This window comes from Leiobunum rupestre, chromosome 4 (genome assembly GCF_980474605.1).
Source record: "Leiobunum rupestre chromosome 4, qqLeiRupe1.1.hap1, whole genome shotgun sequence".
NCBI classification, from domain to species: Eukaryota; Metazoa; Arthropoda; class Arachnida; order Opiliones; family Sclerosomatidae; genus Leiobunum; species Leiobunum rupestre.
The window spans coordinates 56,787,267-56,931,445 of record NC_143387.1 but is presented as its reverse complement, the minus strand read 5'-3'; the positions used below and the strand labels follow the sequence as shown (position 1 = coordinate 56,931,445).

Here is a 144,179-nt window from a genome sequence, read left to right as displayed (position 1 = left end):
ACCCCCTCGCAGACTTTTTTTTAACCCCCCTTCCCCGGTAGTTTTCTTATTACAATTTCGCCTGGCCTTTTTTTCTTTGGGCGCTTGCCTTATTGCGACTCTTGCTTTATGAAGAAAATGATATGCATTAATAGCGTACTTTCTCCCGGAACTCTCGATCCCGGTTCGACTCTCTTTTCTCTTTTGATGATAAATTTGATATTTTTAATTGGGAAGGAGAGATCTTTTATTTATAGGGGTATTGCCCCCCCCCCCAATTTATCCCCCTTCCTCCCCCCCCCCCCTGGCCAAATTTTATTATAATATTTTTTTGCGACCTTGCGAGTCAGGCTTTCCAACTTCATTATTTTTTTTACCACGCTTGGTAATAAATAACATCGTAGTGTTAAATTAAATTATGTTTCTGGATATTTCCATGGCCTATTTTTTAAGGACGCCCTGTGTCAAAATGTTTATGATAAATCACTGACATTTTTGTAGTGATTTGGGCTTATGGCAGTGCCGCATTTTCCGAAGGTGGGGCCCTAGGCACTAACAAGGAGAGTATCCGAGGTGTCTATTGTCGATTTGGTTCAAAGTCGGGCGTAATGTTGACCTATATGAGATATGAAATTTCCCAAAAGGAGACGTTTACCCATTCGATTTGCTATGGCAACCGAAAATGTTTTTGACCACTTAAAACAAAAAAATCTCCATTTAAAAAAGCATGGGATTTTCTCGGTTTCACAGCTACGAAATTTTTTTTTAATTTGAAAATCACGAAATGGGTAATTTGGACCACATTTAGGTAAATTTCATCCAGTTTGGGTAAATTGGAACATTTTTGTGGTAAAATTGTAACAATGTTTGGGTAAAATAAGGAAAAAAGCTTATTTTTGTTTTAAGTGGTCAAAAACATTTTCGATAGCCATGGAAAATTGAATGGGTAGTGCAACGTCTCCTTTTGGGAAATTTCATATCTCGTATAGTTCTACATTACGCCCGACTTTGAACGAAATCGGCAATAAACACCTCGGGTACTCTCTGTAAGTTGGTGGGGGCCTATGTAAGCAAAGCGTAAAAACGCAAAACTCGCGTGTCCCGAAGCTGAGCTGATGTCACGAGAATAATGATGTTTCCAATAATGAAGCAATAAGCCTGTTTTTATCTTAAACCGAATCAGTGAAAAATCCATTGATTTCATCAGTGGGTGAAATTTTCACTGTAAAACCAGTGAAACAGTAAAAGTCCACTGATTTCTCAGTACACAATTTATTTTGGTCGTTGGTGGGGGCCTTCTGTTGGTGGACGCCCATAGGCATGTGCCTAGTAGGCCTAATAATTAATTAGGTACTGTTTAATCGCGACAAAAACATTTGATCCCAAAATTCCCCAATTTCACTTTTTGTATACGCAGTTCAAAAGGCATGGATTTTTACTAAATATTGGCTTTTTGATCGCTCCATTTTGTAAAAATATTAGTGATATAATTGAGGTATTTTTTGTGGTTGTGAAAACTGAATATGAGAACCATCCAGATTAGGACTATAAGGTTAAAGGGCTTTTCCCCGAGCTCTTCGGTTTCCCCTTCCATAAAAAACGTGTTGAGGTTAACGGTAATAGTTAGTGTAGGGAGCTGTTGGCTCGCGTGGCTTGCACTGCTGGCCACCACCCTCCTACGCGTTGTAACCCGGCCACCTGAATTACTGGCTTTAAAAGTCGCTTGATGACTTAGGCCTAAGGTAGTGCCTTGGGTACTAGCCTAGCTGTTTTAGGTTTAAAAAAAATAGAAAAGTTGTTGAAGTTGCGGCAAACCTAGTGCTACTGAATATTGGTTTATAATCGAAATTTTATCTCGAATTTTATCCTACGCATTTTGACCACTTTTTCACTCATTTTTATCTAAAAAAGTGAAAAGTCTGTTTCCAATTTTTCCACGTCCCGTTTTGTTAAGGCATTTTTTATTTCCAACCACAACAGATTTCACGACTCTATTAGGAATATTTTTACGAAATAGAGCTATTTAACAACAAAGTTTACCAAATCCTTGCAGTGTTTCCAAAGAAAATGACATTGGGGAATTTTAGGAACAAAAATATTTATAGCCGGAATTAAGGCCCGAGGGATACTGTACAACGGGTCTAAGAAACTACGAGTAACGATAAACCTATTTTGATAAGGCTACGCTCCTACTAATAGACTATAGTTTAGACTATTACAGTGAAGAATTGTTGCTATAACAATAAATGTATGAATGTAATTCCTAATTGCGCCCAGTTTTGGCTTAAGCACGCCTAACTCAAGAACACCAATTGCGTTAGTTAATCCATGATCTCACTGAGATCCCCCATTTCTGAGCTTTCTATGTTTTTACATACACTCCGCCAAAAGGCTGTAGGTACTAGTTTCACGCTGTTGACGTCGCAATTATATCATGATTATTTACAATTTGTTACTTTTAGCGCGTTTACTAATGGACAAGATGATTGAAAAAGCATTGAGATTCATCTTTTGGTGGTTGATAATAAATTTATGTTGCTTATTTATTAATTTATGTTGTTAATTTATAAATATATGTTGTTTATTAAAAAAGTTATGTTGTTTATTTATAAATGTATTTTGTTTATTTATCAATTTATGTTGTTGATCTATAGATTTATTTTGTTTATTTATAAATTTGTTGTTTATTTCAAAAATTATGTTGTTTATTTATAAATATATGTTGTTTGTTTATAGATTTATGTTGTTTATTTATAGATTTATGTTGTTTATTTATACATTTATATTGTTTATTTATAGATTTATGTTGTTTATTTATAAATTTATGTTATTAATTTGTAGATTCATGTTGCTTATTTATAAATTTATGTTGTTTATTTATAGATTCATGTTGCCTATTTATAAATTTATGTTGTTTATTTATAGATTCATGTTGCTTATTTATAAATTTATGTTGAAGAAGCTAAAAAGATAGAGCCAAAAATCGCCGCAGGGAGTCAGGTATACCGGTTCTGATTTTTTATGAGATAAATCGCTGTAAACGATAGATCTATGGCGGATTCTAACTTATAGGGAGCTTGTATGTTTTAAACTTATGGTAAATGTGGACGGCACTTTCCACTTTTTCATTTCCTAAAACTAGATTTAAAAAACATGCAATTTATTGGCTCTTTGCTTCTTGGTTACACAACAACCGCAAGTCCCCATAAGAGTGAATTTTGCAAGGTGTAAGTCCAATCAAGAGCTATATTAGAAAGGTTCATTTTAGTGTAGTATTTTTTAAAGCATTTACAAATCTGGCAATTCGAATAGAATATTAACGTTAGAATCTAATATTTCGTGATAATCTTTGGGAAAGTGATATCAAAACCAATTTAGGTAATGGTAACAATACTTTATACTTAACAAACTGATTCATCCTAAAAATTTCAATTTCTTTGAGTCACGTAATAAATTTCAGTAGAAATTTAAAAATTTTTGGACACCCTTGTTAGGATTTAAGAGTCCCCCGCAGTGCCACCCTTGTTTCTCAATACATCGTGGATTGTACGAATTAGGATATAAAAGACATATAACGTAGAGTGTCATTGGCGACAAAAAAATGTAGCGATTGAGCGCTGGGCGTAACATTTTCAGCTGTTGAGTGCGGCACCCGGATAGGAGCGAGCGCTCCCTTTAACGCGATTAATATCAGATCCAATACACTTACATTCAATTAAAGGCGAAAGAGGGTGGACGTGGGGGGGATCAGATTACGTGTCCGATCGGCGGGTGCCACCCGACAAGACCTCCCTCTGGCGTCGCTGGCAAGAAACACCGGCGCGGGAAAAGTATTAGAAATTAAAGCTTAATGATGCGGACTGTATTGGGCCGCCTGGAGGGTGAGGACCGAGGAGGGTACTATTGGGAAAAAGGAACCCAAAAACTTGGTGAGCTGCAGGCTTGGGTGCACCCATATTAAGACACCAGCTGCTCCGGGAGATGTATCCAATATTTTGGAACAAGATGAGAGTGAGAAGAGAGGGGGCTTATACCCCCCCCCCCCCCCGCTCAGCCTGAAATGCGGGGCCCAATAACGGCCCTATTCTCAGAGGCATAATTACTCCCGGGCCCGATCGTTCTCTTGTCTATAGGTATTTACACCCCATCCTGACCCCCCCCCTACCGCCCGGAAAAACGTTATCGACAAATTTACCGTTCGCATCTGAACTGTTTCTAGCGGAAAACAATCATTCGTTCAATTGGCTCAACTAGTTGGGTTATCGGAATATAGCAAATGTACGAGTTGCCTATAATTGAAGTCAGGTTTGACTTTTTTTAAGGAACACGTTAAGAAAGATTTCGATAAGTGAATTGGAAAAAATTAACTTAAGAGTTGGCTAAATCACCACCGAATTCGACCCCGTCGGGAACGCCTTTGAGAGTTGGTTAACCAAAATCTCGTTCACCTGTTTGGCACGTAATCTTGCTACAAATGTGACCACCGATTTGAGACTGAGTACAACATTTGGTAATTGTAACGCTGCAATACATAATCACCTTAAAGGCCGACTACATAAATCTTCGGTTTACTCTGTCTTTCACTGGAAGTAGGCTGACTGCATGGCACACGTGTATTGCAGTAAGCCTACTTCCAGTGAAAGACAGAGTAAACCGAAGATTTGTGTAGTCGGCCTTTAAAACAGTCAAATCTACCGAAAATATACGAACTTCGGTATTTTTCCGACCGTCAACGAATTAATACACATTAAGTTTAAATATTGATTGTTGAAACACTACTATCAGGGTTTTAAAGGGAATATAACCTGCAAAGCAACATTTATGGAAGACCCCTTCAATTTTTAAATTTCCCTGTACAGTGGCGCCAAATATTTTTAAAGCCAAAGGCAAGAGCGGCTAGAGCTGCAAGCGTTGGTGTTCCACACCAAATACCTGAGGTTATATTCCCTTTAAAAAGAAAACCCATATACATCTTTTCTATGGGTCTTATTAAAATTTAGGCTAACATTACAAAAATCGACGTATTTCGACTCGCGATATTAATAAAATTTAAGAAATTTCTAGTAAAATCTATGAACCATACATTTAAAATTTTTTAATAAACCGTGTTAAAACTAAAATAAGTGTGAACTGACAAAGGAGACTACCCGAGGTGGTTATCACCGATTTTTTTAAAACTCGGGGTTAGGAAGACTTTACTGTAGTATGAAAATTGCCAAAGGGAAAGGCTGCAATGGGCTTTTGTTTTCGTATGGCAACCAAAAATGTTTTGACCTCTCCATTTAAAAAAGCATGGGATTTTCTCGGTTACCCAAATTTTGTTAAAATTTAACCAAAATTGATCAATTTTACCCAAAATAGGTCAAATTCATCTTTTTGGGTAAGTTTTGAAAATTTAATACCCTGTGAAACCGAGAAAATCCCATGCTTTTTTAAATGGAGATTTTGTTTTGAGAGATCAAAAACATTTTCGGTTGCCATGGGAAAACTAAAGCCAATTGCAACTTTTCCCTTTGTCAATTTTCATACTACTATAAGGTCTACCTAACCCCTGAGTTTCAACAAAATCGGTGATAGCCACCTCGGGTAGTCTCCTTGTGAGTCTTTCTTATATACAAAAAAACAACCCACTTTTTTTTTTAAAGTGGGTTTTTAAAGTAGGTCGTACGGGTTTTTTTTATGTCACTGATATCGTATCATGTCAATAGTTGATTTTATAAAATGTCTTAACGCTTGCCCAGCTTGTTGAAATGTTGCCCTGGAATAGTTAAGCGAATGCCTATGAATGAGTTCATAAACTCTTTAGTGGGAGAGAAAACGGATCCACAGCTGAAGCGGGGAGGCAAGGTTATTTTATAAAAAGAACTATTGGGCTTTAACGTAGGGTTAATTTTCATACAACACCTATTATCGGCAAAGCCCCCAAAAGTATTTTTAATTACATTATCCGCTATACAAATACGAAATGATCTTAAGAGACGTCTCTAAACGTGGTCAAGAGTAACAAGACCGGGATCAAACGTCAGCCGCTTCGGGCTATAAAAGCCGATCGAACAGCGTCTCTAGGAGTCAAGTACGATCGTAGGTAAACAGGGGGAGGGTGGGATATCCGGTGGCAGGCTAGAGAAAGGCACGCGCGCGGGGCAGGTCTGGCTCCGTCCGACGGCCCGAAAATGATGAATTCGGACTTTATCGAAGGGCAACCACCTTCTTTTCCCTTCCGCGAATCCGCGGGATAGAATGACACAGAAGCCTCCTCGGAAAGAGAGGGAGAGCATTTCTTGCCTGATATACACCGAACCCAAGATCTCCTCGAGTGCCAGATCCGGGGAAACCCCAGCCACCCCGTCCACTCTACCATATTACACCCAGAGCCGGGGGGGGGCGAAGGGAAGGGGGATAGGACCGGTAGCGTAAGGGGGGAGGGGTCAAGCCGTCAAATATGTGCTAGAATTATTGGTTCAAATAAAAAACCATATTTTGCGACCCCCCCAGGCCATCTTTTCCCCACAGTCACTTGTATTTTTCGATGGTTCGAGTTTGCGGAATTGACGGCGATTAAATGTAACAAACACCAGGGGGCGGCCACAAAGGGACGACACGCTATTTTGCTTTCTTACTTTTGAGTAAACTATCGAGATTATTTCGTTATGAAACAGTTTATTATCAAATTCTTACTTCGGTGCTGTAGTTGTGGTTTCTTTAAGGTTGGTCTTTTAGGGGAACTCTTCGACTAAGTGCCGGTCATCCCACCTGTCCGTGATACAGCTTTCGGACATCGGTTCTTGACCAGGCCAGCCGGTATGACTTACAAAAAGCGACGTCGTAGAACCTAAGATGCAAATTAATTTAATTCAAAATAAGTGTAAGATTTTACTAGATTAATTTTTATCGCGATTCAAAGATGAATCAGTGTCGTAGCCGAGGGGTGCAAAGGGAGCCTTACGAAAATTTTACATTAAAATATTTAGAAAACATACTTCAATAAAAGTTAAAAGGCAGATGGCGTAATATACCGATGTTAGACGAACTGTGCCCCGTTTCATAAAATGGTAACGTTAGCCTTGGTCACCGTCTTATCTTTAGGCAGGAATCCATACCTCTACTTGGAATGCTTATCCTGGGGTATCGCGTATGGTAAGATCACTCTGACGGCTTTGGCCCCGCCTACGAGAGAAAAAATCCCCTTTGCGCGCGCTCCCCTCTCACGTTGTTGTTTGTTAAGTTAACATAGTGACGTCAAAATACCCGTCAGCCACATCGAGACGAAAATCTGCCGCGATAAGCATTCCAAGTAGAAGTATGGATTCCTACTTTAGATTATTAACTTGCTCTTGAAGTACAAATATTTGATGTATAAGTCAAGATGCCAGGTTGTACCACAAAAGTAAAATAACAAAAATATTTCCAAGAGCTATTTTTGGCTTCTCCGTGTAGTAAAAGTCGGGGCCGTTTTAAGCTTTCCGTAGGCCTTAGGCAAAAATCTCTCATTTACCGACTTTTCGGACCTTCGTAGGCCCTATTATACGGAATCGTAGGCCCTAATGTCTCCTAAATGTTTCGTAGGCCCTAGGCACTTTGCCTAGTCTGCCTTATAGATAAGGCGGCCCTGGTAAAAGTATTAACTGTTGGCAATGAAGTACGTGGATTTTTTTATTGGTAGATCATTTTAGTCGTACATAAATGAACGCCCCCTCCCCCCCTTCAAAAAAATCCTCCAAATTCAATAAAAAAAACAGGCGAAAAGGAACAAAAAATAATAAAAAGTTTCAAGATACAAGATTCGACTTGAAAAGTGGAGGGGGAGGGGGGTTATACGTCGAGGAGGGGGTGGGAAAAGGGGAGTGGGGGGAATATAGAAAATAAAAAGCGTGCTCGGCCTAGCAAAGAGCATTTCTCTTCTCCATCGACTGCCAGTCGCGCCCGCGTCCACCGAACCAACTGGGAACAAGTTGCCAAAAGACATAATATAGTCCGGTGCTTAAGTCGCCTTTTTCTACACATGACGCCGAACATCAGCGAGAAATGTCCATTTATTGAATTTCATATTTATTTCTTGAATTTAATATTAATTTCACGAGTTTAATATTAATTTCGTAAATTTAATATTTATTTGGTTAATTTCCTATTTGTTTCGTCAATTTCATATTTGTTTCGTCAATTTCATATTTGTTTCGTCAATTTCATATTTGTTTCGTCAATTTCATATTTGTTTCGTCAATTTCATATTTGTTTCGTCAATTTCATATTTGTTTCGTCAATTTCATATTTATTTTGTTAATTTAATCTTGCTTAAATTTTTCATTTTACTAATTTGATTAAAAATTTCAATTTAATATTAATATAATTCTAAAATTACGCTTTAAGTTAAGCCTCCCTTCACCGCTAGATAGAGGTCTGAGGTCTATATATTACTGGAACAGACAGCGGCGAAGCGACCAAAGTCACGAAAACCTCTATAACGTGGGAGCCCGTTTGCAGATAGCCCAATGGCCGCTCCATCGGTGACAATGGTGTCAACCAAAAGTAAATTTATAAAATTCGTCCCTTTATCAGAGTATAGCTACGGCGCCATCTATAACGCGCCGAGCTAAAAAGCAAAATTTCACTCCGGGAAGAGGGGAAAAAAGTAACATAAAAATTGAAAATCCTCACGCGGACCAATAGTGACGCCTATGAAGAAACTATATAAAACGCCAAAGAGAGCTCGTATACGACCGACGCTCCTCGCAGCTCCGTAAGCAGAAGGGAAAGCCTAGTTTAAACGTTAGGGAATTGCGAAAAGCGAAGGGAGCCAAAAATCCAGATTATTATATGAAGGGTGCATATAGAGCGTCAAATATCCGAGAGCTTTTTAACTCAATATTTTTTATACACGTTCAAGGGAGGGTTCGGCCGAGAGGGGTGGGGGGTTAGAGTCGGACGCGTTTTGACAGGCCACGTTGGGGGGGGGGGGTTATAAGAGGGAATGGTCAACCACACGTACACCAGGGGGCAGCAGCCAGGGCAACAGTCGGACGGACGCTCTCCGAAAACGTTACACTCCATTTGTCATGAAAATATGGATTGGCGCGTGACTCCGAGAAGAGAGCCTGTTTCTTAATATCGCTCTTGAGCGACAAATGTGGAGCGACGGAAGGACAAATAAACGGTCATTCTTGACTTTATGGGAAGAAATCGACGACCGAAATCTAGGTTTCCCTCCTCCCGAAGAAACAAGCATTAACATTCGACCCATTCCGAGGAAGGTACCCTTCGTGGTTTCACCTCAACAAATTTATTATACTTCCACTCTCATCATTTTCATTTTACATTGACACCCAAACAGGGATGAAGATCTTTACTCGCTGAAGATGGCGCTACACAACTCTAAGGAGGCTAATACTTAGTTTCCACAAGCGCCCTTAATGCTTAGTTTCCAAAAGTGCCCTGAATGCTTAGTTTCCACTAATGCGCTTAATGCTTAGTTTCCACAAGCGCCCTTAATGCTTAGTTTCCACTAATGTGCTTAATACTTAGTTTCCACAAGCTCCCTTAGTGCTTAGTTTCCACTAATGCGCTTAATACTTAGTTTCCACAAGCGCCCTTAGTGGTTGATTTCCAAAAGCACCCTTAATGTTTAGTTTCCACTAATGTGCTTAATGCTTATTTCCAAAAGCGTCCTTAATGCTTAGTTTCCATTAATGCGATTAATAATTAGTTTCCACAGCGCTCTTAGTGCTTAGTTTCCACAAGCGTCCTTAATCCTTAGTTTCCCCTAACGCGTTTAAAGCTTAGTTTCCACAAGCGCCCTTAATGTTCAGTTTTCACTAACGAGCGTAAAAACGCGTTACTGAACTTCAGCACGTACACACATTTTTACGCGTTCAAAAATACTTGATTAAGCGCGCTAGCGGAGGTAGATAATTATTTACTCTCTGAAGATGGCGCTATACAACTGTAGGAGGCTTTCCCGCTTCAAGTTCATAAAGGCGCGCGACGCACGCTAGGTGGTGCTTTCCAATTAACACGTGACCGTGAGCATGCGTCGCGTGGACGCTGTTATGAACTCGAAGCGGGAAAGCCTCCTAGAGTTGTTTAGCGACAAATAATTATCTACCTCAATTTATAATAATAATAGTAATAATAATAATCAGCTAGGCTCAAGTCATCTAGGGTCTTTTAATGCCTTATACAAGTGGCCGGTTTACGATGCGTAGATTTACAAAGCGAACTGTTCCTAAGCGCGACATCTTACGTTTAAAAACCGTTTTGGTAATTAACAATTAAGTGCTTAATGATTTAAAATTTAAGGCATTGAAACTTGTTTGCTCACGCGAATTGAGCTATAAAGATCGAACCCTTTAGCTCGAGGACTCGCTTATTTTGGTTATAACCAGAAGTTTATAATATATCTTACGAGAGACAAAACAAACGTTCGCAGGGTCGCGGCATTTTTCAACCTTAGTGAACTTAACACGAGTGATATTTCCAGCACATCACAGCCGAAATTAATCATGTTAAATGTGAAAATTATGCTTCGCGTAGGGCAAATATGTATTTATATATAATTAATATTTTTTATCGTTGCGCTCAATGTTCCCCTCACGCTCTAACAGTAAGTTCCTTCCCCCAATATCAATCAAATCAGCTCCGTATCTCATTGGTTTCCTAGCACTGAGGTCTTCCGACGCGATTGAAGCACACGCTGGTAACGTTTTTCCTTCCCCCTCACTCTTGTGACGTGGGGGAAATTCGACCACTATGCTCCCGAAGTACATTGAATATTTCACACGTAATATTTCTGTTATATAACTAAATAATTATTGCATTTAAAATGACCAAAACTATTTTAAGCGGTATAAGATAGTGTAAGCTATAAGCGAAATGAATTGAGTGGAACTGCAATTCAACAATATTATTTTTCAAATCTTCCACGGAGAACGCTACTCCAAATGAAGACATTTATAACGGTACTTAATGCAATTTCCCCAGCATGTACAGTGTCCTCGGAAATATCCTGGTCGGTCCCGATGGTCCGCTAAAAGCGCGATGTCCTCTCAGCCCCGGCAGTCGATGGATCCCCATTTTTACGTCGGTGTCTAGGATTGGCAGAAATGGCTCCCTTCTGGGCGCTTCACTAATATTTTTAAGCCCCGAAAAGGTACGGAAATCAGGGGTTTACGGCTCTCGATGGACACACTGAGATTGGTTCAAGCCAGATTATATCTTTCCACCATAGTCCATAAAATATTATTAAACCAGACGAGCCCGGCGTCGTATACCTTGCCTTAAAGGATGACCTCGAGTGAACAGGGTCAAAATAAAAAAGCTTTTAAGAGAAAAAATGGTTTTAATCCATATCCTCATTCATGTGAGATACGTGTATTTGAATTCAACATTAGTTTTAAAATATAAAGACTGGTTTTCATTAGGGCAAAATTAACTAACGGTGAGCGTCGACGCCAAAAATGCTTAGTTTCCACTATCGCCCTTAGTGGCCCATTACTCAACTTTGGCACGTACAAACATACGTTATTAAACGTGCTAGTGGAAACTAAGCATAATTAACCATAATATAAAAGTCGCTTGATGACTTAGGCCTAAGGTGGTGCCTTGGTATTAGCCTAGCTGATTATTATATCGAATAGCACGATTTTCAAATTTGGTGCGTATAAGCCTTGGTTTAAACTAGCACGATTTTAAAATTTGGTACGTCGCGTCACTCAACTTTGAGACGTACAAATGTTTTGATTATTATGACGCGCGCTAGTGAAAACCAAGCTTTAGGGTTTTTAAGCGCGTAAAGAACCATATATTATAAAGGCGCGTTTTCATGCTCGCTGGTAGCGGGTAAAAATTGTCGAAATCCGCTTCCGCTACACACTTTTTCACTTTCCGCGTCGATCTGTTTCAAACAGATATTTTAGCTTTATTTTCACGCTTGCGAGTGGCGGATGCGAATTTTGACGATTTTTATCCGCTACCAGCGAGCATGAAAATGGCCCTTAAAGCTTAGTTTCCACTAACGCGCTTAATAATGTGTTTTCCTTATGCGCGTAGAAACGTCTGTACGCGTTTATTAAGTTCATTGAGCACTGTTTCGCTCGCTTGTGGAAACTAAGCAATAAACGCGCTAGTGGAAATGGAAACTAAGCAATTGTTCTGCACCGACGCTCGCGGGAGATAAACGTTTCAAGCGAATAAAATTTAGTAGTATACGTAAAAGGGATACTTATCTCTCATGAGATAAATGATAAACTTCTGATAATATTAATTTGAAAGTTTAAATGAAAATAATTTCCACTATACGTTATTTGAAACCTAATCGGCTGCAGTACGCCAAACAGAAGCCGTCACCCCAATTTTGAGATTCGAATTTATAGCGCACGGAACAGATAAACTTATGTTTTTTTAAGAAATTTGTCTATCTTTAAAAGAATACTAAAAATAAAAAGAGTAACAATGAAAATAAACTTTCTCGCGAATAGTTTCGATTGTTGATTTAAAAGCGATAAAGCACGCGGTGATGATCTGGGCAACGGCGACGAAATGCAGTGCGCACGAGCGCCACCTCGCTCTCTATTTTTAGGGAGGCATAAAAAGAGGGGACTTGGCTGCCAGATGTGTTCCATCGGTCGTGTTTTCGCCATTTGAACGATGCTTTGTCGCCTAAACAGTCACAAAAATCACACCCTCCCAACAGTAAATACCGCGTTGTTACCCTCGTATAATCCATTCAACCCTCGCCCTCCCTCGTTCCATCCCCCCCTTAATAAAAATAAACACAGACACGTGTCGCTAAAATAATTCAACTCTATTATAGGTGCCCAAGTACGCTCAAGACAAGATAATTGTTGTTAATTCGTAGAAAACGGATGGAAATTTACACGAAAGAGTTCGTTGAAAATTTGATGGGACTGAATAATGTCCATCGATAACTAATTAGGTGAAAGAGAATATTGTACATTTATGATAGTTTAGGTGAGACAGAATATTGTACATTGATGATAGTTTAGGTGAGACTGAATAATGTCCATCGATGATAAATTAGGTGAGATATAATAATGTCCATCGATTATAAATTAGGTGAGACAGAATATTGTACATTGATGATAGTTTAGGGGAGACTGAATAATGTCCATCGATGATAAATTAGGTGAAACAGAATATTGTACATTGATGATAGTTTAGGTGAGACTGAAAAATGTCCATCGATGATAAATTTGGTGATACATAATAATGTCCATCAATGATAAATTAGGTGAGACAGAATATTGTACATTGATGATAGTTTAGGTGATACTGAATAATGTCCATCGATGATAAATTAGGTGAGATATAATAATGTCCATCGATTATAAATTAGGTGAGACAGAATATTGTACATTGATGATAGTTTAGGGGAGACTGAATAATGTCCATCGATGATAAATTAGGTGAGCTAGAATATTGTACATTGATGATAGTTTAGGTGAGACTGAAAAATGTCCATCGATGATAAATTTGGTGATACATAATAATGTCCATCAATGATAAATTAGGTGAGACAGAATATTGTACATTGATGATAGTTTAGGTGAGACTGAATAATGTCCATCGATGATAAATTAGGTGAGATATAATAATGTCCATCGATTATAAATTAGGTGAGACAGAATATTGTACATTGATGATAGTTTAGGTGATACTGAATAATGTCCATCGATGATAAATTAGGTGAGATATAATAATGTCCATCGATTATAAATTAGGTGAGACAGAATATTGTACATTGATGATAGTTTAGGGGAGACTGAATAATGTCCATCGATGATAAATTAGGTGAAACAGAATATTGTACATTGATGATAGTTTAGGTGAGACTGAAAAATGTCCATCGATGATAAATTTGGTGATACATAATAATGTCCATCAATGATAAATTAGGTGAGACAGAATATTGTACATTGATGATAGTTTAGGTGATACTGAATAATGTCCATCGATGATAAATTAGGTGAGATATAATAATGTCCATCGATTATAAATTAGGTGAGACAGAATATTGTACATTGATGATAGTTTAGGGGAGACTGAATAATGTCCATCGATGATAAATTAGGTGAGCTAGAATATTGTACATTGATGATAGTTTAGGTGAGACTGAAAAATGTCCATCGATGATAAATTTGGTGATACATAATAATGTCCATCAATGATAAATTAGGTGAGACAGAATATTGTACATTGATGATAGTTTAGGTGCGACTGAATAATGTCCATCGATGATAAATTAGGTGAGATATAATAATGTCCATCGATTATAAATTAGGTGAGACAGAATATTGTACATTGATGATAGTTTAGGTGATACTGAATAATGTCCATCGATGATAAATTAGGTGAGATATAATAATGTCCATCGATTATAAATTAGGTGAGACAGAATATTGTACATTGATGATAGTTTAGGGGAGACTGAATAATGTCCATCGATGATAAATTAGGTGAGCTAGAATATTGTACATTGATGATAGTTTAGGTGAGACTGAAAAATGTCCATCGATGATAAATTTGGTGATACAGAATATTGTACATTGATGATAGTTTAGGTGAGACTGAAAAATGTCCATCGATGATAAATTTGGTGATACATAATAATGTCCATCAATGATAAATTAGGTGAGACAGAATATTGTACATTGATGATAGTTTAGGTGAGACTGAATAATGTCCATCGATGATAAATTAGGTGAGATATAATAATGTCCATCGATTATAAATTAGGTGAGACAGAATATTGTACATTGATGATAGTTTAGGGGAGACTGAATAATGTCCATCGATTATAAATTAGGTGAGACAGAATATTGTACATTGATGATAGTTTAGGGGAGACTGAATAATGTCCATCGATGATAAATTTGGTGAGACAGAATAATGTTCACTGATGTTAAATTAGGTGAGAAATATTAATATCCATCGATGATCAATTAGGTGAAACAGAATATTGTACATTGATGATAGTTTAGGTGAAACAGAATATTGTACATTGATGATAGTTTAGGTGAAACAGAATATTGTACATTGATGATAGTTTAGGTGAAACAGAATATTGTACATTGATGATAGTTTAGGTGAAACAGAATATTGTACATTGATGATAGTTTAGGTGAAACAGAATATTGTACATTGATGATAGTTAAGGTGAAACAGAATATTGTACATTGATGATAGTTTAGGTGAAACAGAATATTGTACATTGATGATAGTTTAGGTGAGACTGAATAATGTCCACTGATGATAAATTAGGCGAGAAAGATTAATATTCATCGATATTAAGTTAATAACAACCACCGATGGACTGCAATGAAAAAAGGGTATAACACGCGAAAGGTAGAAATTTTCGTAATGTAAAAGGGAAAAATAAGCTAAACCCTGATTGAATTTAAAGACAATTACGAGTTACTCGTACCAATAGGTCTTCGAGAATAAAACCAAATAGGTTTTCGAATTAGAAACGAATTAAAAATTAAAAAAATGTAGAGCCTTTAGTTAAGCTTGATGGTAAAATTAACGAGACAGGATTATGAAAGATGGAAAGTAACATGAAAGAGCCTAATAGTCATTGATAATAACTTTCATAAAACAGAATAATGGTCTTCGATGAAAACCTCAACGAATGATGATAAATTGCATGAAAGAAAGTATTATTCATCAATGGAAAATTACACGAAAGAGGATAATTCGATGGAAAATTACACGAAAGAAGATAATGTACTTCGATGGAAAATTACACGAAAGAGGATAATGGACTTCGATGGAAAATTACACGAAAGAGGATAATGGACTTCGATGGAAAATTACACGAAAGAGGATAATGGACTTCGATGGAAAATTACACGAAAGAGGATAATGGACTTCGATGGAAAATTACACGAAAGAGGATAATGGACTTCGATGGAAAATTACACGAAAGAGGATAATGGACTTCGATGGAAAATTACACGATAGAGGATAATGGACTTCGATGGAAAATTACACGAAAGAGGATAATGGACTTCGATGGAAAATTACACGAAAGAGGATAATGGACTTCGATGGAAAATTACACGAAAGAGGATAATGGACTTCGATGGAAAATTACACGAAAGAGGATAATGGACTTCGATGGAAAATTACACGAAAGAGGATAATGGACTTCGATGGAAAATTACACGATAGAGGATAATGGACTTCGATGGAAAATTACACGAAAGAGGATAATGGACTTCGATGGAAAATTACACGAAAGAGGATAATGGACTTCGATGGAAAATTACACGAAAGAAGATAATGGACTTCGATGGAAAATTACACGAAAGAGGATAATGGACTTCGATGGAAAATTACACGAAAGAGGATAATGGACTTCGATGGAAAATTACACGAAAGAAGATAATGGACTTAAAGAAATGAGGATAACGGTCATCGATGGAAAATTGAACAAACAAGAACTATGATCATCGACGTAAAATAGGAGTAGTATAAACCCATATAAAATAGCAGCGTCCAGTTTAAACGGCTCTAGATTTCAGAAGCGGTTATTGAGTAAGGTTTTTGATAGAAAATCAAAGAGGTTTTTTGCTCAATGAAAATTAATTAAAAAGGTCGTCCATAATTGTTTACCTTGATCGTAGCTGCAGCGACAGATTGCGCCGGGTTTATAGGAAGTAATCCTGAGATATAATCTTTAATACGAGTGTGTATATCGGATGAATTTGATTTGCCGCGATCAAATATTCCCCTCGCAATAACAATAGTAATCATTGAAGCCTATAATTATACGCGGATAAGGGAATTATATATAGCGAAGCCGACCTTATAACGGGGCAAATAATTGAACAAAAAACCGCTCTCGAAGCTGATTATGTGCGCTACGCAAAGAGGAACTGCACCGAACCATGTTTACCCCGACACTCGAAGCCAATATGGCACAATTAAAATAACAATTATACCGAAACAGGCTAGTTGTGTTTGCTCATCACATTTGATCAAATATGCCATTATTTATTCGTGATGGTAATTATACGGATTTTAAAGTTGCCTAAGATTTCAATAAACAATCAATATTATTGGACAACGGTCAACTGATCAGGTTATTCAGATCGAACTTTTCTGATACCTTAAAGTAATCAGTTAGTCAGAACAGGTTTATCTATTATATTCCCCTAACCCAGCAATCTGAGTTCAAACTGCTGTCTGATACATTAACCCATTCACTTTCCTGAGCATTTATAATAATAATCAGCTAGGCTAATACCCAAGGCATGTAACAAAGGAGACGACCCGAGGTGATAATCACCGATTTTGTTCAAACTCGGGTATAGAGTACACCTCCATGAACCTTAAAAAACCTGCAGGAAAAATGTTGCGACGGGCTTTCGTTTTGCCAGGGCAACCGAAAACGTTTTTGACAACATGATTTGGGGTTTTTCCATTGAAAATAACATAGGAATCTGAAGGATTTTAAGGGTCCCCCCTGTGAAACCTTTTAAAAAATGAAAAAATTTTAAAATTTCAAAAACGTTAAAAAAAATTTAAATTGATTTTAAAAATTTAATTTAATCAAGTTTAAATGCAATTTCGTCAATTGGGGGACCCTTAAAATCCTTCAGATTCCCATGTTATTTTCAATGGAAATAATTCCAAATCAAGTTGTCAAAAACGTTTTCGGTTGCCATGGCAAAACGAAAGCCCGTCGCAACTTTTCCCTTGCATATTTTTTAAGGTACATGGAGGTGTACTCTATACCCGAGTTTGAACAACATCGGTGATTATCACCTCGGGTCGTCTCCTTGTAAGTCATCTAGCGACTTCTATGGCGACCGGGCCACCCGAATTTTTACGTAGGAGGATGGTGGCAAGACCTTCATGCCACGCGAGTTAACAGCACCCTACACTTACTATTACCGTTAACCTCTATTTTATGGAAAGGTAACACCGAAGGACTCGGGGGTATAGTATCTGAACTATATTAATTATTTCCACGGTACTGTTTGGAAGCATTAACCGCGTAATGCGGGTACCACTGAATTGTGGTCCAGTTGGTACGCCCACTCCACCGCTCGACTTATAAAGTTAAAAAAATCCCCATTAGTTGATAAATAATGTTTCGGGATGATTTTGTTTGCGTCCTTTCAAAATCACCATGCTCCTGTCATCACCGCTTGGCGATTTCAAATTGATTCGGTGAAACATTCTGTTCATAATTCTTAAATTAAAAATTAGTTTTACGCCCCATTTGGTTCGCCATTGAAACCTAGATAGGTAGCGGTTAAAGCAAACGCTAATAGTTTTGCATCATCGTTATTCGTAAATTTGACTTAATAAATAATGATATTTGCATTTTAATATAATGTTTAGGTACATCGTTTTCTTATATTTTTTATAAGTTTATAAAAAAAAAACCCGTATTTATGACTTTTTATTTAGTCTGTATAGTGCCACCTCGGAGAAGTTAGCGCCGTTACAGCACTATAGACTCGTTTCGGTCACGAATAGGGCTCACTCAATCGACCTTGACCTCTACAATTTCGGCAATTTATGGACAACATTTTTTTTTAAATAAACCTAGTATTATTTTATCTATACCTGCCGTAGTTAAAAAAAACCCTTTTATAAAGATATATGCTAAGAATGTCTATCAGTTATCTCCAACGGATATTTAAAAGTTACCCGAGCAGATCAGATCTAATTTCTTATCAGATATCGAAATTAAACATAACTGTTTGCGAGTTTTAAAAGCGCGTATCGAAATCAGAAGCTTCAAAAGATAAAAAATTTAAGCACTATGTACACCGAAACGTTTTACGCGGATCCATCATGAAAGAGTAGCGGCTATAGTTTCATTCCCAATTATTTGAACAAACTTGTTGGCCGAACAAATAAGCCTTTAAACGTTGCGCACTCTGAACGGCCACGAAGTCCGCGATTCAAACCCACCGCGATGCACACCCATTCGAAAATATCCGAAATAGGAAATCGAGGAGGGAAAATCGTATTCTTAAAATTCAATCTATGTATATTTTAAAGATTCCGAAGGCCGATACGGATAAATTAACAAGTAATCTCGGAATAGAAACATTGTGGGGAGAGGAAGCAAACCAACGCTAATACAGCGATAAATATCCAGCAACAGGACGAGGGAGGAAAATGAAATCTTGTGACAAATTAACGACGAATATTCGTTCGCTTTCGGACAAACCGACGAGCAAGGAAGCCTTCCAAATAACTCTCTCTCTCCGCGCCAGAGTCATTTCATAAATGCCAAACTTCGCTAATTAACTTTCGCGCCTTCGAATCTGATATGTATATAAAGTATAGACGCGCGATCGAGTTTACATTGTCTTCCCCGCTAGATGCCACCACCGGGAGAAAGGGACCGGCCGGGAAAGGGAAAGGAGGGGGGCACCGCTTCGGTACAGTCGCGCGTCCTCTAGCGGGCGAATCTGTCGAAATCGGACACGAATTTATGGCGATTGTAAATCAAACGTCACGCTATCTTCGTCCCGAGATTGGCCTATTCGGCTCTAGCCCGCTAATCGCGGAGAACGGCTTTGCCAGATAACTCGTCTCTATAGTTATAATTTAGAGCCTTTTCTAATAGGATCAAAGTGCGAGGGGGTAGCGGTGGGGGTGGAAGCGCCGGTGTATTTAGACGTAAGCCTTTAGTTAGGATATCAAAAGCGTCTCCCTCCGCAACAGCGCGCTAAGATTTAGAGCTATAGATTTCCCCTCAGATCGGATTGAAGACTGCGAACATCGCAGCCCGGCGCGACAGCCTTTATCTATAGGAATTTCGCCTCATTTGGCACAATGAGCAACTCTTAGAAGTCTATCCTGTTATTTATTTTGGTTTAATCCCTTCGCTTTTTATGTCGAATTGACAATTTAACGGCGATTTGGAATCTAATGGTTAAATTGGTTTTACGTCAACACTTTGTCACTTTACGGCCCTAAACTGAACTTGTAAGTCTTTATACAAAATCTGACGGCCCTAAACTGAACTTGTAAGTCTTTATACAAAATCTGACGGCCCTAAACTGAACTTGTAAGTCTTTATACAAAATCTGACGGCCCTAAACTGAACTTGTAAGTCTTTATACAAAATCTGACGGCCCTAAACTGAACTTGTAAGTCTTTATACAAAATCTGACGGCCCTTAACTGAACTTGTAAGTCTTTATACAAAATCTGACGGCCCTAAACTGAACTTGTAAGTCTTTATACAAAATCTGTTTGCCCTTAACTGAATCAATAAGATTTTATACAGATCCTTACGGCCGAAACCGAGCCTTCAAGTCCTTATACTGGACCTTACGGCTTTAAATTGATCTTGTACGTCTTTAAACAAAATATTACAGCCCTAAGCCGAACTTGTAAGTCTTTATACAAAATATTGCAGCCCTAAACAGAATCTATGAGATTTTATATAGACCCTTACGGCCGAAACAGAGCCTTCAAGTCATTATACTGAACCTTACGGCTTTAAACTGAACTTGTACGTCTTTATACAAAAACTGACGGCCCTTAACGGAACTTGTAATTCTTTATACAAAATATTGCGGCCCTAAACAGAATCTGTAAGATTTTATACAGGTCCTGACGGCCGAAACAGAGCCTTCAAGTCTTTACACTGAACGTTACGGCCCTAAACCGAACGTGTAAGCCTTTATACATAACCTTACGTCTTAAACAGATCTAAGCTTTTATGCAGAACCTTACGCCCGTAAACAGAGAATTTAATTCTAAACATAGATCCTTACGGTCCAAAACTGAGCATCAAAGTCTGCATATTAAATCAATTTATAGTCGCGAATAATATCCATAACAGCAGTTAATATAAATTTTTATTAATAATCTAAATTTTGGCGGTTAATTTATCTGTTCCCCGAGCTCTAATAACAACTCAAAAGAGAACCTGAACAAAGCCTCACCATTCAAACAGAACCCTAAGACCTACAACAGAACCTCACGAAATCGAAAAGTTAGCAAACGTGTACCTTACAACCCTACGCCAATACAATACACGTCAGCACCCTCCAGAACCACTTTACAGTTTTACTAAACACCTTAACAAGGAATCGTTTTAGGAAACTTCACATCAGAAATGTTGTTATTATAAATTAAACTCTTTGATAGAGCAAAAAATGGTCATAGGTTAGAAGCGGAATATTTTAGAAATTTAAAACTAACAACGTGACTAAAGCTAGAACCATATTAAAATACTAGACTATAAAATTTGATTCTAAATATATCTTCAGAGAAGGGGGGTCACGGAGATGGGTACGGGAAAGGTCGGGTGTGAAAAGCCAGCCCCATCCCGTAAAATATAAAATGCGGTGCCATCGAGGTGGTTGTTCGTCGAGAGCGCTTTGAATTGACCACCTGGACACCCTTCTCTATTACAATATTGAGCCGCCGCCGCCGGATCATAATGGGGTTTCAATGAAACCGAATCTCTATTAGACGCCATTCTAGCGTGACCTTTACCCCTCCTCCCACACCCCCCGGGTACCTTTCAATTCGACATTTTTCACGGACCATCCAAAAGGAAGACCCTTTCAACAGATTCCCAAAATTTTGATCGAACGGGCTACATTACGCTTCCTGTAATGTTGTAGTGCCTTACACGAGGGGTTGGTATTCACGGTGTGATCTCCCTCCACCAATGTACGATCGAATATAGTGTATCGTGGATGACACTCAATTTCAACCGTCCATTTACTCCCGCTAAATGTCTAGTTACGAGAATACTATCGAAGTATATTATAAATTTTAAATTTAATTAAATCATTTAATTTTAGCCATTTCAAATTCCCCGTATTAAAGAAACAAAAAGTGCGTATTAATTTAAATTTTTGTTTAAATCATTTAATTTTTTTTTTCAATTTTAAATCCCCCGTGTTAAAGAAACAAAAAGATGCGTATTAATTTAAATTTTTGTTTAAATCATTTAATTTGTTTTTCAATTTCAAATCCCCCGTATTAAAGAAACAAAAAGATGCGTATTAATTTAAATTTTTGTTTAAATCATTTAATTTTTTTCAATTTTAAATCCCCCGTATTAAAGAAACAAAAAGATGCATATTAATTTAAATTTTGTTTAAATAATTTCATTTTTTTTTCAATTTTAAATACCCCGTATTAAAGAAAAAAGATAAGTATTAATTTAAATTACAGTTTAAAGGATTTAATTTTGGAAATTTTAAAGGTCTCTATTATTAAGAAAATGTAGTATTTACAATAAATTTTGCTCGCAAGTCATTCATTCGAATTCCTGTTTTAATAATTTAATTTAAATTTTAAACTTCATTTTTTGTAATTAAAAAATATGAATATCAATATCTTGCGAAAATTTATACTAACAAACAAATATTATAAAAACACTCAGCAACAAAAATATTAAAGGTGAAGCAGCCGACTTTTCAGTATCAACGCTGACAAAGCATCCTCAAGTTCCCTTTAAAAGCTCCAATACACTTTGCTTAAACTTTTTATCGGCATCACATATATCATATGCAGTCAAATTTATGCATTATAAATTCGTTCTAATTTAGCAAATTATAATGAAATAGTTATTAAATTATAATGGCATTGTTATTAAATTACTATGAAATTGTTATTAAGTTATAATGAAATTGTTATTAAATTACTATGAAATTGTTATTAAATTACTATGAAATTGTTATTAAATTACTATGAAATTGTTATTAAATTACTATGAAATTGTTATTAAATTACTATGAAATTGTTATTAAATTACTATGAAATAGTTATTAAATTATAATGGCATTGTTATTAAATTACTATGAAATTGTTATTAAGTTATAATGAAATTGTTATTAAATTACTATGAAATTGTTATTAAATTACTATGAAATTGTTATTAAGTTATAATGAAATTGTTATTAAATTACTATGAAATTGTTATTAAATTACTATGAAATTGTTATTAAGTTATAATGAAATTGTTATTAAATTACTATGAAATTGTTATTAAATTACTATGAAATTGTTATTAAATTACTATGAAATTGTTATTAAATTACTATGAAATTGTTATTAAATTACTATGAAATTGTTATTAAATTACTATGAAATAGTTAATAAATTACTATGAAATTGTTATTAAATTACTATGAAATTGTTATTAAATTACTATGAAATTGTTATTAAATTACTATCATACTAACAAATAGTTATTAAATTACTATGAAATAGTTATTAAATTACTATGAAATAGTTATTAAATTACTATGAAATAGTTATTAAATTACTATGAAATAGTTATTAAATTACTATGAAATTGTTATTAAATTACTATGAAACTGTTATTAAATTATTACGAAATCGGTATTAAAGTTTTATAAAGTTGTTATAAAATTGTTATTAAAGTTTTATAAAATTGTTATAAATTTGTTATTAAAGTTTTATCAAATTGTTATTAAAATTGTTATTAAAATTTTATAAAATTGTTATCAAAGTTTTATGAAATTGTTACTAAAATTTTATAAAATTGTTATCAAAGTTTTATGAAATTGTTACTAAAATTTTATAAAACTGTTATGAAGTTTTAGAGAACTGTTATTTAAGTTTTATGAAATTGTTATTAAAGTCTTATGAAATTGTTATTAAAGTCTTATGAAATTGTTATTAAAATTTTATAAAATTGTTATTAAATTACTATTTAATTATTAATATTATGAAATAGTATAAAATTATTATAAAACTACCCTATTATTATTAAATTATAGAACTCTTAAATTATTATGAAATAGTATACAATTATTATAAAACTACCCTATTATTATTAAATTATAGAACTCTTAAATTGTTATGAAATTGAGTAAATCGTTTTAAATATATATATTTAATTATTTAATATCCCGTAAAAATAATCGATAAATCCGATTCGAATTATCGCCGCCATATTTCGCACAGCTCTATTTTAGAAGGGGAACATTGGTAGCGTTTCAAAAAGAACATTATATTTCACGCTTAAGTCCATTATTATGCCTGGACAAAAAGAGCGGCGGCCGTGAGGGGGGCCGAAATGTGGGGCGGGGGGTGCATTGCAGGGATGCCAGGTGATTTCGCCGCCATATAATAATGAGGGCCGATATTTGTCACAAATTTACGTTCACAATAGCTAAACGCTGTAATAAAAATTGGGGTGCGAATAGGAGGGGTAGTATCGGTCTCCCCCCCTCCCTTATCCCGATTAGTTTATAGTCAACTAAATTCAAAGAACGGGGGTGCTTCCCTTCAAAGGCCTTTGTACCACGTCCCCATTATTACAGTCAAAAAGTCAACGTTAAACCGAATACGGTCCAAAATACGGCAAGGGATCGTTCGTTAAGTATTATTTAAAGTGTTGTTCATTTTCCGGAAAAATAAAATGCGGAAAAATAAAAAATTGAAACATTAATTACTTTTTAAGGGTTTTTAATGTTTTTGACTTTTGAACGATATAAAATGTCTAATAACAGTAAACATACTATAAAACATTAACAGTGTTACATTGTCAATCAGTTTAAACTAGTCTAGAGGTTTAGTTTTACTTTTAGATTCGAAAAATGAGGGGAAAATGCTGCTTTATTTAAATTTGTAAACTAATCATGGAATGAAAACTTTTTTATTTTTTTCGGAAAAATACTGAAAATTTTCCGACTTACAACACTACTTATTTACAATGTTAAATTGTAAAATATTAATTAACTACTTAATTAAGTAACTACTTCAAAATAAGTTACATTTTAATTTATGAACGTAATTTAGACAATTTATAAAATTATAGATTTTGTAGACTATTTCGTTATTGGAATTACATTAATTAGTGTAGGCCATTTGGTCTACTGGCCCCTATATAGGTGCTCAACCCGCAGAGCCGCTGTATTCAGGGGAAAGTTACTTTACGGGGATTGATTGTAAAAAGACTGTTCAAAAGCCATAATTCCCAACTTTATTTTGGTGACATAAAATAATTCGATCGAATACCAAATCGAATATTCGATTTCTAGAAACGAATAGAGCTTGGCGTATTCTAGAATTTCTAGAAAGGCAAAGTAAAACTGGAACCAATTCATTGCGCAATTTAATTGTGGGATTTTTAAAAGTTTTTATTTAATTTATTCAATTAACATCATTATTTTAAATCTTTCATAAAAGTATAAGAATACTGGTTAAGTCTGATTTCAAGTTTATTGAATGCTAAAAAAACTTATTTAAATTTACTACAAAGGGATACAAATCATAGAAATTTTCTAGTATTATTTTCAGTTATCTGGATCATATTTTTCCTTAAACATATTTGTCAGAAATATTCGATTTGGTATTTGACGCGTCTAGAAACAAATATTTGATATTCGATTCGATCTTCTAAATGCAGTATTTACTCAAACAAGTGAGGTAATTGTTTTATGATATTATTTGTTATTTATGAATTACACATTATAATCTTATCTTGGTATGAAAATAGTTACAAAAGTCTCTATTTAATATGACTTTTTAAGATAATGTTATGAATCAGAGTTTAATAAAATAGTAATGTATTTCTAATACTAAGTGCCTAAAATCGTTGCAAGCTGCTAGCATGACGTTTTCGTTTTTAAAACTATCAGGTTTGTATTCCGAAAACTTTCAACTATTTGGTACTTGAGCACGGATTTCCCCCCTAGAATTATACGATAAAAATATTCATTGTTATCCGATTTGGTATTTTTTTAAATATTTCATATTTGGTATTTGAAGTGTCTAGAAAAATCCTTGGTACTTGTCATTTAAAGTACCCAGAAAAGTGTTTGGTATTTAACATGCCCAGAAATATATTTGGTATTTAACGTGCCCGGAAGAATATTTGCTATTTAACGTGTCCGGGAAAATATTTGGTATTTAACGGATATTTGACGTACCTACAAAAAATATTTGATATTTGACGTACCTAGAAAAAATATTTGATATTTGACGTACCTAGAAAAAATATTTGATATTTGACGTACCTAGAAAAAATATTTGATATTTGACGTACCTAGAAAAAAATTTTGATATTTGACGTACCTAGAAAAAATATTTGATATTTGACGTACCTAGAAAAAATATTTGATATTTGACGTACCTAGAAAAAATATTTGATATTTGACGTACCTAGAAAAAAATTTTGATATTTGACGTACCTAGAAAAAATATTTGATATTTGACGTACCTAGAAAAAAATTTTGATATTTGACGTACCTAGAAAAAATATTTGATATTTGACGTACCTAGAAAAAATATTTGATATTTGACGTACCTAGAAAAAATATTTGATATTTGACGTACCTAGAAAAAATATTTGATATTTGACGTACCTAGAAAAAATATTTGATATTTGACGTACCTAGAAAAAATATTTGATATTTGACGTACCTAGAAAAAATATTTGATATTTGACGTACCTAGAAAAAATATTTGATATTTGACGTACCTAGAAAAAATATTTGATATTTGACGTACCTAGAAAAAATATTTGATATTTGACGTACCTAGAAAAAATATTTGATATTTGACGTACCTAGAAAAAAATTTTGATATTTGACGTACCTAGAAAAAATATTTGATATTTGACGTACCTAGAAAAAATATTTGATATTTGACGTACCTAGAAAAAATATTTGATATTTGACGTACCTAGAAAAAATATTTAAATTTCGATTGATCGGCCAAATAAAACGGTATTTGTCCATCCTAAGCAGGTACAAATTCCCTATAACAAATTTCACGGTAAAAAGCAAATTTGCTGTAGGGCCGTCCCCGGCGGGTTCCTTTTGGAGAAACCCGGCGCGGCTGCAGACTCCGTTTAGCGCAGTTTGATCCGGCGGGAGTCAATCCTCGGCTCGGATCGGACACAATCGAGAAAAGGCCAACTGCGCCAACGGCAGCCACCAATATTACGCGTAATACCCCCGAATTGTCACGCGGCCGACAAATCAACCTGACACCGACCCTCCGCGCTACTCAAAGGATACGACCTCGGGTTACAAATATGCCAGGTTAAAAGGGTATCGACTGAATAATATATTATCATCGAATAGCCGCGATACAAGCTGGCATCCCAACGCTTATAATCGTGCCGATAAACCGTACCCGCTTACCATCCTAATACGGTAGCGCCAGGTAAGAGGGGGTCTAAGCTAAGGTGTGAACGGCGGAACGGCGTAAAGAAAAGGATACAAATAGTGTCCCCGGAAGAATGGCGAGCCGTAGAAGAGGAAGTAGTCGAGGTGGCGCTGAATAAACCACAGTGGTCCTTCTGTCGTGGAGATCTTTTTCGGAATAATGTTGTGGGAAATTTGGGACTAAACACAACCGTAAAATCGAGCCCTTGGTTTTCCAACTCTCCTCTCTCCCTCCCGTTGTAGGCCCCAGTCTATCTCTCTCTCTCTCTCTTCGTTCACACTTTTATTACATTGTTAATAAATTCGCCCGAAAGTGGCGCCTCTGACGCCGCTTTCATACACTACGCGCTGGCCATTTTTTCAGCCGTTTAAAAAAATGTGAAAATGTAAATTGAGATGTGTAGGGTTTTCCGCATCAACTTTTTTCCAAGTGAGAATTATTTAAAGTTAATGATGGCTGGGGTCAAATTCGAAGAGAGGTTAAGCCTTCGTTTGAACCCCTAATACGTGTACGTGTAGATTAGAAATCTTTCAAGACTTATTTTCGCTTTACTCCTTTTCGTAAGTAACGTAATAACATAATTATTGCGCAATCTAGATTTAGTTCTCAGTACAGAGCCCCCTGGTGTCTAAATATGCCCGCGGCGAAATACATTACTACCAAGGTTGAGAGTTCAAGTTGCAGTTGGTAAATGGTTCGGTCAGGAAATTAGCATTAAAACTATAGGAAGTGTCGTACTTTTGGCTTGAAGGGTTTGCCACCACCCTCCTAAGCATTGTAACCCGGCCACCTGAATTAATGGCTTTAAAAGTCGCTTGATGACTTAGGCCTAAGGTGTTGCCTTGGGTATTAGCCTAGCTAATTTTTATTATTATTATTATTATTCGCCTCCGCAGAATTGTAATAAAATGACGTCATAAAGGTTAATCTTTTTACCTTACTCCGAAATCTTAGAACAGACGAAAAGGAAACCACATAGAAAATGGTTCACTACGATGTGTTTGTAACCACGCCCCTAGCGTCTGTTAAACCTGGTTAGCATAAATACGCCTTTTAAGGTCCAGTAATTAATAGGTATCATGGCGTCGTAAGTCGTAATTTCATCGTCAATTTTTAGTTCTAACCGTGAACAGTATAGAGAGGAAAATTGCAATTTTCACACAGCGTATAAATCATTATATAGTAATTACCAATGAGTCGATGACAGGATATAATTGGCATCGTGCAACCTATGAAATATAATTGACTTTCAAAAGGCGTATAAATGCGTAGATTTGGCGTTTCTATTATGAGCTGTCATATAAATACTATATAAGCGCGTATTAAATTGATTAATATTAATTTCAATAATAATCGGTACAAAAATGAACGACGCGTGGCGCTACGATCGATGACGTCATAAGATGAGTCTTTTCCATTTCTAAATCTATCGCGCGTTTTGCAGATTTACAATTTCGCCGAGGCTTTAATATACAGGGTGTTTCAAAAGGTTATGCAAAAATGTTAAGGAGTGGTAGAGGGTGAGTTGAGAAATATGCCTGTTTTGTCCCATTTTCCTACGATGAGTGAAAAGAGCGCCAGAGAGCTTCAAAGTGTGGCCTACTAGCCCTAGCTGGCGCAAAACCAAGCAGCAGGGAAATGCGAAGGTTTGGGTTCGTGTGATAGGTGAAAAAGAACTTGGTAAACCAATCGAGGTAACTATCAGCGTAACAAAGTAAACTTAAACAGTATTTAAAGTCCCTGCTGCTTGGTTTGGCGCTTGTTGCAGCCTACTTCCCGGGGCTATTAGGCCACACTTTGAAGCTCTCTGGTGCTCTTTTAACTTAATTATCGTAGGAAAATGGGACAAAAACAGGCATACTTCTCAACTCACCCCCTACAACCAGGACCGCCTTATCCATAAGGCAGACTAGGCAAGGGCCTACGAAAATTTTAGGAGAAATTAAGGCCTACGATTCCATACGGCCCTGCCTACAACTCCTTAAAATTTTGCATAACCCTATGAAACACTCTGTATATTAAAGGGAGTAAGAAATAAACACGCCAGAACTTGTTTTTAACGTAACTAGCGCCAATCATACCTAGTTTCTGTTAAACCTGGTGGCAGTAAATATGAAATTCGTTGATTGACCATAAAAATATGGAAATATATTGTCCCTTTAACATACCAATGAAAACAACACATGGCCACGATCAAATTTCTAAAACACAACGAGACAATAAAATCATAAAAAACAGACATGCACGTGCGCGGAACAAAATAATAAAAAAAAGGGGGACTATCGTCTATTGAGGCATGGCAAGAGAGAAGTGCGAAAAATGAGGGGCGCAAACTGACCTTTTAGTCGCGGGACTGTTGGAAAGAGAGAGATAATAGAAGAGCGGAAGGCGGCGGTGACCTCCGGCGTCGGGGGTCAAAAGGGGTTAACCGGGAATCGTTTAAAAAACTCGGGGTGGGTAACGAGGGATCGGATTTGACCCCGCGATGGAACGCGAAACCGAGGCCTGGGCCGGGACACGTGCTGGACGGGGACTCCGCCAAAAACAAAGACTCTTCGCTGACGAGAAAAAGGATTCCCGGCGTCGGAGAGAGAACGGGCTGGAAGGCGGCCCACGCTGGCTGGCGTCTCGGCCGTGAGGAGAGAGGCAGCCTCTTCGGCCCGGTGGTGGCTGCCGCGCAAAGGGGACACCCAGCCAGAGGGGAAGACAGAATCTCTCGCTGTGTTCATCAGTTTCGTCGACAATCGCGATTCCATTATTCCGCTTCATTTAATATTCATTTCTTTATCATTAATTATTGTTAAAAATTGGTTGGTATTAATTAAAATTAAATATATTTCAACCGTTAATCGATTTGAAAACGGGAAAATACGATATTGACAGTGAAAAAATATCGATTACGATTTTAAGAGAATCTCCAATATAAGAATATCAATTTTTAAAATATTGAAATTTGCAATGAACTCTTGTCAATTTTGTCACGCGCGTGTTAAGAGGTAATTTGTCCTAATTTGTGACTAACTTAGTTAAATAAATAAACTTTTAATTAAATAAACATCAAATAACAGCGTCTAAAAAAACCCTCCCAGAATCAGCACCTACTTCGACTCCACGACAAACGGGCCCCCCAACCTAATTAAACCTTTAATCACCTTTCAAAAATGGATAAATGATCTGCCGGGCTCACTCTATACGACCCCCCCCCCCCTTCCCCCCAAATAAAATAAAATGAAAAAAGAATGAAAAAAAGAACAAATAAAAACAATATAATACCGTAATAATTGGCGGGAATCTTTGGGCTGCAGTCACCGCAAAATACCTTCCCTTCGTAGTCCGGGCCGCAATCCGTCGCCCACTCGAGATAGGGGCGGGGTCTCGGAGCGTCGACGTAACGCCGTAGCCCCGCCCCGGCTCGCTCCGAAGCCCCGCCCCCCTCCGCGGCGTCGATAACTCGGAAGTTGGCGAGAGAGAGACATCGGAGCATCGAGCCGGCTCCACTGACGGAGAGAATATTCGAGTCGGAGAAAAGAGAGACTTGGCCGGGCATTCGGGGGGTGTCATCAAAAAGGGCTAGCCCCCCCGCCTTTCGTCGTTCCGGGGCTATTTCCAGGCGAGCATTGCCACTTTGCTTATTCTCAATAGTCCCGCCAAAGTATCAAAAGTTATTTCTTAAAGCGGTTTTTGGTGGCCCTATAGTGTCATTCAGGGGTCCCCGCTTCTCGTTGCGAACTCCTTTCGCGCTCGCTCGCTCACCGACCGACGACCCGACCGAGAGTCGCCAACCGCACCGCCCTGGATTTGGGAAGCGTTCACCCAGGATTGACCGAAGCGACCGCCGAGGCAACCACCTCTTACGAACCGAAACACGTTTTACGATTGCGAAGCAACTACGATCCACGAGTGACGCGTTTTCTGCTTCCAAAGATTTCAGATTCTCGCTCGCAATTCGGGCTTGGTTTTAACGCGACCTCAACTCGGCGACCGACGTAAGCCGCTAATAATCATTCTCGCTGGAAAAATTCCCATTAATTAAGTCTCGAGATTGAAAAAAAATGTCGAACTGGAGGAATTGAGGATGTTGGAGTTTAGCGCGTCGTGTTCAGCGCCGGCCACCAGCGCTAGTTCCATGTTGTCCATGTTGAACATGAACATGGAAGCCACTCGCCAGAACGCCTTCCTGCTGGGCAGCCCGCCTTTGGCCGCGCTCAGGTCGATGACGGACATCAAGAACGACCCTTCCGGGGTACAAGCGGCGGCCGCGGCGGCCTACGCGAACTCGCACGGCAACGGGCCGTCGGCGGCCGCGGCCAACTTGAAGAACAGCGCGGCGGCGATGGCCGCGTTCACTTGCGCGTCTTCCGGGACGCCGCACGGCATCAACGACATCCTGAGTCGGCCCATCACCGTCGCCAGCGGAGCCACCGGGGCGGCCGCGGCCGGGGTCTCCGCCGCCCTGGGATCGTTCGGCGCCGCCCTGCCTAGGTTCGCCGGGCTGGCGGCTGGGGTCTCGGCGGCCGCGGCGGCCGGAATGTACTTTAACCCGTCCAACGGGGGGCTGCACAAGCTGGCCGGCCTGTCCGACTTGCCCGGCCGACCGCATCTCTACTGGCCCGGTGTCGTCCAAAATCAGGCCCTCTGGAGGGAACGACTCGCTTCCGCCGCCGGTAAGTACTTCCCGATCACTATATGACACACTCCTTTTCAAATATCGTCGGAAAATTCCATCCCGATTTAACCCTTATTATCAAAAAGAGACAGTATTCACTATCCCAAAAATACTTTCTAAGAATCAAATCGTTATAATAATAATATTAATAATAATCAGCTAGGCTAACAATTGTAAGACCCATTTAGAGAATATGAATCCCTTCAAATCAGGTGGCTGGGTTACTAATTACTGAAATAAAGACTCACTGATACCATCATTTTAATACAATTCAATGTTACCATCAATTTGAGACAATTTCATGATCTACCATCATTTTTAGACAATTCAATGATACTATCTTTTTGAGACAATCAATGATACCATATTTTTGAGATAATTTTTTATACCATAATTTTGAGACCATTCAATGATGTACCATAATTTTGAGACACTCAATGATACCATCATTTTGAAACAATTCAATGAAACCATAATTTTGAAACAATTCAATGAAACCATCTTTTTGAAACAATTTAAGTATACCATCATTCCGATGTAGCGCCTGATTATTATTATTATTATTATTATATATAAAAGTCGCTGGCGAGTGTCTCTCAATTTGATTGGTCAAAACTGGACGTAAACTTCGGTTTATTACTCGGTTGAATGATTGATTATCGATGCTTTAAATTGGAAATTATTCCAACTTTTTAACCGTCTTGAAAGATAGCTGATTTTGTGAATTAATAAAATGAAGTTTAATTTATAACGGGTAATTTCAATCAGAATTAATTACAACGATTTTTCAAAATTAATCATCTCGCTAATAGATTAAATTCGTTCAGTTAAATACACGAATTATTCGAGTTAAATAATTAGTGTACTAATTTAATTTAAGGAATTTTAATTTGTATATTAACGTAATAAATCAAATTTTAAAATATACAGCAAACAACACGGTATTACAAGTTTTTATTGTTAATTCAATATATAGATCGACAATAAATGGTTTAAGTTGAACTTGAACGTGAAGGCATACTTAATATCAGAAGTATATAAGATATACATATTGCGATGAAAGTATTCACCTCCTATAACTTGCTACTGTAAAACCTGTACCTTCGCCGGCTCTAACTGATTTTTAAAAATACATAATATAATAAGTTTCTAAATATGATTTAGATATAAGTAAATATACCATAGAATTTAAATATTTACATTTTATATCGTTAGAACCTTTTTAGAAGATGCTTTTAAACCCGGGTTTCGAGTCCGTTCATAGTAAATCAAAGAAATATGTATGAAACTAAACTTTGGTTTCCTAAAACCCAGGTTTTATAAGCCTCGTTACGCCGTGTACCCTTCCGCGATTTCAAAGCTGCCTCGACCATGCGAAGGTACGTGTTTCAATAGGGCCTAAATGGATGCCTTAGCCAGGGGCGTAAATAACGGACCCACTGGGCCCCATAAAATGAGGCGCCCCCAAACGATTCCGGAAACTAGAGGTCGGGGACGGTTAATCATTAGCCATGTTTAAATTGATTTTTTTCGGGAAAAAAATGTAAACAAAGAAATTTACCGGTTAATATTTCGGAAAATGATTAAAAAACATGTATTATTCGTAAAAATTTAGCTTTTTATCGAAAAAAAACGTCGTTTTTCCGATTAATTTTACAAATTTATCAAAAAATTAATCGGATAATACAGAAATATAAATTACTTGATCGACACATTTTACGAATAATTTTGAGAGCTTTATCTATTGAATAAAAGTTAACCATCCCCTACCATTACCGGAAACACAGGGTTACGATTAGTTTAGTTTATCTTATAGTGACGCCACTGCCTTTATCTTATAAACTTCTGTTAGTAGTTAATTAAATGGAAACACCGGCGTTATAAGGGAACCAGTTTCACGCGCTAGGTTCCAGAATATGATTGGTCGTATCTGCTAACGCCGGTGTGGCCCTTTGATGATAAAACACGCGAAAAGGTAGAAAAGTCCAACATGTAATTAAGAGGTCAAAAATTTAAAAACCTAAAATAATTTTCTATACTCGGAAATAAAATATTTCTTTACATGATGGACTTTTCAATCTTTTCGCTTATTTTATCATTCTTCGCGTCACAGCCTTATTAACTTAACTATTAGTTAATTAGGTGGATTTAGTGGTTTGTGAGAATCGCGGAGGGCCCATGCTAAATCACGCGATTAATTGTAGGTGGTATCGACCCCGATTTGTTTCTGTTGCGTGTTTTAGCGGCGCAGAATTGTCTGGACAAGGACGGCAAGAAGAAGCACACGAGGCCGACGTTTTCCGGACACCAAATCTACGTCCTCGAGAAGACCTTCGAGCAGACCAAGTACCTGGCCGGACCCGAGAGGGCCAAGCTCGCCTACGCCCTGGGAATGACCGAGAGCCAAGTCAAGGTAATAGAATTGAACTCTTCTCGATACGCGTTTCAGTTTAGAATTTTCTTTTCGGAAGTTGCAAAATTGGTTTTGACGTTTAATACTTTGCAATAGTGACATAATTAACAATATTATCAATAAAGAAAAGTAAAATGTGAAGAACTTCGTGCTTATGATAAAATAAAAAATAAAAACTCTTTCATTGTTGGCATGAATAAGTATAAAATTAATTAATTCCCAAATTCTTATTATTATAATTAGGGAATTAATTAATTTTATACTTATTCATGCCAACAATGAAATGGTTTTTATTTTTAATTTTAACAATATTATCATGTTTTGGACAGTTTTAAAAAACCCATAACCCTTCGAAAAAAACGTTTCACAATTACTAACTACTTTTCTGGTCGATCAAAAACTACTAACTACTTTCCTGGTCGATCACAAACTACTAACTACTTTCCTGGTCGATAATAAACTACTAACTACTTTTCTGGTCGATCACAAACTACTAACTACTTTCCTGGTCGATAATAAACTACTAACTACTTTTCTGGTCGATCACAAACTATTAACTACTTTCCTGGTCGATAATAAACTACTAACTACTTTCCTGGTCGATCATAAACTACTAATACTTTCCTGGTCGATCATAAACTACTAACTACTTTTCTGGTCGATCACAAACTACTAACTACTTTCCTGGTCGATCACAAACTACTAACTACTTTCCTGGTCGATCATAAACTACTAACTACTTTCCTGGTCGATCATAAACTACTAATACTTTCCTGGTCGATCATAAACTACTAATACTTTCCTGGTCGATCATAAACTACTAATACTTTCCTGGTCGATCATAAACTACTAACTACTTTCCTGGTCGATCATAAACTACTAATACTTTCCTGGTCGATCATAAACTACTAACTACTTTTCTGGTCGATCACAAACTACTAACTACTTTCAAACGTATATTTTCTGCTTCCTTTTGAGTTTGCCCGCTATTAGCATTAAATCCTATTTTCACGCTGGGTATTTGCGGAAGCGTATTTTGACGTACCAATGAGCGTGAAATTGAAGCTTTAAACTATAGGATAATTTAATCCCAAAGTCGTTGACGCTTCAGTCTTATTTAGCTCAAGAAACAATTAGTGTAATTTTTCTCCTAGATTTAGGTCAAGAAATAATTAGTGTAAAATAACCATCTTTAACTCTTTCCTCTCGTTTAGTTGAAATAAGTTATATCAAGAAACCATTAGTATGGACCTCGTTTCTAAATTCTGTCCATGAAATATTAACCTTAAGAATCTGCTTCAATAAATCCATAATTAATATAGATTTTAAATTAAGCAAGTTGGGCAAGTCAAATTATACTTTGAAATCGATAGTAATTTGTAGATCTTTTCAAAATGGTTGCATTTAACTTTAAAATGCTTTGAATAATTTTGTTATGGAACTTTAAACTATTAGGTTTTCCAATATTTTTCAGAACCAAATCAGATCCAGGTATAAACCTGATTAATTTCAGCGTTATTAATATAAAAGTTTAAGTACCACTACCACATTTTATATATTTTGTATTTTTTTAAAAATGAAAATGCACAACCGCTGGATTTAATTTGAATAATTTTAATCAATTAGCTAGATTTGGGTTTTCAATAATTAATCATTATTAATTATGATGATAATTTCAACCTTTCTTACACGAAATAATCAAGTAGCACGATTTTCGAAATCTGTAAATCAATTTGAAAATCCGAAAATCTAAGCGATTGATAAAATCCCAAAATCAACCAAATAAACCGGAAATCAGTACGAAAATCATATTTTAAAATCACAAAATCAGTTTCGGATTTCCGAAATCACTTTCTGAGACACAAAATCCCGTTCACAAAATTCATAAAATGTCCGGTTTCAAATTTTTCCTTTAAATTCAAAAATATTTTATACCGGGTTGCCACACGTCAAGAAAAACAGGGAAATCATGGGAAAGTCAGGGATTTTAAAAATGGGCCTAAAAAGTCAGGGAAAGGCGAAGAAAGGTCAAGGAATTTAAAAAATTTGTTAAACGTCAGGGAAAGTTCAGGGAATTCAATTTTCTCTTGACACTTTTGAAGGTGATTTTACTCTAGACAAATTCTATGATTATCATTTATTTCCTTGAAAGTTTGGCAAATTTTTTCAACATTGCAATAGCCTTCTTACCATAAGTATATAATATTGTTTCATAAGTTTGTGACTTTGGGGAATATTTTACTGAGAGCTAGTAACGGAGTGACGTCATCACAAGAAGAAAATCTCCCCCTAGCGAGGCGCTGTCAAAGGCTACGTGTGACGCGGGAGCGAGCGTACGCAAAACGGCGACGAAGCCCGTAATGAAGTCTGTCTCGTGAATAGCTCCCAGTAAAACCTTTGCACGTGAAGAATAGGAAGTGTCACCCTTATGTTACAAAATTATGTTTTTACTTAAATATAAGTCCATTTAAATTTATTCACTTTAAAAGTAAAATATAAAATAAAAAGTTTGGCCTTAAAAAGTCAGGGAAAATCTCTTAAAATGGTCAGGGAATTTAAATCTGAAAATTTGGTGGTAACCCTGTTATAAAACTAGACTTTTGTTGGCCAATATATAATCAATTAAAACCCAACCTTTAAATAAAAACGCGAACAAAGAGAAATTGGTTGGTTTGGTGATCGGAAGATATAACTCTCCCGAGAAGAGTGCGAGGGGAGCGGGTGGCACAGATATTGCCTTGGACAGGTACAACAAGCCACTAACAAGGCAATAAAAATCATTGCCGCTTCCTTGATAACGGAGAGAGAGAGAGACCCCTCTGGCATTTCAGCCTCCCCGCTGTAGTTGGTGGCGGCGAAATTCTCCCAAGAGTCGCCAAGCTGTCTGAGGGCAGCTGCCAGCCACGACATAACACGCCGCCCGCGCCACGGATAAGACATTTGGACCAGAGAAAGTTAACCTCCCCCCTCCGCCTTGGTCCCCCCTACAACCTCCCCGAAAGAACTGCGCCCCCAAACCCCCAACATCACCGGACACTTATAACTCGCGGCGAAACAGAGGTATAGTCTATACGCTGCCAAGATGGTCGAGATAAAAGTATTTATCCCGGCGTATCTTTTTATATTGGGTCTTCCCGAACAGAAACGAAAGGCAGTCGTAGTCGATGGGAGGAGTAGCGGACGCATTCCAGGCCGAAATGGTAGTGGCGGAAGAGCCAGATTAAGTTTTATCGCCGTTGAGAAGAGTCGTAAATTATTAAAGGCAGATTATGCTAGTTTTAGCGAAGGATAGGGCTCTTTATCGGCCCGAAATAACACGGCATCTATAATCACGTCGTGTTGAAATACGCCAGATAAAGATTTTTCGAGAGTTTATCGTAGATATGACGCGTAATTCGCTGTTGTTTTGTTTCGTGATTTATACTTTGTTTCCTTTGACTAATACGTCTTTTGCCTTAAGTCGAGAGTGGATCGAAAAGTACCCAATGCCTAATAAATTTACATCATTTTTCTTATAATACTAAAGCCTGGTTCACACGGGCAGTGTTTTCCCGGTTTTCTATATTTTCTAGTTTTACCGCCTATTCCCGTGGTTCTGGCGCGCAGGAACACGACTGTACACGCGCACAAAATTTGCCGGATTTTATCACAGCGAGCGCTGCCGGGGAACGAGAAAACGGATAACCTTTTTTTGAGGGGCGTTCGGCTCAAACAGTCATTTTTTCTCGGTTTTCTCGTTTACCGGCAGCGTTGACGGTGGTAAAATAAATTTTGTCCGTGTGTACAGTCGTTTTCCCGTGCGCCAGAGCTACGGGAAAAGGTGGTAAAACGATAAAATAGAGAAAATGAGGAAAACACTGCCCGTGTGAACCAGCCTTAACGCTAACCATATTCGCTTTCATCCAAAATATATTCATTCATACTTGGGGAGAAAGACTAATTTGTAAGTTGAGGCGATCCACGGGTATCATTGTCAACTTTTTCCTTGGCACAAGAGGGCAAGGAAATACGTCACCGGCACACTTTTCAATCGCGTTGATGACGTCAGTTTTAGGAAACCAATGAGATACCAGGCTGATTTGATTTTTGTTTAGGTTAGGAGGAACTTACTGTTATAGCGTGAAGTGTATTGGCAGAATTGCTAAAAATCGGCTGAAATTTGTTATTCTCCTTAAGTTTAAATGAATATATTCTTGGTTAAATTATAAACTGTGTGTAGAGAGTTTACTACTAATTCGGCCTTTTAAAGTAATTTAATTCTCATCTCCAATATTGACCGCCCCCTCGTTTATAAAGGGAGTAGAAACCGAGGGGCACAACACTCCTCATACGGGTGCATACTTAATCGGATTAAATTTATTAAATTGTGTTAATCGCGATTTAATTTTGAATCCCATTTGATCTTTTTAATCTTGATTTGATCTTGTTAATATTGATTTGATCTTGTTAATATTGATTTGATCTTGTTAATATTGATTTAATCTGTTTAATCTTGATTTAATCTTTATAATCTTGATTTAATCTTTATAATCTTGATTTAATCTTTTAATATTGATTTAATCTTTTTAATCTTGATTTAATCTTTATAATCTTGATTTAATCTTTTTAATATTGATTTAATATTTTTAATATTGATTTAATCTTTTCAATCTTGATTTAATCTTTTCAATCTTGATTTATTCTTTTCAATCTTGATTTAATCTTTTAAATCTTGATCTAATCTTTTTAATCTTGTTAATCTTGATTTAATCTTTTTAATCTTGATTTAATCACAAGTTAATCTGTTTAATCACGATCTAATCAGCTTAATCATCATTAAATTAAATCACGAAATTAACGATCTAATCAGCTTAATCATCATTAAATTAAATCATGAAATTAACGATCTAATTTTTGGAATATATTTTTTTATCGCGATTACATCATCTTAATCGTGATTTAATCAGCTTACTCCCTAACTCGATTTAATCGTGATTTAACCCATTTAATCATCCTTATCATGATTTAATCGGATTTAATCGATCAAGGGTGCAAACTTAATCATCGAAGTGAAGTAGAAAATCTGCCAGCTAAGGTGGTGGCAGAAACTATGAAATTACGTGATCCACCATCTAAAAACTCTCTTTAAAAGTAGTATGAACAAGCATATCAGTGGATCACCTAATTTTCAATTTCTGCCACCAGGTTTAACTAAGCAAGACGGGTGATTGAAGCTAGTTACGTTTAAAAACGTGTCTTAACGCCTGTTAGCAGACGACCTTTTGATTTAGATGGAGTTAGTATTTTCATTACTAAAACGCAGTGTTGGGCATTTTCGTCAAAGTGCTGCTCAGCTCACTCACCGCTCGCACTCGCTAACATAATATCCGCTCACGCTCACGCATTTTTGAGTGGTAAAATAAGCGCTCCTCTCTTTTCGCTCTTTTTTGAGCGGTAAAATAAGCGCTCCTCTCTTTTCGCTCTTTTTTGAGCGGTAAAATAAGCGCTCCTCTCTTTTCGCTCTTTTTTTGAGCGGTAAAATAAGCGCTCCACTCTTTTCGCTCTTTTTTGAGCGGTAAAATAAGCGCTCCTCTCTTTTCGCTCTTTTTTGAGTGGTAAAATAAGCGCTCCTCTCTTTTCGCTCTTTTTTGAGCGCTGAAATTGGCGCTCTTCTCATTTTCGTTTCGCAGTCTTTAAAAAAAAAACATTTTGCTGCTCAATTTCGCTCATAATAACAAAAGCGCTAACACGTCATACATAAATAATTTTACAAAAAACCTTTATTTGTTTGAAAGGTCAAAAACTAATAGGATTTATTTTCTGTTTTGCGTCATGGCTGCAGGTGTGGTTCCAGAACCGACGCACGAAATGGAGGAAAAAGCACGCGGCCGAAATGGCGACGGCCAAAAAGAAGCACGACTCGGAGGCCGACCAACTGCGCCACCACTCGGGCAGCGGAAGCGGAAGCGGGCACCACGGTGGAAACTCGAATTCGCACAACAACCACCACCATCACGGCGGCCACTCGGACAATCACCACCCGGGATTGCGCGGCGGGCCGCATTCCCCGGACGACGACAACTCGGGCGACGACGGGATGGACGAAGACCCGCGCGCCGCCCACCACGACCCTCGGAACGGCGACGCACACTGTAAAAAACTAAGGCCCGAGGACGCCCTGGGACTGCAACACTTAGTGCACCAACACATACAACAGCAACAACACGCGGTGCTGCTGCAACACGCGGCCGCCGCCCATCATCACATCAGTCAGGATGACTCTCTCGATCTACACGGCTCCAATTAGAAACGCGACGCTTAACTAGTACGCCGTAATCCCCAGTGACGGACGGACAACTGTACCGCGGTAGCTAATTTCGCGATAAACGGGGGGGGGGAGGGGGATGGATCTGTGAAACAACCGCCAAACTACGACGGTTCGGTCGTGGCGACATCTTGGATTCAACTTGGCTTAACGCGATCGTGCTCAAATATGCGAAGACAATTACCGAGATTTGGCGTTCTGGGCCCCCACCGAAGTGTGTGCAATATTATATATTCGGTAAAAACAAAGACTTGGGAATTAAACACCCCACTAAAAGTTTCACTGTGTTAAAAAAAAATGAATTTTTAAAAAAGAACAAATGATTTTTGAAAATTTCCGTGGGTATTTATTGGAACTTTGACCATGTTAAAGAACATATTTACGACTATGCCATAATTCTTTGTCTGTTTATAAGTGCTGTAATAATATAAAATATATTTTATTGATTTAAGTTTTTCATATAAATTCGAATTTTAATTATTTTAGTTTTAAATACAAGATTAAATTATGATAACTCAATCGAATTAAACAAATTTTTAATTAGATTTTGACACAGCTACATTTTAAATTAATTTGAAATTATTTTTTGCTATCTGGTAACGGTAAATTGGTGTTTATTTAACAATTGTCTTGTTTAATTTGGAAAAACATAGATGACCCAATTCAGGGTGAAAGTTCAAAACTCTCACGATGGTATTAATCCGTAATTACCGAAAATTTACAGACAGACATTGAATTATGCCATAAATCATATTCGAACCTTGAGTGCAATATTTAAGCTTAAAAAAACCGAGGGTCTGGTTCCTAATTAACAAAAACAAATAAGTGTTCAAAGACAAATTTTTAGGCTTAAAAAAGTATGATTTAGACCTATTTGAGAAAATCTTCGAACGAAGTATAAGGTCTATACATGAAATTAAAAAATAAAGACCAAAAATACGCGATTAAAATAAATCATGTAACAATGTGTCCCTATATTTAATTTCTTTTGCAAAACAAACAAAAAACAAATGTAAATAAAAGTATAACACGACCCAGCCCCCCATAATCTATGTAGAAACAAATGACACAAATTATGAAAAACCCATATACTAACATATTGCCAAATAAATCTGAATTTAAATTACTAAAAAACAAGCGAGTGGTTCATTTTTAAAATCATAATAGATATGCGTGGAGAAAAGCGGATTTTTTGGAAGAAAAGGGAATAAAATTTCGATTCCGGGAAGAAGGGACGAAAATTACCATTTCCCCCTTTTTCTATTTACGTAAAAAGATTCAAATCCCTGCCCATTCTCTCGTTCCCTCCCTTTTTCTAGAGAACCAACAGCGCCAAGATTCTATTTTGAGTTGTATTTGCAAAGCGGCAGCCGTCGCGCAATGTCTATTTCATATTCAATTTCTTATATTTTACTGGCTATGCCTGACCGCTTGAAAATACACGCGCGTGTAAAGTAAAATTTGAATGTTACTTCAAAAGCGTCGGACTTCTTACGGAAACAAGTACGCCATCTATTGAACGAATGCGGAACTAGTATTCTATTTTCCTTACCGAAGGAAGGAATCGTAAATGGGCGTTATTCGCGACGGAAAACTATCGCTATGTCCCCTTTGGTTCGCCATTGAACCTAGATAGGTAGCTATTAGTTTTTCCTCGACGTTATTCTTAAAATTTGACTTTATAAATAATGATACTAGTATTTTAATATAATTTTTACGTCGTTTTCTTATATTTTGATAGGTTTATTTAAGAAAATCTTATGATTTTTTAATTGGTCTGTAGCAGACACTAGATCATTATCGTCGTTAGTTCGTTACGCCACCCTAGGAGGATCTATACATCCTCCTAGCGCCACCTATCGGTCTCGAATTGACCGATTACAAAATGACGTTTTTCCGCGTGACGGTACCTTTACATCGTGAGGTATAGCTGCAGGCATATTTACCTACTTTTATACCCTAACATGGCGGCGTATTTTCAAGTGCAAAATTAATTTTAAGATCCACCAATTCCCATTTCTCTAAATGATGAAGCAGACGCTATTTCAACAGGGTTAATTAATTCATTATAATTTAATTATTTATTCTAGAAAATATATGGCAGCCATGTTTTATTAACGTCTGGAAAACCGGGTTGCCATACAGTTTCGATGATAAATAATTAAATAAGAATGAAAAACGCAACCCTGGTAAAACGGCGTCTGCTTCACCACGGCCAACTTTGAAACTAGCACAATAGCGGCCAACCCATTCGTTGAAATATCTCTCGGCTCTGAGCGCCCCTAGCGGAAAATTATTTTTAGAATAGTTTTTGCATTGAAGCCAATATTAAAACGAGCGTGGCGTTGAACGCCGCGCCGATAGCTTATAGCATGGTTTATAGTGGGAAAATTATTGTTCATGGAATTTCGGCGAATGGGTTGGCCGCTATTGCGCGAGTGTCAAAGTTGGCCGTGGCTTCACCATTATCCACATCCAAAATAATAGGATTATAGGAACAAAGATAATATAACTACGTACCCTAGATTCGAAATCTCGGCGTTTCTCGATAGCCCGTTTTCTCGTGAGGCTTTTACTGAGTTCGCGCCGGAAGTCGGAAAAATCGGGCTCCATAGCAGGGTGAGAAACAAGGAATTTCAGTAGATAACCCAAAATTATATTACTCACCTTTAGTTTTCTTTCGTTTAGAATTTTTTTTAGAGCTACAGGCATGATCCATTATTGTTTTAAAACAATATAACGCAAAAATATCTGGTATCTTGAAAACCACTAAAACTTTTTAACTAGATGTCGGTAGCCCTGCCAGCAGCGGCTCTATGGAGGCAGTTTTTTCCGACTTCCGCCGAGAACTCAGTAAGAGCCTGCTTTACGTGCAAGGAGCTTGATTTCCAATCTAGGGTGAGAAATAAGGAATTTCAATAGATTATATTACTCACCTTTAGTTTTCTTTCGTTTAAAAACATTTTTAGAGCTACAGGCATGATCCATTATTGTTTTAAAACAAAATAACGCAAAAATATCTGGTATCTTGAAAATCGCAAGTCAAAAACCACAGCGCAATTTTCACTAAAACTTTACGTTTTAGCTAGATGGCGGTAGCCCTGCCAGCTCCATGGAGGCCATTTTTTCCGACTTCCGCCGGGAACTCAGTAAGAGCCTGCGTTTACGTAAAAGTGCTTGATTTCGAATCTAGGGTACGTAGTTATATTATCTTTGATAGGAATAAGTTAATAAAGTTCATTTCAATATTAATGGAAAATATAAATATAGTTTTTCTTAATCTCATAAATCATTGAAATTACGTATTAACTTCGGACAAATTCTACAGAGTTCGATTAAAATGTTTTCTCCACTTTAATATAATCAAAATCATTTCATCTTAAAATATTCTAAAATAACGACTTGACAGACAATTAACGGTATATTAGAGGTAAATCGAGGGCGATTTTCATCCTGGTGAACTCATTTACATGATGGCTTATGCGGAACATTTTCAGCGATATTTTGTGTATTAAGGCGTGACTATTTAGCATGAAATACCTCTTTCTTTTCAGAATAGAGCTGAGCTAAGAATGAACGAGGGTGGGGGGGGGGGGGAGCGATAAGGCGAGGGACGCAGAAAAGTGAATTTGGGTGCAAGCTGTCGCAAACGTGCCACCAAATTTGGATGGAATAATAAAAGAGCGAAATCAGACAAGAATGGTTTTTAGGCGAAATATATTCTCTTCAATAAGGACCAAAAAAGAACGGGGTAATTATTTCAATAAGGATTCCATCCCTACACTAAATGAGATAAAAATACGATTAAAATATTACGTACTACCAGAAGTAAATGAACCAAAGTTATCGAAATGGCGCTCAGAATCGGAGGGCGTTTTCCTTATGAAAATGATGAGAAAATCGAGTCAAATAAAAGCTAATTTCCATCCCCGTCTTTTGACGCGATAAATTGTATTTATAGCTATTTATATGTATAAAAAATGGTTTCATATAAACAAAAACGTTTTCTTTTCGGCCTAGAAGCGAGGTAAAAATGTAACTTCATAAGGAAAACGCCTCCAGCAGTCTGATAACTTCGGTTCAAAACATCAAGCGACTTTTAAAGTAATTAATTCAGGTGGCCGGGTTACAATGCGTAGGACGGTGGTGGTATGTCAGGCGAGCCAACAACTAACTATAACCGTTCACCTCAACAAGTTTATATGGAAGGGGAAACCGAAGAGCTCGAGGGAAAACCCCTTAAACCAGTGGGGGAGGAGTTGTTGCGAGTTTTCACTCAGTGAAACAAGCTGGGATCGAACCCGGCTCCTCTTGCTGCGCTAACCACTCCGCCACCCCACTTCCGGATATCTACTCCCTATCATCGTAAATAGTTAAATATTCTCGATCGAAACGAGTCTAGGTGGCACTGCGGTGCCAAGCTATTCCGAAGTTCGGAGATAGTGCTTATGATCTAGTGTCTGATATTATCAAATTAAATAAAAATGTCTAAATCTGGGCTATGTGTTAACATGGTGGAAACGCCAAACAGTGTAAAATTATAATAAAATGCCTATATTAACCTCCTATTGCTCTATTTCAGAATTCATAACCCTCTTATACGCGTCATTTCGTACCATAAAAGCCCTTACGCTACTGGTTGCGAAACTCTAATAGCATCTGCTATCGCTAGTAACATAGTAACTCTAAGTATGACACTTGAAGCCTTGCTCGTGCAATTTTTTACTACATCCTTTCTTCACCAAAGATAAATCAGTAAAACGACTAGCAGCTCTGAAAACCGGAAGTTTAAACCTCTTTGTGATTTGAATTTTTCAATTGGTTATCCAAAAGGAGTCAGAGTTAAAATTCAGCCAATCATATAGTACCACAAAAAAATTGTCTGTTGCGTAACCATAGTGCGGCTAAATACGCATTAAGCCTACAAATGGTGGTATTCAAAATCACGCGCCAAATTCCCGGAATATCACGATAAGTTGGGTTAGATTAGTTCATTATGTTAAAGTTAATAAAAACCACCTATGGACTATTTAGAAAAAAAATTTGGTCGTCACTGTGAAGAATGGATGTAGTAAATAAAATTCGTAATGTCATACTTAGAGGTATTATGTTACTTATGCTGTTATCTAGTTTTCGACGGAAAACAAAAGAGAGCGTAGCGTTAGCTTTCGGTTACGAATAACGCCATCTACATTTATAAAATCTAACTGGATTCTTCAAAAATGACCTCAAATAACCTAAAATTAACTTAATTTGCAATGTTTTAGATGTAAAAAAAATTCTAGCTTTTGTGCTAAAAATCGTAGCAGCGCTACTGCTTGAATCACCATTATTTAAAAAAAAATTCATTTGCTAAATTGATTCGTATATGAAGGTTTTGGGAATGAGTAGACTAAGCAGTTATAAAACACTCGTTGAAGGGCTAAAGCAGTAACTATTCATTAACGACTAAGGCCTCCTTTACAGCGAGTCGCCGCACTTAAGTCCTAAAATTCATTTCGGTATATCTCCCGTCATTATATAGAGATCGTGGCGCCATCTTACTTATTGTCACCAAACTAACTCAGTGTTTTTCCGAAACGTTTTATTATGATTTCGGAGATTATGGCGCCATCTTTTGTGTAAGAATAAGAGGTTCCAACATTTCCCCGCAAACTTTCGTTATATTTATAGCTATGGCGACCATGTCGCCATCTACGTTGTGTATTGGTACTTTTGAGATGAAAGCTATAATTAAATCAAACATTAGCCATATAAAAAATAAATAGACATATTGGCCATATTAAATATAAATGTATCCACTTTCCACTGTCTTGATGTGATGGGTTAAGCTAATAAAGAACTAAAGAACTATCCCAAACCATTCCTAGTACCATATGTAACTAAATCACTCGTAGCTCTGCCTCACCATTGTCCACTTACAAACATCCAAAATCAGATGCTTGAGGCATGGGGAGAAGGGGGCGGTTAACACCGGACGGCAATATTTTAGGTGCGATTTCGTTAACAGAAAAGTATTGACAGGGGTTTAATAACATCCGCACACTCAGGGACCACCCAGGGCGGCAAACGCTCTAGCTACGACACTGGTGCAATCACAGTAAGGGCCAATAAGAAGAAAGGCTATATAATACTTCATTTTTAACCCCACATAGTGATTTTTACCCATATTCACCTTACATCCTAGATATTGGTCAATAGGTGTTTCCATGAAATAAAACCATGAAAAAATTAAAGTATAAAATGTTTGTCTCCGCGTCACGATCTTAAGCTTTTTCGTACTTTACTGGCACGCGCGTTTCGCACGTAGACTTCAAATTGTTCACGAGCTAGTGACGTAGAAAAAATATTTACACGTGACCTCCCGTATTTTATAGAAATACCAAGAAATACCTATTAATGTTTTTTTAATGATTTCATTAAAATCGTTTGAAATTGATTTAACGTGCTAAGATTTGAACTAAAAAAAAATATTTAAGGTTGTAAAATTTTCAAATTTTGGCTCTGTTATTCATAGTTTGCACCGAAGGGAGGGGCCTATGGTCTCCAAGGAAACTGGGAGGGCGATCAAAAATTCAAACCATTTAGCGCGTAGCTACTAAATAGGTAGCCATTTTGTTGGTAATCTCGTCAAAGCTACAAAACGTATTAGATTTATGCTTTAAAATTTTAAATGGGCCCTAAACAAAGCCAGATAAGATTCCAAGGCCGGGTTATTTAAATAAAATATCAAATTACGACAGAAATATCTACGAAAAGAAGTTAACAAAGCTTATCAAAGTTAGGCCTTTGCGGTCATGCTTTTTACAATTACCTTCACTATCGAATAAAATAAACAATTTTCGCTCTCCCTTGGTAATTGAACTACTCGAACAATTTTTAACCATGCAGATAACCATTTTTAACGTGAAAATATTTCCTTAATCATTTGAAAATAATTAAAATCCGCAAACAGATGATTGAAACTGTTAACCCTCCCGTTTTACTAAGAAATCTACACCTTCAAAATGGCGGCAAAGAATCGTTCATTCTTGCTCAAATTAAATATTTATTCTTGGTTCTTATATCTATACTTGGAACTGCGTCATTGATGACGTAGGGATGCAACCTATGTATTGTAAATGATAGGCATCTCAAAACTCAGATGCCCAAAGATTTATGTTCCAAATTTTTCATTCAATCGGTTGACTGATTAAATGTTTTGGTACATTTTCTGACAAATCGCTTCGCTCGCTTCAATCAAAGATAATATAACTACGTACCCTAGATTGGAAATCAAGCTCCTTGCACGTAAAGCAGGCTCTTACCATGGACTAATTAATGTATACACAGGGACGGTCCGCATAGGAAATTTAGCGGCTAGCGATTGCTAAATGTGCCCTCGAGCGGCGATTGTGCGAACTAACGACAAACTGAGTCAAGGGGGATGGAAACGGGAGGAAAGGTTTAAGGGTACAAAAAAAAAAGCAGTCGCCTTGCCGGCGATGTTGTAAGCTCCACGTGCGTTTGGTAAATGAATTCATTTATATTAACAATTAAATTGATTGATATTAATTTTTCGGCCCATACATTCGAGACGTTATTCTCAATTTGTCCAGACAAAAAGAAAATTAAAAAAGTGGATTTAAGTGATTCCGATAATGGTAAATCAAAGATTTTTTTGACAAGGCTTAGAAAAAGATGAACAGGAAAGGTATAAAGAAATCTTTCGTGTGTTCTTTATGACAATACTTCGAATCACTTTTACACGAAGGGTAAACACACAGCTTTTTACTCATAATTAATTTGTAAAACTACTTAAATAAATTAAAGCTCTTAAATCATACACCTTATTCAAATGAACGAAAAAAACCGTTTGTTTTTCAAATCATAAGCAGACGCCAACATCGATAGACTCCAAGACTTGCAGATAGAGGGCAGCATCGTTTTTCCGTTTGATGACGTTTTGACTCGGCTAACTTTTGCTTAAGGGGGGAGGAAAAGAGGGAAAAGCATTAACAAGACTTAGTCGCCGATTTTATGAGAGAGTGGCGTTGTGCGGACCGTCCCTGTGTATACATTAATTAGTCCATGGTCAATCCATGTGTAGTTCACACATAGAGATAGAAAATAAGTAGAGGCCCAATGAAATCTGAGGGTTTGTTCCGCGCTGCTATCCCCCTTCACGAGCTATGCGTTATAGGGAAGAAATACGTGGCGCCACAAACGGCCATCTAAGAAACTAAACTCCCTTTGTGACAACCAGCTGGGCTCTACGACGTCATTGCAAAATCCACGTAACTTCTTAAGACTTGTGTATATAGTTACGTGGATTTTGCTTTCAGGCGACGATTTGTAGTTCCTCCAGACCGGTGTGGTGGCGCTACGTGCTTCTTCCCTATAACGCATGCCACGGGGGGGGGGGGGGATGAAATTTCCATAACAGAAAGCAGCTCTTTTTTTCACCTGTCTGGGCCTCTACTTATTTTCTATCTCTATGAGTTCACATGATGAGTTCAAAACTTGCCTGATCAGGGCTGAAAATTAACTTCAAAAGGCCTTAACAATAATTTGGAGATTTTAACTTCTTATATAAAAGTCATTATGTGATATTTACGTAAATGGGGAGTTTTTAGAATAAAATTAAACAATTTGTTAACCCCTAAATATTAAACAAAATTAGGCTAAACACACACTATTTGCGAAAATGTGGGGCACAGTTGCCAGATTAACTTCTATAAATAATTTTTACAAGTCAAAACAATCATAACAATTGACATGGAAAATTGATTGCAATTAACTTTTTAATCAACTTGAAATAATTGTTTAAATTTTTTAGAGAAATCCAATCTTTTATAAAATCCTACTGTTTATATAGTGCTTGTTGAAATAATTGAAACTTTTCACCTGTTCAGTATGCAACAAGTGTTTCTTTTTAAACAGGTAGCTTTTTTTGACATAGAAGTGAAACGTTTCCATGATTTCAACAAGTACTATATAAACAGTAACTTGCAGGTTCTGGCTTTCGGATATATTACTTATTGGCGATTTCCTTGTAAAGATGTTTTATTTAAGCCCCTATTGCAACATAAATATGGAAATGGTTTTGTGTTCACGAGGTCAAACAGTAAATTTAAGACCTTAATTCAACAGCCATTAAAAAGATATTTTCTCAAAACCACCAAAATTTAACTTTTGTCAATTCAAACTGAATAAATTTAATTTAATTTCTCGTAAATGGATGAAATCCTATCGGCTTCTCTGAAGCCAGATTGCAAGGCGCCATGGACCGAAGAAAAGAAATGTTGATCAGTTGCTTCCCCGGCAAAAAATACCACGGGAAATTTTGTACATTTTGTGCACTAAAAAAAACAAAACAAATTGCAATTTAAACACGGTTGACGATAAAGCCAAAACGGGAAAATACATACTAGAAGACAATTGCAGTTTAGATTTGAATGAATGTACAAAGGTTCACATAAATTCGCCATTGGATTGTCCAATAATTCGTATCCCAACAAACGGTGACAATACGCGCCTCTTGTAAACTTTTCCGTATTCCACTTGGACCTTTAAGCATAAATAAACAAAAGTTATTTCTATATTTATCCTTCATTTTCTCGCAATAAACTCACCTAATGAGGGAAAGTGGTTTTTCGATCATTTTCCCTAAAAAGCTTCGCAAAAGATCACAGCAAACTTGAATGACTTCTTCATCTTCGACTTGTTCAAAATCTCTAGCTTGTTGTCCGCCAATCCAGCCAACAAGAACGTTGGGCTGTCCTCGAACGATGTCAAAACCGGATATACCTTTAGTCCACGATGGAAATTTATCTTCCTAAAATATTTTAAAATAACGGAGACTCAAATAATTTCAATTAATCTTTACACGTACCTTATTGTTGTTCAGCCAAAGAAGTTGAAACCCCAAATCATTTTTTTCCCAAAATGGTTGTTGAAAAATTAAATATATTTTATTAACTGTTCCGTAACCTATCACGTTCATTACGTCTATTTTATCCTTCGGTAATGGTGGATTAAAAAATGTGTCCAGTTTCTCTTTAAGAAACCCGATGGAAGAAGTAACAAGAACGTGGTCGAAAGTGGCAGTAGTGTCATCGGATAATCTTACAAGCACTTTACGATTGACACTAGGTTCTTCGACAGTCCAATTAATGGACGAAACACCTTTGTTTAGAACTAAAACTGGTTTATTCGATTCGATGTCGTCGGTAAATTCAATTTCGGATGCTAAACTTTCAATTAGGGAACTAAAGCCATTTTTGAAATTAATTAAAGGTACACCTGGACAGTCAACCCATTGGTTAGTTCCCTCGACCGATAATTCATCCATCGAATCGCAACAATTATCTATGACTAGAAATCTAAGATACCAATTATAAATGGCCATGTGAATAGACATGGCTTCTTCGTTACAATTCTTTTTTGAATTCAAGTAGTCTAGGAACATTTCTTTAAATACCGCCCCGACGGAAACACCCTTCACTTCATCTACACATTCGTGTTTGGTGACCACGTTTTCGGAGATTGTATCTAACGCCATGATCACTACTTTCACTAAAGATTCATCAACTATCCGACCATCGTCAGTGACAAAATGTCCTCGGCCTTCCACCGAATAATCCTTAATTGGGTCACTGAGCAAAGTACGCGTTTGAGCGAATTCATAGACTAAATTATCTTCTTCGCCGTGTATCCATTGAGCTCCAATTTCTAATACTCCATTCCCTAAAGTATTAAATCAAGTTAAATAACTTGGAAAGTAGCCTTACATTAAGGGCCGGACAGTCGAAGTAACCACGCTGTGATGGTCTTAATACTGTTCTCCATAGCTATAGCTCTAGGTTTTGACATAAATTCAATTAATTATGCCTAAGTGAGCTCTAAATGGTGGTTTTCATTAGAGCAACCGCGAGAATAGACGCAAAAAAAACCAAATATAATGCTAGGCTTAGTGGTGCTTTTTGTCGTCGAATTTGTTACATTGGTTATTACCCGGAAAGGTTCGGTGATCCAGAACTAAATTTTGCTCTAATCTATTTTAATAACCAATTTACGACACTGGTAAAGTTTGAAAAACGACAGGTTTTAGATGTCTTCTCTAATTGGACGCCACCGCGACAGAGTGGTTACGTCAACCGACCGAGCCCATCGTAAAAGACGAGTACCATGGCGAACCGTCTTAATCCTGCCGCCGATGCGATCAGTCCCTTCGTAAACTGTCAAATTATTGAAGCCCAATTTTTTTAACTTCCAACAAGCACCCAAGCCGGCTACTCCAGCTCCGACAATGGCAATTTTAACATGGTCGTGCATTTTTAAACAAGGATGATTACCTTTTAACAAATATATATTTTGTTTTATTTAAACATAATTCTAAGAACTTCTAATAAACAATAATAAATGTGTTGGTGCTTTTTCAAAAACATATTGCTTTATAAGTGGGACTGGCCTAAACTGTTGGCAAAATGGTCCAATCTGGAAGCTTCGCGTATTCCACTTTCGTAGGCGCCGTGGACAGTCGAGAAGTAATGACCGTGAGTCGCTTCGCCGGCGAAGAGCAGAGCGGGGCAGTTCTGAAAGTGAAACAAAAATTGATTTAGAATCTTTTCGGATACAAATGGTCGATAAAGGTTAAGTATGGTCAGTACTTTGCCATTTTTGTTTGTAAACACAGGACCAGCGAGATCGGCTCGAATTTTCTTGCCGTCGTCGCAGGAAACCGAGTCGAACGAATAGGACCCGTGACTAAAGGGGTCATTGTGCCAATTGGAACTGAAAACCACAAACATTCAGAGATATGTTCTGTTTAACAGAGAACCAGTAAATACAAGAGAGAAGGTCATGCGATTTTGGAACCTTGGTATGATTTTGAGCCCACATTCCCTTGGTATGATTTTGAGCCCACATTCCCTTGGTATAATTCGTCACGTAGGACCATCTTGATTAAGATTATCAAAGCTAGTTCCTTCTCTCAAGTGTCTACTTACAAGGAGACTACCCGAGGTGGTTATCTCCGATTTGATTCAAACTCGGGTGGTAAGTAGACCTTCGTGTAACTTGAAAATCCCTAAAAGGGTGGACAAGAATGGGCTTTCGTTTTGCCATGGCAACCAAAAATGTTTTTAACAACTTAAAACTCTAACAATATTTTTCAAAAAATTAAAAAGGGTTCATCAATTAGATACATAATTCAGATCATGGCTAAATCTGGTACATTTGGACCAATATACGTCAATTTTGGTAAATATGAGTAAATATACATATATTGGGTAAATACGAGTAATCAGTTTTTAAGTTGTGGAAAACATTTTTGGTGGCCATAGCAAAACGAAAGCCCATTCTTGTCCACCCTTTTAGGGATTTTCAAGTTACACGAAGGTCTACTTACCACCCGAGTTTGAACCACCTCGGGTAGTCACCTTGTTAGACTGCCTGTCAATAGATTTACCGAATGATTTCTTTCGGTTTCGGGGTGTTTTCTCTTTGAAGAGCGTGGCATAAGACGCGATGGCATCCGGCCGACACTTCTTCGTCCGAAAGCTTCTCGGCAATTTCAGCTCCGCCTCCAAACAGCCAGGCGCATAAGACATTCGGCTGGTGCCTCACGTAGGTGAAGTAGATGATGGACCTCTCCCACGGAGCCCTGTCATTCGCGACGAAGTTGGTCCAGGCACCCTGAATACAAACGATTATTCTAAACCAGCTCTTACAAGACTGACTGAAGGCGTATTTACTTCATCAGCCGAGAACGCGACTTCGTCGGGAACTCCCCGAAAATTTTTGCGGTCGTCCCAAAAGACATTCAAAATTATGAAAGGCTGCTCCCAAAATGCGTTCTCAAATTTCATAAAAATTTTATTGACGGTTCCGTATCCTAGTTTCTCGATGGCTGCAATTTTCGACGATGGTAAGGCTGGTCGGAATAAAGCGTGCGCCTTACGTTTGAGGACACCGATTGGTACCGTCACCACGACGTGGTCGGCCTCGACGCATTCTCCATTGATCTGGAAGATTTTGACGCATTCGCCGTCGCTCCAATCAACCAACGCCACTGGACTGTTCAGTCCTATCCGTTCTGGGCCAACATTCCTTCGTAGAACTTCCAAAACGGAAGCGTAGTTCTTGGTCAACTCTACGGTGGGATTTCCGGGACAGTACTGGTAATTTTCATTCGCAGACACTTCGTACAAATTGTCGCAACCGGCAATATGACATTCGAATCGAAAAACCCAGTCGTAAATTTGTTTGACAACTCGCGCGTCTTCCGGGAGTCGTAATTCGGAAATCTTACTTCGAATGTACTGGGAATAGTACTGACCCAGAGAATTACTTTTCAATTCCTCAAACGAGTCTCGCTCGTTCAGTTCTTTATAAATTTCCAAGAACAATCGATGGAATTTCGGTTCGAGTGGCGGTTGCGGGTTCGATTCCAAAAGGTTAACGAAACTGGGAGCGGATTTGTCAACCAGGTTATTACGCGAGGCTACGCTGTAGATCGCGTTGCCATCTTCGCCGTGTATCCATTGAGCTCCGATTTCGACCGTATTTTTACCTATAATCAAGTTTATTTTAGCGCGTTTTTTAAAGATCATCAGAAGAACATATCTCTTACGCGATAAGTATCCAACTCTTTATAACGCATATGTTATTCCCACAAGCTTGTTTTGTAGCGAAACAGGGTGGCCACCATTTTTTCAGATTCAAATTCTGTTTTCCCTGACCATTTTAAGAGATTTTCCGTGACTTTTTAAAGCCAAAATTAGACAATTTTTGACTTTATATTTTACTTAAAACAACTTCTATTTCCGTACAAAGGTTATTGCAACGTTAAAAAAAATTGGCAAAACGTTCAAGGAAGTAAATAATCACAGAATTTGTCATAGATCTCGAGTAAAATTACCTTCAAAAAGTGTCAATATGAAATTGAATTCCCTGACTTTTTTCAAAATTCTTAAAATTCCCCGACTTTTTAGGCAACCCTGCGAAAGTTCGTATGCTTTTAATATTTCGTGACGCTCTTGCACCAGTGTTGCCAGATGGTGGGAAATTTCCCATATTGTTGAAACTTTTTTGGTTAATTTTGGATCTGTTAGAAAAAGATTTTTTTTTTTCAAAAACGTTGATTTTGTGGGAATTTTAATTTCCGCGGGTATTAATCCTATGTTTTTTTTAAATTTGACTATCAACAGAAAGCCCAAAATTATCTATAGCTGTGTATTTTCCTGAATCTTGTGATTTTATAAATAATATAAAGGAGGTGCCTCCTAATACTGCAATCAATCAATGCATAAGCCTAACAACCAAAATGTTTAAACATTGTAATTTCAATAAAATTTAATTTTAAAAAGTTAATTTTTCAAAAATTTTGAAAATTATGGCATGTTTTCCGTTATGTTTTCCTTGGGGGCGGGGCTAAATATGGGTGTGGGAATTTGTGGGAAATTTACTACCCAGCAATGGGAATTTCAACTTTCAAACATTGGCAACGCTGTCTTGCACACGGACGATTATCAGCAATGTTTGCGTTCTGTGTTTAAAAAGCGAACGAATTTTCGCAACAAAGTACGGGAGGGTGGGGCCAGAAACTATTGCTTATGCCCCATATTCTTGGAAACCTGAATGCATTCTTGCAACAATACATGAAGATACACCTTCTATTTTCATAGCCTAAATGGATACTTATCTCTTAAGATATATATTTCGTATTACTGATATCATCAAACGTTTACAGCTTTCTGGAACGAAAGTTTTAAACTTTTGATGATGTAGAGAAGCCATTATTACCGAAATATTTGGAAAAAACTCTTCCACCGATTCGGTCTCTCGCTTCTAATATTTTGACATTTTTCCAACCAAGTTTAATTAGATGCAAAGCCGCTGACAAGCCGGCCACTCCCGCTCCGATTATCACCACTCTTCTCGTGCTACAAAAAGGTATTTAATCAGCTAGGCCAACACCCAACAGGCACCAAGTCATCCAGGGACTTTTAGTGTACAAGTATATTATGGTTCCACGATAGCTATTTGTAACATAAAATTAATAGGCCTTGTCGCTATTTCGCATCCGCTCGCTACAGGGTGTCCCGTAACCATTGAATTGGAATAGTATCGCTAGAATGACAATTTCAATCTGCCTTCCGCGAAACAAAGTTTTCAAAATTGAGAACTATCATTTGTTGGTGGCGCCATCCTCTGTTAGCGGTGGGAACTCTATCCTATACAATTGAATTAATAGTACTAATGTACTTTGAAAGTGATAGATGGCACCACCGTATAATGATAGAGTTGACAGCTGATTGCGCCGACTCGAAATTTAAGAATTTGTTTCGCGAATCCACGACTCCCGAACGCGCCTATGTCATTCTAGCGGTACTATTCCCAATTCAATGTCCGTAACCTGGACAGGGCCTCGCTAGGGGGCGATTTTCTTACGGTGATGACTTTAACTCCGTGAATTAAGGAACTGTACCAAAATATAACACTCCTGGAAAACAAAGCGTTTGAGCGACAAAGAAATGTACATACAAAAATAAATTAAAATTATTTATTCGGAAGCACTTGAAACCTAATTATCCGACTAAATTACAGAAAAGTCCTTTTGGCAAACACTTCCCGGATTTAGTTCGTAACAGGCCGGGCGCGCAAACACAACCCATCTTGCATCCCTGACGGGATCTTCGAATGAGCATTTGCAATCTGCACTGTTCTAAGCGAACACAGCGTTCTTCGCAATCGTGGTAACAATTGGTGAAGGCTTCTCCGAGTTTACTACAATACGCTTTGGTATTGAAAAAAAAAAATTAAACCAAAGCGAAAAAATATATAACAATTTTCAATATAAAATAATATTTAAAAGCGCATTTTATTGAATTAATATTTCGACTTACTGCTATTTAACTCCGGAGGAAGTTCAATTTCACCGTGAATTTTATCAATTATCGAGACTAAAAACGTTACTGATAGGACTACTAAAAATAGGTTTGAAAGAAGCGATCTCATCTTACCGACCTTCAAACCACAACGGTGTCAAATGCCCTAATAAATTCGAAACTTTTATCTAGCGCCTCGAGGAAAAATTTGGGACGCATAATTTACCAGTTAGAATTATTTTGCTTCTAGGAATTCTGAAGAAAAGATGTGGCGAACTTTGTCGTTTTTGAGGCCGTAAAACGGGTATTTAAAGGCGTGTTTCAGGATTTGATCGGATATCAAACTTCTCATAGATTCTTATTAAAATTATTTCGGTTGGGGTGTCGTTGGGCGCGTAGAATTTTAAGATTTGTTTATAGTTTTTACTATCTTCATTTTCCGATACTGCAACGCGACTGAAAGTGTGTCCATGTCAACCGATTGTAAATAAACGCGACGTTGTAATATTATGTCCACACACGACTTAAATTGTAGATTTGTGTAGAAACATGACAAGGAAATAATTGATGAAAAATTACACAATTTTCTTGTTTTGAATTCAATCTACCAATAGAAGCCTCGTAATAATTGCTATTTAACATCATTGTACGACGCTAATATCTATAACAATGATACGACATTCTAGGTCAATATATTCTTCTCGATGTCAATAACGCTATAGGCGATTTCGTATTTCAGTTTGTCAGAATTATCTTCGTTGGGATTTAGCAAGAGAAGGGCATTCCAGCCAGCGTTTTTGGCGCCTTTGTAATCCAATTCAACATTATCCCCGATATGTAACGATTCCGATGGTTGGATGTTAAAACGAGAGACTTTCCGCAAGGCCATGTCGAATATCCGCTTACTAGGTTTCTCGGCGTCGACGCGATACGAAGCCAACACAACGTCGAAATAAGGATTCAATTTATTAGATTTGAGCACCTCCTCCAACCTTTCGTCGAAGTTCGAGATGACACCCAGTTTAACGTCTCTCCTCTTCAGTTTGTCCAGTAGACCGGTCACTCCGGGCAAAACTGTCCAACATTCTTTTTGCGAATATAGCCAAAACAAATGTTCGCATATTCGCTTCAAAGTATTCGGGTCGAGTTCGGATTGGTTCGAAATATTATCTCGCAATGTTCTTTCCACGATGAAGGACCACCATTGTTCGGAAGACACTTTGGTTCCCGCTCCGAAATTGGGATATTCTTTCAACATCGTTTTGAAATGTTTTCTGAAAGACGCATCCATATTCTCTTGTCGAAACATTTTTTTCAAACCGAACGTGGCAGCCGCCTCGGAATACACTTGACTAACGGGAGCCCGAAACTGAAGTAGCGTATGAGTCACGTCAAATGTTACCAACTTAAACCGGCTCATTTTCACTGACAAATCACCAAATTTCAGCAGTACAGTGATTGAACGTCCTAGTGACGATGATTTAACCACTCTCGATGTACAGTATGTGTATTTAAATGGTGTCGGAGACCGCAGACAAGGTTTAATGTAAACAATCCCAGTAGCCTTATCTTATTCCAGCTCAACGTTATCGCAAATTTCACGCGTTGTGTAAACATAAAATTATCTGGTAGTTTAGTTTATTTGCACAACGATATCATATTAAACACTACTTTGTTGTAATTGATATTTCAACTTGAAAATTTTAAGTAAAAATACTAAAGAAAATTTCGCTACACTTTGATCCAAAATCATGCATCTCATACATCAAATTTGAGTAAAAAATTACTTTAATATTAAAAAAACGTATTACGCAATGGTTTTTAAAAATAGTAAAAAGTTCTAACTTTGGAAGTATATGGGCACTATTTTTAATATTTTTAGTAAACGCGATGATTGAAAAAAGTTCAGTTACACGGTTTTGGAACTAAAGTTTTATGATACATTTTCAACAATAATTCATTATTTTATTCAGCCCCAATATATTTATTTCAAGCACGCAGGTTCTATTGTATAGCTATGAAATTCTAACTAAGCATACTTAATTTTGAACTACTTCTTAAAGACACATAAAAACTATAAAGCATACTAGTAAGCATTTAAATCAGCGGCTAAAAAACTTTCCTTGTCACGGCAAAACGCTCTACTAAAATGGCGCTACAATCACCCATTACGTCACCGTGGATCAGTCTTGGGGAAAAAAGCCTTTTAAAATAACAGTTACTGATCAACTAGACAATTACGAATTTACGACCACTTCAGACTCCAGAGTCAATTTCCCCATTTTTACTGGACTGCCAGATGGTCTAAAATATTTAGAAATTTTAGAAATGGAAATAAGTCAATCGCCCTAAATCAAGATCTGAGTCATTTGATCTTGTCGTAAGCTATGGCCAATTCCGTTAATTATTTACAATTAAAAAATTAACTTATCAGGATGATTACATTAAATTAGCTGGTCATTTCCCGGTATAAACTGGACCGCATTTTCCAAGACTGCCTTGGAATCTTGCATAGCCCATTGCAATTTGCCAAGTGAAACCTTAGGCCTATGCCGGTTTGATATCAATAACATAATTTTAATGGGCATATTTGTAAACCAAAAAATAAACTGTCAATTTACCTTTTGCAGTGTTCATTCATTTCAGCTAAATATGAAATACTCCGGCATTATTTTGTCTAGGCGTAATCTTCAAACCAATCAAATAAGCATATGTCTGGCCAAATACCATTTACTTCTTCGAGAAGATTGTAACGGATATTATTTTGTTATTTTTCTTAAAACTGCTGCTGCCATCTGTCGACTGAACTTTCCAGGCATCTGCAGCATAACAGCTATATAAAATTATTCAATTAATATTAATAAAATAATTTAAATATTTACCACAACATACAAAGAATATTATCAGAAATACATGCATTTCAAATTTTATTCTATTTGAAAACAAAATAATTATCACGCTATCTTTATTTAGCTTGAAAACGTCATCGCATAAAGCACGCTAGCGACCTCTACTATCAGGTCTCGTCCATGCCTCGTCACTGTCGTAGTAAGAAATAAAACTAAATTGTATTTAATCATTTAGTTATAAATTGAAAAAAATACGAGATTGCCTTTCATTAAAACTTCTCTAAGGTAATAAACTTATAATTTAGTTTTATAAAACATCATAAACGTTGAAAAAAATTTATATTTTTTAGTCAGCCATGTCAGCTCTAACGTGCATTAGTTGTCATGTCGCATTTGGTGATGTTCAATTGCACAGAGAACACTACAAAAGCGACTGGCATCGTTACAATCTTATGAGAAAGGTAGCTGAGCTACCACCTATCAGTTCGGAAATTTTTCAACAACGAGCAGAAATCCATAAACAAGAAGAAGGGGATGATTCCACTACTCAAAACAACAAACCAGACTCTTTCTGCGAAAGTTGCCATAAATACTTTGGAACCGAAAACGCCTACTCTAATCACTTAAACTCTAAGAAGCACTTTGATACTGATGCCAAATTAAAACTACGACAAATACAAGTGGAAAACAAGAACCTGAAAAACCTTATTAAAACCCAAGAAGCAGCCAGAGATGATATTTTAAGCCAACGAGCATCTAGTTCAGAAGTAAAAGTGAGCAGGGAGAATCGTGAAAAGTCAATGGATAAATCGAACAATTCAGATGAAGATGAGTGGAACGATTTAGACGAAAGTGATTGGGAAAGCGTTGACGAAAACACAGATGATGAATCAGGAAATCTATTAGAAGATTTATTTGACGGTACACCCCTCGTTGAAAATGAATGTCTGTTTTGCGATGCAGTTAGCCAAGATTTGGCTAAATGTATTGATCACATGACAATACAACATTCCTTTTTCATTCCTGATGTGGAATACTTAACCAATTTATCTGGGCTAATCCATTACTTGGGTCGCAAGATTGGAGCTGGTAGAATGTGCTTATGGTGTTACGCATCTGGATTAAAACGTTACCCAACTGTCAAAGCAGTCAAACAACATATGGTAGACAAGGGACACTGTAAAATGTTGCACGATGGTGAGGCTGTGCTAGAATACGCACCCTATTATGATTACTCTTCTAGTTACCCAGACCAAGAGGATGCTGATGCTGAAGTTGAAGTTCCAACTTTAGATTCCAATGATTGGGAATTAGTTTTACCTTCTGGAGCTACCATCGGTCACAGATCGTTGCACAGATATTTCAAGCAAAACATCAAACCTGTTAGAGAAAAAGTTTCTGGAAAACAACAGGCATCCATACAGCGACTGATGCATCAATACAGAGCCCTGGGCTACAATGATACGTCTAGCAAAGCTATTAAACAGAAAGCCAAAGATTTATTTTTTGTAAAGCAGATTCAAGCCAAACACTACCTAAAAATTGGCCTGAAAAACCACCAACCCCATTTCAGACCTCAAGTCTTATTCTAGATTTTTTTTGTAACCAAAAATCAAATTAATTGATTTAAAATAATAAATACTTATTGCGTTAATCTGAGAAGTTTGCTTATTTTAATTAAAAGATTAAATAATTTTAAACTTTTCAAGTACTTAATATATTTACAAAAAACCTCCGACATGAATTAGCAATATTAGTCTATACATATAATTACGGTACTTTTTCATACACCTTTTACAAAAACAATAGATAAAACCACCCATATTAAAGCAATATTTAAGTTGGCTTACATTGATAACATCTCTGAAGCCTGACTGAACATTTAAGGTACAGTCAGAAAAAATTAAGTGATAAAAATTTGGCTTTTTCAAGGTTGTCGGATATAAAATTTCTATCTCAAGGTCTTCCATCTTTCAAAAACATTGTTCTTAGTGATATACAGGTAAACAACTGTTAGCTGACCCATTTAACTACCATTGATAACTATATAATACAAAAAAGCCAAAATTTTGGATTAAGTATAACAGTGGCGTAAACGGAGGGTACAAACACCTTTGGCCCAAGTTCGATAGCCTCGACTGTACTGAATTTACATCCCCCATTTCAATATCCTCTAATTTTACAATTTCATTCTGCCCAATGAATGATGTGGGAAGAACATTAAAAAAGTGATTAATTTTCAACTGGCAGTTTGAGGGACCAATAGTTGAGCGACTTGGTACACAAAACACTGATTACAAACGCGAACTGGTTTCATGTGTCCATATCGAGGCAGTGGTACAGAATTTGAACTACAGCGAGCGCAAAAGATCTAAATTCAAGACAAACATTTAGAATTGGCTATTAAGTGATGGGATGATTAAAGTAATTGAAATAGTTACCTTTCCACAGTTTCTGCAATGATGACGTCTTCTTAAAATGGTAAAAGGGGTACAACACGACATGCAGGAATCAACAAAATCATCAGGTAACCAACAGGGCGCTGTTTCGACGAGACCTAACCCAGGGATGAAAATTTGCTTTTGAAAAGTGTAATTTGCCTAACTCCAACTAAATTTCATAATGTGAAAAGTAAAATTTATTCACTTTTGTCATGTGTCAAAAAGTTAGTTAATTAACTTAATTTATATTTTCACACTGTATACTTATGGTTCATATCATATGCTTAATTAATTAGTTTTGTATGATTTTTCATACTCAGAATTACAATTGCCACATAATTTGGTCAAGCGTACCTTCAGAATATTAATGAATTTGAATTAAAGTTTAACTTATCATTTAAGGCAGGCATAAAATTCATTCTTACTCCAATAGTTATTTTTATAAAGTAACGTGGCCTTTCATGTTTCAATGTTGCTCTTACGTCACAGTCTCTTACTTTGACTAGTCTACGAGCGCGCGCTAAGTCACCAGAGGAATATAGGATTTTATAGCGCGCGTGCAAGTCGCTCATGGGAATAATACACTAATAAACCTAGGTCTCGTGACGTAACAGAAACATTTTAACAAGTTGGGCAAGACCACGTTTTAATTTATAAAATCAACTATTCTTAACTAGTATTGGTTGACTTTATAATTGAGCCCATTACCTTGAGATTCTAAACAGTTGTTTTGTTCATCAGTATTAATATCAGAGGCTTCCTGGGCTAAATCAACATGGATGTCATCAAGTCTCTCAAGAGGCTCTTGAGTTGGTGATGACTGCCGAGAAAGTGCTTGCAGAATTTCCGCTTCAAACTCATTTTGGCTGCTATGAAGGTCAAAACCATGCTGGAACGTCTCTCTGTTTATCACTTTTGTTTGTTCCATTTGAGACGATGAGATATCTTCAAGAATATGTTGAGTTCGATTAATCTCAAAGACGCATTTTAATATATTCCGAAGATCACTCGCAAAATTGGTCTGAAGTTGGTCAGCAACACCTAGAAACATAACAAAATGAATAGGTTTACTAAAAAGCTAAAGTTTGTGACGCAGAGAAAAACATTTTAAACTTTTATTTTATGGAAACGGCTATTGAGTATTTTAAGAATAATTGGTTTACCTTAAAAACTAATAAGTGTTGCCATAAAATGAAATAAAAATATACATTTGACTGTATAACTGTTTATTAGCATGTGCCTCAAATTTGGAAGTTACTCACCACTTCAGCGTGTACTATTATATCTACTAAAACAGTATCACAAAACCTATGATATTTTAAAGGAATATCTATTAAGACATTTCAATTAACTATAAAGGTTTACTAAAATATTTCTTCCATTCAAGGAAATTTGGGATGCTACCGGGGTACTTAAAATAACTACATAATAGTTGATTTTCTACACATCCTCTTTCTATAAACTATCTAAATTTTATTCTGTGTTACATTTTCATAAAGCATTTAGGTTTCCATGGGATTCATTTCTTTACAGTGGAAATCAAGGCAATAACATGACTTTATTTTTAAAGATTTTGAATTACTTACCAGAGATGCAAACGAATAAACGATGAATTAAATCAGTGCTATCCTTAAAACGAGCCCTGGCTTTGTGGCAGGTTGCTATTTCTGCAGCTTGCAGAGCCAAGGCAATTTCTTGATCATCTTGGCAATCGGACCGAAAGGAACTAGTGTCACTGCTATTGCGTTCCCATTCTAGACTCGTTAAGCTACTACAACTAGAGCACGAGGAGGCGCTCGCTTTACTAAGAGTACTTTCCGTTCGATAGCTGGCATTTGAGTTTTGTTGCATAGAATTTCGACAGCCACTTTCTCGTCGCAAATGATATACTCTGGTAGGCGTTAAGGGGCTGGATTGATCTAAATTTTCCATATTAGAGGCACTGCTGTTACGATGAGATTGGGATGAACGAGCCAAAATGGAAGAGTTTCTTCTGCGACGTCTGATCATTTTGGTTTCAGTTGAAAGACTCGGTGAAGCTGGATTGACACTGAAACTCGCTATACGGGAAGAAACCACAGGAAGAGATCGGCTAACGGAATTATCCGCAACAAATGATTTAGAGTTATCATCTTCACTCTTTTCACAATTCCAGTTATCATTAACTGAAATGATGTATTAATAAACAATTTACGCAAAATTCATTTAATTTTACTAGTTAAAACCTACCAGTGGTCATATAGGAAGAGCTTAGTTGTTGTACTACAGCGGAGAGAAGCTTTTGAGGAAGCCCATTAATTTGTTCGTCATCTTCATTAGAAATAAGATTTAAAGGTGATTTTTCTTCCGTATCACTGCCCCGTCTACTATCATCACCAAAGGCAGGATTAGGTGGCCCAAAATTATAGGCGTAAAACTCTTGGATGAACTGTTTTGTATTATTCGGGCAATAATTGGGAGGAACTTTGATATTTCCATTAAAGTTCGCTGAAGATGAAGCACTTTCGCGCTGTTTTAAATTTGGAGGGAACGAAGGAAACAAGGAGGTGATGTTAGAATTGAAACAGTCTGAGGACATTCTCATTTGAGCCAAGACTGTTTCGGGTTCTTCCAAGCTACACAATGTCTTCTCTAACATCAACAATTCTTCAGGAGATAATGTCCAGAGAAGATCTCTAATTTTGAACAGAAGACTATGGAATGGTCGGAAGAGTTCGGAAATATTTTCTGGACTTTTGTCTACGTTTAAAGGACCATCCGGGAAAAGCAGTAATCCACTAAAATTATAAACGTTAAATTAAATTAAAGTAACTCTTAATACAAGTGATTCTTCCTTACCAGACCGTAGCGAGTCTTGGTATCGTAAACATAAGTGAAGGGTCACAGTCATCCACTAGGTCTTGTTTCACCAGGGCCAAACGGAGAGCTCTTTGCAGTGTTTCGGAAAATAATACTATAACTTCCTGCTGCAGATGAAACTCGTTTGCACTTTTCACTGGGACCATAGCACTGACGTAACTGAGATAAAAAAAAATAATATAATATTTTAAATATCAAATTACATTTAAATTAAAACTAACCATAACTCAAAATCAGCGAAAAGTCTGTCAAATATCCATAAGGCTTCTTTCACCTAAAAAAGACCCATTATGAATTATTAATCACATTCAATTTTGAGCATTATTTTAGAGTTCCAAGATATTTACGGCTACAGAAAATCAAAATAATTTACCACTTACTTTATCAGTATATTCAGTAGGATTCCGTAGGCACTGTTCTCGCAAAAGAAAACGAACATTATCCAGAGCACGGGTAAGAGCTTTTGCTAATGGTCTCATGTTAGCACTTTCCACTTCTCGATTAAGAATATTAGAACCAGCCGCTAAGCATTCTGCACCAAACCAAAGTTGTCCAGAAAGATTTTCTTGTAAAACATCATCAGGAAACTTAGCTTGAAAATCGCGATTGGCTCTAGCATCTGGAATAGCTTCATCCATAATTTCACTACAGACAGTTAAAACCTGAAAAATTTAAGAAGAAATATGATAATCAGGATTTAAAATACAATTAAAAGGAGATTCAAGTTGGTAATACCTTATCTTGACAGAGTCTTAGCTGATTAACAAGAACTGAACATCTTTCGGGATCTTTTCTACCATCAAAACTGTCCAATTCCGCAGCTACCATGTTAAGTTCTTCATCCGCCCAATAAAACTGGGCTAGTTTTGAAGAATCTTCTTTCTAATACAAATAAAGATATAACCCTTATTTTACTATTAACTTTTCATTCAATGTTAGAATCAAACAAAGAGATATTTCTATTTTAAATATGACTCATTGAGGAAATCACCAAATCATATTTAAAATGTTGTCAGATTTACTCAGATACTTGAAGTAAACAGTAGACGAGATATGATAACATTAAAAAATAATTCCCTCATTCGTGTATTTTGCAAGGCTTACAAAAAATTCCACATTTGTTTCAACCTTTTAAACTATTTCCCCATGATGGTCACTAATAAAATAACCGGTGCACCTACTGTAGTTTGAACTAATGACCGAATAAGTACAGGACAGTTATTGGGAGTGGTCAACTAGATCTGCATGAGTTACCCTGAATAGGCCACAAAAACACATAGGAAGAACTGGGGAAATATGATTTTGAGATTACACTCTAAATTCTTATTTAAAGGGCATTTTGTATCCTTTGGGAATCATTAAAACAATGCAATTAAAAGGATATTAAAAGCTTTGCATAAATGAAATGTACAAGGCCTTTGAAATAATTTGTGTAAATTCCTTAAATAGACAAGAGTGTTTTTCACTTCCCTAAAGCCCTGAGGAAATAAAATATTCAAGGCTTTTGTATCATCTGGAGTCATATTGCCTTGAAACGTGCATGCCCAAGGTTTTTAACTGACGTGTTGACTAAAACCAGTGTATGAAATACAGGCAAAATATAGGAATAATTGAGAAAGTAACCTACACTTATTTTACTTAAAAAAACTGGATTTAAACCAAAGTTACTGCAGTGTTTGCAATAAATTATCATATGCGATTAAAAAGCAATTATAGTGGAGTGATGAACACTTTTAAGTTTCTGCATTAGTAATAGTTTACATATACTTATATTCGTACCTGTCAAACTCACTCATAAGCCTACAAAATGCGTAAATATTAAGTTATTCTTAAAAAAACAAATACAGTTAACGTGTCATATTTCTTAAAATAAACTCCGTAGCCTAAACGGTTTGTACGTAACGTAAAAGTTGGAGCCCTATTTATTTCGTTTAAAAATTTTACAAAGGCTTAGAAACAAAATATACGAATATGGAAAAGGAAAACTCACCTTAGGTCTGTAAAACCACCTTCGAATGGAATGCATTTTGAAATTATACACGCTAAAACGAAACTCAACGCAAAATCGAACCAAATGGTAATTTTTATCCGATTTTCGTTGTTGATAAACTTTACATCATCGTTATTATTTTCATTCAGCGTGATATCAAAATGTTGAAGCTTTTCCACCCCCCAACGACCTCTCCTCGCGTTCCCAAACTGCCAGCTACCTCCTTACTCGCGTGAAATGCGCGTTGTTATCTATACTAAACTTCCTGTTTCCTACGCCATGGCAAAAAGAACTGACGTCACAATCGGGTTTTGCCCACAGCAGCGCCACAATCGCCCAAAATGAGGAAGTACGTTTTTGAAAAAGGTCTAAAATGTTTTTTTCCCTATAAGCCCAAAATTATTTCATCTGGCACAAAACGTTAAACTACAATGATAATAGAATGAATACCCGCGCGGGAAACTAAAAATCAAGGAATTGCGTAGTACTCCATTCTATTCGTCTTTTCACGTTAGCAAAAAGAGATCAAATAAATCCACGCTACAAACAACTCTAAGTACCGGATCTACTTTTGGTCACGCACTAATAAACCAGAAAAAGACTCGAAATTTAGTTAAAATGGAGATATTAATTTGTGTAGAGGCTAAACTCCAAGAAAGTGGAAGTAAATTTTGAGGAAATTAAACGAAATTAAAGCATCCATAACCAGAATGAGATTTTTTAACGGCTAGTATGATCAAAATAAAAAGACCAGTCACCGCGATCAGTAGAGTCATAAGTTTATAACTGCTTTACATAAGTGTGACATTTTTTATATTCTCCATGTCAAACTTTCACTAAGTCCGATTTCTAGAATGACAACACATTTTTGGTGGACTTCGAAAATTCGAATCAAGTCTTTCGGTCTAATGCATGCTTACTCTTTGTCTCGTCGTTCCATTGCGACCGTGCCAAGGCGTATGACAGGCTCACGATCATATGTTTTCTCGTTAAAGTCGCTTATCGTTTTGGGTATGACACTCATTTTTCGTCACTTTAAAGTTCAAACCTCGGAATCAGTAATAAGGACTTGGAAACATGTCTATGGCTGCCATGTTGGTATTCTCTTTTTTTTTCAATTGGAAAAAGCATGAGTGACGTATTATGTACGTCATGTTGCCAAGTCTCATTTTTGAAATAATTATAGACTTTTGATGGAGTTTAACGGTAATAGTGAGTGTAGGGAGCTGTTGGCTCGCGTGGCATGAAGGGCTTGCTACCCCTCTCCTACGCATTGTAACCAGTTTAAAGGCATTATAAGTCGCTATACGACTTGGGCCTAAGGTGGTGGCTTGGGTATTAGCATAGCTGATTATTATTATTATTATTAATATCAAAAACATTTTAACCATAAGTAATCCAATTTGTCAACTTAGACTTATGTCAGAGTTTAAACGCAAAATATTATCAACGCATTTTTTTAACATAACTAATCCAATTTGTCAAGATTATAAATAAACTAACTAACTAATTTCAAAAATTGCCACAAGCGCCATCTACTTTCAGTGACTCTTCAAACTATTATATTCTACAAACTTTCAATTCCATTTTGAACACTACATCAACTGAAACTAATTCGCTGGGTCCCAAAAAATGATGAAATAATTTTGTAAAGCTATTAAAGTAAGAATGACTTGTGCAAACTTATGAAATAGTTGATTTCCATTAGACACAGAACAGATATAGTTGTGATATGTTGCGAAAAATAACAAGGGGGTGTGCGCTTTTCCCCGCATTTCACGCATGGATGTCTCTTTATAGTGAATACAGAAGTGCGTTTCCACGACCCACAATGTACCCATCTATTAGACCTAAAGGGAAAATGGCAACACGTACCTATTACCAGAAGTATATAAAATATTTCTTAGATATAAGTATCTATCTAACTAATTCGGTGATGGCTCGTAGCGTCATAGTCATACGTCGTAGATTTAGCTCCTCCTTAAAGCAGGCGACGTTGAGTTTGCAAGTTCTCTCCCCACTGTTTAAAGGGGTTTTTCCCCTAGCTCTTCGGTTTACCCTTCCATAAAAACTTGTTGAGGTTAACGGTAATAGTTAGTAAATAGGGAGTTCTTGGCTCGCGTGGCATGAAGGGCTTGCCACCACCTTCCTACGCATTGTAACCCGGCCACCTGAATTAATGACTTTAAAAGTCGCGCTAGATGACTTAGGCCTAAGGTGGTGCCTTGGGTATTAGCCTAGCTGATTATTATTATTATTATTATTATTATTCTACGTCACAGATCACGAGGCAAAACCCCGCACGATCCAGGACCAATTTGGCAAATAATCACGTGACTACCACGGGCGTCTTAATGTCATGGCCTCCAAAACTTGTTACCATGGCGACGAAAATATGACATATTCACGAATACTGCTAATGTTATTCGCTTGAAACATCTAGCTTTGCCGGTTCCATCTGTTGTTTACAAAGACGTTTCTAAAGAAAAAAAAATACTTTCTAAAACTATAGAGTAGTAGCACTCCGTAGCTTTGGCCATGGGCGCCATTGTGCGCACGAATTTTTTATGAATAGGAAAAAAGCATGGGTGACGTAGTACGACGTCGCACTGCCATTACTCTATTAAAGGGAGTAAAAACTAAATCAATTTTTTTTTGCTAAAACGCGTTCTTAACGTAACTAACGCCAATCATTCCTATCTTCTCTTCCGCCTAGTGGCAGAAATTCGTTTAAAAAAGGGAAATGTCACAAATGTGATTTATAAATAAGTAAATATCATTGGCAGTGTTTTTTGGAAATTTTACTTCTTTATGCAAACTAATGCGCGCATTTTACCCACGATGCAGCGTACCCATCCGCGGTTTGGCGGGAAAGCCGCCTTTATTGAAAACTGCCTCAAACCTTTCAAGGCGCTTGTTTAGTATACAATTTTATACACTTGTGATTTAACGTTTCTTACCGTAGTTAATAAACCGTATGTTATAAAGTATGTTATTTTTTCTTAAGATAGAAGGTATTGGAAGAAATCGAGGTTACAAGCTCAATTTTCCGCCAACTATATAAAGAGTATTCAGAATTCCTTAGAAATAAAAACCCAGATTTTGGGTAATTTATGTTGTGAATAATTGATTACGTAACCGTCGTTTGTGTATGGCATGAAGCGAGTAATAGTCTGAATTCAATAAATACAAAACTATTCATCGATTTCTGACGACGCGAAACCATTCGGCGCAATCAGTGCCCTCTGTGCGCCGAATGGTTGGCTTTTCCCGCACGACGCGTTTAACGCCGCTTTAATGTTGAAATTTAAATAGCCGGTGGATTATGAAATCAAGATGTACTCCAAGAGTACTCGTTTAGGATGTGCTCATGGAAATTAATAAAGGCCGAGTACTATGAAAGGTTTTGGGCCGGAAAGATGGAAAACTAGCTTTAGATTTATCTCCTCAGGCCTTGGTCTGAACTATTGGCTATTTCTGTTGAATATCGTCTATTTCGTTGGCCAAATTTGCAACGCAATCGAAAGCAAAACCTCAATTATTGAACGTATGTAAACGATTACCTCTAACTAAATAAATATATATATATATGTTTTTTCTTTCTGCTAAATTCTTATCGATCGATTTCAGAATCCAGTTTAGAGGAAACGATGTGTAAAAACGCCAGCGAGTGCAATTTCATACACGGCCCCGTTACCTGTCAACACAACCTCTGCGTTTGCAAACATAATTATGTTTTTAATAAACACAAGAATAAATGCCTGCCCAGTAAGAATATACTACCAAAACCTTTCCCTATAGTTATATGCTATTAAGTTAAGTTCAGGTATGAATTCAAGGATAGTTCATTTACAGGCCGAGATTGAAGGCGTGGAAAGTTTTACTTTTACAAGCTCGGTGAAGGATAGCGCGAAAATACGAAAGTAGATCACCGATTTCAAGGGCTAAGACCAGAAGCACATAACAAAATCTTTGAGAGAAGTGTCTATCTAAATATACTGCTAACATTTTTCGATTAAGACATATACTTAAAAAAATACATACAGTATTAATACGTCATGTTAATGGTTTATAAAACTATTACATCGAGGAAATCGCGCCCAATAGAACTTGCGAATGTTATATACTTCTGGTGTATAATCATAATCGGATTCGAAGGAGAGAAAATTTACCTTCGTATTTTTGCGCGATTATAATTTAAATATCCAAATGTGTTGGTTTTTAACAGCCTTAGCTGGACATTAAAGGGGCTCGGAATCATTTGAAAAGTTCGACCCGAATTTCACGTAGCCTCACCTCGTTATACAACTAGCGCGGGAAATTACTGAAATTCAAACGATACTGTGTCCCTTTAACTCAGACCAAGCAATTGGAAGTTGACGTTTTATAAGAGAAAATAGCGACAGTAAACGAAAGTAGTACACTCACCTTTTGCTTTAAACAGTGCCGCTTTATCCACAAGGCTGACTAGGCTGAAGCCTACGGGCCCTGCCACGGGTTAATACGGCACTGGCTTTGAAGGGAATAGAAATTAACTCTTCTGCTATTGAAATTGGTTAATCCACCACAAGTATGGAAGTTCACACTCCCTTTAACAGTTGAGGAAAATATAACTAGTGACAAACTTTCATTTTTCCACTCTTTAATTTTGTATATAATCTCTTAACGTTTATAGAGTTTATTCTGGATAAACTTTGCGTAAATATTTTTGTTATGATGTTTCGTAAAAACATGAATTCTAAATTTATTTTAATGTCAGTCCCTTCTTAGCCGTAACACTTACAAGAATGAACACTGTTTTTTCAGTTCGTATAATATACCTTTTGTTAATTTATATCAAAGCCTATAGATGGATTAGATTCTCATTCTAGCGCTATTTTCTCTAATTTATTTAGGTAGAATTATTATGTTGAGACTATCCGCGAGCATTATAGTCTATTTTACCCCCTACATGAGAGGGGGGGGAGAAAAACGTCATCGGCGTGGACTTCAATCACGCCAGACGACATCAATTTTAGGGTTCCAAAGAGATGACAGGTTGTTTTGATATTTTTAGGAGGATTGAGTTTACTTTTCGAGCAAGTGAAGATTGGGAATTAAAAATTGTCTCAACATAGCAATTATCCCAAATTTAAATAAATACATCCTTGGTTTCTTGACAATAGTTTGATAAAGGTGGAGTCAAACGCGTTCTGTTGAAGCACGGCCAACTTAGATCTTATCGTAAACTCGCACAGAAGGCCCGCCAGCTTAAATCGTCGTCTATGTTAAGTAGCGTATGAGCGTTTTGGAAATAAGGTAGCGAAACGCGAATGCGTTAGATGGCGCCTGTATCAATTGGTACGATATTCAAATATCACAATAGTGCGTACGCGGGCTATGTGGTCCTGCGAATAGGCGCTTAAATAAATCATCCTCTAAGGAAATCGCCCGGTATTGTTTATATAGTGCTTGATGAAATAGTGGAAACTTATAACCTGAAAACAGAACGTCGTGTTTTTGCCAAACCTTAATATGTCAAAAAAAGCTACCTGGTTAAAAGGGAACGCTTGTTGCTGCCGTAAAGGTGAAAAATTTCCAGTATTTTAACAAGCACTATATAAACAGTGACTTGCAGGTCCTGGCTCTCGGAAATATTACATCTTGGCGATTTCCTTGGAGGGTGATTTATTGAAAGGCCTATTGGCCAGAAATCTCACTTAAAATAAACATTTCTTAATGCAGCCGAAAAAGTAGTTCAGAAATGATCAATACTACATAAAAATTAAATTTTTAACCAAGTCGGTCTTAATTTAAAAAATATGTAGATATTAAGTCGAATATCTCCAAAAAGCCCTAAAATGGGCAAATTTTAAACTTGTGGGCCCCCGATCTCCAAAATTCATAACGGGCTACCGAGGGCATGATATTTCCTTTCGGTTAAGATTTCCCTGGCACTTCTAAACCTAATTATTGGAGAGTTATGTGGAATACGGCGGCATCAGCTACACTGTACGCAGATATCACTTAAAAAACATTGTGGAGGTTGTCCCTTTACTGGCGCAACAAGCGGCGAAAAATTTAGCTGGTGGGCTTTCTGTGCGAGTTTACGACCAGCCTTTCACATCCAGTTATTTTGCCCCCTACCCCCCAAAGACATAAGTTGGCCGTGGTTGAAAGCAACCTTCGCGTGTGTTTAAAATAAAATTTTACATTTTTTCGTAAAAAGGAAAGGCCCTTGGAGAATTGTGCGAAATTAGCGAGCAATGCAACATGTCGGACCCGTATTCCTACTGTTACACATTAGCCGCTTTGGATCCGAAACCAGTAGACTGCCGTTGTCGCGCCGGTTACCAAGAAGTTGGCGCCGAAGGCGAAAACAAAAAGTGCAAAAAAGGTATTTTTCAATCAGACTTTCAAAAGGACAAAAATGTTGAAGTGAAATTTATCTGTAGTTCGTTTCTAAAACTTGCTGGTGTTTTCAGTTTTGTACAATAGTGGCGGTAGTTTCTTCGATGGAATATCGCCATACGACGCCAGAGATTTGGTACCAATTATTATGGGGTGTTTGGCAGCCGGTCTGGCATTGTGCTTTTGCTGTGTGGGGATCGTACAGCTAATGAGGTACTTCCGTCGTCTGCTAGAAAAGTTAGAACCGCTTGCCACGTCTTAGATATTTAGCTATAAAAATTTACTATTGTACTTTATAAGATATTTTACGCAGTAATCGTGCCATTTCTAAACAGGAGAAAACGCTCGTTACAATGGCGTACCGAATGCGAAATTCCGCAAGAGTTGCTATTCGCGGGATCTGACGTCACTCATTACGTAACTACAAACACTACAGGGCTACCAGGACCAGAAACTCTAACTGATTTGAACGATTTCGACAATGAGGAGCGATATCAGATAGTTGTTATTTATTATTATTTTTATTCCAAAGGTTTCGCATTTGATATGTTCATTTCTTGTAGGACTTGCCTCCGAGCTATGAAGCAGCCATAATCCCTCCAAGTTACGAAGAAGCCATGAAACGCGTTAAAGCTTCCGAATCAAATTTATAAAATTTAAACTACGGTCGAATTCATCGCTGATTTTCGTAACTGATTATACGATTCTACTATAATAGTAAAATATCTTTGCTAATTATTATAATCCTTCCCCAAAGTGCAACATGAAGGCTAGTTATGAAAACTGGGCGTGAAATCGACTATAGTATTCTCTGTACCTTTTCCTCCCATTACTGTCTTTCGAATATTTCATGTATTTGAGAAATATAAACTTTTACTACCTGTAATCAAAAGTTCCCACTCGTTGAAACTTGCGTACTTTTACGTGTGTAATAACCGTCATTTTAATTATATATAGAAAATAAAATATTGATTTTGTTTAATTTGTTTTTTTTGAAAACCGCACTTCTCTGAAAACGCTTCACTCATCCACGGCCAACTTAGATCTGCTCACTTCCTCGCATAGAGGAAGCGAGCGGATCTAAGTTGGCCGTGGCTCAAAAAGCGAAACTATCGCCATCTGTTACTACATTTTTCTACCACAACTGATGAGCTACAGGCGCGATTATTAGAAACGGACCCCTTAGAAATATTTCTATAAACTATAATATAATTATTTTAGAAAGTGTGACGAAAATTATATTTTTCTATCAACTTTTCCTAACCATCGTCGACTTAAGAGGGTAGATATAAAAATATTAGGATAACTCATGATTTTTCCTCAAATCAGTCCAATGCCTTCTTAGTTTTAATTTTTAATCAGTTCATACATAATGTCAGATAAGTTTTGCGAGACCACCCGTAATTTCTTTCAAAGTAATTGTCGAGTTAAAGACATACAAGCACACTCCTCCAAAGTCCACTCAGTTGACTGGAATTTTGATGGTCGTCGCTTGGCCTCAGGAAGTTTCGACCAAACAGTGACCATATTTGCGCTAGAAAGAGATAGACTGGTGAGCAACCGCTAAGAATGCCAATGAATAAGATAGACTTCTGTTAATTTTTCCCTGTCATACCAAATAGACAAAAGAACATACATTTAGAGGTCACGGTGACAGCGTTGATCAGTTATGCTGGCACCCATCAAATCCAGATCTTTTAGCTACGGCTAGTTTAGATAAAACTGTTCGTATTTGGGATGCTAGGTCCCAAAAATGTACCGCTACAGTACCCACCAAAGGTGTTTATGATTTAAATAATAAATTGTTCAAAATTTACAAATTTCAACGTTTGTAGGAGAAAATATTAACATCTCCTGGTCACCTGATGGTCAAACAATTGCAGTGGGCAATAAGGAAGATTTAGTTTCATTTATTGACGTTAAAACTAATAAAGTAAAAGCTGACCAACATTTCAAATTTGAAGTGAATGAAATATCATGGAATAATCAGAACAATTTGTTCTTCTTAACAAACGGGCAGGGATGTATTCACGTACTTAGGTATATTTCATCCTTTTAGGAGGTACCTATTTCCGATATTGCTTTTAAAACTGATAATTTTAGCTATCCTGAACTACAAATTCAATACATCTTAAATGCACACCCCGCAAATTGCATTTGTATCGAATTTGACCCAACTGGGAAGTATTTTGCCATTGGTGCAGTTGACGCTCTCGTAAGCTTATGGGATGCTCAGGAATTAGTCTGTGTCAGAACATTTTCAAGGTCAATACAATGAAATAAGCCCAAAATTAGTTTTTATTAAATGTAAAAAAATTCTTAGGTTGGAGTGGCCTGTCAGAACAATTAGCTTTAGTCATGATGGACGTATGTTAGCATCTGCCTCTGAAGACTTGCTAATAGATATTGCGGATGTAGAAACTGGTAAATAAAACCAATCCAATTTGATTTCCCTAATTATTAATAATGATTTTCTTTTGTATAGGCGAGAAAGTAACGGAAGTGCCATGCGATTCACCTACGTTTACTGTTGCTTGGCATCCCCAAAGATATTTATTAGCATTTGCCTGCGATGACAAAGAAAAATATAATCGTGACCGTGACGCTGGAACAGTTAAATTATTTGGTTTACCATCAGACTCTTGAATCATAATAAATTCATTTTTTTAAATATTTTTATTACTGGTTTTACGATCATTACGAATGTTCGTAGGTTTTAAAAGGGCATGAAGTAATTAAGAACCACCTCAAGGAAAATTACATGATTTGTTTTTATACCACAGCACACATTGTTACGGGATTGGACCATTTAAGGGTATTTCTAAGATAAATAACATATCTTGCGTGGTTATTTAACCTAAACCACATCTATTATATTTGGTTACATTAGGTTTGTTAGTTCATGATTTCCAAAATCTAGTATGAACAGCTCTCAAGATCTTAGCTTTTCAAAAAAATTCTTAAAATTTATATAAAATTAGATTATTTTTCTTCTATAGGCACTTTTAGATTCTGTACAATTTGTACATTGTTTTTTTTTTAAGTCTTTGGGTTGTTGTTGGCTTCTTTTGGTCAGCTGTTGATAACCTTAAAAATTAATTAGAATTAATTAATACAAATGGTATTCAGTTACATCCATCAAAGTAGGAAAACAAGAAAATCCACCAAAGCATAAATTAAAAATTAAGAGTACCTTTTTTCAAGCTTTCATTTCTCACAAAGCAGAGTAGTTTCTTTCTCGGGGAACGGAGTAAAAGTTTGCAGGTCATAGATGACAGAGGCAGGCCTGGATAGTTGCCCATCCAAAGAAACTGTCTGGATGGAAATAGTGAAAGGTTCTTTCCTCAAAGCCAAATCCAGTTTGTGAAGCAACGCTTTGGTCCTATCTGGACTTCGGACATGTTGATGAAGTTGATCATTTACAAAAATCTTCAAAGAGAGATTAATTCATTGATTGATTTGTATTAAAAAAAATTAAAGCACATTCTCCATGGTTCAAATGAGGTGTACCTTATAGCACTGAACTCGAGAAAACCGAATTGGAGAAGACCAACCGACTAATAAGCTATCTTTTCCAACTTGTCGTAGGATTTGGAAATTATTTGGAGGTTCCGGAATATCGTGAAACTTAACCGGACTCAATGCACCGTCCGTTTCATCCTAAATTAAGACAAAAATTTAAACTTTAAAATTAAGCGAAATTAATGTACAATATAAGCGAATAAAATTAGCTAACGTGGGAATGTCCTGAAAGCAATATCGCTTCTTCCTGAACCGCAGTCTTGGAAAATGTAGGATATATCACTCTCGTTTTCTGAAATAAAAACATGGTGAATAAATCTGTTTAAGAGATGAGATATAATCGCAAATTGGACAAGTTACCACTGGTGATGGAAGCTCTTTAGATTTGACGACGTGCTTTTTAGGAAGATTTAAAAGTTTGGTACGTGTGGTTGGGCAGTCACCGGGAAAATTTTCGGAATGGTCACTTTCCCAACCTTCCTCTTCGTTTGAACGACAACATTCGGAGCCAGCGTCCGATTCGCAACCAGACGTACTGGGAGAGTTTGGCGAGGTTAAACACGGTTCGTTCGCAACACCGATACTTGAGACGGAAAGACGATTCGGTAGATTCTGAATTCGAAAGAAATACCACGGTACCAAATTGAGTACTTGATAAAATCAAAGGGGCAGAGACGCGGTACGTACTTGATTGTGTTTGAGATCACGCTCCATGGCTTCCATCGCTCGACTAACGCATTCTTCAAGCTTCCTTCGTTCCTCGATACCCGCGGTAAAGACATCGTCATCCACCATCATGGGAACGGGACTGGTCTCTGGGGTTGCTTGGATGACTGGAGATTCTGGCGAATCTAATGGAATGGAGGAATCGGATTGCAATCGAGCTTGGTGAAACTTGAGCGCGTTCTCCAACTGCGCCACTCTCTGCAAAAGAAACGCTTGGGCTGTTTGTTGATTTTCCATTTGCGCTTGGCATTCTTTGATGTGACGAGCGCTCATGTCTGAAATTTCGATTTTCCCGCTTTCCATAGTTGTCGACGCTTTCTCTCGTTGCTCGAGTTTCCTCAAGGCAACATTTTTCTCCTCTTCCAACGTTTCGATCGTGCAGTCTTGGTTGCGTCTGACAGTTTCCAAATCGTTCAAATGAGCGTTGGAAGCGGATAGACATTGCCGTAATCTCGTTACCTGTTAAAGTAGATAAGATATCGTTTAAAAGGACGGTTCATTTGCGCTATTAAATCGTTAAACTAGCTGCTATAATCGAAATAGCGCTTTATGTCTCGGTCGAGATTACCCAAACAAAGTCAACAAAGAACTGATAGAAACGAAGCGGGTGAGAGAGATAACCGACAAAGTGACTAATGTGTTATTTCAATACTACTGTAAATATTTATGGCCAAAAAGGGGTGTTCCAAATATAATAGAAAATTAAATCATTTACCTCTAGCCGTAGATCAGATTCCACCGCTTCGAGTTCTGAAACTCTGATTTCTAGTTGGCTCGGATCAGTTTTCTCAGAAGCCGATCTTTCCAAGACGCTCTTCTCAAACTGTATAGTTTCTAGTCTCTCGTTCAAAACCTTAACCTCCGACCTGAGTTGCTCCAATACTTCGTTCATCTCCCGTTTCTCCATTTCCAACTCGTCTACTTTGGACACGAGACCCATCTCCCTTTGTATCAAAAGCGAATCGGCTTGCCTCAAAGTTTCCTATTTGATGTACAAATTTTGACAAATAACACCGAGGTTATTGAACGTAAACTACTAAACTTGAATTTTTTCAGATATTTTTTCTATCTCAACTCATTATTAAGGGATTTTGTCTTTCGATAAACAAACAGGGATGTACATACCTTTAAAGCGGATTCCGACTGCTTAAGCTTGGCAATTTCATCTTTGGCGGCTTCGTGCTTCTCTTTGAAAGAGTTGAGGTTGGCGAGGAGTTCGTCGTGTTCGCGCAACTCCTCACGTAATTGTCGATTCGTTCGTTCCAACTCTTTGGCTTTCTGAGAGAAATTCTTCAGAGAAGCTTCGATCTCGTCAGCGTGTTCTGAAGACCAAAACAACAATTTATCCACCATTTTAAAATAAACGTCTTTCAGATCTTACCGAACAGGGACAACTTACCCTTCAACGTATTTTCCCTAGCTTCGGCTTCCATCAACTCCTTGACCAGGTCGCTGACCTTCCAGCCTTCGGCGCCTTTCCTCTCGCTCTGCAAACTGTCCTTCAGCATCTTTTCATTTTCCTCCAACTGGGTGATTTTGGTCCTGAGTGACCGTTCGGTGGATTCCAAATCGTCGATTTTTTGTTTGTAGCTCTGCTCCATTCGGTGGATAATTCGGTCGGCGTTCTCGAGGGTCTCCAAATAAGCCGCTTCCTTCTTCTCCAATTCCGTTATTCTCTCGCCCATGGACTGCGCCTCCGTTTCGAAGGTATCTTCCATCGCGTGATTGTGCGGTTCCAGTAATTGGTTTATTTCTGTATACATTTTACAAAAATAATACGTTTATCCTTAACGAAGGATATAAGGAATAACGATGAACTTACCGTACGAAGAATTTGAGGCGATACTGGTTACTTCCTGTCTCAAAGTATCCACGTGTTTCTCCAACTGCTTAATTCGTCCTTTGTAACTGTCTTCCTTAATTCTTAAGTCTTTAAGATCGTCTTGAAGACTCAATTCTAATTGTTTCCGTTTGGCCTCTAAAGCCTTGACGGCCACGTTAGTGCCGTCTTCCATCTCCTTCAACTTCCATTTCAACTCGTTCTCGACCAGGTGATGTTCCTCTTCCAGGAGCAACATCTTTTTGTCGAAGTCGCGTTTGACCGTCTCCAACTCCTCTTTCTTCTTGTTCAACGCCTTCTCCAGAGCGAGCCTCTGCTCGGCCAGTTCGGATATTTCCAGGCGAAAGTACTCCTCGCGCTCCCGAAGAGTAAATATCTCTTGTTCGTATTCCTTTTCTTTCTGGGAGTGTTTATTCAGCATGACATCCAACTCCCTTTTAAAGGTTTCAACTAATTCTTGAACCTCGGCGCTCTGTAGGACGATCAAAGTACGCAGGCGCGTCTGTTCCGTTTTCAAACCAGCCAGTTCTTCGCGCACGCAAGCAGCTTGACGTTCGTTAACGTCAAACCCCGATCTATCCATCAAATTACGTCCTTCCAGGACCCGAATACGGCTGGAATGAGACTCTTCGGTCGTTTCCAACCCCACCAGACGCGATTTCAATTCGTCGACCATTTCCTCGTGTTTCCGCTTGGTGTCGTCCACTTCGCTAGAGTGTTGAAGTACCATTTCCGTTTTTTCTCGTTCCAGGGACGCCACTTTCAACTCCAAATCGTGTTTCTGACTCTCGAGATGGTTCATGCGGTTCATGAGCGATTCCTCTTCCTGTCTCAGAGACTCGATTTTGGAATTGATCTTGCTCTCTTTCGCCACCCATTCCCGACACTCGCTCTCCTTTTTCCGGCAAAGTTTCTCGCGAATTCCCAATTCCTTTTCAAAATCGCGGTTGATGTCTTCCAATTCTTTCAGCCTTTCGCGAAGTTTGCTTTCCCGAAGCAAGCTAGGCGGTCCCTCGGTCGTTTGCTGACTGACCACCGTCGGTGATAAACAGTCGACGGATGGGCTTAAGCAATCTTCCGCGGTTTGCGACAACAAGTCGTCGAGACGTTCAGTCGGCCCACGATTCTCATCGACTTCCATGGAGGAATCGTCCATTTTGCGACAAAGATCCAAATCGCTGTTCAAGTCCCGCAACTTTTGCCACAGTTTCAAATTGGCACTGTCCATTTGGTGCAACTGATCTCGCAATTGGCCGTCTTTGGCTTCTAACGTAAGCAACCGATCCAGTAAGTTGCCGCTGTTCTCCGAGCGAATGGTGGCGTCGTTATTTTCGGTCTGCGTTTCGCGGTTCGATTGGGGCACGGCCGCCTCAACCTCCACGTCGCGCAAGTCCTTAATTAGAACTCTGTTTTTTTCCTCTTTGTCCGCTTCAAGCTCCATCAATTTCCGCCTCAGCTCGGCTTCGTTCTTTTCCAGATCCGTGACGTGTTCTTCGTACTTGAAGACCAAGGATTCCAAGTAGGATATCTGCGTTCTTAGCTCTTCATCCGAAGCTTCCATGGCCAAAATTTGTCTTTCATAATTGTCCAATCCACTACGCGCGGCGTCCAACTGTCCCTCCAACTCCACCTCATTCCTCTTTAAGCTATCGACCATGACCATCAAGTTCTGACTCTCCAGGCGGGCGTCATTCTCCGCCTCTTCCAACTCCAAAACTTGTTCTTGAAGTTCGGCGCGGTTGGTATCGCAGATGGACAGTCGCTCTTCCAGCTCCAGAATAGTTTTGGCCGACAAATTAGGGCAGTTATCCGACATTAACTGCGAGATTTGTTCTTCTTTGTTACTTAACTCGGCCCGTAGTTGGGACACAACCTCCTCGGTTAGACGTAAGCTGCGACTAAGGCTTAGTATGCGACTTTGTAGGCGTTGGCGTTCCTCAGCCTCCGAGATATCATCCTCGCTCTTATCTTTTACTTGAGGACTATCAAAGTCGGTCAAGCTGGTCGGTCCCGTCGAATAGCCGTCGCGTCTGCTGTGGTCGTCGCCCAATCCTTCGTCTTCGCTGGGTGTTAAACCAGGTTCGTAAGCTTTGCTAGAGCTCGAAAAGGATCTCGGTTCTAGATGAGGATGGTTAACCATGGAACATTCCCGCATCCGCCGAGTGAGGTTGCGGACGCCTTCCTTGGCGACGGTACAATCAAAACAGAGACCTCCATTATCGGCGTGTACCAAAGACGGCGCTTCTGACTCTGGAATCAAAGACATGTCCAACTCGCTCTCCGTCTTCGAGGAGTCCATCTCGCGAATTTGACTCTCAGTCAGCGATACACTCTCATCCTCCTCGCTTAATTCGGTTTCCAATTTGTGAAGATTCTTAAAACGAAAATTTAGTCAATAAATAAAACGCTTTAGAAGCGTTATATATTACAAATAAAATACTTACTTTAATTATATCCTCAATATCTAAAGTGTCATTCTTTCTGCTTCGGAGTATTCCTTCACACTGAAAATTTCAAATAAATTTATCTTAAAAAATCATCTTGTCAGGGAAGAAGGAAAATTGGACGCCAGCCAGCCTAGCGGAACAAAGCCGTAAAGTTTCGTCCTCAATATGCAAAACGTAAAAATAAATCAGTCGGGATACGTACTTTCTCGACACGTTGACCTTTGGCCTCCAGTTTGGTTTCCATCTGCAGTGATAAGTTGTTAACGCGATTCCAGAGCATTGCCAACTCTCGTTTGCATTTTCGTACGCAAGAGGCGCTGTGGGCGATAGCTTTACGTTGATTGCAACTCAAGCCCTGAAAAGAGAAGATTTTTAGGATGATCCTAAATCTTCGAACGCGGTAAATAATTTTCAAGGCGAAAGTCGCGAGATAGACTTACAGGCAGTGCGGCAATCTTCCCCAATTCTTCTTGGAGCGAGTCCACCTTTTTGTCGCGCGAAAGAGAAAACAAATAAAATTCAATATGGTGCAGAGAGCGTAGCATGAATAAACTATGAGAAGACAAGAGGGACTATTATTATTGTTACGAGTGTTATCAGAATGTTCTATGAACTACTAAGTCAAAGTACCTTAGCGGTTTAACTACTGGTTTTGTTTTGCAAATTCTATAAGCATGACACTTCCAAACTATTATTTCATAAACATATGACACTTTTCCAAACTATTATTCCATAAGCATATGACACTTCCATACTATTATTCCATAAGCATATGACACTTCCATACTATTATTCCATAAGCATATGACACTTCCATACTATTATTCCATAAGCATATGACACTTCCATACTATTATTCCATAAGCATATGACACTTCCATACTATTATTGGCAAATAGTTTGTAACAGTTATAAAGGTACTATTTAGCCCCGATATTCGGGGGGCCAATAGCGTTAGCCGCGCGGACAAACATTAAACAAACAGATGGCTCAAATGAATTAGGTTTTTAACAAAACTCAATCGAAGAAAGTATTCTAGATCGAGATAACGTATTGTCAATTTAGCGGCACACTTAAAAATTACCACTTTAGGGTAACTTATTTCTACATTCTCCTCTTTGTCTCAACTGCCAACAAATCCTATATAATGGAAACTCCTTATAATCTCAATAGGTTATATTAGAGGAAAACTTCTATATTTATGAAAACATGACTTTGCAGAGCTAATGACGTGTGGCGCCATCTTTCGTCAAAAAAGTGAAACAAGAACCCTCATTCATGACAACAGATTTGTGCAGAGGGGGTGCGGGAGGGGAAAAATCCCCGGGGCCAAACTGAAAAGACCCACAAACACGCTATTTAGCGGCCCGGTGCGATAGGAGCCCACCAGCAGTTAGAAGGGTCCGGGCCCGGGAAAATAAGTACGATCCATAAGAAAGCCGTTATTATGGGATATACCGATAAATTCATGGACAGACGCTTGGGAGGAGATATCAAAACCGGGTTTCACGGGCCCTGGTACTCCCCCGTCCGTCTCTTGTTGGGCCTGAGTACCGAATGAAGTCCAAAAGGGCCCCGCTAATATGATCCGCAACGAAATTAAATTTACCTGCAAGTCTAGATCTTGACACTTGGCAATCTGGTCGTCGAAAGAATCGAAACAAATGTCGTGATCGTCACCAGAGTGTCCGTTCGAGGCGCTGCAGTAGTCGGTGTTGCTACCACTTTCGCGTACATCCGGCGCCCTTAGCTCCTGCAAACCAAATAAATGTTAAGCCCAATGATAATGAATAAAAGCAACGTGAAATTGTGGTCGCGCTCGATGAAAAAGTCTAAACGCAATGGAAAACAAAACGCACCCAACGGGGAAATATTAAAAATAAAAAGTTCGCTAAACTAATACACGCGTATAGTTGGCGGTTATCCACCGTTACCTAATACTACGGGTTGAAGATAGGGAAAGGGGTAAAAGCTATACTACGACGAGGATTAACGCTGTGTCTTCGAGAGACGGCAGAAATGGCGGGAAGTTTTGCCAAAAACGTTCACGACCCCTAAACCGCCCTGCCACCCCCTTTCTCTTCTATTTTAACCTCTGGAAATTTTAATGTCAGCAATAAGGCTGCCACCCCTGCGCCTAGTAACACGGCTATCCTTTTACAGGTATTGAACCCCCCCCCCCCCTCCTCCTATTTCTACCAGAAACGCGTCTTTTTCGGTGGGTGAGCATTTTATTTCTGTCTTTTTTAAGTACTTAGAGATTTAGGCGCGCTTGGTTGACGGTGGGGCCACAGAGGGAAGATACTGCCTTTTAATTCCAAGGTTTTTTCTCTCAGAATGGAATGGATATAAATAGTACACCCACCAGAATTTTTATTAACCGTCTCGGGTTTAATTAGGTTGCCGTCGAGATTTTAATTATAGCGTTAATTTATAATTAATTCTTACTCAAACGCGGCTTGCCTAGTGTGTCTTTTGGGACGTTTTGTTGAGAAATACAACGAATCATGAAGAACGAAAAGACGCTGAAATCTTACTGACCCGCGACTAATATTAATTCTACGTAACTTACCCGTTTCAAACGGATAATTTATGATAATTTTGTTCTTAATTATGTTATTTAAAATGGATATAACACAAGTTTCCCCAATATGATCAAATCCAGGACTCAAAATTACCACAAGAATAGCCCATTCAAAACATTCCCTTTCGAAAATCCCGACTAATTCCCTTTAAAAATCCCGACTAATTCCCTTTAAAAATCCCGACTAATTCCCTTTAAAAATCCCGACTAATTCCCTTTAAAAATCCCGACTAATTCCCTTTAAAAATCCCGACTAATTCCCTTTACAAATCCCGACTAATTCCCTTTACAAATCCCGACTAATTCCCTTTACAAATCCCGACTAATTCCCTTTACAAATCCCGACTAATTCCCTTTACAAATCCCGACTAATTCCCTTTAAAAATCCCGACTAATTCCCTTTACAAATCCCGACTAATTCCCTTTAAAAATCCCGACTAATTCCCTTTACAAATCCCGACTAATTCCCTTTAAAAATCCCGACTAATTCCCTTTACAAATCCCGACTAATTCCCTTTACAAATCCCGACTAATTCCCTTTACAAATCCCGACTAATTCCCTTTACAAATCCCGACTAATTCCCTTTACAAATCCCGACTAATTCCCTTTACAAATCCCGACTAATTCCCTTTACAAATCCCGACTAATTCCCTTTACAAATCCCGACTAATTCCCTTTACAAATCCCGACTAATTCCCTTTACAAATCCCGACTAATTCCCTTTACAAATCCCGACTAATTCCCTTTACAAATCCCGACTAATTCCCTTTACAAATCCCGACTAATTCCCTTTACAAATCCCGACTAATTCCCTTTACAAATCCCGACTAATTCCCTTTACAAATCCCGACTAATTCCCTTTACAAATCCCGACTAATTCCCTTTACAAATCCCGACTAATTCCCTTTAAAAATCCCGACTAATTCCCTTTAAAAATCCCGACTAATTCCCTTTAAAAATCCCGACTAATTCCCTTTAAAAATCCCGACTAATTCCCTTTAAAAATCCCGACTAATTCCCTTTAAAAATCCCGCCTAATTCCCTTTACAAATCCCGACTAATTCCCTTTAAAAATCCCGACTAATTCCCTTTAAAAATCCCGACTAATTCCCTTTAAAAATCCCGACTAATTCCCTTTAAAAATCCCGACTAATTCCCTTTAAAAATCCCGACTAATTCCCTTTAAAAATCCCGACTAATTCCCTTTAAAAATCCCGACTAATTCCCTTTAAAAATCCCGACTAATTCCCTTTACAAATCCCGACTAATTCCCTTTACAAATCCCGACTAATTCCCTTTACAAATCCCGACTAATTCCCTTTACAAATCCCGACTAATTCCCTTTACAAATCCCGACTAATTCCCTTTACAAATCCCGACTAATTCCCTTTACAAATCCCGACTAATTCCCTTTACAAATCCCGACTAATTCCCTTTACAAATCCCGACTAATTCCCTTTACAAATCCCGACTAATTCCCTTTACAAATCCCGACTAATTCCCTTTACAAATCCCGACTAATTCCCTTTACAAATCCCGACTAATTCCCTTTACAAATCCCGACTAATTCCCTTTACAAATCCCGACTAATTCCCTTTACAAATCCCGACTAATTCCCTTTACAAATCCCGACTAATTCCCTTTACAAATCCCGACTAATTCCCTTTACAAATCCCGACTAATTCCCTTTACAAATCCCGACTAATTCCCTTTACAAATCCCGACTAATTCCCTTTACAAATCCCGACTAATTCCCTTTACAAATCCCGACTAATTCCCTTTACAAATCCCGACTAATTCCCTTTACAAATCCCGACTAATTCCCTTTACAAATCCCGACTAATTCCCTTTACAAATCCCGACTAATTCCCTTTACAAATCCCGACTAATTCCCTTTACAAATCCCGACTAATTCCCTTTAAAAATCCCGACTAATTCCCTTTAAAAATCCCGACTAATTCCCTTTAAAAATCCCGACTAATTCCCTTTAAAAATCCCGACTAATTCCCTTTAAAAATCCCGACTAATTCCCTTTAAAAATCCCGACTAATTCCCTTTAAAAATCCCGACTAATTCCCTTTAAAAATCCCGACTAATTCCCTTTAAAAATCCCGACTAATTCCCTTTAAAAATCCCGACTAATTCCCTTTAAAAATCCCGACTAATCCCCTTTAAAAATCCCGACTAATCCCCTTTAAAAATCCCGACTAATCCCCTTTAAAAATCCCGACTAATCCCCTTTAAAAATCCCGACTAATCCCCTTTAAAAATCCCGACTAATCCCCTTTAAAAATCCCGACTAATCCCCTTTAAAAATCCCGACTAATCCCCTTTAAAAATCCCGACTAATCCCCTTTAAAAATCCCGACTAATCCCCTTTAAAAATCCCGACTAATCCCCTTTAAAAATCCCGACTAATCCCCTTTAAAAATCCCGACTAATCACCTTTGAAAATCCCGACTAATCACCTTTGAAAATCCCGACTAATTCCTTTGAAAAACTAAATTACAACTCGAGAGCTAAGTGAAGCATTCAACAAGTACTACGATGGCATTATTCCCTTAAAAATGTTGATGTACCATTTAACATAATACATGTAATTGTAAAGGAACGATTGTCAAAGGGGTCGGACGTATAACATATTGAAGAAATAAATAAACATTATGTTACCTTTGGCGTACAGTGGTCCAACTCCAAAATCCTGAACTCCAGCAACTCATTCTGTTCTTGATATTCATTGAGTTTCTCCTGTAAATCTTTAACCTAGGACGCGCGAAAACATGGTTCACCTTCAAATTGTCAATTCATTTCACGAGCAAGCGTGATGAAGAGGAACCTCACCTTGTTTTGCAACTGTTTCGTCGTTTGCAGCAAAATTCTCTTCTCTTCCTCCAACTTCGAAAGCTGCACGAAACACATTTAGTATTCAAATTATAAACATGGACGATTGAAATCACTGCGCAAAAGGACACGAGGAAACTAACAGGAAAGAAGACACCTACATTGGCTCTGTCTTGGTGCTGGGAGCCGCATGATTCCGCCACCAGTTGTTTCAACAGAGCGAACGACCTTTGAAGCTGCAGATGTTCCGACTGCAACCGTTGGTACATGACGGACTAGAATGAAACACACCAACAATATTAGGCGGATCTCGCTGTAAATAGTCCTTTAAATAAAAGATCATTCACAGCTGATTAGAGAGTTTGTGCCGCTGCGACTGGACATATAACCGATTTGTCTATGGTTTCTCTTTTTTTTTTAGTCGATTGTGACGTGTGGGACAATTCAGTCCTCTCGTCAATTTGTTTAATCGGGGCGAGATACGTGTAACGGCCACGCCAACGGGGCGATACGTGGGGACAGGGGTGAGGACACCCGTGGCGGAAGTATTCCGACCACCCGTTGGGGGATTGGTGGTCTTCCTCAAACTCTGCCTCCCAGACGCTTGGGATTACAGGAGTACGCCACTACTCCCGGCTATGGTTTCTATTTATACGGCCAAAGCTGAGAATTTTGTACGCATAGATCTGGCAGCATTTTTCAACCGGGGGCAAGATAGTCGGAGAGAGGTTTATTTAAGCGCCTATTTCGAAAATAAATCCTAACCAAATAAAAATAAAAAACCTTGAAAAATTCGAACATAAGAATGCCTTAAATCTAGGAGCAACACAAGGCAAGGAGAAGGCAACCCGTAAAAAGTAGTCGATTTTCTTATGTACAATTTTCATTGGTTAGACGCTTTAGCGCTTGCGTCGGAAGGGGAAAATCTGTAAAATTGTCTTCCTTTAAAACGTTCAGCGTAAAGGTTCGTCCAGATGAAATTGGTACACAACACTGCGTTAGCGTTTTTAAAGGCTAGCTGCGTTCTCCTTATTTTAAGAAATTAAAAATAGCAAAACCCACGAATATACAGATACAAAATTGTTAAGGGAGAAGATTCTTTCCCAGGGGTAACGGCACTCGATTTTTAAATACACGAAGTATTACCCAATGGCGCCAACAGTTCAAAATATTAAATTATCTAAAACCACTAGAAAATATTAATTTATTTTTAAGAACATTTTAAGAAATTTTTCTACGGAGCTGAACCTTTTTTCTAGGTTTTTTTAACGTAAAAGTGTTAGAATTAGTTTTTTTTTGTAAAAAACCAATTAGTAAGATCTGTATTTCCTTCCCACCAGAAGATTAAACTAACGCCATCTAGTATAAATAAAAGTACTAAAATCGAACCTCTAAGGGCTTAGCGCTAAAATTTCCTGTCGACAATTTTTGAATCGGTCTATAGATTGAACGAGACAATAACCTCACTTTCAGCAACCCCTAACCGGAAACAAATGCCACCATATAATGGCGTTAGAAACCCAAATTTTGAAAAACCCACAGAATACACAGCAACTAACAAGCGAAACACATTCAAACTAAAATTAAAAAATAAATAAATTCGTAATATACAGACATTGACAGGCGAATGACAAGCAACTAAAGAAATAGATGCCCCTTCAAAGGTCACGTATAAACTAAATCCCGAGTAATAAGAAAATCGTACCCTAGATGGCGCGCTGGTCGGAGGCGTGGGGGCGGCTTTCGCAACATTCACCGGAATCCGACATCGCACTATTTGGGAATGCGTCTTTTGCATCAGAGACGGAACCTGCATTCATTGACGGTAATAAAAATAACCAAAATACGGGTTAATATACCTAGTTCCTATCTTAGACTCGAGTTATGCTAATTGGACGAAATGAAGTAACGGAAGAAGGAATGTTTACCTGTATCTGTCGAGGGGGGGTCTGCTGCGATCGGGGAGGCCCATCCCCCGCCGCTGTGGGCTCCACGAATTCCTTGATCGTTTCTAGGCGCTCGTCCTTTGAGCGAAGGGTAAAGGGTTAGATTGACTTAACTGGGACAACCTGGACAATTTGGGAAATGATTCCGAGGTCTTTGTTTACCATGTAATAATGGAGATGGCGCTGGTCGGACTTCCGTTGATGGGCGTTGACCCTCATCCGGTCACTGTTGACATCTTTGGCTTTCAATTTCTTTATCTGTGTACGAGAAAAATACGCAAACGGGTCAATATTAATTAAGTACAGGATGTAAGAAAGGACGTTATATTGACTTTGAGAAAAAAAAGGGCGAGGTGTTGAACACCTTTCAAGAACAAAGCTTTGATCTCGGAAGATAAAAAAGGTACTATTAAATAGGTATTGTATTAAATTGGTGTTTATACTCGTTTACGAGGGAGGGATAAGCTGAAGTTGGAGTCCGCGCGCTGACTGATACGCTGTAAAAAGTAGTCCTTAACAACTCCACGTGATGCGCGCTAAAGTTAACTTTGTTGATAATAGTTCCGCCGAATTAAATTTACTTCAAAGGGTCATCTACTGTAAATTGACTGAAATAAAAATTGGTACAATACAGTGATGGACATTTTTGTTAAACAGCTCCTTCGCTCGCCTTTTTCTCTTCTCTTTCTGCTCTCTTTACTCTTTTCACTATTTTTCGAGCTTCGAAATTCGGGGTTCATACAACTATTGGGAAACCGATTTCCCTGATATTTAGAGGTTTTCCCAATGCAAGGGCACCTAACGTTTTAAGATAAACTACTATCTAATGTTGTCCCAAACCGATATCTAGGGTAACTCTCCGTGTCATTGCTAACTTACCCTATAACCAGTGTTGCCGCTAGGTATTTTCTGAATGTACCTTTATAGAATAGGGAAACGTACTTTTTGTACTTTTGCTATAAAAAACAGGGTGCCCCCTATTTCTGTATATTTATAATGAAAACAAGTTTTAATAGATGGCGCTTAACTTTATTTTTCTCAGAAATATTTCAATTTTAAATTGAAATGTGGTACAACCAAATTTTGGTAACTTTGAACATGCGAGTCTCAAAAGCCTAATTTTGTATATTATTGTAAATCTAACCTACTCGTTTTTCTCATAATTTTACGGTTTTAAAAGACCTCGAAGGAAAATTTCCCAAAATTCTGAAACGTACTAAAATTATCTTTAAAATTTTAAAAATGTACTTTTGTAATTGGTTATTTCAAACCGTACCGAAAAAGTACAAATGTACCAGTTTCGGCAACACTGCCTATAATTCTCCATGAAAGATTGGTTAACTAATTTAATTATTAATACTTAAACTAAAGATAAGTAATAATTTTTATTTTTATTTATTTTTTACTCTTTCTGAATTTTCATAAATTTCCCTGATTTCCCCGAATTTTACTAAAAAACCAGGAATATTCCTGATATTTCCTTGCCATTTCTGTCGCTAATCTAATTCTCTGATATTTCCAGGTTATCCAGGTCTGTATGAACCCTGAAATTGGCTTTTCCCTCTTTCCGCTCTTTTTCGAGCTTCGAAATTTGCACTCCTTCCATTTTCGTTTCGCCCTCTTTTAAAACGATATTTTACGCTCAATTTGGCCCAAAATGAGAGGAAAGCGCCCATCACTTCTATAATACAGAAACCTTTAAATCGTCATTCACGATTTGACATTTTAAACTATATATTTATTGAGATTTAAATTTCGAAAATATAAAATTAGTTACGGCCTTTGGGAAAATACTGGATTTTCAATAACGAATTCAACGGAGCTAAATAAAAAGAGCTATTTTCCGAAACCTAATAATTATTCACCGTATTTCGCAAAAAATAGAATCTTCTCAATGGCGAATAAAATATATCCGCGCACCAAGACGGGTTGAAAGGTCACATCGTGAAGCTTGTATTAACCGTACTAAGACGGGGATAGTGGGACACGCGTATAGCCATCAATTAGAAGCAGTTGAACCATTCCGAAATAACACCAAAGAGGTTTATATGGGCTGCAACCAGTGATGGGCACGCTCCGCTCATTTTAGAGCGGTAGGAGCGTTTGGAGTCAGAATGAGCGCTAACTCAAATTGAGAGGAGAAAAGCGGAGCTGCCTCTATATTTAGTTATTAATGAGAACCTAAATTTTAGTTGGCTTAAATAAGCGGAAGAGATGAGCGTTTCACCGAGTAATAGATTGAGCGAGCAAAGAGCGGAGCTGTTATTTTTACTCTTAAACTCTCGACAAACTGAGACGAGCGAATGATGATTAGCCTAAAAAGAGAGTTATGTAGTAGTTCTAGAATTTATTAAATTAAATAGATATTTATTCACAACCAAAAGTTTCAATAGTCCCACCAAACGGAACCTATATCAACTAAGTTTGAGGGGTTTTCGCGTCTTGAAAGAAAAATCACCAAGGCTTAACAATTCCAGAACTTAATTCGTTAATCCTTTAGTTTTTTTTTTGAGTTATACAAGTGCTGAGATTACGTTATTAACAAATGGACGTTTAAATGTAGGAAAATCAATAATTGTGTCGAGCCTTTAAATTATGTCCTGAAAAAAGTAAATTACAAGTGTAACTTTGGCCTAGTGGAGGGTAATTAAATAGTAATAGTAATAGTAATATGAATTTAATAGTAAATATTTACGGGAACTTGTCGTGAGCGCCTTTTTCCGTTTTAAAATTTAACGCGTCTTCAAATGCTGCCGCCGTTGCGTTTCCCCCAACATCCTATTTGCCGCAATGGTCGCGATACCTATCGGAACCTTAAGGTTTTCAGTGGTTTTTAAAGTATTGCTATGTTTGGTGAGTTCTTTGATGAGACGACCGGAATCTATTGAGCCGAGCTTCACAAGTCACAAGTTGACTTAGGCCTATGTGATTTCTTGGGTATTAGCTTAGCTGATTATTATTATTATTATTATTATAATTGAGCCATGAGAGAGCAGTCACTTTCTTTACAAAATTAAGAGAAGAAAAGAGATGAGCTATCAGTAAACGTGTTTGAGCTGAGTTACATTATCTGAACCGCTCTTAAGTAGAGCGTGAGAGACAAATGTCAGGCGAAAATGAGCGGCTTGTGAGCTGAGACTGAATTTTAAGAAAATGCCCATCACGAAGAAACTTTTTTAAAAGAGCTTTTTACAAAGCGCGGATATGAAAAATTAAACCTTGGGCACCTTTTTTTTTCAATTATTTTTCTTCGAGCTCTTTCTAACGAAATCATTCATTGTTGGTTCCAGCACCGTAGAGGGGACGTGGAATTTCAGATCTTTCTCAATATTATAGATGTTATTATTTTTTGGCACGCCACGGACGGAGGGAAATTGAATAACCTCACGTCGCTAACCTTAGAGCGAATTAGTGGGAAGTATATTGGCAGCCTTACCGACACTGCCCCCTTTCCAAGGGTGTGGTACTCCTAACGCCTGTCCAAAACGTATCTCCTAGATTCGAATTGGGGTCTTTAATTCTTTATAGCGTTTTGATCGTGTAAGAAAATGAATCGACATTGTTACTTATTTATTGGATTTATTTGCTGATTGATTGGATTATGATGCATTGATATAAGAATTGAATTACGAAATAATATATAATTTAATAAATTCTACGAGATCTAATTGGTTGAATGCATTGATATAAGAATTTAATTACGAAATAATATAATGTAATTGTGCGATATGTTGTTGTCACTCTGAAAAATATTCTATACGTTGTTTAATGATTGCGGTTTAATTTGTCGAATTGGTTTATTTTTTTCAAATATTTAATTGGCTTCAAATATTCGGTAATATTTGCGAATATAATTGAATATTTTAAAATTTAAAAAAATTATATTATCCGATAGAACGCTTAAATATTTAAAGATAAAATAATGCTTTGGTCCCATTCGACCGAAATCCCATTCGTTCGAAAACGATTTAACATTGAGTCCCAATCGATCGAAAATACCCCAATTGTGCGGTTTACAGACCAATTTTGCACGTTTATATTATTTTTTATAGTACATCAAATTTCGTTTTTATGAGACGTTTTTTAAATAGGTTTACTTCTTATATAAATAAGTGTTGATAGTCTTATTGGAGCCAGTTAGCTAAAATGGAGAAAATAGCTCACAAAGGAGGGTTTTTGTACATTAAGAATGATTATTTGTTTCGCTTAAACAAAACGGTAAATAAATATAGTTATTATTCGTGTAGAAACGCGTCACCCTAGGGAAGTGAGAGACTAACCTAACCTAACCTTACCGTTAGTACACCTGTAGCAATTTTGTTTAGGTATAACGTTTTTTTGCGTACCCTGCTATATCTCGGGGCAAAAGTAAAAAACAAAACAAAAGGTCCCGATGAACCGAATCCGCCTTTTGGGCTATATTTCGGAAACATATTGAATTCGGTCGAATGGGATTTCGATCGAATGGGAATATACCAAAATAATATTTTAACTAAAATTACAAACAATATTATTATTAAATTTACTAATTTACAAAAGTAATATTAATTTTACTAAATTTCCAAAAATATTAACTTTACTAAATTTCCAAAAATATTAACTTTACTAAATTTCCAAAAATATTAACTTTACTAAATTGCCAAAAATATTAACTTTACTAAATTAACAAAAATATTAATTTTACCAAATTAACAAAAATATTAATTTTACCAAATTTATAAAAATATTAATTTTACCAAATTTATAAAAATATTAATTTTACCAAATTTATAAAAATATTAATTTTACCAAATTTATAAAAATATTAATTTTACCAAATTTATAAAAATATTAATTTTACCAAATTTATAAAAATATTAATTTTACTAAATTTATAAAAATATTAATTTTACAAAATTTATAAAAATATTAATTTTACTAAATTTATAAAAATATTAATTTTACTAAATTTATAAAAATATTAATTTTACTAAATTTATAAAAATATTAATTTTACTAAATTTATAAAAATATTAATTTTCCATACTTTTACGAAATTTATAAACATAATGTTTTTAATACGAATTTATCGAACCAAATACAGTTAAATATATACCGCATAAAATTAAACGATAAATATTATTTTTAAACGGCAAATGAAATCCTAGATTCCACTAATACAAACAAGGTCAAAATTAATAAGGGTTATAAAAAGAAACACCGAAAGTTACACTTCTATAATTAAATAAGCACTCCGTTAAAATTTAAAGATATGCCGACATACATATAAAAAGCCATAATTTAAAAATAACCATTTATATAGCCCGCAGATCTAAATCGTAAAAACAAACAGGCAATTTTCGGGGTGGGAACCAGCGTTAGTATCCTTTCTCCTCGTCAAAAAGCTAAATCGCGCCACCAGGGGGCATGAAATACAATAGATAACGGGAGACATTTACACCTGTAAAATCAAAGACAAAATCGTTTTACCGTATCTAGGAGCTACTCGGGAAAATGAAACCGAACTTCGGAGTAAAAACTTATTTTTAAATATCAATTTTAGCCATTTTAGGTTTTTCTCTTTTGGGGAAACCGGACAAAGGTTACGTCGGAGTGATGAGTTTATTGCTCTTATACCTTTCAAAAGTAGCTTTAGTGTTTTTGATGAAAAGTCGTTAACTAAAAAAAAAGAGGTTTCATAGATATCTATCTGACAACACTGGTTTTTTAAAAAAAAGTTTCATAGATATATCTGGCTCCGATAAAGTAAATATTTTTCGACCCAAAACGTTGTATTAAAAACACATTAGCGAAGATAAGGAGGCAGTGAAGCGTGATATACCTTTCCCAACTTTTGTTGTTTATTTTTTCTGGATTTTTTTATTAAAAAAACCAAAAAAAACCAGCAAATTCAATTATGTCGCGGTGTATTCTTTAAACTGAGAAAAAATTAAAACTTTCCCTTTAAAAGGGAAAATAGTACGAGGATGTAACCGTATAAATCGGTTTTGGTCTATTTTAATTACCGCTAATAATTTTATTGGCACATTTGGATCCTTAGAGGACATAAAACTGCTTTTAAATATTTACTTATGCCAGAAGTATATAACACACATTACGAAAGAAGTATACATCTACCAACACCGCTAAAATGATTGGCTTGATTTTACGAAATATCGTAAGAATTTATAAATAAAATAGTACGGGACGAAATACATCATACTGTGATTTTTGTTTCACATCAGCAGCTAAAAACGAATAGTTCTTTTTATAAAGTAACGTGGCCTTCTTGTTTTAATGTTGCTCTTACGTCCAGTGTTGGGCATTTTCGTCAAAGAGCCGCTCACGCTCACGTCTTATTGAGCGGTAAAATTTTCGCTCTTTTTTTTCGTTCTTTTTTGAGCGGTAAAATTTTCGCTCTTTTTTTCGTTCTTTTTTGAGCGGTAAAATTTTCGCTCCTCTCTTTCCGCTCTTTTTTGAGGGGTAAAATTTTCGCTCCTCTCTTTCTGTTCTTTTTTGAGGGGTAAAATTTTCGCTCCTCTCTTTCCGCTCTTTTTTAAGCGGTAAAATTTTCGCTCTTTTTTCCGCTCTTTTTTGAGCGGTAAAATTTTCGCTGCTCTCATTTTTGTTTTGCGCTCTTTTAAAAAGATATTTTACCGCTCATTTTCGCTCATAATAACAAATCCGCTCACAATGAGATGAGCGGTGCCCAACACTGCTTACGTCACAGTCTCTTACAAGTCTACGAGCGCGCGCTACAGTCTCGAGGAACATAGGTTTTTCTAGCGCGCGTGCAAATCGCTCGTGCGAAGGATGTACTAATAGAGCTGTGTCTTGGTGACGTAAGAGCAACATTTTAACAAGTTGGGCCAGACCACTTTTTATAAAAATAGCTATTGTACTTTTTATTTAAAACGTTTTATTTTATTTTATTCAATTTATTGAATTTCAAATAATTGAAGGTTATTTTCCAGTTTAATAGATGTTTCCATAAAATAAATAATTTAATAATTAAAAGTATAAAATGTTTTTATCCGCATCATGAGCGGCCTAGGTTTTCTTCTGCCTGCCCTCCTTTAAATTAACTTAGTGGATTTATTATTATACCCTGGTGGTAGGCCAACCGCTGAACATGTTGGCCTAATTTAAAGGGGGACAGGCAGAAGAAAACCTGGGCCTTTAAGCTTTTCAGTACTTTATTAAGCAGTTTCTTTTCGCTTTTTCCGGGATTTCGGAGTAGGGTAAGAAGAGTAAGGATATAAATCACTTTTTATTTTATTAAATCAACTATTCTTACAATGTACCCTATGAATCAAATTAACATAAATTCTATTTGTCATCCTGAGAAATGACGTGACCAAACAATCGCCGTCCAAAAAAAACAATCCGTTAACCGTGATCCACCAAGAATATATTTATATGCAGAGAGAATGACTATGTTGTTGAAAATTCGACCATAATGTCGATGAATCTTTTCAACATACTACCAAATTATAAATAAAATCTTAGTACACCAAAGAATGCAATATCTTGCCAGCTTCTTGTGGGAAAAAGCGCGCAAACACAATGAATCCGCGAATGAGAGTTAGTTTACCCAACAATAGACACAATGAGTAAATATCTGGGAACCCACCTTGGAAGGCGACACAGATACAAACGCAATTACCGGCTAAAACTGCGACAACAAGCATTCCATCCAACTTTAAAACAATGATAACCACAAACCCCCCTATTTACAACCAACCCCCGGCACAGGCAAAATGGAAAACAATTAAAACAACATCTACCTATTGACGACTGATAGAATCATTTTTCACTCAGGTATGAGCGTCCCCCCCCCCCTTTCTAATAAACGCTTTGTTAAAACATAACCGCACTGTTGAATATCCATGTCAAAATAAAGCGCGTAAAAGTGGGACACGAAACGAGTTGCGTCTGCTACGCCAAGGGCGCCAACGACCGATTGGAGATGGCGCTGTCTGTCAAACGCCACCAGCGCGTCGCCCGTGTCTTCTTTTTGTTGTTTTAATAACGTCACCACCGCCTTCTATCGAGAAGAAACGCGAGCTTGGCGGTTAAGGGCTAACTCGTTTCTCGGCTCTCATTTGGTATTTTGAATGAATTTCTCACGTTCGCGTCGACGGAAAATATAAAACCTGTTCAATTACCGCGTTCGGAAATTTCGAAAAGACTCGGCGCGTACGATACTCTGTTTCGTTTAACGCCCCTTTTCTTAAATGGACGTTAACCCTAATTCGAAACGAATATACCTCAAATTGGAAAAACTAATTATCCAGAGTGTATTATTTCGTGGCGTACCATTAACTATTAGGTTATCTACGGTCGATTAAGTCATTTTGGAGAAATATTATTAAGGTCAACCCATTGTTAATAAAAAATTCGATGATAAAATAAAATCTATAATAATCGAAAAAATAAAGAAGTAAATATACGTTAAGCCTTGGCAGATATTTTCCTCTATTGATATGCTAATTTCTATTTAAAATGTATAGAAAGAAAACCCGAATTAATATTTTGTAACCACTTTTTTAGCGTTTCGTTTTTTTTAGGTTAAAGCTTTGATGAAAGAACGTTGACCGATAACTTGAAAAATTTGACCGACAACTTTTTGTCACGAGCGCAAAGAAGTACAATAGTACTCGCAGTGATTTAAATATGAATTGTTCCGATTTAAAAACGTCGACGTACTTAATAAGTAACTCGTAGTTAAGTTACATATTTTGAAACCTCACTACCTAAAACTAATATAGCGATAAATTTAAATTAAGAACAAAATTAGTAATTACCGTATCTTTAAAACTAAAATTAATGAATTAAAATACCAAAGCCTATAAAATTTAAAAAATTAAATACCTTTAAATAAAAAAATAAATACCTTTAAATTAAAAAATAAATACCTTTAAATTGAAAAAAAAACTTTAATTAAATTAAATACCTTTAAGTTATCTTTAAAACTAAAATTAATTAATTAAAATACCAAAACCTTTAAAATAAAAAATAAAATTAAAAATGAAACAATTTTAAATTAAAAATGAAACAATTTTAAATTAAAAATGAAACAATTTTAAATTAAAAATGAAAAAATTTTAAATTATAAATGAAAAAATTTTAAATTAAAAATGAAACAATTTTAAATTAAAAATGAAACAATTTTAAATTAAAAATGAAACAATTTTAAATTAAAAATGAAACAATTTTAAATTAAAAATGAAACAATTTTAAATTAAAAATGAAACAATTTTAAATTAAAAATGAAACAATTTTAAATTAAAAATGAAACAATTTTAAATTAAAAATGAAACAATTTTAAATTGAATTAAATAATTTAATTTAATTTAACAGTCGCAATCCACCGAAAAAGAAATCAACTCACGATTAAACGAAGTTGCGTATAAGCGCGAAATCAAAATCAAAATTAAAAGTGAAATAAAATTAGTGTTTTTCGGGGCGACCTACATGTTAGTCCGAGAAATGGGAAAAACGAGTGAAATATAGCGCTTTGCGGTGGTCACTTTCTATAAAAAGGGCCACGCCCTTTAAAATTAAAACCTGATCAGGAACTTCAAAAGCCCTCTTCTCCCTAGCGGCGGAGAAATCGTGCGAATCCAATTCATTATCGATTGTAGAAATCAGGGACGAATTATTCCCAATATATCAGGAAAAAAATTGAAAGCGGATTTTGTCGATTCATCTGATTATTATTTAATATCAAAGTTACGCGCGCAATTTCAACGGGAAAGCGTGGCACTTTTTCTACGATAACTGGGCCAACAATAATTTCGACGAACGATGCTATCATTGTAACGAGAATCGGAGAATTTTGACACGTTCCAGCGCGGTAACCGAGTCTCATTTTATAGAACGAAATTATACTATATATTTGTGCCACTTAGCTCATTACGATAATAATAATAATAATTGGGGATTCCCCTTCGCTGCTGAGCCATCTTTTAAATGCGCCATTTCCTAACCCATAAATAATTTCCGTTCAGACTGTTTTCCCATACGTACGATATATTTTTGCCTATGAAAAAAGTTCAATAATTTTTACCTATAAGGAGTCTCTTCTTTTTATAATTTTTAGACGATGAGAAACCCTTTAATTTTATAATATTACCCACGAAAATCATTTAATATTTATAATATTTCTAATGGAAAAACCTATTAATTATATTATGTGGCCGATGAAACATCCCATAATTTATTTATTTATTTATTAATTAATTTATAATAATTAGAAACCCTTAAGTTATTTTCTGCTTAGAAACCCTTAAAAAGGTAATATTTTCCGGTTACAAACTCTTAATTAGATTATATTTACCGGTTAGAAACCCTTAAATTTGTCATTTTTACCGGTTAGAAACCCTTAAATCGATCATTTTTACCGAGTAGAAACCCTTAAATAGATAATTTTTACCGGTAGCTAGAAACCCTTAAATCGATCATTTTTACGAAATTATCGATGTTTTTCGATGTGAAAACATAATTAATCTTTTTGGCAATTGACCCCTTAAATTTATAAAAACTTGGACCATAAACAACAAATTTTGCCTAGAGACCCATTGAATTGATAATTATTTCGGCCATAGCCGCCTTAGAATTAAAATGATGGTTTTACCCATTCACGATCACAAACCCTTTTCTAAATATTTCATAAATCTTCATTAATCTGTTCTCAAAATATCGAAATGAAACAATGATAAATTTCAAATGATAACTCCGGTTTTAAAAAGCGGCAACATTAAAGAGTATGAAAAGTGGAGCTTTTAAAATGGGCCAAATGATAATTCGCATTATTTCATGACGCGTTTTGAAAATGAGTTGCTTTTTGGCAAACGCTACAATGTGTTTAACCGGCCGAGACATTTTGTATTTATTCTCTCAAAACTTCAAAACACGAAAAATATCACGCGCTGTTGAATAATATTTTTTTTTTAAATTAAGCATAAACATTTTTTAGTATTTATAAAGAGCGGTATATATTTTTGCTGCTTAGAGTTATTAATTTTATTTCACAAATTCCGGAGACAAATCACGCTGAGTTCGATCCGGGTTTGTAGAATAAATTATAAATAAATAATAACCTTTCAAAATTAAGAGCGTATTTTTACTTGGTAGCGTGATTAAAGGCGCGAAGAGGGTATAAGCTACACCTACCTAGAGACGATGGTAGTTTTAACACTATATTTGTCGTAAGACACGAAACTCTTTACTACTATTATCGTTAAACACGTTAATTTATAATTAGAATGGCGGCACTTTGGGGATAATTACTAATTTAGAAGCGTAATTAAGAGAGCTTAAAGGGTAATTAAGTGTAATCATTGCAGGATTTAATCCTATTTTAAATATACGGCGTTATAGTTGTGACGTAATCAAGTTTGGTCTTGAGAAAATTAGTAAGGGCTAATTATATACATACATATATAAAATTGCAAATAAAAAAATTAAGCTCCGTACAATAAAATTCGTTTAGCTCATAACGACCTGATTAAGGCTGTTCTAATTAAATTTAAGAAAATGTATATGAATTAGGACCGGTCTGCGCGTTTTCGGTATTATTCTAGAAAACAGAGGTTGATTATGTCTACACTGTTACGTTTTCTATACGTGTTTGAGTTTAACTTCTATACGGAATAAAATATAGTTTAATATTCAGGGATTGTCCGATAAATATCTGTTATTTAAATCGGGATTTGAATTAAACAAATTTTTAAATATCATCGATTTAAACTACCTGTGTATTTATGAAATTGTACAAAAATGGTTGCGATTACAAAGAAAATTTAGAGCAAAATAATTACAATTACTAATTAAATTAAATTCAGATTAGGTTCTATTTTGATTTACATTACCAGTGCACGTAAATTATTAATAACTTTTCCTTTGAAAAAGTGCCATAAAATGTTTAAAAATCAATGGAAATCCGATAAATTAATGGAAATCCGATTTAAATAAAAAAATCAATGGAAATCCGATAAGTCAATGTAAATCCGATTTAAATCAAATAAATCAGTCTAAATCCGATAAATCAATGGAAATCCGATTTAAATAAAAAAAATCAGTCTAAATCCGATAAATCAATGGAAATCCGATTTAAATCAAATAAATCAATGGAAATCCGATTTAAATCAAATAAATCAATGGAAATCCGATTTAAATCAAATAAATCAATGGAAATCCGATTTAAATCAAATAAATCAATCGAAATCCGATTTAAATCAAATAAATCACTCGAAATCCGATTTAAATCAAATAAATCAATCGAAATCCAATTTAAATCAAATAAATCAATCGAAATCCAATTTAAATCAAATAAATCAATCGAAATCCAATTTAAATCAAATAAATCAATCGAAATCCGATAAATCAATGGAAATCTGTTTTAAATCAATGGAAATCTGATTTAAATCAATGGAAATCTGATTTAAATCAAATAAATCAATCGAAATCCGATAAATCAATCGAAATCCGATAAATCAATCGAAATCCGATAAATCAATAGAAATCCGATAAATCAATCGAAATCCGATAAATCAATCGAAATCCGATATATGAATCGAAATCCGATATATGAATCGAAATCCGATAAATCAATGGAAATCAGATTTAAATCAAATAAATCAATTATTTTAAATCAAATCAACAAAAATCAATAAAAATCATCAAATCTGTTAATATTTCGATAATATAAGTTTCGTAGCACCCCCTAGGACAGAATCACGCGTTACAGAAATATTAATAAATATTGAAAGTTTCGTAACATACCCTATAGAGATAATTCTTCGCTCGTAATCCTAAGAATATTAGATGACATTGTGTCTTAACACCACCGCGACCTGGGTCTGTTGAATTCCTTCGAATCTTTACTATAGAAATTCATTGATAAGACGCTCGTATGAGCGAAAGAGAGAGATGGTCTAGCCGAGACAAGAGGCCAAGACGAGCAAAACGTTGCAACCTGTATCGGGGAACCCACTAGCCGGCGCAGACCTCCAACCCCCCGACTTGATTAAATGATGGAGAAGTTAGGTTCCCACGGAAGGCTTTTCACCTTTTGGGGGGTCGGAACAAAAAGGGGGATGGAGGGCTGGCCCCGGGGGAGGGAACAGCGCCTCCGGGCGCGCACTATCGGAACTACCATCTTTCTTCGTATAAGCAAAATAATGGCGGGCATTCGGGAGATGGAGAAAAAAACCTATTACGGGAGAAAATGCGCGCTTCTGAAGGTGAGGGTTTTCTTTGGCTTTTGATCCGGAGATAGAACAATATTTGAAACGAGGAAAATCTCTCTGGAATCGGAATTGTTTGTAATTGGCATGCTCTACTAGCTCAACTCTTTTTGACATGCGCTCGCGCTATTTCACAATAGCTGTTTTTCCTGCCGTTGTGGACGTGGGAAAAGATAATTCGGGGATTTATTTTTGGCCAAAAAGGTCGTTCGTGTCCATAGATGGTGTGAAAACAATTTACACGCAATTTTCATTACATTTTTTCCTCGCTTTCACCCGTATTTTTCTCATCATTTCATTAATTTATTATATTTCCCGTCATTTCATTATTATCAATTTTCTAGATTTCAGATCACTTTCTTATTAATTTACCATATTTCCGATCACTTTCTTATTAATTTACCATATTTCTGATCACTTTCTTATTAATTTACCATATTTCTGATAACTTTCTTATTAATTTACCATATTTTAGATCTTTTTCTTATTAATTTACCATATTTCAGATCATTCTTATTCATTTATATTTCAGATAACTTTCTTATTAATTTACCATATTTCTGATCACTTTCTTATTAATTTACCATATTTCAGATCATTCTTATTCATTTATATTTCAGATAACTTTCTTATTAATTTACCATATCTTAGATCTTTTTCTTATTAATTTACCATATTTCAGATCATTCTTATTAATTTACCATATTTCTGATCACTTTCTTATTAATTTACCATATTTCAGATCATTCTTATTCATTTATATTTCAGATAACTTTCTTATTAATTTACCATATTTCTGATCACTTTCTTATTAATTTACCATATTTTAGATCTTTTTCTTATTAATTTACCATATTTCAGATCATTCTTATTCATTTATATTTCAGATCACTTTCTTATTAATTTACCATATTTCTGATCACTTTCTTATTAATTTACCATATTTTAGATCTTTTTCTTATTAATTTACCATATTTCAGATCATTCTTATTCATTTATATTTCAGATCACTTTCCTATTAACTTTCTGTATTTACTTCCATTTTATTATTAATTTGCTATATTTATATTAATTTGATTAATTTACTGTATTTCAGATAACTTTCTTATTAATTCGTAATTCAGACCATTAATTATTAATTCATATTTCCGACCTTTTTATTATTAAAGGTCGACTACATAGTTGTTCGGTTTACTCTATCTTTTCGATAGAGGCTGGCTGGCTGCGTGATACATGAGCTATGCCGGCAGCCAACTTCCAGTGGAAAGACAGTAAACCGAACAATTATGTAGTCGGCCTTTGCTTTTCTATATTTCGGAACTCGGATAATTTTTTTATCAATTAGCTACATTTCAAATAATTCTAATATTAATTGGCTTCATTTCAAATCATTTTATTATTAATTAGCTACATTTCAAATCATTTTATTATTAATTTGCTTCATTTCAAATCATTTTATTATTAATTTGCTTCATTTCAAATCATTTTATTATTAATTTACAACATTTCAAATCATTTTATTATTAATTTGCTACATTTCAAATCATTTTATTATTAATTTGCTACATTTCAAATCATTTTATTATTAATTTGCTACATTTCAAATCATTTTATTATTAATTTGCTACATTTCAAATCATTTTATTATTAATTTGCTACATTTCAAATCATTTTATTATTAATTTGCTACATTTCAAATCATTTTATTATTAATTTGCTACATTTCAAATCATTTTATTATTAATTTGCTACATTTCAAATCATTTTATTATTAATTTGCTACATTTCAAATCATTTTATTATTAATTTGCTACATTTCAAATCATTTTATTATTAATTTGCTTCATTTCAAATCATTTTATTATTAATTTGCTTCATTTCAAATCATTTTATTATTAATTTGCTTCATTTCAAATCATTTTATTATTAATTTGCTACATTTCAAATCATTTTATTATTAATTTGCTACATTTCAAATCATTTTATTATTAATTTGCTACATTTCAAATCATTTTATTATTAATTTGCTACATTTCAAATCATTTTATTATTAATTTGCTACATTTCAAATCATTTTATTATTAATTTGCTACATTTCAAATCATTTTATTATTAATTTGCTACATTTCAAATCATTTTATTAGTTGACTATATTATCACATCATTTTCTAATTAATTTATTACATTTCCTATTAATATACATTTACCATCATTTTATAAATAATTTATTATATTTCATAATTTTTCGTGTATTTTCTTTTTAACTTCATGAATATTTATAAAGGAAACATCTTTAAATATAGAAATTATTTAAAATTCATATTTTGAAGTTCTTAATTAGTTTCAAATCAACTTGACTAAGGACGATGACATTTCAAGGCAATTTCTCCCCAAACAAAAAATAATACGACAATTTAAAAGCTCTACTATTTTTCTCGCAATTGAAAAAAACCAAGATTATACTTTTGACGCTTAGTCAAAAATATAAATATTATAAGAGATATCACAGCGTACTGGTAAAGAAAATACTGTTACCAAGAAGAAAACGAACTCAGTCTGTAATAAGACTCTAGTGTCGTCACCATTCGGTACAACTTTTAAAAATAAAATTTAAAAAAAAAACCTCTCCAAAACTTGGTTGCTGTATAATTTTGAATAAATTTACGTAGCTTTAAATATACGCCGTCTGAATATAAAATTCCCTAATAATTATACTCCCGACTGCAGCGACACCTACTACCCAAAAATACCACCTTCGACGCTCGTCTGCAAAAAAAAGGTCCAAAACCCGACTCCGTCCGTAACAGAAATCATAAAACGGCCTTTCTACGCCCTAAATTTCTATGTCCAGATTTGATTATATAGCCCTCTTTTCGTAACCCCCCGTCAACACCCAAACAGGGCGGGGGGTATTGGTAGGCCCCCTTCTTTCGAAATCCTCTAGTGATAGAGAGAATTGGAAAGATCTTAATTTTATTCTTAACCGCACCCAATCGACGAACACTTGTTTTATTAGCCCAAAGAGATTCCAGAAAACCAGGATGCGGAGAGTGATAGATCACTATATCCTCCAAGTTTGGAAAAATAATGAAAAAGACAGAGGGATTGTGAACGAATTCGACACGCCTAAATTTATCATTAGAACAATACCTAACATTAATTGACCGTTCGGACGAAAATATAACTTTTATGAGACTAAAACTAGATTGAAATTGTCCACACGCCTGATCTATTTTTTGCTCTCTTATTGATGAAGAAAGAATAATGAGATAAAAATGATTAACTTCCCTTTGTTAGAAAAGCATTATTTGATCCTCGTTAGGTATTGTTCTCGTGATAAATTTAGTTTCCTAAACTAAACAAATGTTTTTTGTCGTAATACCATTTGTCAAAAAATTGATGTATATTGAAATTTTTACTGGGTGGACAATTTCAATGTAGTTTTGGTCTCATAAAAGTTATATTTTCGTTCGAACGGTCAAGTATTGTTAGGTATTGTTCTAATGATAAATTTAGTTTGAAAACTATAGAAATGGTTGAAAAAAAAATTTAATTTTTGTTAAAACAATTTGTATATATTTTTGTTGTATATCTTAAATTTTTCTGGGATGGATAATATTTTGGTATTTCTATGTAGGTTATTATTATTATTTTAAAGTAGTATTTTTTTTAAGTGTATGTAAAAAATATCTTACGTTTACCACAGTAAAATACTTAGGAAAGTATGGTTTAAAAAGATTAAAGATAATGAATTAAACAATAAATGTTTTTAAGCTAGATAACCCAAAAAAATTAATTAAAAAATAAAACTGAGATTAATTATGATTACGAAAAGATAAATTAATTATCACTTATAAGTGAGTTGTTAAAGTTATTAAAACAAAAAAAAACATTTAAAGTGAAAAAAGATGTACATAAAATTAATTAAACAATACATGATTTATTAAACTATTAATTCCAATACATAAATTTCAAGATAAACTTTTTGAAGCTTGCATGGAACTAGCGAATCAAAACGTATTTTTTATTGTACAATCAATTGGGAACTTAACGTTACTACGCCCTTGTACATTTAAATTAAATTGACAAGATCACGGTGGTACCTTTCTCCACCAAACCAAAATGGCTCTCAAAGGGGGTTCAAAATGAGGGTTTTTTTACGTGTTTTTTTTTTAACTTAGTCCTACATTCGTACCCTATTACGCTGGAAAAGTGTGTTAATACTATGACAGAGACAGGTTTTGCTGGGCCAGCCACCCTATAAAAAGGCTGCGATTATATCGTTTGTAACCAAAACTGGTCATCTTAATTAGCGTTCGAATACCCCGCGTCAATTTAAATTGGCAGTTTGTTCTTAACGGACTATCAATAATAATAAGGTCACTTCGACGGCGGAGAAAGTAGTCAATGTCAAAAGAAATGAACTAATCTAAAATAGTTTCCTATTCAGACTGTACCACGAGACCGCCTTTGACTTTAGCCAATAATTGATGTCTAACTCGGGGGAATAGTTATAGCGTTGCTCCCAATCTCCTTCCCCCTAAAAGACATCAGCCCCGCATCTCATTGAAGCAGACGTCGGTGACTTTTTCCTCCCCCCCCCCTTCTCGTGCCGGTGATAAATTAGACCACGATGGCCGCCGATCACCTTCACATATCATAAGTTTATAATATACTAGCTCCCTATAAGTTGGGTAGCGGAGTGGTTAGCACTTTCGAATGGCAGCCAGAGGAGCCGGGTTCGATCCCAGCTTGTCGCACTGGGTGAAAAACTCGGACCAACTACTTCCGCGTTTAGTTTGCATGTTCTCTCCCCACTGGTTTAAGGGGTTTTCCACCGATATCTTTGGTTTCCCCTTTCCATAAAAACGTTTTGAGGTTAACGGTAATAGTTAGTGAAGGGAGCTGTTGGTTTGCGTGGCATGAAGGGCTTGTCACCACCCTCCAACCTGGCCACCTGTTTAAAGGTATTAAAAGTCGCTCGATGACTTGGGCCTAAGATGGTGCCTTGGGTACTAGCCTAGCTGATTATTATTATAGACCCATGATGAAAGTTGGGGGGCTGAAAATTATAAAATATTTACCTGGCAACCAAGCACGTAGGTATAGAAAGTCTAAGGGGGGGGACGGGTTATAACACAACCAGATTAAATCGCGAGCGTAGCTAGCGCGAAATTTTTCGTTAGCAATAACGCAAATTTAAAGTACTGGCCAGACTCGGGACGAGTGACAATGACATTTCCGCACGTGTATCAAACGAAGTTTTTTAATACATTTAATGTTGCGCTCCTTTCGTAAGAAAGGAATCGAGTCCTAGGGGGGGGGGGTTAAACCCCCTAAACCCCCCCTTATATACGTGCTTGCTGGCAACTCAGCATTTGGACGGAGCATCCGTTTCCTTACTTCCGCCGGTATATTTCTATGGCGGTCACGTGGTTCTAAACGCCACAAACAGGATGTTCCGTCCAGAGGTCTCACTTTACCCTCGTCTGCGGCCCCTCTTTTTATTATGGGTCTATTAAGTTAGAATCGTGCGTTAACACAAGACGTCGAAGTCGCCATCTGATGGGCGAAAAATCGAAATATGAGGTTGCCTGGGAGATCCGATTTCGTTTCAACGACCTGATCGAAGCTCGTTAAGCCTCACGCGAGTTGTCGTGAAGAGATAAACTTTAAACTACGAATATTTTACGACAATACCTGTTCATATTGAAACAAAATAAAATATTCTTCCAAAATGTTGACACATAAGTTGTTTAGTTTAAATTTCCTCCAAGGATTTCGCCAGCCAACAAGCCCATCGTGTCAAATTTCTAAACAAGAGTCTTTAGGGCTATTTTCTCGCGCTTCTGTTCGTCTCGTATCCATGGAGATAGCCGTTTCCTCTACCGACGGAAATTTAAGAAGCTAAAAAAATAGGGGAACTTATAGGGAGCTAGTATATTATAAACTTATGATAGTATTAATTTCTACTTAGGGAGAAGACTATCTTGGTGCAACTGAAAGGATAAATCGCGTAAGATGACAGACCATTAAGACTGGAAGTGTAATTTGGGCACTTTTTTTAAAGACGTCTTTCATTCGGTAAATAATAATATGATTATGGTAATAAGGATAAGTTTGGCGTGAAGCGCGTCATTGTTGTAGATTACGTTAAATTGAACCAGGCCACGTTTTTGACGCCAGTCGAAAACGATTCACGAACGAAAACAATATAATTATTGACGCGCTATATAGTATTAGAGTTCAAATGATACCGCGAATATATTAAAAAGACGACCACGAAACGCTTATTAAAGGAGCTATATTTATACTAGCATCGATTGCCACAATTAAATCGTAACCCAATTTTAAATTATTCCGATACCAAATACATTATTTATGAATTGAATTAAAAGTAAGGAAAGGTTATTTTGGGAGGTTAAAAAAGTTATTTTCGACCCAGGCTGAATTGGAAAACTAAACGACTGGATATTTTTCTTAAAAATCGTTTTACAAAATTGATAAATTGTTGTCTAAAACAACAGCATTTTATAATATTAAAAAATAAAGAAATTAGGAAACACGCGAGGTATTTTAATTTTGTTTCAATGTTTTTTAAAAGGGGTTATTTTTTAAAAATATTTTGCATAGAGTGTTGTCGTCTGAAACCCTGCGACGTCACCATTGTAATTTGCCTATTGATAAAAAACGGTAACTGTCATGGCGGCCACTATTAACACTACAGCTGTGACGTTACAAGTTTTCAAAATCGTATCAGACGACAACACTCTATACATACCTTAAAAATTTACAAGGTATATTAATTTAGTTTCACAAATTTTTAATTTAAAAAATGTTTGAAGCTCATTAAAATATATTATATAGAAATGTATAGAATGTAAAATATTTTACCCGCAAGTCATTGAAAATACATCCCATTTTCGTATAAATATCAAAACGTTTAAAAAATTTTAAATGGTGTTATTTAATATCATACGGAAAAATTAGTATTGAACGAAAAATATTTTAGCAACAATAATACGGAAGTACAATGCAAGCTCAATAGTCATTGAAAATACACCTAAATTTCCATATAAATATTAAAATTGAGTATAACCCCAATTCCAGGTCGAAAATTCAATTCGTATAGAAAAAAATAGTCGCTTGCATCCTGGCGTTTTGGTGATAATACAATCACGAAGTTCAGTCTAGTTAGAAAATTTGAATAGGTCAAAGAGTTAGGTAATACAGACGCTACGCTGGAAAAACCCCGTTACAGGCGTTCACGTAAAAAGGAAGGTGGATTCCTCCCAATTTCGAAGATGAGAGAGATAAGGGTATTTCGAATATTCTCCCCACAACAATGTGCCAAAGCTTTCATTCTTTTGAAAGTCTTATATAATATTTTCGCTATCTCACCCTTCGCGATAAAAAAGATGTTAAAAAAATGGTTGAAACTCCCTTCTAAATATATCAAGAATATAAAGTGGTCGACCCAAATGCCTACTTTTCCGCTGATCTTAAAATTAATGGCATCTTTCGGGGGGTAATTCTAAAGAAGAAGTAATAGATTTTTTCCACCCTCGTGTCAAATAATGTTTTCGAACTCTCGCCGTCTTGTAGCGACTTTTAGAGAAAAGGGGGTTTAAATCGGAGATAAAAACATATTTGCTTTGGTAGTAAAACGAGTTATAATGGCGAAGGATCTCAAATTCTAGCTATAATCAGGTTTACGCGTAATAAATTTTGTAGGTCGTAAGTTGACCGCTGTCAACCCTGTTGTTATTATTAAATTTGTTTTACGGTAAACGGCAAAGGTTAATTTTTCAGGGGTAAAGAACATTGGGTATTTTCGCGAATTACTTGGATGCTAACTTTTAAATAAATACGTTGATGTAATAGAGAAATTATGGCCCAAAATATACAATGTAAAATAATATTTACAATTCAAAATTATAATATTCTGTTACCCAAATAGAATCTTTATACAATGAACAAAATAAAAACATTCCTATTAATATAATGTATTTAAAATAAATAATTTTAAAAATAAATTTAAATTATATTTTATTATTTAACATGAACAAACTACATTAAATTAAATATTTCATATAAATATATACAGGGTGTTTCAAAAGGTTATGCAAAAATTTTAAGGAGTTGTAGGGGGTGAATTGAGAAGTATTCCTTTACTTTCCATTTTCCTACGATGAGTGTAAAGAGCGCCAGAGAGCTTCAAAGTGTGGCCTACTAGCCCCTGGAAGTAGGCTGAAACAAGCGCCAAACCAAGCAGCGGGGACTTTAAATACTGTTTTAGTTTGCTTTTTAAGCTGGTTACCTCAATTTGTTTACAAAGTCCTTTTTTACCTATCACACGAGCCCAAACCTTAATGTTCGCATTTCCCTGCTGCTTGGTTTGGCGCCTGTTGCAGCCTACTTCCAGGGGCTAGTAGGCCACACTTTGAAGTTCTCTGGCGCTCTTTTCACTCATCGTAGGAAAATGGAAAAAACAGGCATACTTCTCAACTCAACCCCCTTCAACTCCTTCAAATTTTGGTATAACCTTTCGAAAAACCCTGTACATAATTTAAGTGTTACGATATAAAAATAAAATTTACCGCCATAGAAAAATTAAGGATTATTTTACGGTAAACGTGACCCTAAAAAGGTTATAACTTCCATTACTTCTTTCGGTTTGGCGTTTTATATATATTCAAATCAAACATTAAAAACGAAATTAGAATATGATCTGAGAGACCAGGATGTTTGACTAACTCGTAGTCCTCTCGTTAATTAAAAATTCCGCGTGTAAGAAGGAATACGGATCGTAATATTGATAACGTCTAATTAAAGCGAGTGCTATGTAAATCTAGGCTACACAGAACACACATTTATCGCGTTTCCAGGCAGAGCCGATCCCCCAAAGCAAATAAGAACGCGCGCGCGATACACGTTGAAAACACGAGCAAAACGAGCGGACACGCCCTCATTATAATAAGTACTCGCAACCACGAAAATCAATCCTATATTTAAGCCAATCAACCGGTAGTTTTCCCGAACGCGGAGATGAGGTATTCGCCTGAAGAATAAAACTGTCAGGTGAGCCGAGCAAGAGGATGATTTCGGGATTGTACCTCCGCGTTTAGAGGAAAAAGTTCTCTCAAAATGAAAATTACAGCGCGCGTTTCTGTCGTAGATAATTGGGAGCCGTGTTTACACGTTGGTATTAGAAGAGTAAATACAATTATTCAGATGGAATAGTTCTTGTTTATACGGGCGTAGTACGTCATTTTTATTTAAATATTGTATTTAGTAACGAGGGTAAATAAAAGGTAGTTTTCGAAAAGCGTGTACAATTTGTAGGTACTCGAAAAACGAACAATTGATATAAATAGATCTCTTCTAACCCTGTGTTGACACTTCAATTTGGGTTACCGTTGTCACTCGACTCCGCTCAACTCGCAACCTTATTGTTACTATGAAATACTATAAATTATAATAAAATAACCTTTTTAAACACATTTAAAATATAGTAGAATGCCGAGTCATAATCTTAATTTCCAAATTACGGGTTAATTTAATCAGGAGTATCATAAGTGTATAATATTGTTACATAAGTGTAACACTTTCTATTCTTCACATGCAATAGTTTAACTGAGAGTTATTCACAATACAGACTGCATTACGGGCAGTGGCGTAGCCAGGATTTTGTTTCGGGGGGGTGGGCACACCATTGAAAAAAGTACAAAAGAAATTTGTACGTAGGACCATACGTTTCGGGGGGGGTCATATGCCCCCTGTGCCCCCCGGCTACGCCACTGATTACGGGCTTCGTCACCGTTTTGCGTCCGATTACTAACGCGTCACTCGTAGCCTTTGACAGGGCCTCGCTAGGGGGAGATTTTCTTCTTGTGATGACGTCACTCCGTTACTAGCTCTCAGTAAAATATTCCCCAAAGTGACAAACTTAAGGAACAATATTATAGACTTGTAGGAGTATTAATGCCAACGTACACAAATAAAAGATTATCGAAGACAGCAATCCTTTCCAAACCGCGTCTTCTCAACGTAACCCTCGACTACTAGCGCCACCTTTTGAAAAAAATGTTGCAAACTCAGAATTACGTCAAAGAATTTTTAAGGATATTTTTACCAACGAATATTGACTGGAAAAACAAGCCGACTATTGTACCCAATTCCGGTTCCTCCTCTTTGCAACCCAAGTAGAAATGGTACGGGATAGTGCTCCTGGCCAATATTTTATTTATCTATGGTGCCACTTCGTGTAAATTGCGGCGATAGGAATCGAATGTGTTGCAATTATTCCGAAACCGAAATTAAACGTATTGCCATGGCATATGACTAGTGCCTAGCGCCGCCGAGTTATTTACATTACGGCCGAATTTTTTTTTTCCTTCAAAAACATTTGAAATTATTTTTTCCAAAGTTTGAAAAGAGGGTAAAACTTTTGCCCCTTCGCGCCGCCCAAAAAAAACCAACGCACCGAGGATTTTTGAAAATTTCGGTGCTCCGCGCCGCCGACATGTGATTTTCGTGAAACACCGCCGCCGACCTAAATAGCTGAAAACTATTCGTGAGTTCTGAACCGTTCAACCAGTCCCCATGCGCACTATTCGGCAAAAAAATTCTAGAACTACCCAAATGCAAACTATTCGCAGACAAGAACCTCTTGTTGAACCGTTCTAAATGGTACCTGCTCAAGAGCAAGTACTGGTCGGAACTCAAGGTTGAAATCTCTAAAATTCGTCTGCAAATCGGGCTGCGTACGTCAAATCGTACGAATCACAACTATTCGTACAAAAGTTCTGAACTATCCAGAACTTTTGCGTGACGTTACAGCTCAGTCCTAGGCCGTTCTCTTAACGGTTCAGAACTCACGAATAGTTTTCAGCTAATCAAATCGGCACTATTCTCTATAATCTTAACTTTTTAATTACAGGTTAATTTAATCAAGAGTTCATCAAGATAAGAGTATTAGTTCTACGTCTCAAATTCTAATCTAGCAGTAATCAGTTGCAATTCTTGTGAAACTGAAATATAATTAATTAAATCATTTATCATGGCGCTACCTATCGTGCAAAAGCGAAACTAATGAAAATCAGACAAAAAAATAAGTCAGAGCAACTATTATTATGGTCTAAACATTTAAGTTATTTTAAAATTCGAGTCGCAAAACGAAGCCAGTCGGTTCGCCACCCCCTGCTTTACATATTTTGGATTTTTAACGATGAGGTCTCACGTAGTGCTCGGAATTGTTTATTCATTATCCACAAATTTTCCGATTTATTTAAAAAACGTTGGTAAAACTAAAAAGAATATAATTTTAACTTATTTAATTATATTTTTTACGCAACCAAGCATTTATTTGAATAAAAGTGGTATTTATTTAAATAATGGTTTGTTTTATTTAAACAATAGGCTTATTCACTTTCGATTATTTAAACATTTTACAATTTTTATTCAACTATTGGTTATTTAAATAAATATTATTTAAATATCGCCGAGCTTATTTTATTCATGGATAAAAACTAATCGAATGCCGAGCACTAGTCTCACGTTGTCATAAGCGTATCAAAGTTGAATACTCCTATCTTCATCAACTCGCGCTTCAATTAATATACAGAAAAATTACAACTAGGATGTAGTTGAATCCGCGATAAAACTATAAGGTCGAACGAGGTCAGTGGTGGGCTTTGAGATGAAAAAGTTAAGTTATAGCTACAATAACCATAAATTGGCGTCAAAACCAAATCTTCACCGAAAATGCACCGACTTTTACCGTATTTAAGAAGTCTCGTCTACGTCTAGTATAGAAACTATGTTGAAATTTTAAAAACCTTCTGTGTAAAATTATGACAGGTATACAGGGTGTTTCGAAAGGTTATGCAAAACTATGAAGGAGTTGTAGGGGTGAGTTGAGAAGTATACCTGTTTTTCCCCATTTTCCTACGATGAGTTGAAAAGAACGACAGAGAGCTTCAAAGTGTGGCCTACTAGCCCCTGGAAGTAGGCTGCGACAAGCGACAAACCAAGCAGCAGGGACTTTAAATACTGTTTAAGTTTATTTTTTTTTACGCTGGTTACCTCGATTTGTTTACAAGTCCTTTTTTACCTATCACACGAACCCAAACCTTAATCAGGGTTGCCACAGTTTTTTCGCAATCAAATTCCCTGACTTTTCCAAGTTTTCCCTGACCATCTCCGAAGATTTTCCTTGACTTATTTGGTGCCGCCAAGATTTTGTATATTTTAACCTATATTTTAGTAAAAATTTCCTATTTGCAACCAAAATTAAATTCCCTGACATTTCCCTGATGTTTAGACTAATTTTTAAAATTCCGACTTTTTCCTGATTTTTAGACTAATTTTTTAAATTCCCTGACTTTTTCCGGATTTTTATACCCATATTCAAATTCCCTGACTTTTCCAGGAATTCCAGGTTTTCCAGGTACCGTGGCAACCCTGTTAATATTCGCATTTCCCTGCTGCTTGGTTTTGCGCTTGTTGCAACCTACTTCCAGGGGCTAGTAGGCCACACTTTGAAGCTCTCTGCCGCTCTTTAAACTCATCGTAGGAAAATGGAGAAAAAACAGGCATACTTCTCAACTCACCCGTACAAGTAATTAAAATTTTTGCATAACCTTTTGAAACACCCTGTATAGCATCAATAACCATAAATTGGCGTCAACACCAAAACTTCACCGAAAATGCACCGACTTTTACTACTTCTTTAAACTACGTCTAGTATAGAAACTATGTTGAAAATTTCAAAGCCTTCTGTATAAACCTACGACGCGAATTTGGACCAAAATCAGGGGCGTATTAACCATTAGGCAAAGTAGGCACGTGCCTAGGGCGCCATTTCTCCAGGGGCGCCAAAACTGTGATAAAGCCCCACTGTCCATGTACTTGGCTGGCCCCTACTCAAAATAACGCCGAAAAGGTTTGGGGAAACTAAAATATATTTATTTATTTATTTATTTATTTATTTATTTATTATAAACCGATACGCCCCTCCTTAGCTGACCTAGTGATGTAAAATACCCGGGTATTTATAACGCAGGGTAAATACCTTAGGTACTTACCCGGGTAAATACCCAAAATACATAAATACCCAGGTGTTTATAAACACCTTTAATTTCTTTGTTAAATATTTTTTAAATTATTCAATTAAGAATACGGTAATTGAAAAACCCACAAACACAAAGTTATTATCATATTAAATATTAATTATTGTTTTTTTACTTTTTTTGCAAATTTTACATAGTTATATTACATATGAGATAACAATTAAATATTATTTATTCGTTATCTGGATTATCACTTGAAAGTTCAGTCTCTGCTACCCCTGGCTCTCCTCAGACTCCTCATCATGACTATTTTATTACCAGGCTTAACACTAACAGTAACATGAGCAATTAAGGATTTTATTCATTTCATGTGGGCCATTAAAACTTTTCCTGATATACTTTGTCATTTTGTTGACATTAGAATGTTTGTATTCCTTACAGCAATATATATGAAAGCAACACCTTTATTTTTATCTTTGAATAACTCCCAGGCTAGAAATAAAATTGACTAATATAAAACTGCTTTTAAAAATGTAGTTTGCCCAAATTGCCCTGCCTAATAAGCCCAAACCAAGCAAAAGATGTAGAAAATGAGGATAACAGATAGCTCCACTCGACCCGATACTAACTAACGCCCTAATCATAAAAACCCTAGTTTTGGGTATTTACCCGTGCATGGGGTAAATACCTATTTAAAAATACCCTACCCTCTGGGTATTTACCCGACTTACATCACTAAGCTGACCAATGCCAAGGGGCGCCAAATTTTTCTATGCCTAAAGGCGCCAAAAGGGTTAATCCGCCCCTGACCAAAATGTTTCTGACCCGCCAAATATATGACCATTCAAAAATTTCAAATTAACCGATCGAAGTTTGTCCACTTTCTCAATTCCAACTTTTGAGAAGAATGCTATCGAAATTCCAGCCCAATCGGCAAACATTCGAGGCACGCGCGAGCTCGGAAATAAAAGCTTTTAAAAATTGGGTAGAAAACCCATTTTAGTCGAGAGAGATAGTTTAACTAGGAACTGAATTCCAATAGTTTAGGAGGCTGATACGAGCAAACCGAGTTATCTTTTCTACTTTCTGGCCAAATCGTTTAGTCCCGGTAACATCTAATTTTCCACGTAGCGCGTCTGACAACGGGACCGATAATTTACGACGTCACCAACCGCGCGGTTCAATCACGCTCGGAGATAAATTAAAAAAGTCGTTAAAAAATCCTCCTGAAAATGAAATTAGTTCCTCGTTTTTACGATTCTTCGGCTTAATCGTCCATAAAAACTCGAGATAACCCCCAAACACCGTTCATTTTCCGGAAAAAATAGATTTAAATGCCATGTCACATTTGCACCTAGCCGTTAAAGAACCTGTATTTTAAGCGCGTCATGTATAACGTTTTATTTAAATACGTATAAGCTATAATTAAAAGAAACACGATTTTAATATTAGGCATGTATTTTTTGGGTAGCGTTTACTTTCACACGCGAATAAAAAGTCAATGTACTAGAAAACCATCTTCGGTTTTATCTCCAATTTTCTCGGTTCAAATCAAGGTTGTTGATTGTTTTGATTTATTGAAAAGAAATCGAAAAATCGATTTCATTTAAATGGGGTTTTTATTGAGTTTTTGATTTATTAAGGTTTTATGTCCTTGAGCAAGGCTGATACTCAATTTCATAACTAATATTAGTGGAAATAGTAACTAGCCTCTTCCAAAATAGTAACCAAAAAGTAACTAAGAAATAACTTAAAAACAGGAATTTACAGTAAGTATTTGCTAATTAGGAACTTTACTTTAGTCTTTTACGTAAACTTTTACTTTTATTTTATCTCCCGCTAGTTTTGTAACTAAAAAAGCCTACCTTCTTTACGAATAAAGGATATTGTTATAAGACGGCGTTTCTGATTTCTATGGGCAGTACTAAAATTAAATATGGTAAAATATTTTTTCGTAGAGATAACCTAACAAATTTCAAAATAGAAACTTTAAGTAACCAAATTAGACAAATATTAACTTTTAGTAACTGATTTAAAAAAAAGTAACTTTTAGTTAAAAAAGTAACAAAGTATCAACCCTGCCTTGAGTGATATGAAAGGTAAATTAATCTGCATTAAATTAAGTTATCAACTAAAAATTTAATATAATTGAGTATGATCTGACTAGAGAACCAACGTCCATACATTTTCATAAATACATTGCAGTATAATGGGTGATTTAAATCAAATGCTTTTTTAAAAATAATTTTATTTAAATCAGACAACCATGGTTCAAATTATTATTTTTTATCCAGTGAGTTTTAAAATTGATTATATACTATAATTAAATTAATACGTTAACTTAATTAACTTTCGAATTTTCAAGATTTTGTTTCGCTCTAAAAAAATGAACGCCTCCATTACAGATATTTCTCATCACCATGCTCGCCATTGTGTTTGGAAACGATGCGGATTCGATCAGATTTTTAATAATGTAGACAGATCAACCCTTACTCATATATCGGTTAAAGTTTTGAAATAAACCATTGAATACAATGAAATAACGATATGTCATTTATAATATTGCTATATTTTTAAAAAATAATGTGTTCACGTTTCCTACCTTAGCTATCAACAAAACATCGACTTTCTGGCTGGCGATTTCAAATATTCCATATTAGAGAAAGCAATATTTTTGGCTGTAACAATTAAGTTGCAAAACCAAATATATTGGTTACCTATTTTAACTCTCCATGTTATTGATAACTTAACCAAGTATATTGTCACTAATTACATGATTGTCATTTAACCTAAATTGGTAATAAAGGCAAATCTTTACTAAGAAAATGTATTAATGAAAAGTTGTGGTCTTTAGGACAAACCCTCATAAATTTCCCTGATTTTGACCAAATAAGGAGAATTTCCCTGATTTTGACCAAATAAGGAGAATTTCCCTGATTTTGACCAAATAAGGAGAATTTCCCTGATTTTGACCAAATAAGGAGAATTTCCCTGATTTTGACCAAATAAGGAGAATTTCCCAGATTTTGACCAAATAAGGAGAATTTCCCAGATTTTGACCAAATAAGGAGAATTTCCCAGATTTTGACCAAATAAGGAGAATTTCCCAGATTTTGACCAAATAAGGAGAATTTCCCAGATTTTGACCAAATAAGGAGAATTTCCCAGATTTTGACCAAATAAGGAGAATTTCCCAGATTTTGACCCAATAAGGAGAATTTCCCAGATTTTGACCCAATAAGGAGAATTTCCCAGATTTTGCCAAAATGAGAATTTCCCAGATTTTGCCAAAATGAGAATTTCCCAGATTTTGCCAAAATGAGAATTTCCCAGATTTTGCCAAAATGAGAATTTCCCAGATTTTGCCAAAATGAGAATTTCCCAGATTTTGCCAAAATGAGAATTTCCCAGATTTTGCCAAAATGAGAATTTCCCAGATTTTGCCAAAATGAGAATTTCCCAGATTTTGCCAAAATGAGAATTTCCCAGATTTTGCCAAAATGAGAATTTCCCTGATTTTGACATTAATGAGAATTTCCCTCACTTTTCTGTCGACAATCTAATTCCCTGATATTTCAAGGTATGAAAGCAGTGATTCTAGTAACGGAAGATTAATTTTTCGGAGATGAGGGGTAAAATTAATCCACTAAAAACTCTATTTGAAAGTAAATTTAATAAATGATACTGTAAACGTAGATAAAAACTGTCAAGGTCTAACTAAAATATAATTAATATCGACAATCTAATTCCCCGATATTTCCCGGTATGATAGCGGTGATTCTAGTAACGGTTATTTCAAAATGGCATAAAACAGTTGAAGTATACGTAAGCCAAATTGAAAAACCCGGTTTGCAAAAGCGGTAATAATGGCGGCGATTTTACGACATCACCACAAATTTATATCGGCGAATCTTCCTCGACACCCGCATCGGCGAAGATTAAGTAAAAGAAGCATGGCCAAGTCATAAAAGCCAACTATAAAAAGTGACCATAAAAGCGGCGCTAATTCCAATAAAATGTCTGAAATGGCGAGAGCGTCCGGTCTTGAAGGATCTATTTTACGAGACTTTTCCCCTCAGCAGCGCCGGACATTATCACTTATTAATGGAGGATGAAATTTCAACGTTGACGCGTAAATCAATTTTTTATTTTATTTACGAGGCTCAAGGTCCGGTCTCTCTCGACCCTCGCGGCTAAAATCTCCGGCCGCAAATCCACGAGCTGGAAAAACAAGATGTCACGGACATTTGAGTACACACTTTCTCCCTCGCGTGTTAAGTATATCTTGCGTATTAAAGTTAAATTGCGTTAAAGGCCTAGGTTGTTTTCTGCCTGTCCCCCTTTAAATTAACTGACGAGGAGTGTACCCGAGGTGTAAATCACCGATTTTGATGAAACTCGGGGGTATGTAGACCTTGGGGTAACATGAATTTTCAACAAGGTAAAAGTTACGCTGGGCTTGTAAGAACCTTGCGCTGGGCTTCCGTTTTACTATGGCAACCGAAAAAGTTTTTGACAACTTAAAATGAAAAAATCTACATTTAAAAAAGCATGGGATTTTCTCGGTTTCACAGGGGGGCTACTTGATGAAAATTTTTGAAAACCCAAAAAAAATTAAAATTAAAATTTCAACTAAAATGCAAAATTTGAACAATTTCGGGTGAAATTCATCAAGTAGTAGTAGTCTACATACCCCCGAGTTTCATCAAAAACGGTGATTTACACCTCGGGTACACTCCTCGCTAGTGGAGTACAAATACCCTGGTGGTAGGCCAACCGCTGAACATGTTGGCCTAATTTAAAGGGGGACAGGCAGAAGAAAACCTAGGCCTTTAACTGTTTCAATCACCGTGTACATTATCAATAAGTGGGTTTACTGATATATAACTGGGTAGTAAGTCACAGGGGCAGGGCGATTTTAGGATTTTGTTTTTAATTTCAGAAGTACTTGAGACGGCGCCACTAGTACGTTTTCGCTACAATTTAGCAACTATAGGCGCCATCTCTCGATTGAAAGAAGCTAAGAAAATCCGAGTTTTTGCTTAAACAGGGTTGCCACAAAATTTTCAGATTCAAATTCCCTGACTATTCCCTGACTATTCCCTGTTTTCCCTGACCATTTTAACAGATTTTCCCTAACTTATTAAGGCCAAAATTTTTCTTTTATATTTTACTTTTATCAGAAGTTAGTAAATTTAGATGAACTTACATTTCAGTAAAAAGGTTATTGCAATGTTGAAAAAATTAGCCAAACATTCAACGAAATAAATGATAATCGTGGAATTTGTCATAGACCTAGAGTTGAATTACCTTCAAAAAGTGCCAAGATAAAATTGAATTCCCTGACTTTTCCCTGAATTTTTACCAATTCTTAAAATTCCCTGACATTTCCCTGACTTTTTAGGCCCATTTTTAAATTCCCTGACTTTTCCCTGATTTCCCTGACGTGTGGAAACCCTGCTTACCCCTGTAAAGCAAACTAGGCTAGGAGCAACAAACACAAGGAGAACGCAGCTAGCCTTTAAACACGCTAACGAAGGGTTGTGTACGAATTTCATTGGACGAGCGTCACGAGCCTTTACGCAGAACGTTTTACGGGCGGGGGGGAAGACAATTTCCGAATTTCCCCCTTCCGACGACAGCAGGGGCTAAAGCGTCTAGCCAATGAAAAACGTACGCAAGAAAATCCACGACTTTTGACGGGTTGCGTTCTCCTTGTGTGGGGTGTTGTGTTTGTTGCTCCTAGATTTAAGTAATGTACGTAGTTTTTTAAGGCGAAAATTGATAAATCATAAACAAGGTGGCGGCCCACGTTGCGAGAACCTATTCCTACCGATTAATGTATCATATTTATATTTTAACCCCAACGATTGAAGAATTACGTGCAATACGGCGGCGACAGACTACACCATACGTGAAACTAGTAGAGACGCGCAAATCGACTATTGAGATTCCGTGTAAAAAGCACGTCTAATGACCTTTCGCGCGGCCCGACGACGGACGCGACTGCGTTAGAATAAAACGACTTCTTAAATTACAGCATCCTCGGCTTTCGGGTGCCGTAGCAAAAAGGTCTTAAAGGAAGGTCAAAGGTCGGAATGTAGCATTTCCTTTCATTTCTTCCCCCGAGAACGAAAATTATCAGCATTTTCCCGACGGAAACGCCGACACGCCCATTCCGGGATTCCCCGAGAATTTGTTTTCTTAAACGAACTATTCTGTTCGTTAATTCTCCCAGATTTGCTTCGTGAAAACTGCTCGGTTTAAATTATAGTTTACTAGACCAGGAAAAATATTTTCTTCAATTACCGTTGTTTTTACTATTATTATTTTTCTTAATTTTACTAGCATTGAAATATTTAGGAATTAAAATAGACAGCGAGACCACCTCATAATTAAGAAATTTTAGCAAGCGTGCAATATGACGAAATACTTGCGTTATTATTTTCAATTAACCTTAATATTCTAAAAGGTAATATCAAAACCAAGGTTGCCTGTTTAAAACTAATTGTTTAAGTAAAGTTATTTAAAAAAAATGTGTTTAAATCACAATGGAGGAACAAAAAATGCCAAAAAGGTTTTAAATATAAATATGATACATTAATCGGTAGGAATAGGTTCTCGCAACGTGGGCCGCCACCTTGTTTATGATTTATCAATTTTCGCCTTAAAAAACTACGTACATTACTTAAATCTAGGAGCAACAAACACAACACCCCACACAAGGAGAACGCAACCCGTCAAAAGTCGTGGATTTTCTTGCGTACGTTTTTCATTGGCTAGACGCTTTAGCCCCTGCTGTCGTCGGAAGGGGGAAATTCGGAAATTGTCTTCCCCCCCGCCCGTAAAACGTTCTGCGTAAAGGCTCGTGACGCTCGTCCAATGAAATTCGTACACAACCCTTCGTTAGCGTGTTTAAAGGCTAGCTGCGTTCTCCTTGTGTTTGTTGCTCCTAGCCTAGTTTGCTTTACAGGGGTAAGCAGGGTTTCCACACGTCAGGGAAATCAGGGAAAAGTCAGGGAATTTAAAAATGGGCCTAAAAAGTCAGGGAAATGTCAGGGAATTTTAAGAATTGGTAAAAATTCAGGGAAAAGTCAGGGAATTCAATTTTATCTTGGCACTTTTTGAAGGTAATTCAACTCTAGGTCTATGACAAATTCCACGATTATCATTTATTTCGTTGAATGTTTGGCTAATTTTTTCAACATTGCAATAACCTTTTTACTGAAATGTAAGTTCATCTAAATTTACTAACTTCTGATAAAAGTAAAATATAAAAGAAAAATTTTGGCCTTAATAAGTTAGGGAAAATCTGTTAAAATGGTCAGGGAAAACAGGGAATAGTCAGGGAATAGTCAGGGAATTTGAATCTGAAAATTTTGTGGCAACCCTGTTTAAGCAAAAACTCGGATTTTCTTAGCTTCTTTCAATCGAGAGATGGCGCCTATAGTTGCTAAATTGTAGCGAAAACGTACTAGTGGCGCCGTCTCAAGTACTTCTGAAATTAAAAACAAAATCCTAAAATCGCCCTGCCCCTGTGACTTACTACCCAGTTATATATCAGTAAACCCACTTATTGATAATGTACACGGTGATTGAAACAGTTAAAGGCCTAGGTTTTCTTCTGCCTGTCCCCCTTTAAATTAGGCCAACATGTTCAGCGGTTGGCCTACCACCAGGGTATTTGTACTCCACTAGCGAGGAGTGTACCCGAGGTGTAAATCACCGTTTTTGATGAAACTCGGGGGTATGTAGACTACTACTACTTGATGAATTTCACCCGAAATTGTTCAAATTTTGCATTTTAGTTGAAATTTTAATTTTAATTTTTTTTGGGTTTTCAAAAATTTTCATCAAGTAGCCCCCCTGTGAAACCGAGAAAATCCCATGCAAAAAGGTCTTAAAGGAAGGTCAAAGGTCGGAATGTAGCATTTCCTTTCATTTCTTCCCCCGAGAACGAAAATTATCAGCATTTTCCCGACGGAAACGCCGACACGCCCATTCCGGGATTCCCCGAGAATTTGTTTTCTTAAACGAACTATTCTGTTCGTTAATTCTCCCAGATTTGCTTCGTGAAAACTGCTCGGTTTAAATTATAGTTTACTAGACCAGGAAAAATATTTTCTTCAATTACCGTTGTTTTTACTATTATTATTTTTCTTAATTTTACTAGCATTGAAATATTTAGGAATTAAAATAGACAGCGAGACCACCTCATAATTAAGAAATTTTAGCAAGCGTGCAATATGACGAAATACTTGCGTTATTATTTTCAATTAACCTTAATATTCTAAAAGGTAATATCAAAACCAAGGTTGCCTGTTTAAAACTAATTGTTTAAGTAAAGTTATTTAAAAAAAATGTGTTTAAATCACAATGGAGGAACAAAAAATGCCAAAAAGGTTTTAAAACCATTCTGAACAAACAAACAAAAATAAATAGTAAATGTTTTAAATTTTACTATCACAAGGGACATAAAATTCTGGGTACGCCACTGATTTCATTCAATTTCAGATTATATTAACGATAGAAGCAAAGTATTCACCAATGAGTGTTTCTATAAAATACGGGAGGTCACGTGTTAATGTTATTTCTACGTCACTAGCTAAAATTATTGGAGTCGATAAAGATTTTCGAATTTGAAGTCCACGTGCGAAGTGCGCGTGTCGCTAGGTGGTTTCTTTTCGCCTGTCCTCGGACTAAAAGTGTACTCTTTTTTACCCTAAAACATTTTATTCGCATGTTCCGGAGATGAGAATTACTCCGCCCCATAATTTATTCGCTTGTTCCGAAGTATTAGGGCTACTCTTTTGACTCCTTCTGAAAATGAGGTGTAAAGGAGTAAATCGGATTTGGTTGTCTGCTAGCCAGAATTTATCTGCTAAAAAGGCCACATTCAGCAATTGTGGACATAAATGGTTCTTTTATAGAGAGAGGAATATCTCTTCATAACAACTTAACAAAGTTGGCTAAAAACCAAGGAGATCTCGCTCAAATTATAATAACATAATTAAACCTACACGAAATGATCCTTGGTCAAAATTTAAAGGTGAGAAGTTAGCATCACCGGTTTTTTCTATTTCACTTTCAACTGGATGTAATTTCTTTAAATTAAATAAAAAAATTATTTTGACTATTTTTACTTGTTTTAATTCTATGGAAACCAAACCAGAGTTGGAATGGCTTTTGGTGTGACCCACCTTTTGCCATTTACAATTTGTATATCCCGTTCTAAAAAGTGATAATTACAAATTAAATCATGATTTGAATGTGTCGCGATTTACAGCAATTATCCATTTAGAAAGTATTGTAGGTGTAGATAAGGGAAACCTATAGTTATAAAAAGATTTTAAATAAGAATTAATATTTATCTAAATAATATTATAATTTAATCCTACTTATGGAATGAAACCTTTTCCGGTAATGTTTTACTTGCAATCTCGCTTGCGATGCGTAAAAGCACAAATATTAACCATTTTTACTAAATAAAAACAGATTTTTAGTAGAAAACACTTTTACTACTACTTTTTTAATAAAAAAATATCACAAAAACTTGGGTATTTAATTATAAAACATGTTAACTAATATAAACGTAATTACCCGTTTTTCAAATTCACAGCTTAAGTTTTTGCGTCTGATTTTAAACCCGATAAATATTCTTAAGCGTTAGGTACTAACCAGTAAGTGACCTAGGCCAAGCGCTCACTGCTCTTCGTAACGTCTCCGTCCTAGCTTCCACAAGCTTTTGCTTCGTAACGGAGACAATGACTTGTGGAAGGCAGGACGGTTACGAAATGGAGAGCCAGTGGGCGCCTAGCCTAAGACGTCTTGTTTTGAACCTATAGTTAAGGCGGATGCACACATAGCCTTCGCGCGCGAAATTTCGCTGGCAAATCGCGTCGCGTCGCGTGAATTAAATAGAATGGAAGTCATGGCGCATGGGCGCGTGCGTGAAAATTCGCAGGCGAAATCGCTTGCGAACCGTATGTGTGTTTGGGCCTTAAAGTGGCGCTTTACACGGAGTACATTTATTCCATTGGCGACTGTAGCGCGCGCTCGTAGACTTGTAAAAGTTAGAGTCTGTGACGTCAGAGCAACATTAAAACAATAAGGCCAAGTTACTTTGTAAAATGAACTATTGATCTTTTTTTTTATTTAAAAAGTGACAACCCTGGTTAAAATAATGTAATTTTAAACTAACATTGAACTCTATTTCACAACAAGCATTTTTGTATATATTACAAGCTTGGTTAAAAAAATGCAACTTTTAAAATTGAAGAATTTGAATTTACTGTTTGTACGTAAACAATGGAAATTATATTACTTCTCAAAGCGGAAAATTTAAATTTTATAATTAAACTAATAAAGGAATAAAAACAAATACTAAAAAACCTTATACCCCGATAACTTTAAAATGTCGCAATTAAAACTTGTATCTAAACAATTGATAAAACCGCGTAAACAGGTAAATAAATTCGATAGCAATAACATAACGTCAATAACAAGGGCTAAATATTTTACTCGAGATTACGAAATAAACAAACAAAAGGGCGTAATTTTTTAAGGATTATACGGGTCGTTAAAAGTACGCGAACTCGGAACGATCCAAAAGTATTTTTAAAACGTCCTCGTAAACTAACAATCTTAATTTTAGACAAAATAAAAAATAGATATACCGGTAAAAATAATTAAATATCTTCGAACTTAAGTTGAAACCAGAAACCAAAAAAAAAAGACAAACCTATTGTTTCGAGTTATAAATATACGATTTCCGAATTTAGGTTCCTCGTTTAGAGAAAATAACGAAGACAATGGATAGAATAAACCCATTGAAAATACCGATACAAAATACAATGGGTTTCTAATTGCGGGTATCGGCCGTACTTTAAATGAACTAAAACGGGAGTTAATTAATTTCGAGTAATTAAAAATACGCCATTGAAGCGTAGTTTTTAGGGGGACTCTTCGTTTGGTGCGAATACGGATGGCTGGCCAAAAATCGGTATTGTTCCTTTGATTCGTGAGAGACCCTGAAGAATATTAATTAAAAGCGTGAGAAAAGTGTCAACTAGGTGCAACTTTTTACACGAGAAGAACGTGCTGTGACAACAACGACTGTAGAAGTTAGGGAGTTGTATATTGAGTGACTATGTAGATTATTTGATTTTCCGAATGCCTGTATTGATCATATTGAGGGCGTATAGTTTTATAGGGCAATGGTGGCGATTCATATTTGAAAGGGTCGCTGAACTCCGATCATAAGCTCCACCTCCAAAATTGATGCCAAGTTGAGCATTTTTTGGATTAAACTCGCGATTTTCAGACACTTTAAAATAAACAATGAAAAACTAAATCGTTGAATGTAGGCGCGATATTTATATTGGAAAAATAAATATTTTAAAGGTAGTTTCAACTTCAGAATACTTCAAGAATCTGTTGGGGGAAAATTTTCTATGATTATCACACAAAAGCCATTAATTTATAACGTAAAAATTAAATGAAACGTTTGATACAGACAGTCTATCATCTTATAGTCTTCCAATAATAAAACGTATAATTCAAATATTGAAATATTTAATTCACTTGCTTATTACATTATTACCATGGATATAAAGATTTTAGTATATATTGAAATATTTATTAGAATTCATAGGAAATTTAATTGCGCTATCCGGTATGTCACAGTTCGGTGCATCGTTACACATTCTATATATACCCTGCTCTAAGACTGGTAAAATTTCAATTTGCGTCAATTTCACGAAATGTAAACGTGACATCTATCATCTATGAGTAAATTCGCTAGTGCTTTCAACGCCCACCTGATCAGGTAGAAGTTCAGTTCAGTTCAGTTTATGCTTAAAAACAGGGTGCCTCGTCGAATTTACCCATATGTCCAGGGCCTTTCGTAGTAATACGCCATCTATGCGTCACCCGTAACGCAGCAGCACCATCAAAACCAGAAGGCAAATTTTACTTTATAGAAAGGCCTAAATTACGCTCGTTTTGAAAAATTAGTTAAAGTTTACTTATTTGAAGGTTGCCATAAAAATAATACGTACAAAGTTCTCGATTTTTAGTAGCGTTACACGAACCAATAAAAAAATGTTACCACCTTAAAAAATAGGAACAAATACAAATGGGTCAAATTGCCGAAACCTCGCGCAACAATCATAGACGAGGAAAAATTCACCGTTATGTAGATAATTAGAAAGCAATTAAAATATTTTGGAAGCTGACCAATTGGGATTTCAAAATACGGCACCCCGCGCGAGGAAGCAGCCTACAGAACTGTTTAACTCAAAACATGCCACCGACAAAATTACGCCGGGAATACGTGGAAAAAAGCGGTTTTCGCGCGGGACTATTACGAACGTAAAAGGAGGATTCTTGTAAACATTTCAAGGTAACGTCGAAATAGCCCATTCACTACTTCCTCAATTCCAACTAGTTAGAAGTAGAAGCGCGTTTAGACAAGGACCGCGCTTGATTTAAGGGAAAACTACCGGTGAAGGGTCACACGCGAGCGCGTCGTCATTGCTTGCCAATGTCTCGTACCAGGAAACGAGTCTAGAGCGAGGGTCAAATAGGTATACATATACTGGTTCCTTACCAGAAGAGTAAATTAAATAAAAACCCCAATTTCGCGGTCGATTTTGGGATAAATTCTATATTATGGTTGAAATGTTTATTGGTTTTTTAACCAAAGTTACGAGACAGGTTCCAAGCTGTAAGACAACAATAACGTTGCTTTTCTCTTCAGGCATTGCGAAGGGGTTAGCTTTGAGGTCAGAGGGTTGTTATATTTGCAGGGAAGGAATTTTCATGAAAAACAAACAACGGTGAAAGAGCTTAAACCAAACATACAAAACAAACCTAATTGTCATTCTTACGAGGAGACTACCCGAGGTGGTGATTTTGTTGAAACTAGGTGGGTATGTAGACCTTATGGTAACATGAAATTTCACCAAGGGAAAAATTGCAATGGGAATTATTTTTGCCATGGCAACCGAAAATGTTTTTGACAACACAGTATGTATATTTTCCCATTGAAAATAACATGGGAATCTGAGCACTTCTAAGGGTACCACCACCCCCCTGTGAAAAATTTCAAAATAATTTAAAATTTCAAAACCAAAATAAAATAGATCAAAATTGACAAATGAAATGAATTTTATGATATTTTGATGAATTTTGGTCAATTTGAACAAAATATGTAAAAATTGATCATTGTTATTTTCAATGGAAAAATATACATACTGTGTTGTCAAAAACATTTTCGGTTGCCATGGCAAAACTAATGCCCGTTGAAATTTTTCCCTTGGTGAAATTTTATGTTACCATAAGGTCCACATACCCACCTAGTTTCAACATAATCGGTGATAATCACCTCGGGTAGTCTCCTCGTTAGTGCATTTACTGAGCTCGTTTCAATGCTAACGAATTTATGTCGCCCATGACCATCTTTGAACAACAATCACAAGGAGAACGCAGCTAACCTTTAAACACGCTAACCGAAAATGTTTTTGACAACTTAAATTTTACCTTTCTCGAGTGGATTTAACATGGGAAAATAAAATATTTTGCGTGGTTTTCCTAAGTTTAAAGTTAATCGAACTTTATAGTCCAAATATTTTCATCTCAATGCGAAAAAAAAACTATATATTTGAAGTTTTGACGCGGCAAAATCGCTACTATTGGAACCTGCAAAGGTACAATTTATTTCCGCGTCCTAACTTGATCCTTCTCTAATACGTTATATTATATAAGTCTGATATTCAAAACTAGTGAGCACCTTTTTTACGCCGATTGGTATGTTTAATTTTTACGACTTAGCTGGATACTTCCGCAGTAAGATAGATGTTATTTACTAGGGATGCACCGATATGGGTACAGCCGATAATATCGGCAGATGTATCAGCTGTAATATTGGAAGATATATCGTCCGATATTAACAAAGTTATCTATCATAACAGTAGTGTATATGATAAAGTCATTGAAAAAGACTGTTCAGTACAGTGTCATATCATTTTATTATAATTTTTCATGAAAAAAGTTTGCAGGAGCATATCCGAATATGTTTCTTTTCATTTTACGTGATACATATTTTCTATCACATATCGAATATCGTTGTTTTTTATTGGTTTAAACTCGTAACCTCCGGTCTAAAAAAGGGTATGATCTAGCGATAAGGGTACATTTGTTCGAATTTCATTCGTCCGAACGGTGGTACAAATGTCCGAATGATCATTTGTCCGAATGCCGGAAAACAGGATCGTATGTTCGAAAAGGCGAAAACGTATTTCATTTGCCCGAAAAATTGATCACAACTTTTGTTGGTGATTTAGTCGTTCAATTTATGTTAACTTTACTGGCGAATTTCATTTGTTCGAATAATCGTTCGTCCGTTTTTTCGAACATTAGGAATTGGTTGTTTTTTTTTAAATATTGTTAATATAAGAAAATAGTAACATTAACGTGAACCTAACCTAACCTAAAATATCCATAACATTAAACGCAATTCCCACAAAAAACAGCAATAAGAAATACTAATTTAGGGACAGAATTCGGACAAGTGATGCTACCGATTCGGACGAATGAAATACACAAGTTGTCCAATTCGAACAATTGAAACATTTGTTATTTCGGCGGTTCGGACGAATGAAATTCGAACATTTGTTCCACCGTTCGGGCGATAGAAATTCGAACAAACGTACCTACCCCGATCTAGCTTCAATCCAATATTATCATTAGTTAGTTCATCGATAATTTCCCTATTTTTAAATGTTTTCCGAAAATACTTTTCTAATACAGACTTAAGCGAAGCCGATATTGGCCGATATATCGGTGTATCTTTATTATTTACTTCTGATAGTAATATCTAGGAGGCCACATTATTGACGCCATTGAAACTGAATCGCCCGAAGAGATTTCCGGCGAACTTAACGGGTTTCCCGATGATTAACCATTGTACCGGGGAAAAAACATTTCGTACCTGAGAAACGACAAAATATGAGCGCAAAAAACTAGTAAAACTAGAAATCGAGAAGGGGTGAAATGTCGATGGTTATCGAGACGCGGAAGTGCGTGATACGGCACCCTTCCGAAGTTCTTGCTTTTTTGACTTAAGACAGGGTTCTTTTTCAATCTGATGAGTTACGTTCTTGGGAAGAGGGACGCTAATTCGTGTCACTAGTTAACGAGAACTATCACGTATCGACGAGCGCAAACACGTCACGCGTTCGGGGTCGCAGCCGGGTCACGGAACGGGTGAATTACCCGCAACGACGACGGTGACATCGTACAACCCCCTCCTATCTCTTATCTAATATTATTTTTATTCTTACGAAGATCAAAGGCGGGAATTTTTACGGATTTCTTAGAGATTTAAAAAAGGTAAGATCATCAGTCGTAGCAGCTGCATGGGGTATTTATTCATTTATTCATTATTCGAATTTCAAAACTTAATTAGATGAATCTAATATATTTGAATAGATTGTACTAAGTAACTAGGCAAAAAAATTATTTAGTCTCAATTTTTTTTGTCTACTATATTGGTATCAAACTCCTATATATTATCTAATGAACCTGCATATAAATCAAACGTTTTTCTAAGACACTGAAATTTGAATAAGTTTGGGTGTAAGTTATTTGAATCCCTTTTCAGTCTAAGACACTGGCGTTTGAATCCCTTTTCAGTCTAAGACACTGGCGTTTGAATCCCTTTTCAGTCTAAGACACTGGCGTTTGAATCCCTTTTCAGTCTAAGACACTGGCGTTTGAATCCCTTTTCAGTCTAAGACACTGGCGTTTGAATCCCTTTTCAGTCTAAGACACTGGCGTTTGAATCCCTTTTCAGTCTAAGACACTGGCGATTGAATCCCTTTTCAGTCTAAGACACTGGCGATTGAATCCCTTTTCAGTCTAAGACACTGGCGATTGAATCCCTTTTCAGTCTAAGACACTGGCGATTGAATCCCTTTTCAGTCTAAGACACTGGCGATTGAATCCCTTTTCAGTCTAAGACACTGGCGATTGAATCCCTTTTCAGTCTAAGACACTGGCGATTGAATCCCTTTTCAGTCTAAGACACTGGCGATTGAATCCCTTTTCAGTCTAAGACACTGGCGATTGAATCCCTTTTCAGTCTAAGACACTGGCGATTGAATCCCTTTTCAGTCTTAAGACACTGGCGATTGAATCCCTTTTCAGTCTAAGACACTGGCGATTGAATCCCTTTTCAGTCTAAGACACTGGCGATTGAATCCCTTTTCAGTCTAAGACACTGGCGTTTGAATCCCTTTTCAGTCTAAGACACTGGCGTTTGAATCCCTTTTCAGTCTAAGACACTGGCGATTGAATCCCTTTTCAGTCTAAGACACTGGCGATTGAATCCCTTTTCAGTCTAAGACACTGGCGATTGAATCCCTTTTCAGTCTAAGACACTGGCGATTGAATCCCTTTTCAGTCTAAGACACTGGCGATTGAATCCCTTTTCAGTCTAAGACACTGGCGATTGAATCCCTTTTCAGTCTAAGACACTGGCGATTGAATCCCTTTTCAGTCTAAGACACTGGCGATTGAATCCCTTTTCAGTCTAAGACACTGGCGATTGAATCCCTTTTCAGTCTAAGACACTGGCGATTGAATCCCTTTTCAGTCTAAGACACTGGCGATTGAATCCCTTTTCAGTCTAAGACACTGGCGATTGAATCCCTTTTCAGTCTAAGACACTGGCGATTGAATCCCTTTTCAGTCTAAGACACTGGCGATTGAATCCCTTTTCAGTCTAAGACACTGGCGATTGAATCCCTTTTCAGTCTAAGACACTGGCGATTGAATCCCTTTTCAGTCTAAGACACTGGCGATTGAATCCCTTTTCAGTCTAAGACACTGGCGATTGAATCCCTTTTCAGTCTAAGACACTGGCGATTGAATCCCTTTTCAGTCTAAGACACTGGCGATTGAATCCCTTTTCAGTCTAAGACACTGGCGATTGAATCCCTTTTCAGTCTAAGACACTGGCGATTGAATCATTTTGCGACTTAGACGAACGCATTTCAATCCTTTTAGCGTCTTAAACACCGACGTTTGAATCATTTTGCTTCTAAAGACGATGGTATTTGAATCATTTGTCATCTAAGACACCGTAATTTAAATCAATTATCGTCAAGGCATCAGAATCCTTTCGCGTCTAACACACCGACATTTCTATCCTTTCTGTATATTGTACCGGATTACCGGTATTTAAATCTTATTTGTCCATGACACCGGTATTTACAGCAAACCAAACCGGTATTTCGTAATTTCAAATCAATTAAGAAATAAATACCCGTTACTACTCTAAAAAATAATCAATTTATGTTCGTTATCAACCAATCAACGCATTACACGCGTATGCCCTCTTCAGCAACAGGATTTTAAAAAAAAAATTCACGTCGAAACAAGGAATGACATTAAATCGCGTAAATATCTTTTGGCCGAAAGGGCCAATGATTCTCGAATAACGCATCATCCAAAAGCCCCCCCAAAAAAACAGGAGGTTTGTTTATAGGCCATTTTCTCACCAGCGAAACGAAAGATCTGGTAGAACCAGTCTCGCAGACTTTTAACGCTATAAAACATTTTTTTTTATCTATAATACTTATATTTTGAAATCCTAGTTTTTGGGGAGTCTTTGGGTCTATGGGCTAAAGCGGGAATAAGGTGCTCGGAACCTCGAGCAGGTTTGGCGACGTGTAGCCAGGATCTTCTCTTCCATCGCCTAAAGTTTCTTTTCTGGCTGAAAAAGAACCCCCTTAACATTTAGCTTGTCAAGAAGTAATACCGAAGCTATTTTTTATATCTAGATTACGGTTATTAGTATCGTTTTTAATGTCAGTTCCATACTGGTTTCTGGCCCTTCAAAAGACCTCTTTGTATCTCATTTGCGATTATCACGCATTAGGGTTAATATTGCTTTTTAAGTATCAATTTAAAACTAGTTTTTTTTAACGCGCGAATTTTTTCGAATTATTATTATTATTAAAATACACGATATTTTGAGACGGTGTGAAGTACGTATTTTTTTTTCAACGCTCTGGAAGTAGTTTTTTGGCGTGTTGATAATACCGATATGGCCAGTTTAAAATTCTGAGATTTTTTAGTATTGATAAGGCCATTTTCAATTTCGGAAATTTTTTAGTACTGATAAGGCCATTTTCAAATTCGGAAATTTTTTAGTACTGATAAGACCATTTTCAAATACGTAAATTTGTCAGTACTGATAAGGCCAGTTTCAAATTCGGAGATTCGGTAATACCAATATGACCAGTTTCAAATTCGTAGATTCGGTAATACCGATATGACCAGTTTCAAATTCGTAGATTCGGTAATACCGATATGGCCAGTTAAAAATTAAGCATTTTGGTAATATATGTTCAATTTAAAATTCTTAAATATGTTTTAAATTTACGAAATTTCAAATGCAAATCAAGTTAAATATTGGAAGAAATTAACTAATTTTATTTAAGAATATTTGTATTTTACCGGTTAGGGCTACGCGAATAATATCGACGAAAATTTGGTTTTCCCTTCTAGATTTCTTTGTTTTACTATAAAGCCGGAAATTGACCATGACTACACTTCCTATAGCATCGTTTCCCGTCTATCCAAAAATATCCCATTAGCTTTGATATATCTTTTATGGTTAAAAACGGATCAGCGCATTAAGATAACTTTCTTTATGCCTTTAAAGAAAGTTATACACGAAAAAAAAAACGATGTAGTAGTAAATTTCTATAATCAATTAGTTAAGGGGAAAATCTTACGAGCTTAAAAAATGAGAATGCAAGGTGGTAAACGTCCCGTGACGGACTTTCCCCCTTAAAAAAGAAACCGTATTTCGAATTTAGTATATTTATCCCTTACATGTACTCCCGTATCCCGTAAACGGAGTTCTTAGCGATCTCGAAATATTAATAAAATGTTTATATTTCGTTACCGGAAGTGGCATCAAACGCAAAATTTAACCCTTTCAGGGGACTATCGAAATACAATTGTTTGCCCCTTTTCACGGATTTCTGATTCAAGGTAATAAAATCTTACGCTAGACCACACACATTTTTTAAAACCTCCACCGCCACACATTATCTTGACAATTGCGAATGTTATGGTTTATGGTTAGTGGAATAGTAGGAATAACACCCTAAAATGCATTGTCACGAAAAGGTTGCGAGGTACACCCGTTTATAAGGCCTAAAAAAACGCAGTCCCAAACCCCTCAAAATAGTACAGTTACGAAAACGTTACACTAAGATCTATAATAAAACTTATTAACTTACGATTACGGCATCCGGGTTAAAATGAAGAGAGCGTGACCAAATCAACGTCAATATTTCCAAAAATAACGGTAATGTCTTTACAAATAGACACACGATTTCGCGTCCGATTATGAAAACGTCCGAATTCGCTGGCCGGCTAGACACAAACTGATTTCAGGGTCATATTTACTACGAGATTTGACGATTGCAAACTTTCCTGGTCGGTGTGTATTAAAGAGAAACTTAAAAGTTTGGACCGACTCGATAAGTCAGCTACCCGCTTCGAAGTCAAACTCGAAAGAGAATGGGAAAAATCGTCTGCTCCACCTGAAAGCGGTTACGTGAGTTCCACCCTCTAGCGGCTTGCCCCCCTTACGGTCGAGGTAAAAAACCACGCAACCAGAAAAGGGGGGTTTGTCATAAAGAAAAGAACAACGAAATAGACTAAACTAAACGACAAATGATTTTGTTACAGTTTCATTTGTTCAAATAATCTAAATTTTTATCACGTTCGGCAATATACTCAAAAATTAAATAATTCAAACTTTTGATTTACATTTTCCAGATTATGACGCGTTTTATATTGAATATAATTTAAAATTATTTGGAACACGAAAGGGTTGGTTCTGCTGGGTTTACAATTAAAAAGGATTTTTAATTTTGAAATAAAGTGTTTTAGAGAGTTTCATTGATAAAACAAACAAACGAAGGGTGGAAAGTAGCGCCATTTTGTTTTCTGGTTTCGTCGGTGAACCATTAACCTTATTTAACGCATCACTGCGCCAAAGGTGACGCTCCGATCCTTAATATCAATCTGGTGGTGGTATTGTGTTACTAAACAAATGGTTTTTTCGCATCCGTATCGCGCCCATTGAAGTTAAATTGGTACAAAAGCTGGCTCTCCTCTTCGAAAACCACAAATTTGAATGGCATCATATTATCCATGATAGTTAATCAAGGGGTAAAATTATTTTGAAAAAAAAAAACCACTTCACAATCGCGCACAGGTATATAAAAAGTCTTTAATTGGGAAACTATAATCTTGAAGAGAACTCGTTTTACTAATTGGCTAGAAAATTGCTACCTCGATATGGTTTTAAACAAAGTTTGGGATTGTTAACAAGATAACAGAAGGGTCACAAACAAAAACAACTAATTATAGAACAGTTGTTTTAAGACACGACTTTCAAAATCTATTGAATAAAGTTTTTCTTAGTTTAAAGTTAAACGAACTCTATAATCAAAATATTTTCATCTCAACGTGGAAAAATACGAGATATTTTAGAAGATAACCAAACATGTGGCGACATCTGTAGTAACATTTTCAATAAGTATGACACTTCCTATTCTTCACATTTACTGAGAGCGCTGCTGCAGCTATTCACAAAACAGACTCTACAGTGAACTTTGTCACCACTGACTCTCGAGTCTTACGTAGCACGATATTCTTTCGTTAGTGGTTAGTGCATTAAATAACCACTAAGTTAAAAGTCACAACTTTATAATTACGCAATAAAAATATATATTTTTTTAAAACAATGAAAACCGTTTAGAGACAAATAGTTTCGCGTCTTAACAGACGCATTATCAGGTCTGAATCTTGGATTAATTCAGGCATAGGGATATTCCGGTCTCGTAGAAATAGACCTTTCTATAAAGTAACATTGGCCTTCTTGTTTTGATGTTACTGCTGCGTCACGGGTAACGTATCGATGACGTTTTACTACGAAAAGCCCCGGACAAAAGAGTAAATTCGACGAGGCACCCTGTTTTTAAGAATAAACTGAACTGAACAGTCTGAACTTCTATGTATTTCGTGACGAATGAGCTACATAAAAACAAGTTCAGCAAGCGTAGCTTATTTTATAGTAAGGTCCCCTCGCTGGAGGAAAATCGTTTGCTAATGGCGCTCTATCGGAAAAGATAGGCGTAACAACGTCTGCGCATGCGCGAAAAACGGGGCACACTTTAAGCCCGCACCAGAAAATTCCCAGAAAACGTTTAGAAGGTGCCTCCTGTATGTACACACAAAGGTATATCTACAATCCTACAAATTCCCCCTACACGTTTTCGGGCGGTGGCTTAGCCTCTCTATTATATCTACTTTCAAGTTTGACGCGAAAATTAGTTCGAAAAATAAACTATAAATATATTCTGTGCCCCGTTTTTCGCGTTGGCGCAGATATAGTTTAGCTCCTCTCTTTTCTGAGACGGCAAATTATCGCTCCTCTCTTTTCGTTCTTTTTGAGCGGTAAAATTTTCGCTCCTCTCTTTTCACTCTTTTTAAGAGGTAAAATTTTCGCTCCTCTCTTTTCACTCTTTTTAAGAGGTAAAATTTTCGCTCCTCTGTTTTCACTATTTTGAGCGATAAAACTTTCGCTCCTCTATTTTCGCTTCTTTGAGCGGTAAAACTTTCGCTCCTCTCATTTCCGTTTTGCGCTATTTCAAAAAGGTATTTAGCCGCTCAATATCGCTCAAAATAAGAGGAGCACGCCTATCACTGTTGCGCATAGAGTCAACGAATACGCCCGTCTCACGATTGGCTTATGATTACGTAAAGAGCAGAAAGGCACCGCCCATCCTAGCCCCAAGATTATGATATAAATTAATACATTCATGATAGGCTTTGAAAGCGCCTCGCTAGAGGGCAATTGTTTTCACTGTTATGACGTCATTTCGGGAATATATCACTGTAAAATATTTCCTAAAGAGACATACTTATCGAACAATATTATGGTAGTGGTCGACAATAACAAAAACGTTTAATATCACGTATAATTTCGGTTGCAGAAGCTCAGGAAGAAAAGAAATTGAATTATAAATGTTCCTACCTCTTTAATTTTTCTGATGAATTCGTCTCTTTCGAAATTCCAATCGTCATCGTCTTGTTTCTCGTCGTCACCCACCTCGAGGGTTTTTGCACTTCCCGCCATTTCCGTTAGCGGTCGTTTCGTCCCTCGAGGTGCGAAAGTAGTCGTTGATTCGTCGTTTCGGATTTCGAAACGGTCGTTCGTAGTTTTGGTTTCGGTAGACATGTTAATTTATAAGGCTAAAATGAATAAGAGGAAAACAATTTTGCACCAATATAAGCAAGCTTTGCATATTTATTGTGTTATTGATAATGTATGTATTTAAGACTTAAAATTAATGACTATGTTGAGACTATCCGTGGGCATTATGGTCGAATTTTTCCCTGCCACGAGAGTGAGCTTCAATAAAACATCTTCAAGGAAATCGCCAAGAAGTAATATATCCAAGAGCCATGACCTGCAAGTTACTGTTTTTTTTGGTGCTTGTTAAAATAATGGAAACTTTTCACCTTTACGTCGTGTTTTTGCTAAGCCTTAATATGTCAAAAAAAGTTACCAGGTTAAAAGGAAATACTGATTGCAGCATACCGTACAGGTACAAAATTTCCATTATTTCAACCTGAAAACCGAACGTCGTGTTTTTGCCAAACCTTAATATGTCAAAAAAAGGTACCTGGTTAAAAGGGAACGCTAGTTGCTGCCGTAAAGGTGAAAAATTTCCATTATTTTAACAAGCACTATATAAACAGTAACTTGCAGGTCCTAGCTCTTGGCATGGAGGAAGATTTCCTTGAAGATGCTTTATTGAATTATTTATAGACGCTTCAATAAATCATCCTCCCAAGAAGTAATATTTCCGAGAGCCAGGACCTGCAAGGTACTGTTTATATAGTGCTTGTTAAAATAATGTAAATGTTTCACCTTTACGGCAGCAACAAGCGTTCCCCATGGCGTTCCCTTTTAACCATATAGCTTTTTCGACATATTAAAAAACACGACGTTCTGTTTACAGGTGAAATGTTCCCATTATTTCCACAAGCACTATATAAACTTTAACTTGCGGGTCCTGGCTCTCGGAATTATTACTTCTCGGCAATTTCCTTGAAGCGTCTATTGCGTCGAAAGACGTTAATTATTAGAGAACGAATGTGATACACGCTATTTGCATTTTTGTAAAAGTCGCTCGATGACTTAGGTGGTGCCTTGGGTACAAGGTTCGTAAAAGAAAAGCACTATATGCCTTGGGTATTAGCAAGAATGTATTTATTTATACTCAGGGAGAATGAATATGTCGAGACTATCGACGGACACGTTGAGCCCCTAACCCCGTCACGCTAAGGGGGGGGGGGAAAGGAGGCGGTCTTATTTTTTGCGTCCTCGCAGCAGCGTTCATCGCGTCGAAAAACGTAATTTTTAAGAACCAATGAGATTGCAGTATTATGTGATTTTATTAAAGCGGAGGAGCATACCGGGGGGCACAACGGTTGGAATTAGAGAAACGCTAAAAATAATCTCAACATATTAATTCTCCCGGAGTATAAATAAATACATTCTTGGTATTAGCCTAGCTGATTATTATTATTATTATTATTATTCTTCGAGCATGAGATGATAAGAAGTATCGTTAAAAATCGTCTCAAACAAGTGACACTCCCCAAGTAGAAATAAATACATTCTTGGTTTGTGATTCGCTCTTGGTTTTATGAAAAAAATCAAAGATTTGTTTATTTTTCTGTTTGTCAAAGCCAAAATTACTCTTTATCAACCTATACATTGAAAAGGTTGACAAACAGAACAGGTGGAATATACAAAAAAAAATTAATTTAACGAGAGATTTTTCTCGATTCAAAAGCTAAGGGTGTAATGCCAAGACCCAGAGGGAAGAAAACTTGGATTAGGTCCAAGAAAATCAAGGAACAGAGTGATGTAAATTTAGCAACAAAACATCCCTTATTTTTGGAGGAGTTAGAGAAAGAGAACCAATCCTTCTGTTAGATGACAGAGGAATACAAGTACGAAATGACTCACTTGAGAGTTTCACAAACACCATTTCATCTAACACACTGTTAGCCTCTTAAAACTAACACCCACCCTAGAGTAATTACAAATAAACGGAAAAAATCGCCACACTTGTGAAAAATATCTAAAAAAACAACGCTACGACACAGCTACAGCCTCTCTCCCCCCCCCCCTAGAATATTAATACTACCAGAAGTTGATAATAAAACTCTTACGAGAAGTGTCCATCGAAGTCATTAAAGTGAAACACGGAGGCTCGACAAAGTGTTTAATGTTACTTTCCGCCAAATCGTAGGGGGCTTAAAATTTACCTAATGTGTTTCTCCGCTAACGATGTGAAATGTAAAAATTTACACTCCTTAGGGATATTTACTTATTTATTAATCATACTGTACTAGTTTTGAAAAATCACTGTACATGATTAGGTTTCGCACGAGATGCTGATCACTTTCCGTAATCAGTGTGCAAACTTGTGCTAATTAGCCCGAAATGTGTTTTGAAAAATTAAGGGTAGCCAAAGAAGGTACATGAATCAAAATAATAGTATTAATGATATGAATACTTCTCTCGTATGGTATATTATATACTTCTGAAAGTACGTTACATAACACCGCTGTAAGATGATGACAAAAGAAATTTTGCTTTAACTTTTAATTAACGATTATTTACATAAAAAAAGAAACGGTACATAATAATAGAATTTAATGACATGGGTTGTATGTAAGACAAATACTGTAGATTTACAACGCAAAAGGTGAGGCAAAAATAAACAATAAAATTAACTCACCAAATTTGAATATTTATCCACACAAATTTCAGGGTAAATTAAAATAAACCGATGAAGGGAAACTGAAATATTATGGGCCTGCCCTTTCTACCCCATCTCAATCTCCGATTTCTAAAGTTGTGGGAAAAGCATAGGGAAGCCAAAAAAACTGTACCCCCATTCACCACGCAGGGAAAATCTACTAAATGCAGTTTTATTTCACTATCATGGGATTAAAAAACAAAGCATCACGCGCCAAATTTAAACCAGGCGCTTAAATAAATCATCCTCCCAGGAAATCGGCAAAAAGTACTTGTGGAAATAATGGAAACTTTTCACCTGTAAACAGAACGTTGTGTTTTTGCCAAGCCTTAATATATCAAAAAAGCTACCTGGTTAAAAGGAACGCCATTGGGAACGCTTGTTGCTCCCTGCCCTAAAGGTGATAAATTTCCATTATTTTAACAAGCATTATATGACTTGCAGGTCCTCACTCTCGGAAATATTACTTTTTGGGGATTTCTTGGGAGGATAATTTTTTAAGCGTCTATTAAATGCGTGAACCGTTAATAACATTATTCGCTTATAAGAATTATAAACTTACGACTATGCCAATAATAAATTTTTAATAGTACAAAATATTTAGATTTTTTTGTATAAAAATACGGTTTTTATTGGATTTGAAGTTGATAGGAACTGATTTGATCAGTATAAGTCCAAAAAACTAAGCTTCCAATTTAACAGATTATATTGTGATTTTCTCAAAGAGCAGAGATAAATGGCACTTTTCTCATTAATTATTATGTTGACTGTTTGACATAACTGAAGTAATCTGTAAGATAGGTTAAAAATCAGTATTGGTATCAATTTGTTATAGGGTAAAAATATACTTATTGGTTGAAATTTTTAATACTTTTATCAAAACCTTTCCTTGGAAATTGGCCATATAATTGTATATATAATTATAACAATAATTAGTACTATAAAAAGTTAACAGATTTGCTCATTGCCATTGTATATAAATATTTAAATTATTAAAAGTTCCAATACTGATCTTATAACATTAAATTATACTTTAAAACATTAAAACATTTTCAACAGTTTACAACATGACACACGAATCTTGTTGTAAAGTTGGAGGAGGACTCAAAACCTCCGCAGGCGGTTCCGTGTAAAAACCATCTAACCAGATTCGTATAACGTACAACCAGTATTCACTCCTTTCTGCTAGATTATAGGTATAGCTTGTTTCAAGGCCATGTTTTCGTTCTCCTCCAGTCCTCCATCTCATAGCAGCTGTTTCGCAGCTCAAAACTCGACCTCCTGAGAAAAAAACATTTTTTAAATAATCAAGAAATAAACAATGTATTCCTTACCAGTAGCCCGAAGCCATTCTTCAATTCTTCGTTTAGATTGGGAAAGACTTTCATATTTGTCACAGCCCATGGTTTTTATTTTGATTGTATAAGGCACAAAATTTTTGCAGCTTAAATTTAACGGAGGAGCCACACGGTTTCCAGTTAGAGTTACGTAACCAATACGTAAAATTCTAACATAAAAAGTGGTGGTGCCTCCACGTTCCATATAAGTCATTCTCTGCGTATCCACTCTATTCCCTAGAAAGACATTTATATCATGTTTAAGTCAATTAACAATATCTTTTTCATTACTTCTTACCTGTTTTAACTTTAATTTCAAAGGTTTGGGCGTTACAAAATCGAATCATTTGCTGTCCTGAACCCCAACGTGATGCCGCCATAATAACATTCGAAAAAGGTTCATATTTTGCTCTTCCAAATATTCCACCATCATCCAGCATTGCAGGTTTGAAATCGGCTACGCCAATTTCTTCTCGTTCTCTCTCCAATTTAAGATCAACGTGTTCAAAGAAAATACGAATGACCACAATAAAGTGGGTTGAATACTCTCCTCTTTCATGCCAATATGTTTTATCAGGATCAAAGTTTTGGATCATATCAGCTTTCATTTCTTGAGTCTCGATAGTCACGATTCGACCTAGATAAAAAGGGGATGCAAAATCTCATTTAGAACTTCCATTTTATTTATTTAAAAAACTATACCAGGTAATGCATTTGGATTTTCTCTGGTTCTTTGATTAAATTCTTTCAATGTATCATCTAAGCTAGCAAACTCTGGCCATCCCAATGTGTTATTATTCATAGTTCTTGGAACCACGTTGATGTAACCAATTTGTTGAGCATGGTGGTTTGCTTTTCTAGGAACAAGCCATAATCTAAGGCCCCTGATATAAGTGTTTCCAGACTTTCCATATTCTAGGTAAGTCATTTGTTCTGGATTAACAAATGCACCAGCTTTGCATTTAAATTCAATGCTCTCGCAAGTTTTAGCTTCCCAATAAGGATTTTGCGCAAGAAATTGGTTGGCTCGAATTACTAGGACGCTGAAATAACAAAAATGATATTGAATAATTTATAGTTATAACATAAAGTAATGAAAGTTAAGGCTTACGAAAAAGGTTCAAATTTTGGAGAACTGAAAATACCCGGTTCTTTAAGCATTCCTGGTAAAAAATCTTGCACCGTCAAAAGGCCTCCAAGAGATGAGTGCTCCGCAAACACTTCCTGATACTGGGGTGGAGTGACATCATTTGAGTATGCCATTTCTTTAATTCAAAACAAAAATAAAATTATTATTGGAAAAATGAACTTTCAGCGTTATATTTATGTTCACTGCATTACCCTCCTTCTGGTAAACTTTCTGTAAATTGCCTCTTTTTAATTTCTGCAGGATATTATGAATATGAAGCTAAGGATTACCTCCTTTGTCATTTCCTTGCGTAAATATGACGCCTATATTGGTAAAGTACTTTGATAAAAACTATATTAACTATACTACCTTCTAATTGTATAACACTCTTAATCTGTCCCAATGATTCCCCTCTCTGATTGACAATGTTCTCAATTAATTTATTTACTTGTGAACACAGAGCTGCGAAGGCTACCCAGCCCTAGCTCTTACTGGAACAGGAGCAAAAAAAAAATAAAGTCTTAAAATTGTACAGGTAACAGGTTGGACTTGTTTCATAAAGTTCGAAATTTTTTATTTTTTTTTATTGTGACGGGTGGGACAATACAGTCCGCTCGTCCACTTGATTAATCAGGTGCGAGATATGTGTTACGGCCACGCCAACCGGGGGATACTTGGGGATAGGGTTGGGACACCCGTGGCGGAAGTATGACAACCACCAGATGTGGGATTAGTGGTCGTCCTCACACGGACTTCCACAAACTCTGCCTCCCGGACGCCTGGGATTACAGGAGTGAGCCACTACTCCCGGCAAGTTCGAAATATTCGGCCATCCATGATTCGGCGAATGACGGTGTAATAGGCAGCGTTGCCAGTTCCTGAAACTCAAATTATCGATCTCAGAAAAAATTATCGTATGCCTGAAAACTGGCCGTAGATTTAAATTTTGTGTGAAATACTGACGTTAAATTTGTGAAATCAAAATTTTAATAACACCGATTTAAAACTTATGTTTAACAATCACAGTTTCAACTGGTTCCCAGCCAATTAAAAAAATTATCGTATGCGTGAGCTGAATAATCGAAAAAAAACGTACTCAATACTAAGCCTTTGAAAATATCGTACGTCCCAAAATTTATCGGTGTACGATAATTATCGTACGTCTGGCAACGCTGGACCGTCACTCAGTCACTAATAGGAAATGCTTTTTCAAAATATTGCGTAATAATTGCATTTGATCTTCGTAATGATTAGCTGTGGATTAAACAACCAAATGAAATCAAGTTAAATATAAACCCATAAACGGGAAGGCTCTAAATTCAAATTTTAAAATCATGATTAATCTAAATTTATTTATTCTACACAAAATAGACATACAAGTTGCGTAAAATTCATAAAACGGTTAAAGGCAAAATTGGTAATACACTTATATCCTCGAACATATTGAATAAATAGTCTATAAATTTTTTGTTAACAGGAGTCAATTATAACCTGTGTAGGTTAATACAAAATATGGAAAACCTATTTCCAAGTTATTAAGCTAATTTTTCACTTAACTATTTGACACTTCCCCGAATTTTATTATAAAGAATCTAAATTCCCTGTTTGGCATAAGCCATGGGGTGTACCGCGTGGGTACTAAATA

The 144,179-nt window shown here is 36.4% G+C and overlaps 9 protein-coding genes across 14 annotated transcripts; 4 read left to right on the top strand and 5 right to left on the bottom strand.

Annotated features, from left to right (window-relative positions):
• Positions 1–31,211: 31,211 nt before the first annotated feature.
• On the top strand, positions 31,212–40,581 carry LOC149948409 (homeobox protein Nkx-6.2-like). The gene is made up of 3 exons (XM_090172097.1): positions 31,212–31,801; positions 34,047–34,216; positions 40,038–40,581. Exons 1-3 carry the CDS (start codon positions 31,213–31,215, stop codon positions 40,500–40,502), a joined length of 1,224 nt encoding a protein of 407 aa, XP_090028223.1. The 5' UTR covers position 31,212; the 3' UTR covers positions 40,503–40,581.
• Positions 40,582–49,532: 8,951 nt separating this feature from the next.
• LOC149948407 (uncharacterized) lies at positions 49,533–59,307 on the bottom strand. Its single transcript, XM_090173415.1, is given in 12 exon segments — positions 49,533–49,861; positions 49,931–50,069; positions 50,135–50,337; positions 50,395–51,248; positions 51,689–51,906; positions 51,969–52,096; positions 52,172–52,295; positions 52,972–53,198; positions 53,258–54,075; positions 55,308–55,447; positions 59,014–59,225; positions 59,285–59,307. Coding segments are annotated over 11 exon segments (3,015 nt in total). The 5' UTR covers positions 59,034–59,225; positions 59,285–59,307; the 3' UTR covers positions 49,533–49,717.
• On the bottom strand, positions 56,308–58,997 carry LOC149948408 (rhythmically expressed gene 2 protein-like). Its single transcript, XM_090173414.1, has 2 exons — positions 58,836–58,997; positions 56,308–58,696 (listed from the first exon to the last, which is right to left on the bottom strand). The coding sequence occupies exon 2, from the start codon at positions 57,810–57,812 to the stop codon at positions 57,075–57,077; it is 738 nt and encodes a 245-aa protein (XP_090029540.1). The 5' UTR covers positions 57,813–58,696; positions 58,836–58,997; the 3' UTR covers positions 56,308–57,074.
• Positions 59,308–59,365: 58 nt separating the features above from the next.
• Positions 59,366–60,895, top strand: LOC149948406 (cytoplasmic 60S subunit biogenesis factor ZNF622). The gene is made up of 2 exons (XM_090173413.1): positions 59,366–59,526; positions 59,592–60,895. The coding sequence occupies exon 2, from the start codon at positions 59,598–59,600 to the stop codon at positions 60,831–60,833; it is 1,236 nt and encodes a 411-aa protein (XP_090029539.1). The 5' UTR covers positions 59,366–59,526; positions 59,592–59,597; the 3' UTR covers positions 60,834–60,895.
• Positions 60,896–60,934: 39 nt separating this feature from the next.
• On the bottom strand, positions 60,935–66,845 carry LOC149948405 (lateral signaling target protein 2 homolog). Its single transcript, XM_090173412.1, has 10 exons — positions 66,532–66,845; positions 65,277–65,423; positions 64,922–65,203; positions 64,763–64,815; positions 64,521–64,700; positions 63,912–64,459; positions 63,269–63,847; positions 62,391–62,723; positions 61,683–61,798; positions 60,935–61,612 (listed from the first exon to the last, which is right to left on the bottom strand). Exons 1-10 carry the CDS (start codon positions 66,565–66,567, stop codon positions 61,481–61,483), a joined length of 2,406 nt encoding a protein of 801 aa, XP_090029538.1. The 5' UTR covers positions 66,568–66,845; the 3' UTR covers positions 60,935–61,480.
• Positions 66,846–69,791: 2,946 nt separating this feature from the next.
• LOC149948404 (uncharacterized) lies at positions 69,792–73,852 on the top strand. Of its 2 annotated transcripts, none has more exons than XM_090172407.1 (6): positions 69,792–70,078; positions 70,162–70,299; positions 72,740–72,907; positions 72,996–73,134; positions 73,257–73,422; positions 73,485–73,852. In XM_090172407.1, the coding sequence occupies exons 1-6, from the start codon at positions 69,928–69,930 to the stop codon at positions 73,572–73,574; spliced, it is 852 nt and encodes a 283-aa protein (XP_090028533.1). In that variant the 5' UTR covers positions 69,792–69,927; the 3' UTR covers positions 73,575–73,852. The 2 variants fall into 2 exon arrangements, with proteins under 2 accessions (XP_090028533.1, XP_090028532.1); XM_090172406.1 differs by having other exon boundaries at positions 72,996–73,158.
• A 222-nt stretch (positions 73,853–74,074) lies between these two features.
• Positions 74,075–75,594, top strand: tex (THO complex 3 homolog tex). The gene is made up of 6 exons (XM_090173411.1): positions 74,075–74,473; positions 74,544–74,700; positions 74,757–74,961; positions 75,025–75,186; positions 75,245–75,345; positions 75,407–75,594. The coding sequence occupies exons 1-6, from the start codon at positions 74,294–74,296 to the stop codon at positions 75,565–75,567; spliced, it is 966 nt and encodes a 321-aa protein (XP_090029537.1). The 5' UTR covers positions 74,075–74,293; the 3' UTR covers positions 75,568–75,594.
• Positions 75,595–75,949: 355 nt separating this feature from the next.
• On the bottom strand, positions 75,950–140,191 carry LOC149948402 (uncharacterized). Of its 2 annotated transcripts, none has more exons than XM_090173409.1 (22): positions 140,048–140,191; positions 137,263–137,480; positions 88,991–89,086; positions 88,811–88,906; positions 88,588–88,692; positions 87,044–87,157; positions 86,883–86,945; positions 86,712–86,804; positions 83,066–83,209; positions 81,897–81,941; positions 81,659–81,811; positions 81,454–81,513; positions 78,992–81,383; positions 78,569–78,922; positions 78,295–78,491; positions 77,885–78,151; positions 77,131–77,628; positions 76,804–77,055; positions 76,658–76,735; positions 76,432–76,581; positions 76,115–76,350; positions 75,950–76,008 (listed from the first exon to the last, which is right to left on the bottom strand). In XM_090173409.1, exons 2-21 carry the CDS (start codon positions 137,464–137,466, stop codon positions 76,129–76,131), a joined length of 5,583 nt encoding a protein of 1,860 aa, XP_090029535.1. In that variant the 5' UTR covers positions 137,467–137,480; positions 140,048–140,191; the 3' UTR covers positions 75,950–76,008; positions 76,115–76,128. The 2 variants fall into 2 exon arrangements, with proteins under 2 accessions (XP_090029535.1, XP_090029536.1); XM_090173410.1 differs by having other exon boundaries at positions 76,807–77,055.
• Positions 140,192–140,724: 533 nt separating this feature from the next.
• LOC149948401 (uncharacterized) lies at positions 140,725–143,310 on the bottom strand. Of its 4 annotated transcripts, none has more exons than XM_090173400.1 (7): positions 142,904–143,310; positions 142,747–142,839; positions 142,517–142,670; positions 142,108–142,448; positions 141,704–142,042; positions 141,403–141,642; positions 140,726–141,349 (listed from the first exon to the last, which is right to left on the bottom strand). In XM_090173400.1, exons 3-7 carry the CDS (start codon positions 142,666–142,668, stop codon positions 141,129–141,131), a joined length of 1,293 nt encoding a protein of 430 aa, XP_090029526.1. In that variant the 5' UTR covers positions 142,669–142,670; positions 142,747–142,839; positions 142,904–143,310; the 3' UTR covers positions 140,726–141,128. The 4 variants fall into 4 exon arrangements, with proteins under 4 accessions (XP_090029527.1, XP_090029526.1, XP_090029525.1 ...); XM_090173399.1 differs by having other exon boundaries at positions 142,747–142,857; positions 142,983–143,310; XM_090173401.1 differs by having other exon boundaries at positions 140,725–141,349; positions 142,825–143,310.
• Between the last annotated feature and the right edge of the window lie 869 nt (positions 143,311–144,179).

Bases quoted from the DNA above. Each gene is read 5' to 3' on its own strand.
- LOC149948409 (XM_090172097.1), top strand. From the start codon at position 31,213: ATGTTGGAGTTTAGCGCGTCGTGTTCAGCGCCGGCCACCAGCGCTAGT. The intron at 31,802-34,046 runs GTAAGTACTTCC...TGCGTGTTTTAG, and splicing joins ACGACTCGCTTCCGCCGCCG to CGGCGCAGAATTGTCTGGAC. The intron at 34,217-40,037 runs GTAATAGAATTG...TCATGGCTGCAG, and splicing joins TGACCGAGAGCCAAGTCAAG to GTGTGGTTCCAGAACCGACG.
- LOC149948408 (XM_090173414.1), bottom strand. From the start codon at position 57,812: ATGAGCCGGTTTAAGTTGGTAACATTTGACGTGACTCATACGCTACTT.
- LOC149948406 (XM_090173413.1), top strand. From the start codon at position 59,598: ATGTCAGCTCTAACGTGCATTAGTTGTCATGTCGCATTTGGTGATGTT.
- LOC149948405 (XM_090173412.1), bottom strand. From the start codon at position 66,567: ATGCATTCCATTCGAAGGTGGTTTTACAGACCTAAG. The intron at 63,848-63,911 runs GTAGGTTTTAAC...ACATCATTTCAG, and splicing joins CTCTTCCTATATGACCACTG to TTAATGATAACTGGAATTGT. The intron at 62,724-63,268 runs GTAAGTAATTCA...TTATGTTTCTAG, and splicing joins TTTATTCGTTTGCATCTCTG to GTGTTGCTGACCAACTTCAG.
- LOC149948404 (XM_090172406.1), top strand. From the start codon at position 69,928: ATGAAAGGTTTTGGGCCGGAAAGATGGAAAACTAGCTTTAGATTTATC. The intron at 70,300-72,739 runs GTAAGAATATAC...TTTCGTAAAAAG, and splicing joins CAAGAATAAATGCCTGCCCA to GAAAGGCCCTTGGAGAATTG. The intron at 73,423-73,484 runs GTTGTTATTTAT...CATTTCTTGTAG, and splicing joins ATGAGGAGCGATATCAGATA to GACTTGCCTCCGAGCTATGA.
- tex (XM_090173411.1), top strand. From the start codon at position 74,294: ATGTCAGATAAGTTTTGCGAGACCACCCGTAATTTCTTTCAAAGTAAT. The intron at 74,701-74,756 runs GTGTTTATGATT...CAACGTTTGTAG, and splicing joins CGCTACAGTACCCACCAAAG to GAGAAAATATTAACATCTCC. The intron at 74,962-75,024 runs GTATATTTCATC...TGATAATTTTAG, and splicing joins GGATGTATTCACGTACTTAG to CTATCCTGAACTACAAATTC.
- LOC149948402 (XM_090173409.1), bottom strand. From the start codon at position 137,466: ATGTCTACCGAAACCAAAACTACGAACGACCGTTTCGAAATCCGAAAC. The intron at 86,946-87,043 runs GTAGGTGTCTTC...TGTTTCGTGCAG, and splicing joins AGCACCAAGACAGAGCCAAT to CTTTCGAAGTTGGAGGAAGA. The intron at 78,923-78,991 runs GTAAGTTCATCG...AAATGTATACAG, and splicing joins CGCCTCAAATTCTTCGTACG to AAATAAACCAATTACTGGAA.
- LOC149948401 (XM_090173401.1), bottom strand. From the start codon at position 142,668: ATGGCATACTCAAATGATGTCACTCCACCCCAGTATCAGGAAGTGTTT. The intron at 141,643-141,703 runs GTAAGAAGTAAT...ATGTCTTTCTAG, and splicing joins TGAAATTAAAGTTAAAACAG to GGAATAGAGTGGATACGCAG. The intron at 141,350-141,402 runs GTAAGGAATACA...TTTTTTTCTCAG, and splicing joins AGAATGGCTTCGGGCTACTG to GAGGTCGAGTTTTGAGCTGC.